Source organism: Lutjanus erythropterus, chromosome 18 (assembly GCF_056507025.1).
Source record: "Lutjanus erythropterus isolate fLutEry1 chromosome 18, fLutEry1.hap2, whole genome shotgun sequence".
Lineage (NCBI taxonomy): Eukaryota > Metazoa > Chordata > Actinopteri > Lutjaniformes > Lutjanidae > Lutjanus > Lutjanus erythropterus.
In genome coordinates this window covers 15,630,731-15,752,626 of record NC_139334.1, presented here as the reverse complement: position 1 = coordinate 15,752,626, position 121,896 = coordinate 15,630,731, and the positions used below count along the sequence as shown (strand labels likewise).

General features: G+C 38.8%; 6 protein-coding genes across 13 annotated transcripts in view; 4 read left to right on the top strand and 2 right to left on the bottom strand.

The window, feature by feature from the left end:
- Window positions 1–230: 230 nt before the first annotated feature.
- On the bottom strand, window positions 231–17,044 carry kdm1a (lysine (K)-specific demethylase 1a). 5 transcript variants are annotated; one of them, XM_084742209.1, is made up of 22 exons: window positions 16,946–16,978; window positions 16,145–16,181; window positions 15,005–15,298; window positions 14,529–14,697; window positions 14,124–14,257; window positions 13,956–14,034; window positions 13,740–13,832; window positions 13,531–13,637; window positions 13,151–13,232; window positions 12,251–12,345; window positions 10,948–10,965; window positions 10,167–10,309; window positions 9,945–10,035; window positions 8,972–9,106; window positions 7,176–7,249; window positions 5,576–5,687; window positions 5,226–5,358; window positions 4,941–5,128; window positions 3,167–3,281; window positions 2,895–3,022; window positions 1,591–1,737; window positions 231–1,197 (listed from the first exon to the last, which is right to left on the bottom strand). In XM_084742209.1, the coding sequence occupies exons 2-22, from the start codon at window positions 16,172–16,174 to the stop codon at window positions 997–999; spliced, it is 2,568 nt and encodes an 855-aa protein (XP_084598335.1). In that variant the 5' UTR covers window positions 16,175–16,181; window positions 16,946–16,978; the 3' UTR covers window positions 231–996. The 5 variants fall into 5 exon arrangements, with proteins under 5 accessions (XP_084598335.1, XP_084598336.1, XP_084598337.1 ...); XM_084742210.1 differs by having other exon boundaries at window positions 14,529–14,694; window positions 16,946–16,977; XM_084742211.1 differs by lacking the exon at window positions 16,145–16,181 and having other exon boundaries at window positions 16,946–17,044.
- Window positions 17,045–17,622: 578 nt separating this feature from the next.
- Window positions 17,623–27,312, top strand: nipal3 (NIPA like domain containing 3). The gene is made up of 11 exons (XM_084742982.1): window positions 17,623–17,888; window positions 18,257–18,325; window positions 19,211–19,382; window positions 19,546–19,605; window positions 19,990–20,135; window positions 22,269–22,365; window positions 22,517–22,652; window positions 23,067–23,155; window positions 23,340–23,403; window positions 24,215–24,309; window positions 24,804–27,312. Exons 1-11 carry the CDS (start codon window positions 17,853–17,855, stop codon window positions 24,980–24,982), a joined length of 1,143 nt encoding a protein of 380 aa, XP_084599108.1. The 5' UTR covers window positions 17,623–17,852; the 3' UTR covers window positions 24,983–27,312.
- A 3,748-nt stretch (window positions 27,313–31,060) lies between these two features.
- rcan3 (regulator of calcineurin 3) lies at window positions 31,061–86,066 on the top strand. Of its 2 annotated transcripts, none has more exons than XM_084742966.1 (4): window positions 31,061–31,329; window positions 76,346–76,519; window positions 78,505–78,676; window positions 82,888–86,066. In XM_084742966.1, exons 1-4 carry the CDS (start codon window positions 31,120–31,122, stop codon window positions 83,040–83,042), a joined length of 711 nt encoding a protein of 236 aa, XP_084599092.1. In that variant the 5' UTR covers window positions 31,061–31,119; the 3' UTR covers window positions 83,043–86,066. The 2 variants fall into 2 exon arrangements, with proteins under 2 accessions (XP_084599092.1, XP_084599093.1); XM_084742967.1 differs by lacking the exon at window positions 31,061–31,329 and adding an exon at window positions 54,882–55,145.
- A 6,311-nt stretch (window positions 86,067–92,377) lies between these two features.
- ncmap (non-compact myelin associated protein) lies at window positions 92,378–106,797 on the top strand. The gene is made up of 4 exons (XM_084742591.1): window positions 92,378–92,657; window positions 103,216–103,322; window positions 104,751–104,835; window positions 105,685–106,797. Exons 2-4 carry the CDS (start codon window positions 103,229–103,231, stop codon window positions 105,962–105,964), a joined length of 459 nt encoding a protein of 152 aa, XP_084598717.1. The 5' UTR covers window positions 92,378–92,657; window positions 103,216–103,228; the 3' UTR covers window positions 105,965–106,797.
- A 762-nt stretch (window positions 106,798–107,559) lies between these two features.
- tmem234 (transmembrane protein 234) lies at window positions 107,560–111,976 on the top strand. 3 transcript variants are annotated; one of them, XM_084742891.1, is made up of 5 exons: window positions 107,560–107,634; window positions 108,149–108,300; window positions 108,406–108,472; window positions 110,584–110,676; window positions 111,033–111,976. In XM_084742891.1, exons 1-5 carry the CDS (start codon window positions 107,619–107,621, stop codon window positions 111,143–111,145), a joined length of 441 nt encoding a protein of 146 aa, XP_084599017.1. In that variant the 5' UTR covers window positions 107,560–107,618; the 3' UTR covers window positions 111,146–111,976. The 3 variants fall into 3 exon arrangements, with proteins under 3 accessions (XP_084599017.1, XP_084599014.1, XP_084599016.1); XM_084742888.1 differs by having other exon boundaries at window positions 107,562–107,676; XM_084742890.1 differs by lacking the exon at window positions 107,560–107,634 and adding an exon at window positions 107,683–107,822.
- Window positions 111,580–121,896, bottom strand: part of dcdc2b (doublecortin domain containing 2B) — an 11,507-nt gene continuing 1,190 nt past the window's right edge. The window contains exons 3-15 of the mRNA XM_084742969.1: window positions 121,445–121,496; window positions 119,166–119,236; window positions 117,734–117,865; window positions 117,500–117,634; window positions 117,271–117,307; window positions 117,110–117,175; window positions 115,455–115,623; window positions 115,222–115,331; window positions 115,029–115,097; window positions 113,801–113,872; window positions 113,627–113,677; window positions 113,374–113,524; window positions 111,580–111,602 (exon numbers count right to left, since the gene is read on the bottom strand). Of these exons, the coding sequence (XP_084599095.1) occupies window positions 111,580–111,602; window positions 113,374–113,524; window positions 113,627–113,677; window positions 113,801–113,872; window positions 115,029–115,097; window positions 115,222–115,331; window positions 115,455–115,623; window positions 117,110–117,175; window positions 117,271–117,307; window positions 117,500–117,634; window positions 117,734–117,865; window positions 119,166–119,236; window positions 121,445–121,496 (1,138 nt within the window). The remainder of the gene's footprint in view (window positions 111,603–113,373; window positions 113,525–113,626; window positions 113,678–113,800; window positions 113,873–115,028; window positions 115,098–115,221; window positions 115,332–115,454; window positions 115,624–117,109; window positions 117,176–117,270; window positions 117,308–117,499; window positions 117,635–117,733; window positions 117,866–119,165; window positions 119,237–121,444; window positions 121,497–121,896) is intronic.

Here is a 121,896-nt window from a genome sequence, read left to right as displayed (position 1 = left end):
CAAAAAACAATAAAGTTAATCAGTTTTAACATTAAATACCTTGTCTTTGTACTATATGCAATTGAATTTAAGTCAAAGGGATGTGTTTTACACAACGTTCCAACTTTTTTGGACTTGTGGTTGTATTAATGACCTAAATTCGACTCCATATTCTGTGTTAAACCTCTGAAAAAATTAGTTTGCATACCTTCTACATTGTTTCACTGTTAAGAAAAACGCAGATTTCAAGATTCTATTTGTCTTCTTTTAATAACAAAACAACTGACAATATAAAAAAGTATGTGATGACAACCATAATAAAATACTTAAACTGCTATGCAAACAGAAACATTAACAATTCTTTCAACATATCTGTCTTTCCTTTAGCTCTTCATACAAACTATTTTCACTACGCTCTGCAGCCTAAATGATAAAAAGTAAATTTAGAAGGCATAACAGCTACAGTACACAGTTTTAAGACAACTGAGACAAGGCCTCTGGAATGACACCAGAGGGAAATGTCTTTTGCTTAGATAAGCAGAACAGTTTTAGTGGACTGAGACTGTGCTACTGAGTTGGTCATCTGTATTATATGTTATCTCCTTCTAGGTTGTGTGTACATTTAGTATTTAGACAAGGGCACATAAATAGATGTTGGGACATTTGCAAACATGCTCCACATGGAATCGAACACACTGAATCACTCCCAGTACCAAACGTAATGCCATGCTTTTGTTTTTAAGACATTCTTTCACCCAGTCTTTGTAGAGGGTCCGAGAAACTGAAACACTTAAGTTCAGGAATCTCAATTTCACATCATATGTAAAGCCAGAAAATAAATCCTCCAAGTGTCATTTCTTGAATAAAGGTGTGTCCTGGACTTCCAAGATCTTTCACATACAGAAATATCAACAGCTTGTGGGTAAACTTTTGATTTTCTCAAAAAAAAAAAAAAAAAAAAAAACTGTTGTAGTTTGTCTGATAGTCCAGAGTTGGCAGCAGCTGGGAGAGGCTACTTCAGACGCTGGGGGTGGGCTGAGCCTGCTGAGGATTGCTGGCAGCCGTGGGAGTGGCCTGCCGGGGGAGTGTGTACATGGCACCCAGGAACTGATCTGCGATGCGTCCGGCCTCACGGAGCCCACTAAGCAGGGCGCCATGCACTGTAGCTGGGTAATTTCTGATCGTGTGCTCCCCGGAGAAGAAGAGACGAGGGACGGGCTGAAGGGAAAAGAAAAAAGAAAAAAAAAAAAAAAAGTCAGATGCTGGATTGTCCCTACATAAGGAGGCATTAAAAGAAAATAGGGGATTGATGAGTGAGGAAAAAGTGTGGTAGTTAACTGCCAGAAGTCATCAGGCAACACATAAATATGACTTGTTCACATCAATCAGCATGCCGACATCAAAACAGCCAAAAAAACATCTGTGTGGGGAATAAACTGCTCTGCTTTGGTTTGGTTAAATATTGTGGTCAGGCTGGGATGCCTTCTCTCCCTCGCTTTCTCACACACACACACACACACACACACATATACATACATACACACACACTAATAGACTCACATTCTCACCCGAACACACACACTCGGGATCCTTCAGTGTTTGCGTGGTTACCTGTGAGGCTCCTGGTATAGCAGGTCCAGGTGTGATGGGTTGGGCCATGAGGTCATAGTCGTTACCCGAAGAACCTGCTGCGACATACGAGTAGGAGCCCCGTGCCCAGGGGTCTGCACGCCACCGAGTGACCACAGTTTCCTTTGGCTGCCATGACAACAAACAACAACACACTTTTTTTGAGGAGTTTCCATGATGATGTTGGAGGGACCTGTAAACAGCTGGATGGCAAACAGTTCCAAACGCTGGCCTCCATGCATATGATTTTATCCCATTTGAAACCATAAGAAAATGATTTATAATGACGAGTGGTTTGGATACGACTCCACTTATGAGTGCCTTTCACATGTGCTCGCTGGGTAAAGCTGTGCTGGTTGTGGGGGTCAATTCAGGAACGAATCTGACATTCCACTTAAAGTAGTGGAAAAACCAGAGAGAACACTAATGATGGAGCTTAAAAAATAAAGCCCACCACTAGTTTTCTGTAAACAACAAATATAATGAAGTTGTATGTGAACAACACTGCCAACTATGTCAAACTGTGTGGACATTGTGTTTGAGAGGAATAACGGTGTGTGATTTTTTGAACTGGAGTTGTGTGAGGTACTTATCTAGTCAGTGTATTAGCTACAGTAGATGGTGGTCTTTTTAGAGAAACAGCAGGAGAGGGTAAGGGGTCAGCAACAGAATGTATTTTAGCCTCCTTAAAAAGGCCTACCAAAAAAAAAAAAAAAAAAGCACACGCTATATGTTGAATATTTTCACCACTTTTACTTTTAATTACCTTTTTGTCAGACATTCCTTTCCGATTGGAAAACACTGTTGTATAAAACAAATATCACTCTCTTCAACCAACCAGACTACTCTGGCAAAAACTGGAATTTTACCTTGCAGGATACGGGAGTTGTTGGACTGCTGTTGCCTCGACAGATTCATTTGTTTGTGTTATTGTGTGACTTTGGTAAATCCAAACTAAACCTTTAAAACCCCAAACCAATCAAGGCAGCAGTAGCCCAGCCATTTCTGTCTTCTGCTTGGTAAAATCCCTGTTTGCTGTGTCCCATCAGCAAAGAAACATTTAACGGCGAGGTAAAGCTGTGAAAATACAGCATACTCTTAAACTGATATTGTTCTTTAGGTGTGTAAAATACATTTTGACTCTGTCCACAGCTGTACATTCCTTAGCTTGTACACAGGTACTCCTGCAAACCAGGGACGTGCCGACCACCATCTACTGTACATGTACATGCACAACTCAAAAACAACAACTTCAAAAAATCTTAACTCTTGCAAGAGTCATGTACCTGTGGTACGGCACTGCTGCCAAATATTCCTTTGAGAATGGCCAGGCAGCGTCCAACAATCACGTCATCACTGATGTTCTCCATGATGCCAGCAGCTTCACCAGCCATCAGAGCGAGTAGGATTGGAGCTGAAAAGAGCAAAGTCACAATTTGTTATGGATATATTAGAGAAGCAAAGGGCACATACTACCAAGAAATATATCTCGCTACCACATCACTGCATCAAATTATCAACAACTTAAGCGTGAAACTAAACTGGGATCTCTTGTCACCTTTGTAGAGGTTCCAGAAGAGGAAAAGTTCGCCCCGACTTGCTGTGGTGGAGCCGACATGACCGAACAGGTTGACACTGGGATCCCAGAACACGCGGTCAAAACACAACACCACCTTCACACAGGGAGGAGCACAAAATAAAAAGTCACACAACAATTAAATCGCTTATTTTAACCAAAGCTCAACTGCCTGTGAAGTGCACTGCAGGCTCAGCACATTAGTTGAGAATGTGTGAATGGCAGAGCGCCCTCTGCTGGACATACTGCATCAGTGGCAGCTGAGATTGCATAATAATGCAGTATTCTTCTGTGTGCTGCAGCAGAATTAGGAGTTAAACTACTCTGCTGCAGATGATGCTCAGCAACAGGGAGAGAGCGCAGGAGAGAGCTGGTGGGTCAGGAGTGACGTAAAATGAACACTCTGATCGGATTACTCACACACAGGCAGAAAGCATCATTCATTTGCACGCTAACAGCCCCTGACTGCCTCTCCCCTCCTGTACTTAGGAAACAGAAAATCGCCCTCCTACATCTGGGCTGAGATGCTGGATGATAAAGAGATACCACCTTAGCAGTTTAGAGGAAGCAGGGAATTCCTTGTCTTCTAAGCTCACTACCAATATATACTGTGATTTATCTGTGACAAAAACAACAGGAAGGAGGAAGGGGATCCTGTTCATGCAGGATGCTGCTGACTTGGACAAAGCTATATGAACCAGCAAGGCTCATGACCAGATCATGAATACTCATTGTTTTTTGGCGCTCCACCACTGAAGGTCATGCTCTTAGCATAAGGACACTGCAGCTTTTGCAGTGGCAGGAGGTCTCCCTAAGGAACTAAATCCTCAGCGCTGCCGGAAACACACTGCATGATTTAAGACCTGATTTGAACTCTGATGTAAACACGATGACTCATTTCAAGATGGGGGATTTTGCACTGGACTGCACAAAAGGAGATGCAATATTTGTTAAAGAAAAATGTGTGTCAATATACTATTTTAAATTAAATATTGTTGTGCTGCAGAGATGTCCTGGCCTACGTATCAGGTTCTACAGACGTACAAAAGTATCTTTCTTTAGCACAGATCCCTGCAAAAAATTACACCACAAACCTATTACTATTTTTTTAAAGAGAAAGTTGAATAATTATGTAAACATTATAATTCCTCTAATGTTGCCAATTATACTGGAACATTTTTTAATATCATTCAGCCCTAGCTAACATTATCCTGTCGACTGTTTAGGTTTAAAATATCTGGCTTCCCACTTAAACGTCAGTCTACTCAAGGCCATTTTGACTAAATCAAACATTTTTCCAGTTCAACAGTTTTACCACTAGAATCTGCACAAATCAGAATGAGACCCTGTTGTTTGGTGAACTGTAACATCTACAAATCCTTCTTCTTTCTTTAGAAAGAAAGTAGTTCCTAGAATTAGGCTTTCCATCTTAAAGAAAGTAGTTCCTACATGAAACTGCTCAGTTCCTGAATGGATCTGCTCACAACAAGGGCCATGGATTATCTTAAGTAACCAGGTCAGGATTTCTGTAAAGAAACATTCCTGCTGAGTTTGTCAAATGTATTTTTGTTGCTTTAGGCCCCACAGACTGAGTTCTATCTCATTCCATTATATTCGAGAGAAGGCAGATATCTCTAAATTCAATATTTCCCAAACTCTACAACTCACACCAAAACAATCTAGATGGATAAAAGCACTACAGGTAAGAGGAAAAACATGTATTTTGAAGGAGCATATGCTTATTTAGAAGTACAACCTTGTTGAGGTTGCCGAAGCCCATCCTCTGTATGGCAGACGTTTTCCACTCAGGGAGTGGAGGAACAAACTGCACAGCAGGAGGCTGCTGCTTCAACACACCAAGAGGCAGTGTGCAAAGCACAGCGTCACATTTGTAGATGAAGGTCTGGGTGGTGGAGCGAGTGTTGACTGCTATCACCTCACAGCCTGGAGAACAAACAGACGAATGACTGTGTGACACCCTGATATATTTACATGAACACTGCATTATGAAATCTGCAGTGAAATGATCCGGTGCACGTACCAGAGGCTGTGTATCGGACCTGCCGCACTGCTGTGTTTAGTTTGATGTCCAAGCCCTCAGCCAGTGCCACAGGAACACAAGAGTAACCGTTCCTTACTGTCAGGTGGCTGCCAGTGAACTCGAAGTCATCGTCCTGTGGATAAATTAATAACCTGTTAGCCCAGTAGTGCAATGAACATCCTAATGTGATAAGACAGAAGAGCATTATTCATTAGTCAGAAGTATTTAATAGCAATAACTTATTACATACATGGGACTGTAAGACGGCTGAGGGTCTATGCAATGCTAAACCATTGTTAGGACTACACATACAAAAGCTATAACACTTCATACTGGGTGCATGTGTATACCTGATCCCAGTGCTTCAGAGAGAGGGTGGAGAGGGGCGTAGCGTTGGCAAACTCCAAGTTGGCAAAGTGCCAGTCAAGGATCTGCCGATCCCTGGATGACAAGTAAACATCACTGTGGGAAAAGAAGGGAAGTAAAGAGACACGGTGATGTCTACTGACAGCTATTCACACACCAGAGGGACAGGTTTACTCATGCACAAAGAGCTGAACTCAAACTGGTGCTTCAGTAATAACACATAAATGAACACAACATTAACTGAAAACTAAAAAATAGGCAAATTGCCACAGGATACACAGAAGCAAACATAAGTTGCTAAGGACTCCAGGGCTCCAACAAGCAATTACTCTTCATAACCAGTGAGGACTTACTAACATGAAGCACATACTCAGCCTGGATAGATCTTGATGAGAACAATTAATAAAAGAAGTCCTCCAGAGATCTACAGTTACAGTTACATCATAGGATAATGTACCGATCCAGACTAGACCAACTACCAGCTGCTGCCTCTGTTCCTGGCTGGATTCATATAAGAGCTGATGTTCAATCAGGGATATTTTACTGAAATTGGCATTACCAAGATCTGAATAGTCCTCAAGATTCCAAGCAATAGAAACTGAAACCAACCAGTTCAGACTTTACTGTATTAGTTTTTACTAAGAGTTCAGAGGTGTAACATTACAGTATCTCAGTGAAATGTAAATTATTTGATTAGAAATGTTTCTAACAATCAGGGTTGACCAATTATTGGCCTAGAAGATTATCAGATCCAATATTCAGCACTTTTGCAATGATCTTTTTTTTTTTTTTATCCCAATGGCAATAACTTAATTTAAAAATGTGCTACTTCGGCTCTGATGCGGCTGCCTCTCTCTATCTGTAGTCATCATTCTGTGTTCTCACTTAATGTCCAGCCAAGAACACGATCTGGTTACAAATCATGAGTCAGCCTTTCAACACTGAAGGCTGCTGTGCCGCCAAAAGGCAAGAGGAACAGAGAAAAGCATTTCCATTCTGGAGCAATAATTAATTTAACATGCTTAAAGACATTTCAGTACAAATTTCAGTAATTCTTATTTATTTTACAAAACCTCAGGGAGCTATTCTGTTTATTTATTATTAGAGTTTTCATTTAACTTTAAGGAGTGCTGCTGGCATCTCCCTGCCTTTTTTGTTTTAACAACAAGTTCTACTTTAATTAAAAATGCATTTCAATGCCGTTTTGTGTTGGAGTTTGTGTTATTCTAAATTTTGACAACAAGATTTTCATTTTTACTGGCAATGTATATCAGTTCCAAATATCAGTTTTGTTGAATATCGGTATGTGCCCATTTCTAGTTCTCAAATTTCTAAGTTTTACTGATGCAAAAAATGACTTTGGCTTTCCCGGGCGCACAGCAACCCTTCACCAAATAGAACCAAAATATTAGAGATGTAGGCTGGAACATTTCTAATGACAAAATGTGCAACTAAGAGAAAAAAATATTGACTATTGTCCAGTGGTGACACATAATGCCACAGTATACACAGTATGTTTAAAAAATATTATAGAGGAGGAGTAGCAGGTGAGATTATGCTGAAACTTCACAACAGATTAGTTACCTGGGTGGATTGGCCTCCAGTTCCTGCAGCTTCTCCTCCAGCTTGACCTGCTGCTCCACCAACTCATCATACTCCTACACAGAGACAAGGCAGCAGGAAAAATCAATTTTCAACTACAACTGACAATCAAGATGAGGGATTCGACTAACAACTATTTTCATTGTCGATTAACCTGATGATTATTTTCACTATTAATAGTTTAGTCTAGTAAATGTCCAAAAATTGTGAGAAATGCTCATTACTATTTCCCAGAGCTCAAAGTTCTTCAAATCACATCTTTTGCCCAAATAACAGTCCTAAACCCAAATACTCTTCATTTACTATTATAATGACAAAAAAAGCAGCAAATCCATACATTTAAGAAGCTAAACACAAATGTTTGACATTTTTGCTTGAAAAACTCCTGAAACTGAATCAGAATAGTTGGCAACTATTTTCTTTCTACTGAATAACCCTTGCAGCTCTAAGTAATACTCTTTTGAATGTTACAATGTTGCTAATGTGCTAATATTTAACTATTCAACACTTACAATTAATACTCAAAAGCTATATTTATCATGAAAATATCAGACTGTAGGAGCCGGTGATGTCGTTAATGAGCTAAGTGTGTGTTGCATGCTTGTGCATGTGTGTTCCAGGTACACACCCAGAGGGTTTCAGGTCATGTAGAAAGGACAAGCAGTTTTAACAGAAGGGCTGACTCAACCTGTTCATCGGTTCCCCACAATAGAACCAACAGGAGCAGCTCACAGTCTGGTAATACCACCTACCACGCCGTGCCGCGGGACACAGCTACACTGACTCAAACGTCCTAATGATGCCTCTGAGCTACTAGGCCGACCTGGGAAAATACTAAAGTGGAAAGAATACCGGAAAATATCCTGACACAGCCATCTCTCTTCACTGGCCTTAAATTCTTGTTATATGATGTAGTCATGCATGTCATGAACACACACACACACACTCCTAAATGCTCATTCTGCCTTGCTGAAACTGTGTGTGTACATCCACAGACATAAAGCCAGTCAGACCGTGATTCAAAGACCTTGAAGTGGTTTCTCAGACAGCGGATGGGTCGCAGACAAATCCATTTCAGACACCAGCTGTGTTTAAACCAACTTAAACCTCCTTCTAAAATACACACAGAGCAGTAGTGGAGGTGATTTATCTGGACCAAAAATAAAACTGCAGCACTCACTCTAATAATACATCCTACCGAGGCATTAAACCACTTAAACACAGGCCTGTCTGGTTTACTTGGAGAGCACGGCATTAAAATTCTGTGAGGCAGCCACCCTGACCTAGTGGTCCATAAAATATCCAATTTACATGCTACTACTTTTGCATTATAATACTATTACGAAGATTTTTTTTCTGAGAGATGACTACAAGCAAAGTTTCTGTCCTGCAAACTGTTCTGCTTGGCTTTCTGACCTGCAGGTACACCTAATCAACACAGGAAATCTAATTTTGCTTTAAAGTAGTTCAAATTACACCCACTGAAAACACAGACACTATGTAATACCCACAGCACCACAAACACAGTTGGAAACAGTTAGCTTTTAACTGCTTTGACTAAAGTATTTTAAATCTTCCAGCCTGACTTCTGCCTGATCCAAGTGCTCTGAGGAAGTAATGAAAGTGTCAAAGAGGAATCTCTTCTGGACAACAACCAGTCTTGATGACAGCCCACAGCTTGTAAATATCTGTAGGAAGTGTAAGAGCTCTACTGTATCTTTCTTCTTCAGCTTTTTGATGATGACATTTCTCTTTTCTGAAACAGTGTTTGAACTCACTTTGCAGAGTGCAGTGAGGTCACGGTGCTTGCTCTTCACCAGGAACTCAGCTGTGATATCTCTGGGTGGTTTGACTTCACTGGCCTCTTTATACTGCTGATGGAGCTCTTTAACCCGTTCCTTAGTGCTCACCATCTGAAAGGTACCGTAAGTGGAGAGGAAAGAAGTCATGAGATGATGGATGACAGGAAAGAAAACAGGAAACTGTAAATTTGTAAAGAAGATAGGATATGAATATTCAACAAAGTGGTCATGTGATCATTAAGATTGTTCTTAAGCGGTTGCTTTTAAATGTGCTTTATAAATACATTTAACTTAACTTAAAATCTATGCCTTTTAATTGGCTTCTGACAAGCGAACAGTTTTAGTGCTTTATTAAGGGGTCAGCTTGTAAGTGTTCCCTGCCTTGCCTACCTGACTTTCTGCAGGTCACTGAAATCAGTAGTGTTTTCGTTTTTTCTCCTTTTTGTTCAGACTGCCATCAGCGCTGTCAGAAATTTACTTTAAATGTATCCCATCTATCGCCTCTCTTAGCAAACACAATGGACAAGTAAGTTAACAGATGTTTGCCAAATTTGAGCAGGACGTATTACTAAGGATGGCCCTAATGACTAATTTCCCTGTCAGTTAATCACACAACAACACAACTTGTAACTTTTATAAATAGTTTTTGTAAAAAGACTAATGAGATAATGTGTTAATAAGTGACTTTTAGAGGTGCTGGTAAACCAGGCCAGCTGCCTCCCCCTCCTTCCAGTCTTTATGTTAACCTAATATAATCTCCTGCTGGCTCTAGCTTCATGTTTTGCTTACAGACGTTCGAGGGGTACCAATCTTCACACCAATAAAATCTGCTGTTGGTGGAAATAGTACATTAAGGTGTATTATTTTGAGCAGCATTTCTTTATTACTTGGTTTGCAAGTCAAGTCCACCAAGTTGACAGCATTATGAAATTTGTTAACTTATGCTCACCTTGTTGAGAAGATCTCGGAGCTCTTCCTGAGTCTTTACGATCTTCTTCCAGTGTTCTATCTGCTCATCTTTTACATGCTTCTCCTGCAGCCTGCACACACAGACACAAGATTAGGATTAGTGTGTATGTGAGTATGTAAGAGTGTACGTCTCTTCTTCGGGTTACAGATGTGTGTAGGACACATCTGTCACCACCCGCCATCTACTGTACACCATACTCACTGTATGACCACCTCCAAGGCCTGTCCCAGAGAAACAGGTTTGTTGTTGAGGAAATTGAAATCCAGCTGGTGGCTGAGGTAGGAGGTGGCCTCCAGCAGTCTGTTGAACTCTTGCTCTACCATCTCGTCTTTTTCTTTTGGCACCTGGACACACATACAAAATCATACAACAACACCAGGAGGACATTGGTCCATCAGTCACAGTAACGACAACAGGGATGGAGTCTATAGAAAAATACACTAAAACATAAACAGTAAGGTTTCTGCAGGTTTCAAAAAAAATTAAGACTTTTTACAACCATTATGAATGCAACTTAAACTTTTCACATTTAAAAGTGAGACTGAATTTATTAAAAGTAAATTTAATGCTGTAATCCTATCCAGACATTTTAAGGCTTATAATTATTAGATTAAAGAATTTTAGACATTTGAAGGACCTGCAAAAACCCTGAGAAAAAGCATGCCAGACTCATTTAAAGCATAAGGCACAGACAGTATTAGAACTGGTACATTTCATACATTTTTGTTAACTTTTGTTTGGATCTTCTCTTGAATAAAAATGGCAAATAATAAATAAGATAATACATTTTTATTATTATGTTGTAATTTGTATTGTATAAGATGAACGTTAACATGAGCTGTTGTTTCTCTCTATCTCCTACATGGATGACAACAATGACTTTAAGTGGTAAAAATATAAATGGATGGAGCTGAAATGTTGACTTTCAAAAGTGATTCAAAGTTATGGAAGGAATGTATTAAATAAATGAATTAATACATACACTTGTGCACCGTTCACCCTTTAGAAGTGCACCAAAAGATGAGCATGGAAGGGGTTGAGAAGACAAGAGGGGAGGGGGAGGAGAGAGACAGAACATATTAGTTAAACACAACTTTAACCTCAAACAGGTTTGCAGAAAAGTAAAACATGTACATTTAATTTGCCTTTTCCTGCAGAAGAGGAAACCAGTTACACATGATGAGGACACTTCAAGAGCCCTGCTGGCTAGTCTCGACTTCAGGGGAAGTGCCCTGAATGTGAACCTAAACATCCTACTACTGTTGCTGCCACCTGACGGATAGAACAAAAAATGAGAGGGAAAAACATTGTTTATATCTAATCTAATTACATTCGGCCAGATCTGTTTTCTGCTCTGCTCTGTTCTGAGGGGAAGTGGGAGCTGTTGTTGATGACACGCAAGGGTAAGCAGTTAAATGAGTCCATCGTTCGTTCATTGTGTTTTTGTGGCTCATGGAAAGCCAGATCCCTGCCTCAGGACAACAGGCTTGGAGACGAGCTATAAACTCAGACACAGAGCACTTCTGTGCTAAGAGAGAACTCTTGTGCATCCATAAACATCTTCTGTTAAGGGAAGTAAACAACACAAGGCCCTGGTTTCAAAAGTGTAATTTGGATACACACACCTAATGCAGCTGTAGTTACACTCCCCTGATGGAAGGTTACTCTTGGGACTCACTGTTTGTAAGTGAACTTGACCTCATGCTCGGGCTGCAGCTTACAAATATTTCCATTACTGATTAATCTGCAGATTTCCACAAAAGATGCTCATCACAATTTCCCTGAGCCTATATGATGTATTCAAATTGCTTCTTTTGTCGAGCCAAAGGTGAAAAATCCAAAAACTCTTCAGTGACATAGAAAAACAGCAAATCTTCACATTTAAGAAGCTGGAACCAGCAAATGTTTTGACATTTTTGCTTGAAAAATGACTGAAACGATTGATCAGACAGTCAAATCAATTAATGTACTAACTGGTGTAGCTCTACCTTATGCAAAGCTAAGCATGTCAGTATGACAGAAGCAGGCAGATATTTTTGTTCGTACATGCCCATGCTCATATTGACCTCCTGCCATCAATCAAGTCATGCCTTGACTTTATAAGAAAACCTGGGATTTTTGCAAAAAAAAAAAAAAAAAGAATCAACAGAAAATTTTACAGCTAATGTTAATATTTAGTGACACAATGTTTCTCAGGATTGTTTAAAAAGAGAATGTCTTGCTATGGCAGGCAAATGCACAAGAGGCAACTCAGTTTACTGATTCAGTCATTTCATTATACTCACAGCCTGGCCATTGGCTTCATACAGCGGACACTTCTGTTTGATCTTGGCCAGCTCCATGTTAACCTGCTTACTGATCACTGCCATGGGATTCCCTCCTGAACAAGCACACACATACCAAACACATGATGACACAGCATAAACATGGATAACACCACCCTCTACAGGTAGATTTTAGTAACTGTAAAGTTTCTTTGAGGAAAAGATTGTATAGTTGACTTTGCTAGAAGCAATCATGTGTCACTGGGAATTAAGTGTATGCGTGAGTTTTATATCAAATTATGGATCATACAAGCCAACTGAAAATGTAAATACTTGCATGCGGCTGTATTAAAAATCATTTTTTAAATCTGAAATCTGTCATTATATTTTACAATGTAAAAAAAGTCAATTTGAATAAAGCCAGATTAAATGAGTTAGGCTGGAGCTGTGCTTGCTGCTTAACAACACGTTTGCGTTCACATACGTGTAACATTAAAATCTGAGGATGTGCACAACCATCGCTCCAAATGGAAGCCGAATATGTGAGGCTGCCATGATGCGTACGGATGCATATATGAACATAAAGTTAAAAGCAGGTGTGTCTTAGTCCTTTTTTAATAAAGTCAAAATATATTTTTTTGTTATTGTAATTACAGGAAAAATTTAACATATGCTGCTGTTTTTTTTTTTCCACAAAATTTTGACTTTCAGACTTTAACTGGAAATGTCTGGATCACTGGAATCTAATTCTACAAATAGTATACTGCCAATAATATTAGTGTCACCTAATCTTTGTCTGTAACACTGCAAGAACAACAGAAATAGCTGTGCAACATTCAAATATTGATTTAGAATTTCAATGTCAATGTTATGAACAAAGCTTTGAACTATTCGGTACAAGATGCTAAATCTGAATCTTACCCAGCCCAGTCACCACCATGGCTCCCAGATCAGCAACATAGTTGCCCTTCCTAAATGTAGCCACTCTGCCTCCAACACGGTCCTGCATGGAAAATTTAAGTCAACATTTTCTACAGTAAACTTGTGGCAAGCAAGGAAAGTTTAGGTGACTTGATATTTTTTAATGTAGACCCTTAGAAAACATATGTATAGCATTTAATATAGAGTGTTGCACTAAAATCACAATGTTATTAATTATAAAAGTAAAGTAAAAGTTTTACAATCATTAAATAAAGTACACCTATAGCTGGTTAGAAAGAAGAAAGAAAGTGTGACACAATCCACAAATATACCTCAAACAACAGATGTAGAACAGAATAGAAACCCTGTTGGTGACCTACCCTGGCCTCTAGTACTGTAACATCCATCCCGAAGCTCTGCAGCTGCCTGGCTGCAGCTAAACCAGACACACCTCCACCAATGACAATAACCTTCCCAGTCTTCTTAGCTGCAACAGCAAGCAGATGTTGCATTCAATGGATATCAATACACCACTATTTGGCTAATGGCTAGTTTCATTTTACTAGAGAGAAGAATGAAGTGAACTCACTTGGTAAAGGCTTGACCCGCTTGTAAATGCCAAAGTTAATGAGACCATGCCTTTCTAAGTAACTATGTATCCTGTGGACCAGCACAGCATCACCTGTAAAGACAATAAAAGCAAATCATAAGTCAACTCCTGCATGACTGCAATCTCCTTCAAAACAAATAAGTTAAAATGTCAAAAAAAATCTAAATAAAAATAATGCTAAATTTGATCTCTCACTGTTGTATGGAGCTTCAAGCTGTTGTGCTGTGGCCTCGAAGGTCAGCTGGATCTTAGGGTTGTCCAGCCACAGTTGGAGCTAGATGAGATATAGAAGTACATATGTTTAAAACAATACTCCCATTGTCTAGTTTGAGCACAAAGTAATGTGTTTACATCAGCACTTACTGTTCGGTTGCGGATGTAGAGGAAGACCTTCTGAGTCTGCTGGGGACCGCTGATGATGTCAGGAAAGCAAGCAGCCTCCTGGGATGTCATACGGTCATGAGGAAGACGGCTCTGGAAAGCAGCTCCTTCCACACCTGCAATAAAAACATCGCTATTTTTTCACCAATTAACAGCAGTGAGTGTCATTTAGGATGTATTGAAGACTGAAAGAAAGAGCATGAAAAATTCAAATAGAAGACAGAAAAACACAGCCTCTGTTACAATGGAAAATAAGGGGAAAAAAATGCTTCTTACCAGCGTTTTGAATTTAAGTTTTTCCGCTCAACAAAAACATAAAAAAAACATCACCTTCAACATCACCTTTATTTTATTGCGTTGATATGATACAGCAAGTTTCAGACTCACCAGACGGTTCCTCTGGTTCACTGTCATTCTCTTCCTCTACTGGCGGAGCTGGTGGGGGGATGACCTGCTTCCTCTCTTTTTCTGCCTTGGCATTCCTCTCCTCCTCAGAATAATATTCGTCCTCCGACAGATTGGCCAGGCTTTCGTCCATCTCGCGGTACTCCACCTGCAACAGTAGGCACAATAAAAGCATCATTAAAACCAGCATTACAATCTAAGATTAGTTTAGTGTGATCCAGTGTCTCTTAAAAGTACCAAGACCTTTCTGGATTAAAGAAACAAATACCGTGAATGTTGCTGCAGACGCAATAACAAGTTACTTCTGTTTCTTATTTCCTCTAAGGAACACATCCCTCACCAGTGACTTAAGATACTGAACAATACTGCACCTAAAGTCTAAGTTTCACTCATTATTTCTGGCAGCAGTTTCTCCTCCCTGAGCATACAGGGAGGGAACAGAACCCTAAAATGTTTACTTTTGCTCGCTTGCGACGACTCGTTCTGCGAACTTCTGCTGAGTCTTGGTCTACCCCACCAGGGCCTGCTTGGTGGGGCATAGGTGCTCCTCCAGGTTCGCCACTAGGGGACGACCTCTCCTTCTTCTTCACATCCATCGGGCCTGCAGCTGAGGCTGACGGACCAGTCTGCGCATCAGAAACTGGGGCCCTGTCCCCTCCTGATGCTCCCGCAGAAGAGGAGGAGGAGGAAGAAGAGGAACCAGCATCTGACTTCTTGCTAGACAGCATCATAGAGGATGTTGGAGGCCTCTCCTGAACAAAGAGGGATAGAAATTAGGTAAAATCCAACATAATGTAACATACAACGGCCCAAGTCACAATGAAATTGACAGTGATTTTAAAATGAAATGGCTGAAACTTGAATGTCTAAAATAGTATAATCAATGAAAAAATAAACCACAAAATATTCCCAGAAGACACAATGAAAATGATGAGGTGTGGGTTGTGTGTGCTGAAGACAACCAACTAGTCAAACAAACAAAAATTATGTATGTGACCTTTGTGGCAAAATATTAAAGCTGCCGCTAATTGCTATTTTTTTTTTTTTTTTTAACAATCAATTCGTTTAGCAATTATTTTCATGGTTAACCATCCAAACGTAAAGACTATTACTTTGATGAATAACAAAGAAAAGCAGTACACCCTTACATTTAAAAAAAATGGAACCAGCAAATGTAAGACAATTCTGCTTGAAAAATGACTGAAACTTTTAGGAGTTAATTTTGTTTTCAATTCATCAACTCATTGCTGCAACTCTCATGAATGTCACATAAATTTGTCAAAAAAAAATATAGCCTACATTGTTAAGATGTAAAACCCAGAGGTCCATTCCAAATGATAATTTCACACTCTTTAATGAATTAACTCCTATTTGAAACAATCACTTAAAACCCCTGTGTTAATTGGTCACTTTGCTGTTGAGGGCAGTGACTGTTCTTGCACCAAGTCTAACAACAACCTGATGGGCTTTGGGAGATTCTTCACCCCATAACATCACATCTGTATCACTGGATGATTTGCGCAACGTTAACTGTGAATGGATGTCATGATTTATGAAATGACGGCTCCAATGGTTACAGTAACCTTGTCTTGTTTTACCCATTTCTCCGTGCACCTGGTAATATCCATTCAAACACTAAGAAACGAAAACAGAACCAGAAATATGGTTACATAAACAGGACCAACTGAACAAAAAGAAAATGTTGGCCTTTCACATTACATCCATTGAGATTTAGCGAAAGAGTTTGAAGACATGCTGGCAAAATACATTTTAGCTCATGTCAGCTCACTATGAGGACTTCGCAGAGTTAGCCAGATAAGAATACCCACTCGAGAAAACCTGGTCATGTGCTCGTATGAATCTTGATGCTTATTGGTCGATTTAAACAGGACAGTCGTGAATTATAAGCCTAGATGCTTAGATGGTTAATAGATCCTTGATTGCCATTCTGAACAAATGGACTACTGTTAGGTAGGAAGTTAACCGCAAAGCTAGCAGCAGACTATCGACGTTAGCTTGCGTAAGCTAACGGTATCTTTGTTCAAGACAACGACTTGCTCTTGGCATCTATGACTATAATATCATGTTGCTTTACTATAGTTATAACACACACTGTACTGCAAACATATACTTGGATTTCTTACAATCAGATATCCTTTCAAATGTATCTTACAAAACCATGCTACGTTAGCTAACGCCGCTAACAATGAGACCTAGCTGTTAGCTTGCACCAACAGTGGCACAGCAGCAGGTGCGACCTGGTGAAAAAGAAAGCGCCAGCTTCGGTTGCAACGGGATCACAATTGATAAACTGACTGTAAAATCTTAGCTAACTAACTCTACACCAGAGAGCATTGTACAGATACGCATTAAATATTGAAAATATTAATATTAGCTACCTCTCAATCCTCCGCAGATGTCAACACAAAGACGGCTCAGTTGCAGGTCTCCTTTCAATGAACTCTTTCGTGATTGGTTGATCGAAAAGTTACCCAACACCACTCAGCCAAATGATTGGTCAAAATAACTGTCAATCCAATCCCACTCTATGTGGGCGGAACTGGATGTTCGATGGGCGGAGCGTAACTTTTAAAATAAATAGCACTATCTGCTGGACGACTGCAGGAAGCACAAGATACAAAACAAAAAAAAACGAATAAAGAACTAACATACAAGTGAACCATTATTTAACCCCGAATCAAATTTGATTTGCTACACTGTAATAAATTTCTGTAGTTTTTACAGCATGATTACTCTAAAATGAAGACGAAATGTTTATTGTGTGATACGTATACAGTAATTTGCTGTTTACTTATAATTGGCAGAAGAATTTTACAATAAATCTTACAGAATAAATCTATACATATATATATATATATATATATATATGTATATGTGCTGCTGTGTATGTTTGTTTTGACAAAACTTTAAAAAAAATAAAAAAAGAGCATTAAAAACTGAGGAATACATTTGGAAGTTAATTCACGGATTTAGTCTTTCTAAGCGAAGATTATATACCTGAATTATGCATGCGTTATATTTTGCAAATAAAAACTCGTCACTGTCCTCGGCCACGTGATTCAGGCGTATCTGCCGTGCGTCAGGACGCTTCCTGAAGCAGGTGGATTCAATCCGGAAGTGAAGTGCTACTCGTCCTAAATGTGGTGTTTTCTTCAGCGTAGTGTCAGATAAACACAGAAAAATCTGTGTTAAACACATAATGCCACATTGACAGGATGAAATACCCGATATTTGAATGTCTGGCCACTGCTAATAATTAATAAACAGCCTCTGAAGGCGAACAGGATGGACACCAGCAGAGCCGACGGAGACTCCTACACGGTGAGACACTTCAGTTTACTTCTTAATCGTCTGTTTAGACTTTAGTTTTACTTTTTCTTGTCGTTGCAGAAGTCAAAACACTGAAAATGGTATTTTATCATTGTTTCATATCATAAGAAAACTTTCATATGCTACATCAGGGTACTATAAGTTAAATGCCGATAGTGAACAAAGAAAACCAAATGTCTGTTTATTTCATTGAGCATTCATCATTGAATAACCACAGATACACAACGTTAATGGAAATTAATGAGTGTTAGCTTTTTTCACTAAATATCCAGCTACAACAAAACTTTACATGGATATTGTTGGTAAAATTTTATTTAAGATAACTGAATTTATTAAATGTTTATGTTTTTTCTCTTTAGGATAACCTCATTGGGACTCTACTTGCTATTTTTGGAAATGTGCTTGTCAGCATCTCCTTAACTATTCAGGTACAGTTTTCAGCTCTGTCCTCCACAAATGATTAATTAAATGCGCTTATTTTGGTGTCAAATCACCTGGATCATAAGGGATGAGTATCATTAGGGTTTTATTAATGCCAATATTGATGATGATACTACTACCATTACTGATACTAATATTTATACTATTTTTTATAATTTGGTGCAGAAAATGAAGACATAAAAAGGTTATTTTATAATTATTATTTTTATGTTTCCTGAGTTATTGCACATACCTGCTTTTCATTAAAGTTAATAAAGTGAGCCAACACATGTCTTTCCCTGTCATCTGTTTGTGTAACATTACGTAAGCACCGATGGCAGTATTGTTTGTCCAGGATCTTACCAATATTTCAGCAATGACCAGTTAGGACCCAGTAATGATTCATGATACCCATTCATAATAATACAGCATGAGTTTAGAATTAAAAGTAAATGTCTTCTCTTATTTTGTCAAATAAGATGAAATGCTTGAAGTGCTACATTCAGTTTTTTTTTTTCTTCTTCTTCTTCTTCATGGGCCAAGATATGGTCTGAACACATTACTTTTCAGTCTGTAATGGAAGATGTGTAGTGTTTTTGCTTTCCTGATATGGAGGGGGGCTCAGCAAACAGTCTGAAATTTGATGAGAGTTTGGCTGTCATTACTTTGTTATCAGCCTTAATAAATAATATACAGTTATCAACTTGTCATGATACTATTGCCCAATCTGTCTTTACTTCTAATTTACAATATCTCTCTTGGAAAACTGTCTTGCCCTGTTCGTTTGTTTTAAGCCTGCTTTATATGTTTACTTTGCTTAAGTTCAGTATACTTGAGTAGATGTTATGTTTACCTAAGTTTCTGTGTTTTACCCGAATGCCTCTCACTCACAGAAATACAGCCATGTGACGTTAGCAGGAACCAAGGACCCACGTGCCTTCTACCGCACTAAAACCTGGTGGTGTGGATTTGTACTGACCTGCATCGGGGAGGGAGCCAACTTTGTTTCCTACTCCTTCGCTCCCCTTGCCCTCATAGCTCCTCTAAATGCTGTGTCTGCCCTTAGTGAGTATTGACTCATTTGCCCTAATATTTTAATAGTTCAACGATAAATTGCTATAATAATTAATACTGAAACAGGTATTTTTAGTCTCAACTTGATACACAAAACATATTAAAAGGAAATTTTGTATTAACATCCTGTGTTTCGCTTCTCGTTGTTTTTCAGCAAGTTCAATTTTGGGCCTCATTTTTCTGCGTGAGAAATCTAAGCCAAAGGACTTTGCAAGTAAGTTCAGCATACTACAGTATGTGTAACTGAAGATTTGTCTGCGCCGACACTCACATGCAAATAACATGGAACTTGCAGTTGTATGCAAATGTTTAATCATCATCATTATCTAGATACTGCCGGCTCAGCTGCTGCAGTATAATGACTGAAGTAACAGCCATTAAATTAGTTTTCCTACAGGTCATATTTAGTTGATGTAATTTTGTAAGAGTGAGTGAAAGTGAAATTGTTCTCTCTGTGTCATAAAAAGTACTCTCTGTTGAGTTTCACTGTGATATCTAATAGTCTTCTTATTGTTTCATGTTGTATTAAATTTCCTGACATGTTTCTTACTTCACTGGAACTGAACTCATGCCATTTTTACCCTGTATGTTATTTCAGAGCGCTATGGGTTGTCCTTCCTGGGCTGTATATTAACCATAGGAGGAACATACCTCTTTGTATCATTCGGACCAAACTCTCACGAAAAACTCAGAGCAGAGAACATCGTGAAGCACCTCGTAGGATGGCCTGTTCTTTTGTATATGGTAAGATATTTTCATTTACTGAAAAACTTAAGCAGCACAAAGCTCAATACACAGTTGACTCACTTTGTCCCTGCTTTCAAATCTATAGTGCTTAATTTCCACTCCACACTCACTAAACGCATTTAAAACAATTGATTCTGGTGTCGCAGCCAAATGTTAGAAACAGCATTGTTAGAAATGTTTCTTTACCTGTAGTCCTACAGAATTTCTACTTTGGCTGCACCAAATAGTTCAAAGTTTTAGTCATGAAGTTGGCATTTCAATTTAAAACAATATTTGAATGCTGCACAACTTTTCGGTTAAACTGGATATTTCTGCACAGTTGCAGATAAAGATTAGGCTGCTACTATCATAGAAGAGGCAGGAAAAAGAGAAGCAAATGAAACAAAAACAATGCTACCACATCCTTCATACACACAAAATGGACAGCAGAGCAGAGACGAAGAAAAGCGACATTTCTACCTGCTTTGTGCAACCACAGAATGCTTGTTAAGCTAACAGCAAAATGTTAGAAGTTGTCAAGATGTTGTTGACGAAACCCACATGCAGCATTTTTTCTCTCAACACACAAGCACTTCATTCCAGCACTGGCCAACGCCCTGCCAAAGCCCTTTACTCATTTAATCTGTTTAATCACTTTATTCAAATTGAAGATTTGTTTGAGGATTTTTTTAGGGTGATGATGTAATCAGAATATAAAGACAAACATTCATCATCCGAAAACCTCAATAGAAGCCTTTTGAATGTTAAAAAAGAAAAGTCAGAGCCCATTAACAAATCCATGACGCTCATTATTTATGTTCTGCAAATACAACACCTTTAATAATAATACAGCAGCCCTGCAATACAGGTTTGGTGACTCTCATGTGATGTTATTGCTGCAAACATTAGAGGTGTGAAATCAGCTCAGTGGTCAGTTTTGTGGCTGTAATGTTGATAAGAAAATATGCTGTCAGTCAGTGTTGGGGAAGGTCTGTTTGTGACTGCTGATCCTCTTTTCAAGTCAACTTTTCCCATGTTTGTCTGGTGTGTCTTTACAACCTGTATAATCGCAGGTTGTGTTTTACACACCAGGCATTTAGGCAGTGACTAACGCAACAATTACAACTGTAACAAAGGAACCTGTACAAGTGAGTCATGTTAGCTGGAATACCCAGTACCAGGATGTGTCATCTTTAATTTGAGAATTGCCGTATTCATAACATTTAAAGACATCTTTAGAGGCATGATAGTTACTCCCATAACTGCTGATTCATCAGTCACAAATTACATTATTATTTATTGTGAAGTTGCTTGATATACGACTTCAGGTGCTCAAAGGTCCAGGATGTCTGTTGTCATATTTTACGTTTCATAATACACCACACATTTTCATTGGGAGACAGGTCTGGACTGCAGGCATGTCACTTTAGTACCTGCAGTTGAATGTGTCTTGACATTGTTTTGGTTAAATAAGCAGACGCTGTGAGGACGGCAGCGTATGTCGCTTCAAAACCTGTATGTACCTTTCAGCATTAATGGGGCCTTCACAGGTGTGACAGTTACCCATGATGCCATGGGCATCAACACACACACTTTTCTTTGTCATCATAAATTATGTGAGTTTATTTGCATGTAGAGCTGGGAGCTGAGATCTTATCAGAGGTAGTTGCTAGAGACATGTGAGACACATTCTAATGCCAGGTGTGAACTGACGTACGTAGAGCTGTCCACTTATGATCACATCACCCAGCATGTTAATTTCAGGTGTAAACAGGGCCTGAATAATACTCTGTCCAGTATTTCCTTTACAACACTATAAACTGCAGCTGTGAAGATGACCATCAAGTCCTCTGTCAGTCTCAACCATAATCAAATGTTATGAGCTTTACTAAATCGGTATCTACTGCAGGGCTTCTCTGTTCTGCCTCATATCTCTGTAGTTATTTTTAATTAGTTGGTCTTCCCCTTTTAGATACACATTGTCTTCCACAAACTCACATTCAACACAACAGATTTCCCAGCCTTCTTGACCTCTGTTGTTATTCAGATTGATTGTATAATTATTGAATCTGACAGTGACCGCAGTGCTTCCTGTTTTGTTTATTTGATATTAATTTTGTGTTTCTTGTTGCTATTAACCCATATTTACAGCTCCTGGAGATCATTACGTTCTGCCTACTGTTATACTTCTACAAACAGCGCCGTGCAAACTACCTCGTTATTATTCTGCTGCTGGTCGCTCTACTGGGTGAGTCTCCGGTATTAAAGCCAGTCAGTTTCATGCCATCTATAGACTCAAGCTATTACCCTAATTTATTAGAATACACATCTTTTAGTGTTTAAAAGGTACCCAAGCTGTTTGTACTGTATTTAACTGTGCTTTTGATTTTGGTGCACAGGCTCTGTCACAGTCATTACAGTGAAGGCAGTGTCAGGCATGTTGGTTCTAACCATCGAGGGCACCATGCAGCTTGACTACCCGATCTTCAGCGTCATGTTTGTGTGCATGGTGGCTTCTGTGGTCTTCCAGGCCAGGTGAGTGACAGGAACATCATAGATGATTTATTGAAAACCGAGGGGAGTCTGGTTAGCGTGGTAGCTGCAGATGGTCGTTATTAGGGCTGCGAATACCGATTATTTTTCATAGTTGTTAATTGGTTGATTATTTCCTTAATTTGTTTGTATCTCACAACCCAAGGATATTAATTTTATTGCCATAGAGGAGTAAAGAAGCCAAAAAACATTCACATTTAAGAAGCTGAAATTGGAGATTTTTGACTTTTGTTCTTTAAAAAAAATGACACAAACCGATTAATTGATTATCAAATTGTTGGGGATAAATTTGAAAATTGATTAATCACTGCTGCTATACCAGAGATTGTTATTATTTACCTTCCAAATGAACAAAATTAAGTTTGTATATGTGTTTTTAATGTGTTCTTGTCTTAGATTTCTCTCACAAGCTTGTAAGCTGCATGACTCCTCGCTGATCGCCAGCATCAGCTACATCCTCTCCACCATCTTTGCTGTGGTAGCTGGTGAGTTATGGGATCCTTTGCTCCTGGTAATTTTTAGTTGGACCTGGACTGACCTGTGCAACGCCTGGTACAATAGAAAAGGGGTGGCGGTCTGGAGCCTGCGAACTATTCCTTTGCGCCTGCTCCACATTTTGAGAGTCACAACGCAGAAGTCATCAAAGATTTCTTCTTCTCTTGTTTTCAGGAGCTGTGTTTTACTTGGAGTTTAACAAAGAAGATGTCCTTCACATCTGCATGTTTTTGTTGGGGTGAGTGATCAACCTTTCTCACAAAAACGTTTTGGTGTGACAGTAAGAAAATCACAGAGGTAAGTAGTAAAATTTATTTAGCATTTAGCTTCTTTGGTTTCAGGAACCTGGTATAAGTGCATGCTGGCTCGCTGGCTCACTGTCACACTGTTCATGACATGCTGTGACACTCTGTGGAGTCATTATTTGTTGTTATCGGGTCCCCACCATTTCAGTGTGCTGGTGCACTGCTTAACACGTAACGGTGAGGGCCAGGAAAGCTGTTTAAATGGAGCGCAATCTGTCAGCCAGCAGCAGCTTCTGTGTAAATAATGACAATGTTGGTCTTCAGGGCAAAAGCCACACTAGCTTTCACAGTGGACAAATAATTGTCAGCATGTACAGTAATGGTCACAGTGCGATTTTGTCTCAGTCTGAATGACATTCATCAGTTCTCTGTCTTAAAAATCTCCCTTGACTCGTCCATGTGGTCAAGGTAGGCATACACGCTGCTTTCAGCACTTGAACTGAGCGGGGCATCTGGCGTCTGCACCAGCTGAGACACCGTTTACATGGTGTGCAGACTCCGCTTACTTAGTGCTGCACTGGTGTGCTAATGGTGTGGACCCATGAGCACCTGCTACAGGTCAAGACGTCTGCTGTAAAGCCTGTTAAATTGTGTGTAATCCAACAGCAACATCTAAAAAACCTAGGAAACAGACATTTGATGGAAATATGTCATAACTTAAATTGAAATATTGTAAACAGCAGTTGAAATTTGCAACATTATTTTGAATAAAGGCTGCTACTGATTATTATGTGTTTTGTACAGATCTGCACTCTGCTTCCTGGGGGTCTTTCTCATCACCAAAACCAGGAAAAGCACGAAGACCTTTGAGCCGTATGTCACCATGGATATGACTAATGGTTTGTATAAACGTTAAATAAACACTTGTAATTGTATCTGTTGATATTTAAGGCTTAACAGGGCAAGACATGTACATATGTGTGTATGTTTAAAGCTTGCTCTTGGTGGGAATTGGCTCTCTGAAAAAATATCATAAAGAATAAGATCTAGACCTGCTCTATATGAAAAGATTCCTAAGTAAACTTATGTTATGATTTGGCACCATATAAATGTATTTAAATTGATTTAACTTGACTCATATATAGAAAAAAGCAATTTTTTAATTTAATTAATTAATCTTTAAAGTTGTGAAGACCATCAGCTTTTGCTACTACTTGAAATTGTTAAACCTGCCTAGTCTGTCTTTAAACACTAAATATAAGGTCCAAGTCAAGTCAGTTTTATTTATATAGTGCTAAATCATAACAGAAGTACTCATTATAATATTCTGCATTTTTCATTGTCATTTTAACTCACAGCTGAACCTGATCTTTTCTGTCATTTTCATCACCAGGTGTCCCAACTATTCATGACAAAGGCCTGGTTGACTTTAATGGTTCTTTCTCGTATGGAGCTCTGGTCAACAACGACGGAGTGGCTCCTGCTCCTCTACCAGACAAACTGGAAAATCCACCAGTCACCTCTAGATCCCCTGAAGTGTCTCATGGCCAGGCTGACCTAAAGAAAGATTAAAACCAAGTATTTCTTTTGGGTTTATTTCCCTTTTCCCTACACTTTCCGAGGACCTTGAAAGGCCAGGATGCGTATGTTCCATTTTTTTTGTTTTCATACATGCACAAGACCAAACTCCAGCCCAGTCGAGGGTGTCCACTGGGTGTTTTAGATGTCCTCTCACTCTGCCTTGCACACTCCTCTCCATGTGCTTTCTTTTCTTAAATCTCTAAACCAAAACGTGACCTTGAGAAACATTCCTTTTTTTGATAAGATGTCAACTGTATTCATTCCAAAAATGAAGGGAAGAAACCAGAAGCTGCTGCCTGTTGTGGTGGATTCACAATCTCAGAAATACAACAGCAGAGACAGTGTTGTGCCTTGAAGCTTACTGCCTGAACTCTTTGTTTGCTTTGAGGTGGAAGGACTCACTTCCACGACTGTTAAGCAATTTTGCTCACATTTGCTCATTAATAGGAATCTGTTCTTCCATTGACTTTCTCCTCGAATCCAGGTTGTTACCAACGATGTAAAATAATGTAGCTGCAGACTTTTTCAGATGACTTGCCAATGAACATTTTAACTTAAATATCTGTCTGATATCAGCAGGTTTCACTCCGTTTTCGGCCTCTTATTACCGCTGATGTTGCAGGCATTAATGTTGCTCGTATTACTGCTTTTCCTGATGTGACCAAACAAACGGTACGGTTGTTGTAATTTATTATAATGTATTTATTAATTTTCAACTTTGGTTTTTAGTCTTATGAAGTAGCTGCACATTGGATAAATTTCTGTAAGATGGCACGTAACCCGAGTAGGTGAAGTGAGTGTATCATGTACTGTAATCATGCTTGAATCTTGAAATTACTGAAAAACAGTACAACTAGTTAAATGTGTACTCTTAAGTAGAAACGGGTAATCTACTGTAGAAAGCCTAAACTTAGTTTTGACTAAAATAATTTGAATGCTGTTCATTTTGGCCCCTTTTAAGGAGGACTGAAACTAAAAAGTAAAGAAAGAAATAAAAATAGATAAAGAAATTAATAAATGACTCATTAAATAAATGAATATGTTATTAAATGCACCAAAAATAATATTGAAAATAAATGTTGGCAATTACTACTGTATATAAATTGATATTCTTGTTTTAAATAGCTCTCATATCTATGTACCTTTTATTAATTCCCTTGTTTATTTATTTTCCCAGTAAATTGCCTGTTTTATTTATTAGTTTATTCTTTCTTAAATTCATTTCTTTATTTATTTCTGTATTTTATGATTTACATAACGAAGCAGAAAGGCATCAATCAAAAAATCTAATACATAAATAAATAAGTTTGGTCAAATAAATTGTCGGAAAATGCGTAGAGAAAATGAAACGATAAATGAAAACAAAAAAATTAAATAATACAGAGGTAAATCATTTTGGAGGCAAATTAAAACAAATATTAATTTATGTCATATTTGATCAGTTTTTACATTTTTGGTGCTTTTAATGGCATATCAGTTTATTTATTTATGTTAGATTTTGGTAATTTCAGTCCTCTATACCCTTTAATCTGACATTTCTGATGACAAATAAACCAAGAAATAAAACAAAGAATGCAGTCAATGTTGCTGTTGTACAATAATTGTCTTGTTTGTAGTACATTGTTTTTGTAGGACAATGTTTTTGAAACGTAACCATCTAATTTTCACAAACTTAAACATTATGCAGCAATAAGCAAAATGTCCGTAAATCGTTCTATGATAAAATACTCCATAATGAATTAATGGCAGCATAAATTTGATCCACTCCACCTCTACATACTGTATGTGGCGATGTATTTCTACAGTGTTAATGAAGCAGAGAGCCTGTCTGCAGTGTTTAGTACTTGGGTATTTTGTGTATATGACTTATGGTTTGCGTGTTTTAACTCAACATTATTATCACTGTGTAAGCCGTTTTGATATTAAAACTGCCTGCTACCATTTTTAAAACATTTAACTGATGCTGTAAAATTCAAACTTTTTCCATTGTAAATTTTATGCAGTCTGGTGTCATATAAAGTTAATGTAACCTAGTTTTGGTGCATTTGGAGTCATTTTGAGCCTTGTGTGTTTCGTTGGTCAAAATAAGATGAATGAAACAAATCGCATCAAAGTTTTCAGGAATGTTTACATTTTGATCACAGACATTTTTCTTTTTCCAAATCTAGTTTTAAAAATGACTTTGTTCTAGTGTAAGATGAACCGACCAGTTTTGGTGGTCAAACCTCATTTTCGCATGTCAGTCAGCTTAGATCACACTGATGTCATGTCCTAACATACTGCAGTACTACATTAAATAAAAGTTATTGTTTGGCTTGTAATCATAAGGGAACAGCTTTTTTTGTTGTGTAGCAAACATCTTTAAAGGGATAGTTCACCCATAAATGAAAATTCAGTCATTATCCACTCACCCTCAAGCTGATTACTTCATTCTCCTCCATAGATTTTAAACATGATAGATAACTGGTAACTGGCAAAAGTTCTTTTCAAATCACCTTTTTTCTTCAAATATGTTCTTCAAATATAATTAGCTTTAGTAGGTGTAATCATGGAGGCCTTGAGGCTTAAAAGGCTGAGAACCAGTGCTTTAATATAATATTCAGGGGAAATACATTATATTTTAGTGTAGTTTTTCGATTCTTTCTCCAACTAAACTAAACTAAGCTGAAAAACAGTCAACAACCTTTGGTTCTTTGTACAGCAGCAGTGCTACAAGTAGTACCTCACCCACCCCAAAGAACTGCTGAAGAACCACCATTTTTAGTGACATGAGATCATTTTATCAACAGGAAAACCTCCAGCTCTTTGACAGATGTAGCTTGACAGACTACTTTAGAAGCTGCACACCACCATAGTGTAGGAAAGCTATTTTTCTTTATTCTGTTGCCGTAAAATAACACTTGAAATCATGTCAGTGTTTGTGGATTTATTATAAGTCCTATAGTCCAATAGGCAATTTGGTTCTTGAAAAATCCTTCTGGCCTTGCTTCTGTTTGAAACCGGGCTTCTTCTTCAAGCTAATGCTGCCTGAAAACCAATTATCGCAAAATATATGTATAAAGCTTTAAAAATCATCTTTAACTTTAAACTGCTCAAAATTGGAAGTGCTTTATTTTGGTCGTGCAACAGGTGGATCCAGAGAGCTGAACTGTATCTAAAACCATTAAATATCCGTAAAGATGTGACCCTCTCATTATCTGTACACAGTACAGCTGATTGGTCCTCGGGCAGACTGTCTGATGTGTCTCTCCGGGACGTCCTTGTCAAATTAAAGCTCAGTTGTACAGCTGCAGACCTCTCTGTGTGCCACCTTGCTGCTGCTCGGTCGCCACCAATCTTGACGCGCAGCATCCTCCCCCTGCTGCAGCCCGATTGGCTGCCGGGAGCCTCAGCTGGCATCTGATTGGTCTCACCTGCGGGTCCTGACGCTGGAGTAGGCTGCGTCAGATAGAGTCCAATATAATCCTGTAATAACAAACAGGGACGCATCTGACAGCAATAGTCCCTGAAAATAGCAGGGCAGCTTTTTACCAAACTCGCTGAAAATCCTTCTGTCAGTCCTCTGGAGATGGGTTGTTCCGGCTGCAGTCACTGACACTTGTGAGGTGAGTTTTAAAGATAATTTTCGCGTTTGAACTGACCAGAAAGGGAAATTAAAATAGTAAATTCATCTGTGCACGTACAGGCGTGACTCATGGCTAACTTGCGTCTGAATTTTCGCTTTAATACATCTTAAAAACAGCGTCTGACTTGAAAAACAAAGTGGTTACACGAGATAATGTGCTACTTTTATGATAAAAACAGCTGCTGCAATTTTATTTTGGCTCTTAACGTAATATCCAGGGGTTTCCTTTGAGTGCACGCCATGTAAATATTGGTGTCATAACCCTGCACGGCCATGGACACTGAGGACATGTGATGTTACTGATGTCACTGCACAGAGGTTACATCACAATTTTGGGTTTCTAATCAATATTTATATCGTATTCCTCCGAAATATTTGAGATTAAGTTGGTTTTTAGATGGTATTGTGATTAAAACGTTGATGATGAGGGTCGTTCTCGTAAACATACCACTAGATGGCGCTCTATGTCCAGAATAATGTTGGGCGTTTCACGTTGGGGACATCATAACCCTTTTTCTGTTTTTTTATGATCCGTGTTTTCATGGTTTCCCACTTGTTGCTTCCTTTTTCCAACTTAAAATCATTAGAGGTACTATTTAAGTCATTTCCAAGAAAAAAAAAAGAGTATTAACTGATTTTCTTGGACATCTATGACAGTGAACTGAATATCTCTAGATTTTCTGGGTTTCTGGATTACTATTTTCTGAAACAGTTAATCAATTAATCAAGATCAGCAGATTAATCAAAAATGAATAGAATCAATACTTGCAGTGATAGTTTATGATTTAATCTATAATATTGGTTTTCAAACCGACGTCCGGGACAAACAGGGGCCCCCAGCAAAAGAAGAAATGTACTACTTTAAGTTTAATCCCATTTTTTGGAGATTGGAACAGCAATAGAAGAAATATAGTTGGCAAGCAAGAGTGATTCTAATTTATAGTGATCCTAGTTTGATCATTGATTGACTGTGAAGACTGTATTATCTTCAAACGTAAAAATAAAATAATTACTCAGTGGATTCCTTGAGACAAAATCCTCTCAGACTGGGGGTCTGTGGTCTAAGGTGCATCTATTGTGGGGGTCCTTGACGTGAAAAAGGTTTGGTAACACCTAGGTTTGTTGTAGACTTGCAACGGTTTGTAGATCAATCAATTAGTTGATGAAAAGAAGATTATTTGCCAGCTATTTTGATCATCAGTTGATGGTTTCAGTCATCCTTCAAGCAAAAATGTCAAACACTTGCTGGTTCCAGCTTCTTAAATGTAAGTATTTGCTGCTTTTATTTGTCATTTGTGATAGTAAATGAAGATTCCTTGGGTTTTGGACTGGTGTGTTTAAAAAAAAAAAAGTGATGTGAAGACTTCACAGAAATTGTGATGAGCATTTTGACTTTTTTATGTTTTTTAGACTAATGAGTAATTAATTAATCATGAAAATAATCACTCTCAATTAATCTCAGATTAATTGATTATGAAAATAATTGTTGTTGCAGTCCTAGTATGTTGTACAAGTATTTTTGAGAGAGTAAAGTTTATAGATAACATTGTTTTTGCACATATAAATGTTAAATATAGTACCTCCAGACATCACTGAAATGAATGACTGGTTCTCTAAACACTTTTGACTGTGAGTGTGTGTTAGATTTTCTTACTGTCACCAGCAAACTCCTCAGATATGATTGAAGCATGAAAGAAAGACTGTTATGATCAGGAATATGGACTTTGAAGCAGAGCTGAGCATAAAACATCAACCTTTTTCCTCTTTGTTTTCTATTTGTTTCTGTTTTAGTTTGCCTTATCTTTGCTCATGTTCTCTTCTCCCTTCATGTAATTTTTCCTTCTGTAACTGTCAGACGTGAACTGTTAGTTCATATGTTTCTTTCATAAATTCATTATTTGAATTCATACAGTCAAAAAGAAGTGATTAAATGTCATAAATAAAATTTAAAATGGCTAAATTGTCTAAAATATACGACCTTAAAACAATGTTTGCTTAAAAAACATAGTGCTCTTTATGTGAGGCTTTATTTTGATGCAGAGTGTTACAGGTCACATGACCAGGGTTTAGTTAAGGTCACAACTGTAGCATTATGAAGACCAACCCGGCTGCAGAGGAAAAACATTCAGCCCCACAATAACCATATTTAACATAATTTGTTATAATTTTGCACTTTTATTTGTTTTATATTCATGTATAGTGTTTGTTGATGAGTCTTTACATGGATAATGTGATGTGATTTTGTTGAGTGAACGTGTTTGGGCCGACTTGAGAGACTTTAAAATGACTGATCGGACTTTTTATGTCCTTTATTTTCTTGTAGTTTTCGTACTGTTTAGTACAATCCTGTCACTCTTACCATCACCTCACTCTCTCTGCAAACATCCAGCCAGTATATTCACCTTATCTCCTAACGTCCAGTCTCTTATCCTCTCCCCGCTCTCCTCAGTTCCAGCCTCTGTGGTCCCACCTGCCTGTCAGCTGCCTCCTAAAAGGCTTCAATATGCTGCGAGAGAGCTCCAAGGCGTGGAGCAACGGTTCAGAGGCCTACAGCAGCGACCCTGAGGAGGACGAGGAGGAGGAAGAGGACATGGTGTTTGGCGAGACCGATCAGGATGCCATGGCGGAGGAGATGATGGATCTCAGCGACCTCCCCACGGCGCTCTTTGCATGCAGCGTCCATGAAGCCGTGTTCGAAGAGGACGCACACAGGGTGAGAAGGAGTGAACTCACTTTCTGGGTCAGATTTTCGTGCTCTGTGTGTGTGTGTGTGTGTGTGTGTGTTTGTGTGCAAGTGGGTTGGTGCATCAGTGTGTGTGTGTATGTTTGAGTCATCCAGCTGGATGTGTCAGCGCATCCAGATTCAAAGCCCGGCAACAAGTGCATGATGTCATCCACAGCTTTTGCTCCTGTCTATCGAAGTCCTGTCACGGTCTCAAGCTGCACTGCTGATTGCTCACACACACTCACACACACACATCCCGATGCTGTTATTTATTTGCCAGGGAACATGAATGCGATGCAGAGGATTACAATATGACTTGCACAGAATTGTGAGCCAGCCCGTCGTCACCACACTCGTTTTATCATTATGCAGCAGTGTGTTATTCATGCCCACATATGCTCTATAGATGTGGCAGCAGCCTCATACAAAAGCCCACACATACAGTTACATTTGTGTCCATTGAGACACATGCTGTATATGTTCTCTTAAGCCATGGATGTCAGACTAATTTTAGTTTATGAGCCACATGCAGCCCAATTTGATCCCATGTGGCCCAGACCAGTAAATCCATTACATAATAATCTATAAATAACAACCAACCTCCAAATTAACCCTTTTAGTGGTAAGAAGTCTAAGTACGTGCAATTTGAGCTTGTGTCTGATATGATGTTTTAGCTGCATAACTTATTGTAGAGTTGGATGTCAGCTTCACTGGGTGTTGCTGTGCAGTGTATGGCGGGGAGCGAGGGAAAATCAGCTGCTCCCGTCGGATGTTTAGATGAATTCCTGACATGTTAGAAATTTTGGTCGGCCACTGCCAGGCTCTCGCAGAGCTGAAGCAGTGCCACGAGTCAAAGTAGCAAAACAGAACATCATGTGAGAATTGTCATGGCAACAAGCAATGCAGCTTAATAACCCATATGGCTAGCTTACCTCCAATTCTCTCTGCAAAAATGGAGCCATACTGCATCTCTTTTTTTAGACGAGCACGCAGGATTGCACAAATTATCAAGAAAGCTATGTATATAGCATTTGGCTTCTTTATGAAACAACTTGTCAGGACCTAGAAATATTTTTATTTGTCCAGAAATATCCACCTTTGTGTAGTATTGCTGTATTCCAGTCCAGATTGTAGGTTGGAATTTCCCAGTTGAAATTTCAAGCTTGAAATTTCAAGCTTCCAATGTGTCAAATTGATTCCTCAGCAGTGCAGCTTCCTTGCATAAATGGTACAGAGCAGGAAGACACATGAGTTAACAGATGCTATTATACATTTTAGTTACCGCACGTAATAACATTGACTGCTTCTTCAAGGCGGATTTATTTGCCCAAAGTTTTCAAGTAGAAACTCCAACTTTGTCTTTGGCGTTCCATTTGACTTTTCACAAGTTTTCTGGATAATAAATGGTGCTGGCATCACCTCACAACACCAACTAAAATAGAATTGAAAGAGGAAGATGGTTGAGTTATCTGCTGCCTTACAAACCATTTACAACCAAAAGTTTTGGCAGTGCCATAGCATTAGATTTCCACCAATACTGTTGTGTTGTTGTATTAGTCTGATACAGATTACCTTGCACTGAAGCTGCTGTTTGACAATATTTTGCACAGTTTTAAGTATCTGTAAATCTGACCACAATGCATGTTTTTTCAGAGAACTGTATTCTGCTCTGCAGTTTTTTGCACTCTGTAAAATCATCCAGTGGGCAGGATTGGAACATTTGGCGGGCCAGCTCTGGCTGTACATTTGACACCCCTGTTTCTTGGCGTCTCTGGGATGTGTGTAGTCTCTCTGTCACTGCTCCTCAGGACAGGAATATTTGGGATCACTGGATCCTGTTCTCTGGAGGATATACTTTTAATTTTCTGCCCCTATAATCTTATTATGCTCTCGTACCACCCCTCCATCCATTCAGCTGGCATCATCAAGTCTGTCTCTCTACTGTATGTCTCTAAAAGCCGTCCTCTGCTCGACATGTTTCTCTCTTTTTTCTGATCACTTACTTGTTAACTTTCCTCTCCTTCCTCTGTTCTTGTAATATTGCCCCCGCTGTCTCCCTCCTAAGCGTTTTCTTTATTTATCCTCACTCTGTATGTAAATGCAAAGCAGAGAGGCTAAATTCGGCACATACACAAAATCCCTTTAAATGAATCACTCCTGCTTTGTGAGGGTGCTGTTTGTACACCCATTGCTCCCAGCGATGGAGTCTGCCCCCTTCCCTCCCCGCTGTTTTTTTTTTTTTCTTCATTACAATTCACACTCCGGCTTTTAAGTGGAAATGCCACCCACGCACCCCTTCAGTCAGAGCATGTCAATAGATTGTTCTCCATACTGCTTTAAATGAGCTACACTAAAAATAGAACTTTTGACATTTGTTTAAACTTTCAGAAATGAGGACAGGATGCAAGATGAGGTATGAAATAAAAGAACAGGTTTCTTGTGATATTTTCAAAGCTGAGAACGGGGACTTATGAGGTTGTTTTTGGCTTGTAGCACTGCTGCACACACACACACACACACACACACACACACACACACTCTCTTAGACAGAAAGGTTATAACAAGAACCATAAAGGGTTCCTCAGCTTGTCCCCATGAGAGAACCCTTTTTGGTTCATGTGAGAACCCAATACCTAGAACCTGTGAAAAAGATCACCCAGAACCTCCTATGACAGGTTGTACACAGAACCTTCTATTGTCTAATGGTTCCACCCAGAACCTTCTCTATAGGTCTATCCAGAACTTTTTCACCATCAGAGGGTGCCAGCGAGAACCCACCCAGGACGGTTCTTCTGAGAACCTTTTTATATCTTATATCATATATATTTATATAGTGTGTCATCTAAAACGCACATAGACAACCCTTTTTTAATTTTGAGGGTTTTATCTACAACCCACCAGGACGGTTCTACTGAGAACCTTTTCATATTTTAATTGTTTTATCTAGAACCCACCCAAGAGGTTTCACCAAGAACCTTTTTATATTACAAGGGTTTTATTTAGGACCCACCCAGGGTGTTCTACCTAGAACGTTTTTATATTTATTTTATTATATAATTTATTTTTATTTTCCAAGGGTTTTAACTCCAATCCTCCCAGGGGGTTCTACTAACAACCTTTTTATTTTCCAAAGGTTTTACCTTGAACCCTCCCAGGGTGTTCTACCAAGAACCTTTTTATATTTCAAGGATTTTATCTTTTACATTTTTTTTTTTATTCCAAGGGTTTTGAACTTGACAAACCCCTTCTTCAAAATAGGGTTCTTCAGAAGCAAATGGTTGTGGTTTGAACCTCAGCCATTCAAGAAGAACCATTCTGGAACCCTTATTTCTATGAGTGCCCTCACAGAGTCTGTAACTTGTTCTAAAATCACTAAATTTCTTCATTTTGCAAACTGCTAAAAACTTGACATCTCTAAACTCGGTGTCTATGCCCTCTCAGAGAGGAACAGGGACATGGCAACCTACATTTTTGTGTCTTTGGGCTCTTGGCTCCCTCCCAACACCGACATTACCTTCTGTTTCTGTTCTCAAAGGCCTGCATGCAGGAGGATGGGCTGCTTCTGTAATCACACTGTGCTCTTTCTTTTAGAGGCAGAGGGAGGAGAGACAGACAGACATGTGCCCTCATATTTATAAGAAGCTCTTAGCTAGCTGTAAAAGCCTCTTCCTTTCTTCTGCATTAGTGAAGAGCAAGTAAAACCTAGTGGCACACTTTTCTCTTTTATCTGCACTATTTTGTTCTCCTGACCAGCTTTTAGGTGAAATGGAGCGACGCCTTAAAAGTGCTTCCTGTTTCTTTAGGAAGTTCAGCTGAGGTCTGCTCAGATCAGCCCACCTCGGCGCTGAAATGATTGGGTGTATTATTCATTTACTGATTAAAATTAATTCTCATGATTAAAACAGGGCTGTGCCACTACACTTAATGGTGTCTCGCAGAGCCCAAATCACTCAACACTCAACAACACTTTTGTTTTTGCTCCCATTTCTCATACATTTAAGAAAAAAATCTAGGACTTAATTTTGTTCACAATATCTGTGTTAGTGAGCAGGTCTCCTCTGCCAAGGTAATCCATCCACCTGACAGATGTGACATATAGAGATGCCTCTATATATGTCTACTAAATTTGGTACTTAAGATTGGTAATTGTACATGATAGTTTTCATTATTATTATTATCATCATGCATTATGTACAATAACACATTTAATATCATGCAATTTTACCTTATTTTTTCTTTATTATTATCATATAAAATATTACATTAATATCATGCGCCATATTATGTTCATTATCAGATGTAACATTGTTTTTAAATACTTCAGTATCACTGTCAATATTACTTTCACTGTCATTGCCAATACTACATTTCAATTTTATTTTATTTTAGTACTAACTTAACTTATGTTACTTAACTTATGTTACTTCTATTGTTATTCTATTAGGCACTGCTATTTAGCATGAACTCCTTTTACATTTTATATTTTACTTTATATATAATACTTATAAATAAAATATTTTTATTCTTATGTTACTGTAATTTTTGAGCAATCTCTGTCACCAGGATTTCCTTTGGGATTAATAAACTTCTGTCTTAACTCATTTCATCTTATTGTTTTTCTCAGATGGGCAAAGTCATGACCCGCCCTACTTTGCCTCTGATTGGTTTACCCTGATATTCTTACACTAATTCTGACCAACCACTGTTCATGCATAAACATAACCAACACAACCAATGAAGGAAACAAGTATGAATCAATCAGAGGCAGAGTAGGACGGGTAATGACTTGGGGAAAAAAAAGTGTTATCTGTAGCTCTGTGTGACATGGACATAGTTCAGAGCCTAATAAATGTCTTTTTTCAAGGTACAATTGCACATTTCAGAGTCGAATCTCGTGGTTACCGCTTCAACTTGTGCAATAATCCTGCTGTTTAATCAGCATCTCTATATGCCACACCTGTCAGGTGGATGGATTATTCTGGCAAAAGAGACAAAACAAATTGGCGAACAAAATTTGTGAGAAATCAACAAAAGTGTTGCATTTATATTTTTTGCAGAGTATATTTAGGTGATTACATCTTTAGGTTTTTAGGTCTTCATCAGGTATGTGGGCAGCATCACAACTCTTCCATAGGAGCTGCCTCAATCGTTGAGTCATCCAATCAGAGGACTGCAGAGATGACTGATGACCACCTTTAACTGCTCAAAACACAGACACTGGTCAGGCAATGGCATTGAAAAGATAAAAAAAAAAATACTTTTTTTCATTTTCCATGTGTCATTATTACAGACAAATGCAACATTTAAGTTAAAACTAGTGGCACACTCTTTATTTTATGCTAAATTCTCATAAAAGTTTGGACGCAGACTCTCAGAATTATTTATCTAAAGGAAAAACCATACGTCTGTCTTTAGAAAAACTTCTTTTACTTCATGAAAAAGAAGTATTGATCAGTTTTACTTGTGATTCAGTTTTCTAGTTTTTAAGTTCCTATCTCCCAGACATGTGGACCTGAGACACAAGACTTGGACTCGATTCACAAATTTGATGATGTCTACTTTAATGACTTGTGACTTTACTCGAACATGAACCTTTTGACTTGAAAATACTTCCCAAATTCCTTGCCTAAGCCCAAAGATTAAAGAGTATCTTACTTAAAGGCAAACCATTCAGCATATTCCCAAAAAACACGCATAGACATGTACAAAAATATTCACTCTCAATCCTCACCCACCCTCCACCAGTTTGTGGTGGCACCTGCATCTGAGCCCTGTACCCTCTTATTTCTCACTATTTTGCTGCGCTTGTGACGCTTTACCAATCCAAAACATCTGTATTTGATATCCTGAAAATGAGTCAACAGTCAACTATCTTTCTGGTGCATTTATAAACAGCAACTGACAAATCCTGCTTATTCTACATTTAAAAAGCAATGAATCAATTAATTGCCCTTTATATCTTAAATCTACTAACAGCCTCCAATTAAAACACCCACCTACTGCCAAATGCAAATAGATTTCCCAGCTATCCGCCACACTGGCGGGTAAATGTTTGTACCAAATTAGTCATGTAATAAAAGAAACTACGCCGAGAGTCCTGTTGGGGTCATCTTCGGGCGCGCTGCTTCTGTCCTCTGTTGTCTGTGGCGCTGTTTGACACACTCAGGGACTTCATGGTGCATTCAAGTGCACCATGTAAACTATTCCTAACCAAGTCTGAAATATGTTGTATTTTATGAACTATTACAATGTTGTCGTGAACTAAACCAAAACAAAGAAAACAATTGCACCCACCCAAATGAAACTGCACCGAAACTGTGCAGAGTCATTTCAGATTTGACTTGGAAAATGCTGAGTCGCCTTTAACTCTGATTTTCCTTAGACTGGTTCTCATCGTGGCCTGAGGCATGATCAACATTCAGCATATAAATACGATTCCCAGCATTATGTTGAGTGAACACAGCTGCAGCCAGCGCGGCTTCTAATTTTGACATGGTTCATTATCTGAAGCCCCCACAGAAAACAAGTGTGTGTGAAGAGTGAGGGAGTCAGACACAGAAGTGTGAGTGGGCAAAGTAAGGAGGCAAAGAGGTTGTCAAGAGTAAGGTCAGAGAAGCCATTATAAGTCGTCCCTCATCGAGCACAGTGTATATCAGGCCTAATCAGCACAGAGCAAAGCTTTCATCGCTGCTCCTGCTGCTGTCAGACTGAGCTCTCCTCAATCCATAACCAGTGCAATCAAGCAAGCTCCAGCTGAGAGCTTAATACAACACCAAGCAAAATATTTTTATCTAACAGGAAATAGAAAAACAAACAAAATGTCCGCCCTGTACTGTTTTAAGATTATACTAAATTAATTATGTCAGATTTTAGCTGCGCTGAATAAATATTTCTATATTAACAGTGTGTTGCTCACAATAACAAACTGCAGTTCCTCTCAGCTCTACAGAGCATTTCGGTGTCTTTCAGTTCATTGTTTTGGTTTTATGACCAGCAACTGTGTTTGATTCACCCTCGGTGCTCTCACCAACCGAATTTCCAGCTGCAGCATCAAGTGCAAGCTGAAGTTTGTCATTTCCTTCTACAGGTTATACAGGAACAAAATGAAACTTTGCATCTTCATTGTTCAGGCTTTTGCATTTACAAGTATTTGCACGTAGAGCTGGTGGCAGAAATCAAGTTGTCTAATTTAGACAGTAGAGCCGTGAGTTACTGCACTAATTGCATTAATCATCGGAAATGTTTGAATTAATGGTGCTTTGTGCTTGTTAAGTAATTAATTGAAGCGCTCAGTGTGCTCAGCCATTAACACATGAGAGCAACAAAACACACACTGTGCTTCATCATGTAAATTAAATATTAAGAACAATACAGCTTATTCTATTACTTAATTTGTGGTCCTTTCAAATACCAATTAAATGTATAGGTCTATAAATGGAGGGAGGTATGATCGTAAACATAAAAACTTCTGATGCCAACTCTTATTTTTAACTTTTATTGTAAGTGTGTTTATCTCACTGCATAGCTGTACACCTACACTCGTGGTGAGGGCAAAAGAGGGTACTTGACAGTTTTCAGTACTATTTTGGTCAAGACCAAAAATCAGTCTGCCTAACAGCATCACCTTCTGTTTTTTCCAGAAACTGTGTCCGTACTGTAAACTAGAAGAGAGCACTTTGAATATCAGACTATTTGGATGTAACCACTTTGCAATCACTGCCATTTTGATTGGTAACTGTAACGAAAATGAAATATTGTGATGCAAAAATGATCATTCCCACTAATCCTACTGCATATCATGTTCACAGTTTCAGTCAAAAATTATTGCAATATGATTTTTTTACCATATCGCACAGAACATTGTCTCTACAAAGTGAATTTTTCAAAGCTTGAAAAAAGCTTCACCTCCATTGTAATGGGGTGGTGGCAGAAATCTCATAGACGTTCAGTATACAGTATATAAGCACATAAAACCAAAACTGTTGCAGTAGCTGTTAGATAACATGTCCAGCATCTTTAATGGAGAATCCCTACAAACAAATTCCAGACTGTTGCGATGCATTAGCAGTGTAGCAGCGATAGAGCTCTAGAAGTATGTGAAAAGTTGAACTACTTTGTTTGACACAGCTGTCCCACTTCAGTCTAATGTGTTTGATAGTGTGACTCATACATATCGGGCGATAAAGTAAGACAAGCCCGGAGCAGAGTGGAGCTATGAAAACACATCAGGGACTAAAGATAGCGTGATGGAGGATGTGAAAAGTGAGATGTAAAGTAAGTGTCAGTGTGTATTATGTACACACATGATGCATGTACATACAGTGTGCATGCATGTGCGTGGTGGCGATATGTTTGCATGTGTCAGACTACGGTCTATTTTTGGGTGTCGGTCCCGGGGGGTGAACGTGAGGGAGCGGGTGCTTGGCAGGCTGAAGGTCAGACATGATGCAGTGCAGAGTGAGTGAGTGCCGCTGGCCTCTGCTCCTGCTGCGGCCTGGATATTATTCTGGTACACTGACCGGGGTTGTCTCACCGACCTGCCGCGCTTGTTTTGCCTTTATTTATCAAACAGGAGAAAGCAAAAAGCAATTTAAGAGGAGCAGACAGCAATGGAAAGCACAGTTTTGTTGAATTGAGCTATTGTGGCACTCGGAGTGCAAGTTTTTTTTTTTTTTCACATTTGACAAGATGACAGTGTTTTCTTTTGCAATGACAGTTTTCCATTTTTCTCTGTTAAACCATAATACATTACTCCTTGCATTTCGATGAGTATGTGAAGTTGAAGCTACTAGATTTTACATTAAAATCTGAGCCTTTACTTAGGCTGCAGACATAAGTGAGCAAGCTGACATGATAATATCTGTATTATCTGTAATTCTTGTATTTACATACTGTTTTTCTGCAGAGGTTGAACATATCTATTTATTAAATGTCTTTCTGCCTGTGCAGAAGTACTTTAAGTTAAAAAGCTTTAAACACCTGCACTGTTGATTTTATTTATTTTGGCTGAGTCAGTCTCCTCTCAGGACTGTATAGGTTAGGGATGCACTTAATGATTATTTTCATTATCAATTTTTCTACCCATTGTTTTTGCAATTAATCGATTAACTGTTTTCTCTATAGAATGTCAAAAAAATGTGAAAAATGCTCATCAGAATTTCTCTGAGCCCAAAGTGATGTCTTCAAAGTGCTTCTTTTGTCCAACCAACAGTCCAAAACGAAAAAGAAGTTGGAACCAGCAAATGTTGTTGTTGAAAAATGACTGAAACGACGAAGGGATTATGAATATAGTTGGCAACTAATTATCTTTTGATCTATTAATCAATGAATTATTGCTGCTCTAGTATGCTTCCTCACTCTCCTCTTTAACCCATTAGAACAGAACAAAGTACACAGTTTATAATTGGCTGTGTTCCAAACTAGAGCTGCAAGAATTAATTGATTATTAATGGATTAATCAATTATTAAATTAATCACCAACCATTTTGATGATTGATCGCATTATATCATATCTCTGGGCTGTGAGCAAAACAAAACATTTCAGGACGTCACCATGGGTTTTAGGAAACGCAAGTTGACATTTTCAGATATTTTCTAGACCAAACAAGTAATTGATTGATCAAGAAAATAGTCGACAGATAAATCAACTATGAAAATAATTGTTAGTTGCAGTCCTTTTACAAACCCAGCCAGTGACATATTGATGAGTGCCAGTCAAGCATGGTTCCCTCTTCATTGCAATTAGGTTTGTGTGGCGCATTTGAAAAAATATCACATGTACCAACAATACTGTAAACAATGCAAAGAATGGTCTGTTCTTATTATTATGTGGAGTCCGGTGCCCTCATGTAATTCATAATTCACCCACCCTCAACCAGAGCACAAGTCTGATCAGCCAGAACACCTGTGTGCCTGTGTCTTTGTCAGTGCCACACTAATTACGGATTGAACGAATAATTTGTTAATTAATGGATCGAGATACACAGATGATACCTCTGTCCTTGTGAAAAGAACACCAACAAACTGTTGGCAGGATGGCTGCAAATGCGCCACCACTGGCATCAAAATAAAATCCAGAATTAACACTAAAAGAATAGATTTAGGTAAATTAAAAGGAGATATACACCATTTGTTTATGTAGTTTTGTTCTATCACTAGTCAATGTTAATTTTAAAAAGAAAGAGGAAGGTGATCATTTCTCATTGTGCCAACTAGTTGATCAGTTATATGCCAACAATGCTGGTTAATCAATTAATCATCTAACCCATTAATCAAAGTGTCACACATTTGCTGACTTCCAGCTGCTGAAATGTGAGGACTGCTGCTCTGCTCACTTTTCTATCATTAACATATCTGTGTGAGTTGGATAAAACAAGTAGCTTGAAGACATCACCTTAGGTTCTCAGTACTTGTGATAGTGTTATCTTTTAGTAAAGTCAGTTTTTATTTACATAGCCATGAATCACAATTCGCCTCAAGGGGCTTTATAATCTGTACAGACACATCCTTTATCCTTAGACCAATCAAAATTGCCCACAAAAACCCTTCAACAGGAAAAAAAAAAATCGCTAGTTTCTTCTCTAGCTCTTATTTTTATCTTCATTTCAAAAGGAATTCACAACTTTTCAAATAAACTTTTTGTTTGTCTCAGCCATTCGTAGTTGCTCTTTTGTATATTCTACAGGGAGGCTGATCCCTGGGTTTCTGTGTTTGCACTTACAGTAATAATAATGCACTGTGTGTCTCTTGAATATATTAATGTGATTTAATTCCCTGATGACTCTGAAAAAATCACTTCACACAGCTAATCAAATCCAGTTACATAAGTCTATTATGTCATATTGTAGCCTACTTTCTAAACCTCAAACATATTTAAAGACAAACATCCTCATATCCTCATTATGATAAAATAGCGTTGTTGTTTTTTTCTGATATTGATACTCATGCAACACCACTCCCACACCTTCAGCGTTAGAGCTTCAGGGAAATACATTTCTCCTCTTTGATATGTAATCATGATGGGTTTTGTGTACAGTTCCTTTGATAAAAGAGACGGTTCGCCTCGCTCCGCCCTCGCCCACCACACAGGAGCTGATTATGAAACTATAAGATTTAGGATGCAGTGAAAGCCGCTGTGTTATTTGTTCTTTGTCGTGCTCCTGTGATTCTATTTAAATCGAGATTATTTCCTGGTTCAATCAGTCTAAAAAAAGAAATGTTCTGTGGGCTCTTTCAAGAATAGTCGTCTACAATACAACAACGGAGTATCATCTCTTATTTAACTGATGCCAAGTATAAATGGACTCCCATATATTTGATGCGTAATACAGTCTATGAAATAGAGAGATGTTTTGCAGATGATTGCTTAAGTTGAATGTGTTAAATTAAGGAGCTGAAAGAAGCTCACAGGAAGCAGTAAGTTTAGTTTATCAGACTATGACAATTTATAAGTACCAGTCTGCTTTTGGATCTTTCTGTCCATCCATGTTCTGTTTGTACTTTAAAGATCTATTCATCTCCATCATGCTAAGCTTGGAGGAGATCATGTGTTTGGTCATTTGTGTGTCTATGAGTTTGTTACTATTGTTATCTGTTTATCTTTCTTAGCTCGGTTTTAAAGCTTAGAGTGAAGATACTGGTATTATTTGCAAAAAGATAAAAGGCATCCACTGGTACCGACTTTGTCATGTATCACTTTTCCGTACACATGTGCTGACTTGGCTTGACTCAGTTTGACTCAAGGCATCAGCCTAACATGGCAGGGATTTGCATCTCCATTACCACAGGGCTACCCTGTTAATTTGTCATTTAAACACTTACTGTGAAGGAGCAAAATCAGGAATTGTTGTGTTTTCATCAGCAGTGTTATGCCCCTGGTCTCGGGGAGCCCTAGACATAAGAGGACTTGTTCTTCCCATTCCCAAGAAAGGTCAGCAGGACAAGTAAGTAAAGTTCAAAATAGCAGTTTTTATTTTACTTCAGAGATGAAAGCTGCTGAAAGTGCTGAAAAACCACAGACTTTGTGCTTCAACCAGGTTTTAGCTGGTCTATAGTGTGGTTTTTACTCTAATGCGCCGAGCACAAAATAGCAAACGCAGCAGGCCACACCTTCGTTTTGCCTTCATGTTTAGACCTCCCACCCACGGCCACACAGATGTGGCAAAAATGACACTTGCGCTGGTGTAAGATAGCAAAACCACTTGCGCCAGCCACGCAACAGCTGTAAGATAGGGCCTGTAGAGTCAGCAATTAACCTATTATTATGTCTTTGGACTGTGGGAGGAAGCCAGAGTACCCTGCCCCAGCCACAAACCCCCCAGTGCCCCAGCCAGCTCAGGGATTCAAACTCAGGACGTTCTTGCTGTGAGGCAGCAGTGCCAACCACTGCACCAGAGTTTATTACATTCTGGCAAGTGAAAAACCGGCATGGCCATTTTCAAAGGGGTCCCTTTGCCTTTCTCCTCAAGATATGTGAATGAAACTGGGTTTTATGGGTACCCAAGAAGCTCCACTTTACAAATATGTTCAATACGTGAATATGAGTATAAATGTGTTGTTGTCACATTTTCTAAAAATGGTGACTATTTCTGTGTACTGGGGCTCATAAACAGCATTAGAGTATCATAAACTGGCAATGACTGGAAAGCTGAGACTCATTGAGAGTCAATGAGCCCATTTGTATTCATGTGTGATGATTTTGGTTCCCACAGTAACCGTTTTATTATAGTGAATATTTTGAAAGTTGAACATGATACTGGTTACTTGTTTGAATTAAAGCCTTTTTCTGGGGGGCGATCTAATCAGCTCTATGCCAGAACATTAACCATCTAACCTAACCTAAATGTAGGCTCACATCTCCGACAAGGCAACATCATCAAATGTAAATTATTCAGAACTTCAGGCTTTGCGAGTTTCTCCAAAAACGTAGATTTCTATTATCTGTTCTATTGTTATAAAGCCACCTGGTTATATACTATACAAAAAAAGAACAAATGTCCACTGGTTGCAATTGTTAGTTTTGGTGACATTGCAGTAATTGTGCTTCATCATCTGTTGTCTTGTGTAGATCGTCACTCTTCTAATTTAAAAATGGACAGGGTTTTGTTTTTCACAGAGTCAGTTGGTTACATGTTGTACTAATCTAACCTTTATTTCTTTTCTTTTACCTTTCTTTTTACTTACACAAGTTTGTTGACATCTTAATGTTGTGAGTCTGTAAAGCCTGCTCTCCTGTGAGACTGTGAGGCTGTGAGGCTGCTTCTCAGAGTTATTTGTGAGGAGAGAGGTGGGAAGACTGGCATCCAAATCAATTTCTGCCTGTTGTCATTTACAGAAAAGGACTATTGACAGTCTGTTGTTGTTGAATTTTCGCTCAGCACTTGTTTTTCACTGTTGTTACTTTGCTGGAAAAGCGAAATGCAATTGCGTATGTGACTCTCCCTGATTCAGTTTTTACTTTGTTTATTCCTGTTAAGATCTTTCATTTTGTTAATTTCTCCCATGAGTGCTTTTGTTCCCTGTCATTTAAGTCTATTTCTGCCACTTGCCGTCTCCATCATTTTGCCTACTTGATGGTCTATACCCAAGTTTATCAAGGGGCCAGTGAGGTAATCCTTTATTTGAAGAGGTGTTTATAAGAATGCCACTACACGTTCATTACTATGTGGTGACACCTGTCATGAACTGTGAAAGTGTCATTAGGTCAATTACACAATTTTTAATGCACAGTTGACGTTGTTTTAAATGTCTTTGTTATGACTTGACTTTAACCAAGAGACATATCTTGTTAGCCAATAGACAGATAGTGGTTAGCTAATTTACTTTTGCTAAAGTGGGCTAACCATTATCTGCTGCTGTAGCTGGTGTTAGCTAATTAGCTCGATCAGCTGTGGAGCTAGCCGCCTAATTAGATGATTCAGCCTTGAGATGAAACTAATCAAACCCAGCAAGAAAACCGCCATGGTACTTGATTCTTTGTTATCAAACTAACCACAGTCTCTGAGGCTGTGTTCAGAGAACTCCTCCCATCTTCAGCTCTAGAAACAATTATGTGGTTATTTCTATTGTACTATTGATTAGAAATGTTTTTAAAAATAGATCTCATGCTTTGCAGATGATGGAAGTAGCTAAGAAATAAAAGATTTTGCTTCCTTCTCATCCCTGTTGAGAAATGCACATGTACAGTACCAACCTGCACTTTCTGCCACCATGCTGCCAATTGACCCTTCGCTAAGCCCAACCGCAGCAAACATCAACCGTCCACTCAAAGAGTTGTTTGCAAATCTAGGGAGCCGCAGGCCTTTCAAGCTTTGCATTTTCTTACATGTGGAAGCAGTACACATGAAGCTCTACAAAGAGTGATACTCTGTGTCTTATGAGTCTGGATGGTGGTGTCTCTTTTGTAGGATTTCAAAAGCGTCAATCACAAGAGCACATATGTGAGGAATGGACCGGATGTTAGCAGTCCGGTCTATTAACGCTTGCTAAGTGCAGTAACATTACCTCCAGCTGTTAGGTATTATTGGATCTGCTCTTGTTACGTGGGAGATTTTAGGTAGTGGATGTGGGCTGGTGCAGAAGAAAAGTGGGCTGGTGATGATGCGTCTCTCTGGCTCTCCCTCTCAGGTCTAAGTTGGGTTAGCTTAGCTCTTATCCTGGGGCAGTCGTGGTCTGACTGGTCTGGCTGAGTGACTGTATCAAGGTCAGCTGAAATAATTGCTCCTCTTTTTCCCACATTAAAAAGTGTATTTCTGTTGTCTGACATATACATGTGTCATATTTCACCACCTGACTAATGTTTGCTGTTTTAGCCTTAGCCTTTGAGTACTAACATTACATAGTTTTTGCAGCTGTCACTTTACATACTTAATACATTTTCACAGGGTTCTTGTTTTAAAATGTGTCAGATGGAAACATTAAAAAGTCAGCTGAGGACGGATTTCTTAGCTCAAAAAGGAGTTCAAGCATCAGCATTAGCTTTCATCAGCCAGCCATAACAAAGACATATCAAACGATGACACTTAATGACAACAGGCATAAACATTCATAAAAACTCCTTCATGTGTCATGACATGGTCATAATAGTGTAATGACACGCTTATGCGCACCCCTTCTAATAAAGTGTTACCGTCTGTGATCTATACAGTCTCTTTATCAGTATCTGTTGTTGTAGTAGTCAGTAGGTTTTCTGAAACAGATCTGAAAGTTATAGAATAACCCTTCTTGGCCTGTCATTCAGTTTGTCTCGTCATTCCTTTAAAGTTTTCAATCTCATCGCATCATTTCATCACTTGCTCTCATCTCAGTTGCCATGAGGGTCCCATGGCTCTAAATTAGATCTTTTGAAGTGAAAGAATAGTGAGCTCTTCCTATCCTCTGGTGAAGAGCACAGATAGATAGATTTCTTTCTCCCTCTTTGTTTGCCTTCTTCAGAAAATGGCACCCACTTCTCAGAGCGCTGTGTTGTCTTCCAAGCTCTGAGACCGCCTCGGGTCCTTCCCCGCCCGCTTCTTTCCCCCCCTCCTTTTTGTTGTGTCTGGTATTCAAGCGGCGGCAGCAGTGCCTGCGTGAGGGTCGGAGAGTCCACATAACCCATCCAAAGATTTGACCTGATTTTAAAGCAAAGCAATCAGTGGAACCATCGGCACGTGTCGCACTGTGCACCTCATCCCCCTCCTCTCCCTCTGTCGCTGTCTCTGTCCCGCTCACACGGACATCCAGCAGCTCATCTCTCCAGCTCCTAAGCTGCTGGACTGGGTTAAAACACTGAACAGCTGCTGGTTGCCCACCAGATGTGGGCCATGAACCAAAAACATACTATACCATGCCGTGCCAGTCGCATCTGGACAGTATGATTGATGCTATTTGTGAAACTCCACTGTACATAATGTGATTTTATTTATTTATTTACTAATGTAAATATTAAAGTTAAAGTTGTAAAATGTTAAATTATTGTTTCCAAAATCCAACGATGGCATCCTGAAATGTCTTTTTTTTGTCCACATCTTAGAAGTTTAAATCAGACTTTGGAGACTTTGACAGACATTGATGATAAAATATTTGGCGATTAATTTAATAGCTGACATCTAATGAAATTGTCTAATTGTTGCAGCTCTAAACTGTTTCATTATTGATTAAACTTAAAATAATGATTTAGTCCATAAAATGCCAGATAGTGAATATTGAAAATGCCCTACGCTATTTCCCTTGAGCTTAGTTGACCTCTTAAACGACCAGTGTGTAGGATTTAGTGACATCTTGCAGTGAGCATGCATATTGCAAACAGCTCTCCTCTTCCAAGCACATGTGCAAACCTACTTTTGTTGCCAAAGTTGCACGAAATGAAAGGTGCTCTCCAGAGTCAGTGTTTTTTTTGTTTGTTTTATTTTTTCCGTTCTGGGCTACCATAGAAACATGGCGGTGCAACATGGCGGCCTCTGTGGAAGAGGACCCATCGAACTGCCTGCACATATATCTTATTCTAAGGTAATGAAAACACAATGAGTTTTATTTTCAGGTGAGTAATGAAAATATACTTTGAATATTATATTCTATTTCTGCCATATTCTGACAATAAATATCCAGAAATCTTACACACTGGACCTTTAAGTGATATGACAACTTGACCATAAATTGCAGAAGTCATCTGAATTCCACTATATAAACTGTGAAGTTAAAGTTTGAAAACTTTTAAACCAGAAGTATTTTCTCTATAACCAAAAAACTGCTCATTCATGCATATTCAAAGTTTGAAGGAAAACATCCTTGGGTATTATTTATCAAGACTTAAACAGTCAAACAAATCAGCTAATCTGCTTAATTAGGATTGTGAGGGTGTAGTTTGATCAGATTTGACTGACAGTGGACTGGCAACATAAACAAACAACTATCATCAGATTTTGATTCAAGTGTTGCTGAATCCTGATTGGTGCTCAGAAATAAGTGACATCACCGATTTCCATTTGAGCCCCACCCACTTTAAACAGTGAGAAGAGCTCAGACAAACATGTTGTGATTATGTACAATCACAATGTCATAATAATAATAATAATGATAATAATAATAATAATACTAATGATAGAAGCAAGATTTTCACATATTGGACGATGTCCTTGCACAGTTGCATGTACAAATTTCCCTTGATAGCTGGCTCATTTTTGTTAATTAGGAGAAAAGAGTTACAGTGAGAGTTGGCCTCTGGGAGTTGTCTATCACTATTAATTAAATCTTGATTGCCAGAAGTCATGTAAAACTTATCTGTCAACATTTTTCACATCTAAATCACTAAATTAAACGCTGCAGCAGCAGCTACAATCCTTCTCTCGCATTTCATCCTGTTATCTCATCTGCACAACTCAAACCAGCAGATAAAAAAGAAAAATCTCAGGCTTTTGAAGCATGTTTATCAAGGCTACTTGTGTTGTGTCATTTACAGTTGATGGCTGATGTCTGCGTAGGTATTCATGCTGTCCTTTTGCGCCTGACAGGACCCCTCTTTCTATTTTCTCTCACCCTCTCACTACTTTTATTCCCTGTACACCAGCCCGCCCCTCCGCACTCCTCTGTTCTCCCCCGCTCTTTCTCACCTACACTCTGTAGATCTGTCTCTCTGCCCTGTAGACACTCTTTTATCCTCCCATCCCTCTGTCTCCCCCTGGCTCTCTGCGCCTGTACTTGGCTGCTTGCTTTATAAATAGCTTGGCCTAGATTACAGCAGCTGCATTGGCGCTGGCACTGGCGTTTGGTTTGGCTGGGCCAAGCGAGGTAGCCTGGTGTAACAAGAGGTTGGCAGAGAATGGATGAAGCATGAGCGTGTGTGTCTGAGTGTGTCTTTGTGTGAAGATCATGAGGATAGTGCAGCTACAGCCTATCTGCGTGCCTGCAGTGCCTGAGTTTGTTTTCATTCCTTCCATTTTTCTGCAGTCTCACACACACACACACAGGAAAAAAAATCACTTGTGTGTCTGTGAGAACTGTTGTCATACTTGTCATTTTTTCATACATTTCTATTTTGGGTGCATTCTTGTAGTGAATACGTGTTTTCTAATGTGTGCAGTCTGAATTCACTGCACAAATTCAGTATGTATTTGCATGCATGTTTTGTTTATGTGTTGTATTGTTTGGTCCTTTGTGCTAAAGCGTGATTTAACATACACGTGTATATTAGGGGCATGCGTATATGAGCCCACTGCGATGATCCACTGCCCTGATTTCCTCCCTCCTGCTCCTCTGCAGAGCTCCACTTCAGAATACAAATTCTGCTCGTCAGTGAGTCTGAGACACAGCGTCTCACCCTTTGAGCATCTCTGCTGCCTCTCTGCCTCCTCCTCTTCTCATCTTTTATAAAGAGTGCACCATGCGCGCTAGAGACTCTGCAATACCTCGATTTCTGCTGTTCGATTATCTGCGAGCCTTACTGTGAATTTATGCTGCATGCAGCGTATTTGTTTATTTTTACATGCACATGAAGACACAGGTCAGATGGAAAACAATAATCAGACCAAAAGTCTAAACATCTTAGTATTTTTATTTGTGTGAATGCAACAAACATAAAAACTGAAAGAATGAGTGACTTCACTGTGGCTTTCACTGCATATTTGCGTTCTTGCCTGTGTTAGATGGAAAAAAGTAGGTGCTGGTTACATTTTAGTAAACATATACACTGCAGTCTGTTTTGTAAGAAAATGTAAATGTATTCCAGAAATAAGATATCAGCCATCCTCCTATTTGAAATAATTGTTGCTATTTAAGTAAAACACTTACTCATATTGTTATTAACAAGTTTTACAAGGTGGCAGCATTTGAAAGGTCATAATCATCTGAATTTTGTAAGAAAAGAGCTGTCGCTCGTCTTATTTGAAATGAATAAAGAATGCGTTTTATTTTCCTACATGCAGTCTTGTTTTGGGGCGTGCTGGCTGAGATCTAACAGAGGGAATTGTGAATGAGGAGCAGAGAATTGAGAATGAGGAGGAGGAGGAGAAAGAGGAGGAGGAGGGCTGCAGAATGAGGCCAGAGAGGAAGAAAAGTGCTTCATCATCCACAGCGATCCGTCTGACTTATCAGCAGCGTCAAAAGGGATCAGAGGAATGCATCGACACTCAGTGCTTTAATGATAACCAAAAAACATACACGTATACATCCAATGCACTGTATCTCAGAGATATGTGCCGGTCCCAACCTTTTTTCTTTTTTCAGACGTACCTCCACCACCCTCTGAGATGAACTCAGTGAACCTTTCATCACCACCACCCGTCATTCTTGTTTGAACTGATATTGAAACTGCATTTTGAGTATCCAGCTTCCATATCCTGACATTTTTTGGAGTGAAACAGGAAAAGTGGAACATAACGATGGGGGGAATTTAATATGCAAGTTGAAAAGTGTTGGTGTCGTAACCCGATGCATCGTGCTGTTGGTAGCTAGCTAACTAATGAAGCTTAGCTCTTTGTCGCTAAAAGTTGAAGATTGATTGATGGATGGACGTCATGATGCTACTGGCTGAAATTGGTTGGTCTAAGGCAGTGTAAACATGCGTCATATTTTGTTTTACAGGAAGAAAACATGATTGGATTTTGATATAAGAATACAAAGAAATTGTTTTTTTTTTTGTTTTTTGTTTTTTGTATATATTGTTAGATAGGTACAAAGTCTAAACGGGGATGTGATTTAAAAGGGTTAAAGGCATTTTTCATTTTGCCTTGACTTTAAAATGGCTGTTAACATTATTGTTAAAGTGTGATAATAATACAGGTTGTTTTTTTTCATACAATTAAATTGTCATTGTTAATGTCAGTCTACATTCAAGCACATGGAGTGGCAGAATCTAGATGTTTTAGTCTTTTACCCATTTCTTTAAGCAAACACTTTCAACCAAGTATTCACTACTTGTAGCTATTCTAACATTTTATCCATCACTTTTGAGCAATTTCAACTATTTATCCATTATTTTTGTGCTTTAGTCATTTACTGTATATCCGTCAACATCAGTCAACCCTTAGGTGTTTAGGCGTTTCAATTTTACTTACTACTTATTAAATACTTTTCACTTTTTCATTACCTATCCATTAATTTATATGCGATAATGTCAAGCAACCATTTATCCATTACTTTAAGCACACTATTTGAACCCTTAATCCCCTTATCCATTAGCCTTTTAAACCATTTATCCATTTTTTTCTATTTCAGTGATTTATATCTATTAATATTAAGCAACCATATTGTTCATTGCTTGCACAGCATATGAAGCGGTAGAAACTGGATATTTTAATCATTTGTCCATTACTTTTAGCAAACTATTTCAAAATTTTATCAGTTACTTTTAGGTAGAGGTATGTACATCACTGTTATAGCTGTTACTTATGAGTTCTCTGCTCGTTTGTTCATTCGTGCAGTCTTAATCACAGCTCACAGGTTTTCAGGTGTTACAACTGACACAGGGGAAAGTGTGAACTCTGCAGTCTTATTGTAGCTAGCTTGTTATTGTGGAATTAAAGTTGCTAAAGACCTAGTCCTGCATTGTGAATCCCTCAGTGCATTTTCAACAGTACACTAAAATGTGTTTCTGAAAACAACTGGGGGAGAAAATAGGCTGCGCAGCAACAGAACCTCGATCAGCGCTGCCTAGTTTGCTGAGTTTAATGAGCCTGGTGTGTTGAAATGTGTGAAACTTCTGACATGTAACTTTTCAGATCTGAACTGGTGAGACCCCTCTGTCAGGCATCGTAACAAACCCGCCCCATAATTAAATAAACAGCTAGTTTTGATTATCCTGAAGAGATCCAGGATGGGTGGAAAGGGGAGGGGGTCCAGACATATCTGAACGAGCAAGTTTGCAGATTTGTCTGGTTCCCAGGCTACTAAAGACCAGCAACATCCAATTTTGTGTGTTTATTTTCCTCCTAAACAAATTATATGGATATTTGTCTTATTAAATCCTGATTTATTTATTTTTCATTAGTTGAGCAGCTTCACAATCTTTCCACACATCCCATGGCAACTCAAGTCACCCTGGTGTACAAGTATGCCACTCCTGGCTGTGAATCACTGCTATACAGTGCTACAGAGTCGAACAGGGAGATTAGACCATGTTAGATTAGACTAAACTAGTCTAAATGTGAGGTTTAGCACAGGCAGGATGGCTTTGAGGACTCTGCATCAGTAAATCCAAAGTTTCCTTCAGCAACACAGTGAATCTCTACCATCTTTCTTCTGTTGACCGAAGCTTTGTAAATAGGGGCAAGTGAAAAGAGAATTTTCCAACAAGGCATAAATAAATGATCACAAGGTTTGGCGAGCTAAGACTACATTAGATTCCAGAAAACAGAGTGGATATAAAAGAAAAGGCGACACGGGCACACTGCTTTATCACTTCTGAGCTTGTGATTAATGAGCTGTGGGGGTGATTTTGAAAAAATATCTAGACCTGTCAAGTAACATCTTCTATACTGCTCACTCTTGAAAGAATAAAAGATCCACTCCCAGCAGCCGGCGATGCTGTTGAAACTCAGGCCAGCATGTTACAGTGTCTGATATGCGATGCTTTTGGCGTTTCGGTTGTTCCAGACCGGCTGACTGACTGATGCTGTCTGGTGGAGGAATGTCACAGTCATCCTCACGCATCTCACTCATGTTCTCCGTCTGCACGGCATGGACAATGCCTGACACACACAGACATAAATAGCCTTCACCGCCTAGAGCCTTAATATTAATGGCTTACAGGGGACTTAGCTGTCTCGGCCGGCCGGGCAATTATTATTATGAAACGGAGGGAGGGATGATCTGAGTGATGGAAAGAAGACATGGTTTGTTAGGATATTATGCAATGGACTAATGTCTGTGGGAATTTTTTAAATGATTGGTGTTCAGCTCAAGTGGAAACTCGCTCTGTATCATCATAATTAAAGAGGGGAAGGAGCTGTGGCAGCAGAGCTAGAGTCGCCTTCATCGGTTGCTTTATTGTCTGAGTGATAAAGAGCCACGGTACAGTTAATCTCTAATCAACAAGTCAGCACTTAAAGTACAGTACAGCTCCCTGAGAAGTTCCTCTAAAGTTTTCATATCTGAGGCTTTCCAGGATCAACAAGGCCTCTGCCCCGAAGACTCTGAGTCCAAATTAGATGTCTATTAATTTCCTTTGTCTGCTGGAGACCACGGCTCCAGCGTGACCATCATGTAACCATGTTTTTCGTCTGTTATTCTGAAGCCCATGAAGCCATTAACCATGTCGACTGCCGGCAGCAGTAACTCTGGAGCATGCAGCTGACAGGCATGGTTATGCAATTAGCTTTGACAGGAGCAAACAGTGCTGTGGATATCAGTGCATGAGCCAGTAATTTGAGCTTATGATTTATGTATGACAGTACTTTATGGTAAAATAAAATTTCAAATATACAGTAGCTCAGATTTTGCTTTTATCATGAGGACATTATCAGTTAAAGCTTCCACAAGCCATACTGAAGAAAAAAAAAACAAACAAAAAAAAAAAAACGAACACCTGGACAGTGTAATGTAGTGAGTTGTCTTTTTTGCTTGTGACCCCTACTGCAAAGTAATATCGTCAGTGACCAAAGGGCTCAAAGAGACAGCAGATCATGGTGTTTCACAAAAAGACAAAGATAAAGAAAAAAAGATTAAATGTACATAGCTTTCCTGTTTCTGTTTCTTTATGTCCTGTTGAAGTAATCATCCCTCAATCCCCTGTGGGGGTCCTGACCCACACATTCGTCTCTAGTAAGGTTGTTATATATATAAGGTATATAAGGTTGTTTTTTTCTGAAAAAAATCAGTTTATTAAGTAAACAAATGTCAGTTTAATCTATGATAAATAGTTACAGACCTATACCGGTTTAATGCAGTAAATCAATAAATATGACCTTGTAATGTTCAGTTATTGACATGATTGTGTTGTATGGAAGTTGATTTCACTTAAAATACAAAATACATGTATTAGTTTTCATTATTGTAGGGTTTTTTTTAAAAAAAAAAAATCACTTTGTCAACATTTCACTGCAAACTATGCCATCAAAACTGGCTTCACGTCATCTCTGAAACAGCTTTTACATAAGACTTGACTGACTGTACATGAGATGTCCCTGGTGTCATGTCCACCCCCTGCAGTGCTGTGTTCATTGTGCTATATATGTACTGTGTGTATAAGAGCGTCACTCAGAGACATGTAATGTAAATAACTGGCTCTGTATGGGAATGCTGGGGTGAGTCAGGGTGACTCTGGAACACTTTGACGAATGGTGATGAACTGAGTTTTTCAAAACGGATGTGACACATCTTTTTTTTCCCTCCGTGAACATAAAACTGACACAAAAATGAGAGAAAAAGCGGAATAAACCGGCCCGTGAATTCTGCAGCAGTGTACGGTTCGTCAGGCACTGTAGTGGCGTAAAACACGACGAACGTGAGGATGGTGATGACGTCAATGTGGAGCCAGGGGGAGGGTAGGAGAGGGAGGAGGAGAGAGAGAGAGAGAGAGAGAGAGAGAGAGAGGGTGCTCGGCTGCTGCAGCATCACTTTCGTCAGTGCGGTGAGGAGTCCAGCAGCAACTCTCCCAGCAGGTCAAACCAGAACCAGAACAGGACGTAACCTCGAGTTTCGGGACCTGACGCACTCTCTCTGTCTCTGCGACCTGCGTGAGAGGAAAAGGCAGCTCACATTTACTCCATTTTGACTTTTTTTTTTCTTCTCCCAACCACGAAGGGGAATGCCATCGATAAATATGAAACTAGAGATGGTGACCATCATCGCCTGCGAAGTAGACACCGAGGTGTTTACATCAGACAAAATGCAGGTACGGTTTACACCCCCCCCCCCCCCCCCCCAAAAAAAAAAAGCACCTTGCAGTTGATCATTCTGGTTGTGTGCCCTTGTGGTGTGATTGTGCAGCAGTTTGCATGCTGCCTCTGTAGAAGTGCATGCATGTCTTCTTGGTGACGTTGAATGCAGCCCTCTCTTTCGCTCCCAGACGAGGATTTTTATCAATGGGAGCCGCAGCTCGCCAAGACGCACGTTCCGCGCCGCGCGCACGGCACAGTGATTGACGCCGAATGAATTGCAGAAATGGGTGGATAGACACGGCAAGAATGTGTCAGACACACACACACACACACACACACACACACACACACACACACACACACACAAATATATTCTTCATGCACCAATTATTGTGCGCGTGTGTATGTGAGTTTTAGAGCGTGAGATGATGCGCAAGTTGAACGAGAGGGTGTGATGAGGTGAATTGTCCATGCAGGGCACATGCAGAGAAAAGAAGTGAGGCAGTTTTAGACGCAGTGGCGGACAGACCCTCTTCTCCCTCTCTTTATCTCTGCTCTCTCCTCATCCCAGCAGCATTGCAGGTGCACTACAGGTTAGATGGGATACAGAAAAAAACAGCCGTAACTTAACATTATCAGAGAAATATTGTACAAATATAACATTACAGCTAAATACTATAAGAAATAATCCAGTTATAAAAATGCATTGTAGGTAACGTAATCGAGGAAAATATGAACGCAACACATTTGTTTTTGCTCCCATTTTGAGTTCAAGTAAAACATCATCTAACATCATTTAATATTTAAAATCATCATCGACTTTTTCTGTGCAAATTTCATTCACACATTTGTGAAGATCTGTTAGTGAGCACTTATCCTTTGCCAGGATAAACCATCCACCTGACAGGTGTGGCATATGCTGATTAAACAGCAGGATTATTGCACAGGTGAGTCTTGGACTGGTTACAATAAAAAGTCACTCTAAAATGTGCAGTTTTATAGTAAAAGAAGTCATTTATTAGGCACTGAATTGTGGTTATTTCATGCAGGCTACAGATGCAATTTTTTTTCTCAGGTGCACATATTAATGACCCACCCTATTCTGCCTCTGATTGGCTGGTACTCGTCACTTTTGTTGGTTGGGCTGGTTCGGTTTAAGCTGAGGAGTGATTGGTTAGGGTTGGAGTTGCAACAATTAATTGATTATTTGTCAACTGTTGGATTAATCACTTCTTAAATGTGAATATTTTCTGGTTTCTTTACTCTTCTTTGACAGTAAACTGAAATATTTTGGTCTTGAACAAAACAAGATTTTTGAGGCATTTTTGCGCATCATCTTGGGCTTTGAGAAACACTGATCAACATTTTCACCATTTTCTGACATTTTAAAAACCAAACAATTTATCGATTAATCAAGAAAATAATTAGATTAGTGTGGATTAATCAACAATTAAAGTATCCTAAGTGACAGACAAAATTTGGTAATAGCCACAGCCATAGGTAAGTGCCTAATAAATAAATAGTATATTTTCAAGATAAAACTGCACATTTTAGAGCAGCCTTTTTTTGTGGCCAGTCCAAGGCATGTTTAATCAGCATCTCTATATGTCACACCTGTCAGGTGGATGGATGACATATTTTAAGGGGAAATAAACCTTTTGTCTGCAAAGAAAAAGTCTTATATTTTAATTTTAACTCCATGAAATGGTAGCAAAACCAAAATTGTTGCACTTATATTGTTGAGCCTAGTTCTGATTATAAATGGAATCAACTCAAAGTACATTTAGTTAACTATAAACTCAGACTCGACCAACCTGAACACTCCCTACAATCATATTTTATTGACTCGTCCTCAGGGCAGGCGCAGGGGGTACTCGATCTGCTGCCTGTCAGTCATAGCACAGGGAGACACTTGCACTTAAAATTTTTTCAAAGTGAGCCCACCTTTGGCACCGCAACGTGCCAGTTTTGGGGCTTAAAAGGCCACACAGATGGTCTGCCAAAGCTTGGCTCACCCACTAAACCCCTTGGAAATTCCATGTCAGAATATATTCCCTCACCTGCTGGCTGCTTGTCTGCCTGTCTGATTTGACTCATCACCAAAGGGATGGAACAGAGACGCAGGATGGGGAGGAAGAATAAAACCAAGACACAAGTTTTATCACCTAAAACCATGATCACACACACAGTTCCATGCAGGCAGCCAGTGTACAGGTGGAGGGACATTTTCTGGCGTGGACCCATAACAGAGCTTTTTCTTTCTGGCACTTGAAGGCTGATGTGCGCTGGTGTGCTGGAGGCTGAATTCAGCTATTTCTTGCACCCAAAAGCAGCAGTTGCAGGTTTTAATCATCCAGTCGCCCCTCCCTCATCCCCACAGCACCGTGGTCAGCCATATTTCATCAATTTTTGCAACTCTGTGTCTTACTCACCTTACAGTTGCTGCCATGGGGCGTATGTGTATGAAATGTCCTGCTCCTTGTGTCTGTGATGGCATGAATTGCACGGTATAAGAACGGCATGTGAATGTAATTTGATGTTGCTGAACAATTTCCTGCATATCTTAAACAATGCATGTCAGCCACCGACCCACCCTGTGGTCTGCATTCCCCTAGCGAGCCAGGCAGCAGCTGCGTCTGTTCCAATCTCTCGTCATTACACTTTCTAACCACTGCAGACCAACTCAGGTGAAAGACACCGATGTGTCACTGTGCAGTTGTCCCGTAATTACAGGATAGCAGTGATCATCTATAAGATTTCTCAGGGACTCGGAACAAAAGAAATATAGCTGTATAGCTGCTGTGAAACCTCAGAGGTGTTTACTGTGCAGGGTTTCTGCTGTATGATACTCCTGATCATGACATATTGTGAATTCATTTACGATACAGGATTTGTGCCAGTGAGTTGAAACTGCAAACTCAAGTATCAAGAGCTGCAACGATTAGTTAAATTAGTGGACAGCTATTTTGATGATCTGTTGATTATTTCAGTCATTTTTCATGCAAAACTGTCAAACATTTGCTGGTTGCAGCTTCTTACATGTAAGGATTTGCTGCTTTTTCTTGTCATTTATGACAGTAAATGAAGAGTTTTGGGGTTTTGAAAGCAATTTGAAGGCATCACTATTTTTTAAACATTTTATACCCAAAAGGATAAATTGATTAATTTTGAAAATAATCTGCAGATTCTGCCACCCACTAAAAAAATTATGATATTAATTTAATTATTAAATATGTCAATTCTGCTGCTAGATTTCTCACATTACAATGTGAGAAATCTAGCAACGTGAACAATAAAATATGTAGTTTGATGACACTGAGAATTTCTGTGGGATCATGGTTCTTATCTTTAAACACCCACCATAACTGATGAAAAATTTTATTCACATTACATTTATTCACGTGTGCTGAATTCCCTCCTCACTCTGACATATCCTGTGTTTTCTCTGAAGTTATGACAACTAACAGCAGCTAGCAGGAGATGGACTGATACCTTGAATAAATTGCAGATTTCTCTGTGTTTGAACGTTGTTGGAAACATTTGGGATAATGTAAGTGCACAACTCAATAAAATATGTAACATATGTCTAAGACTTATTAACATGACGTATTAACTGACGTACACTTGCAGATTAACATGCTAGTCTGGTCACAGTCACTATAAATCCTCTTGGTACTCTGATCCTGGTTGTCAAACGGGCCTCCATTGGTCTCAGACGCTGTGTCCCAGTCTAATAAGACCACTTACTGAGTCAACTAGCTAAAGGCAGCTGCAGCAAAGTTAGCAGCAGTGTGCTGGTGACTTCATTGTTACAAGAGAAAAGGTCCGTATTGCAACAGTTCCCCAAGCTAAATGATGAGGTGCAGCTCCTGAATGTTTTTTTTTTTCAGTAAATTAACTGATAAATGAAAACATGGTCAACTACTGACTCATTTCCATTGAATGTTCGATACAGACATAGACATCTGTCCGTACTCTGCATTCATTTCTTTGGGGTAACTTTTGTCTCTGAGCAGCATCCTCTAATGGATGCATTGCTTAACATTCATGCCAACATAAAAGGACAATGATGGTTACATTATTTGAAACTGACATATCTATTTTCATATAAGGGGACATTAATGAGCCTTAAGACTCTCCTCATCAGGTTTAATCGGCAACACGAGAATAATCATTAGTTTTGGTTAATGAAACCTGGTTGAAATAGCCACTGGACGGGCCAGTCTTCACTAAAGCGTCTTGTCAGGCATCTTTTATCATTTCACCTCTTCTGGACTCACCCAAAGAAAATGGGGGGGGGGGGGGGGGTCTGTGCCACAATTAAAAGAGCAGACAGAGGGCTGACTTTCGAATGACACAAAGAACACCACTAATCCTGGTTTCTGGCACACAGGGAGCGATGGAGAGCGCCAGGGGAGAGGGCAGATTAAAGCAGGGCACGTGGAGAGCGGCCTCTGATTGAGCTCACCTCCCTGTCAGCCCCAGCTTGTGTTTTTATCATCATTCAACAAGATCTGAGCCTGTCTACGGCCCCTGTTGTTTTGATTAATATCTCCAAATCTGAAGATGAGAAATCATAAGACTGCTGTTTTGTTGTAAAGCACTTTGGGTGAAGTAATATGTGGATTGCTGCTATTTATAGACACTTCACATAAAGATTAGGCGATGGCAGTGGTGCTTGAATGGGCGACATGAAGAAAATCAGTGAATGGTGGGGTTTTTAATTAGAGGAGATGCCGCTGTGTGACTGGCTGTGGTGTTTTGGAGCCATTGTTTTGACACGGTTGAAATGGCTTGCCCACGCCTTGGCTCAATCCCTGCTGGTTACATCATTAATGAGCCAAACACAGAGGCTGTGGACAGGGCAGGTTGTTGTTGTAATAAATGGCAGAGCTGCTGGTACAGTAGGCTTTCATAGCGAAGTGCTTTATGTCCATTTTGCAGAAAACAGAGGGGCTATTGTTGTTGAAAGGTTCAGTGAGGCCAGAGCTGTGGGCAGACACTGTAGTATGTGTGTGTTCGTCACAACACTATAATTACCTGGAAAATCTACCAGCATCAGCAGATGATAGCACAGGACGCATGGTGAAGGTCACAGCACGTTGGCAGGCTGTGAATGTATTACTGAACATAGAGCGTGACGCAAGCCTTTACAGTTACCTCGCATGCCTGATTTGACACCGGCATTTGCATTTGATTTATTTATTGACGCGCCAGTTTGATGGTTGTCTGTTTATTTGCTTTTTTATAGTCTAAATATGTAAATTATTTATGAGCCTGTCACCCTTTCTCTCGATAAGTGCCTCTCTTCAGCCTGTCACTGAATTAAATTTCTTTTAATTAGGAAGCACTTGCAAGAGATGTGGATATTATGACCTATCTATGCTTTATAATACAGAGACGCTTTATTAAAGGGTTAGTTTGGATTATTTAATGTGACGTTCTGTGATGTACTTATCACTAGTCTGGTCAACACGCCCCCAGATTGGAGAAGAAGAGAAGCAATGGACTGTTATCGACAGGGTCAGCAACAGAAGACATTTTAGCCACTTAAAAAGGTCCACCTAACAAAGGTCAACATCAGTTTAAGTGTATGCTATATTTAGAATATTTTCACCACTTTACTTTGTTGTCAAGACGGCCTTTTTTGACTGTCTTTATATAAGCCAAAGGTCACTGTTTCCAAATCAACCAAACTCTATGGAAAAAATCAGTCATTTTACCTCAAAGAACAGGGAAGTTGCTCAACTACCCACTGCCTCAATCTGTTTATTTGTCTTATTGTATGACTTCAATGAATCCTAACTATCCTTTTAAAACATTTAAGTCAAACAATAACACAAACAAACTGAAACATCGAGGCAGTGGTGGACATGCAACTCCCGTGTTCTGTGAGGTAAAATTACTGATTTCACCTCTGGAGTTTGGTTGGTTTGAAGAGAACAATATGTTTTTTTGTAATTTATATAGTCAGTTTCCCATCAAAATAAGCCGTCTTATGGAAAAGTAAAGCAGTGAAAATATTCTAAATATATTAGAGCTGCAGTGATGAATCATTTATGAATCAATTATTGAATTAGTTTTCTAAGAAAGTTTCATAAATGTGATTATTTTCTAGTTTTTTTTTACTCATTAATGAAAGTAAACTGATTGTCTTTGGGTTGTCATTATGGACTTTGGGTGACAGTGATCAACATTTTTCACTATTTCCTGTAATTTTTTAGACCAAACAACTAATCAGTGAATCGAGAAAACAACTGACAGATTAATTAACAATGAAAATAATGATTAGTTGCAGCCCTTCGTTGCTGACCCTGTCCACACAGTCAGCAACAAAGGGCTGCAGCGTCGACACATACTTCCATACTGGGTGTGTGCCGACAGCCATCTACTGCAGACAAACTATCCAAACTATCCCTTTAAAATACGACCGAGACTGCATCGCAAGCTGCAAAGGACAGCTATTTTCAATTTAAGCTTGCTCTCCCACACACAGAAGACTGTAGTAACACTGACACAGTCACACACTCCAACCACAACAGTGAGTCAGCGGACTCACAGACCAACGAACACCTCTGTCAGCAAACACACACACACACACAAACGCTCTTTGCTGGCGAGGACGCCTGAAGAAGTTTCCGTCCACTTGGGTCACTTTCCGTTTGTCCTGCTGCCTGTCTTTCGGTCCGTCACTGTGTCATGTGTCAGTTCTCAGGCTTTATTGTCACAGAAATTATGCTTGTCAGGAGGAAACGAGGAGAGATTTGATGACTAATCTGTTATTTGTAGTTCAACAAAACTGGAGTGATTTTGCTGACATCTGTGATGTTTTCATTGTTTCCCACTGTCTTTTTTGATGTACAATCTTATATAACGTGCTGCCATTCCCTTTGATTTGTCACGATTATTTTGAGCAGCTAAGCAACAAAGAAAGGTACAAAACAATGTGTCACCGTATCATTTTATATAACTTACAAAATGTGGAACATTTCATACTACTTCATAAATCCTTTCTACAGTGTAGGTGCACTGAATTAATGGCTGCATAGAGAGTCAAGGTTAGATGAATGGATATCATTTTAATTAGTCTGTAGTTTTTCTTGATTAATCATTTGGCCTATAAGATGTCAGAAAATGGCCATCACAGTTTCCTGCAGTTGCTTCTTTTGTCCAACTACCAGTGTAAAATCCAGAGATATTCAATATACTATCATGTAAGACAAAAAAAAGCTAAAAATCCTCACAAGTGACCCTTCTTGCGCCTCTTAGAACTTGTGTGCAAGGCCAGTCTGTTGAAAAGAAAACCAGTCTTTCTTTTCTTTCTTTTTTCTCCATCCCCGCCTACTTGTACACATCAGGTGTGTGATGACATATTGTGGTCACTTAATTATTTATTACAGTAAAATTATTACAGATTTCTCCTTTAAGTTAGCAGATGTTAGCAAAACACTAGCTAACTGATCTACATCAATCGTCCGCTTGCTAGTTAGCTAATGTTTTGCTTTGTAGCCAAATGACAACTAAGTAGCTAGCTAATCTACAGCACTACTATTAGCTTGCCATCATATCTAACCAGCTAACAATTGACATAGATCAGCTAGCTAGTTAGCTAGTGTTTTGCTAACATTAACTAATTTAACATGTAACTGTTCTTACTGTTACAGGTCCCCCAGCAACATCTTTCAAAATTTGGTTTTCTTTTCAACAAAAAGAAGCTGATAGCCTGTAAAGGAAACAAGAGAGTTGACCGAGGTATCTGTAGCTTGCTCAACTGCTAACAGAATGAAAAGATGAGACTTAAGAAGGGCCAATTGAGATGATTATATTTTGCTTGAAGAATGACAAAATATTTGCAGATTCACTTTCTTTACATTGCCTAATCAATTAATCATCTAATGGTTTCAGTTAGAGGACAGAACTTGCTCATATTTCCTACATTACAATCAAGTTTAAGTATCATCCCAGCCTAGTCCTTGACAGATTTATTACCTGTCTCAGTTGAGTATCTGCTATTATCAATCACTGGCCGTTTAGTTAGTAACCCATTTGTCTGAGATGTTTTATTATTTAGAGAAAGGACACAGACAGACCTCTCACTCCAAACTCATCAAACATGAATCAGGTCTGAATTTTAATATGATCCAGGCCCAGCGTTTAAAAACACTGTTGTGATCCGCTCTGCCCAGCTGTTTGAGGTGAAGGCAAGAGGCAGAGGAGCAGAGGCAGGACAGACAGGATGGATGTAGACGGTGACAGTATCATGTTCGGTGCTGGTGGGAAACTAGATCTGCGTCTTGGCAAGGTTGAGCGATCCCGGGCCAGAGCAGTGGGCTCAGGTGTGCCTGCTCCCCCAGTCTGGGCACTAGGCAGGTGGAGATGGGCAGCTCACGTTGGCCTGAAACCCTAGAGAAGTGCCGGGGCTCAGGTGTCAGCTAAAGGTTAGCGCTGCGTCCGTTAGGGTGACGTAGAACAAAGGACAGTCTCCTGGGTGGGGTGTCTGGTTACCGTGTGGCCAAGACGACATGACTATGAAGTGATAAGATTAGAAGCAAAGAAAAAGGCCTCGCGGTGGAATGTAGAGGCCCACAATTCACTCGCCAAGGAGGAGGCTGAGGAAACAGCGTCACACAATGATAGGCCTTTGTTATTGAAATCGCTGGTCGAACATAATTTTCCTGTCAGAATTTCCAATAGAATTTCCAGTCCAACACAAACAGCAGAAAGACAAAGAAGTTTTAGTGCCTAAAATAGCAGCAGTGACCTTAAAAGAATACAGTATTGCCTCAGACCATTGTGTCTATAGCAGCTAAAGGTGAACTCTGTTAATGTTGTGTAAAGCAGTGAAACAATAAATCAATCAGTCAACCTCAGAAAATTAATCAGCTACCATTTTGATAATGGTTAGTAATTGAAAAAAGTATTTCTCAAGCAGTGAAGAAGAAATTATTTACTTTAACATACTACATGGAGTTTTTAACTGGTTATGAAACGGTCTAAACAGTTTAATACTAATGCATCATATATCATACAACCAAAACCATCAGTGAAAGGACTGACTATTTAAGTTATTCTTAATATCTGCCACTGGGTAAGAGATGAAATGATTTATGACATGCAATAGAAGAGTCTATGTTCGCATTTTCTCAGGAGTTCACAGTAAGTAGTATATTAATCAGTTAAAAAGAAGCAGCACAAGATTTGTCTTTAGATAATTTAATTTTGAGGTTATATTTAGTGGTTGTTGTGGTGGAAACACTGCCACTTTTGTCCACTGGGGGCTCCCAAAAAGTAAAAAGTAATCAAAAGTCAAATCAAAAGTTTTAAGCAAGAGTTCTTCTCATTGTTATCAAAAGTAAAAGAACTCATTATGCAGAATGTCCTGTCAAAGAATATATGATATATTATTGGATTCTATATATGTAGATGCATAAATGTTGTATTATAATATTGTAGCTGGTAAAGGTGTGACTCATTTTATCTACTTTATATACTGCTTGGAAAATATAATAAATAATAATACATCATCATTTATTCATTGATCATATTGGTCCGATACTGATTCCAGCCTTTTAGGCAGTATCAGAGGCATTTTTCGATTCTGGTATTGGTATTGGTATTGGTAAGTATGTAAGTCTGTGCTGGAGCCGATATTATGTAATTTATTAACCCTGAAATGGGACAGTGCTGGGTAAATATTATCAGAACATCTCTACCAGTAGCTAAAGCTTAGTATAATAACATAGTAAATATCCTTTACTTTCCATCACTGCCCGACTGTCTGATACAAAAATATGCCATGCATTACACTTTGCAAGCTGTGCAGCCCTGCTCACCTTTGCTCCAGTAATGCTCGATCATCACCAGAGCTGGTTGCTGCATCACCACCGAGGTGACGTTGCACTGATTGCAAAGTCACAGATCATCTGTCCATATGCTGTGCTGGTGGTCTAAGGTAAGAGCTGTAGTATCTCTTAGCCACCTTATGTAATGTGTAACTCTTTGGATTACCATCGCCTCTAAAGTGTGTGAATCTGCGTGGGAGACTGTGTGGAAATGTGTGTGATGTAAGGAAAATGTGTGTGCGTTTATATGTGTGTGCGAGCCCTAAGTGCTGCTGACTAGGAAAAGCTCCTGCCTCAATAAAAACCATAACGACCAGATTGGTGGTAATAGGATTAATGTGTCCCCTCATGCCGTAAACTGATTTCAGTCTCCCTGCCGTGGACACGCTGTCCCCGAGGGAGCGGCAGTGTAGCGCCGCAGCGTCGGCCCCTGTCGATACCGCTCCCCACTCCAGCTATTGATCCCACTGTAATAACACTCGCCCCGTTCGCATGTCTCCCAGTGCTTGTGCAGCCCTCACAATGAGCACAAAGCTATTAATCAGGAGTTGTTTTTGTTGTTTTGTAATACGGAGGATTTGCTGTTATGCTAATGTTAATGGCTGCTTTGACAGAAGCCTGTGAGTGTTGGGTCACCACACACACACAACCTCAGCGTTTATCCACTGCTATTGAGTTTTTTGTGGCAGAGCATTACCTCATCCTAAGTAGTCAGCAAGCTATCTGTAATTTACAGTCATTCCTAATGTTAAACCACTGACCACAAACTTCCAACCTCAGTGTGGAGCCAGAGGTCGTGTAACATCCCTGAGCAGGCTGTGTATTCATGTCAAAAGCACATTCGTATTACTCAACACAGATTAAGATAAAGATTAAATACTTTTGTTGTTCCAGTCTCTTTTAATAACTCTGGAGGACTTCTGAAGCAATAAATTGTCAGCCAATTTAAATACATAAGCAGATGTTTTTGTAGTAGAAGTATTAAAAATAACTTGGCTATTTCTGGCGTTGACTTTCAAGACAACATCCATTTATTTCTCCTGTTCTCATTGGGCATGCAGGTCCACAACTATGCAGCGGTCTAAACACACTTCCAATTAAGGCTGAAGACAGGAGAGGCCCTTTAAAGTTTTTACTGGAGGCAGTTGTGAAACAGGAAAAACTATACTGGTCAACAAATTTGATAATAGTCATTACAATTCAGAAAAAGATGAAGTACCATAGACAATCATAAGACCAGTGGTATGGCAAAACATTACCAGTGAAAGATTAATTCGATACCTTTTTCAAAGATTCTTGCAGTGCTTGGCTGCAGCAAAAGCATCATTTTTTTCTAGACCTGGGTACCAAAAGAATTGAATGTGGCTATCTATTGACTGGAGAAGTTTTGAAGTTACTTGGTACTGAGTTATTTCATCCGACACCTTAAAGGTATTGAGTACCGATACCCGGCCTTAGATGTGTGTGGTTCTGTCATGGAAACATCTTCATATTTTAAGTATTTGTTTTGCTCTCAACAGTGCGGGTAATAATGTTTGGCAGCTGAAAGGTCTGCTGTGTTTTAGACATAATAGCCTTCTTTTCTTTTCTTTTCTTGTTGCAAGTGATAGTTGTAACTGCAAACAGACTTGATTGCAATGGAAAGTTGGCTCTGTTTTCATGGGAGTGTAATGGAAAAAAAATATGGAATGTGATAAGCAGAAATGTGCTGGAACAGACACGCATGCAGGTATGAGATTTATCATCCAGCCCCGTCTGTTATCTCCACAATCTGCCCTCCCTCGGTCGACCTCATTAGACCGGTTCCAGTTTGGCCCTTTAGGGAGGACGGTAATTAAAAATGATGGTCCGCACACTTAAAGAAATGAATTTTCTTAATTATTCCAACATGGTCTATTTTTAGTTTAACACTGGCACTGACTCACCCCGAGGCTCCGCGGCCTAGTTTGTTGGTTTTCACCCAAATTCCATTCAAGCACGAGGGTCTGGATTAGACTGTGCTAAAGCCACGCACGTGTCGTACAGAAAGATGAGTGATTCGCCAAATGAAAAAAAGAAACACTGAGTAACCCTTCTTTACGTCCCAATTAGGCTCAGTTAATCTTTTCATTTTGATCCAAAACGCCAAATGGTGTAATTCAACATAGAATTGAAGTAGCTTGTGGATTACAGTCATGGATTTTTGTATCTGAGTGCCAATGTGATTTAAATACTCTACTAGCTTAAATGAGAATCCAGATCAAAATAGATCATTGTGACCCAGTCAGTGAATTTAAATACTATGGCTGCAGACTAAGCATGCTTGTAGATAGAGAATGAGGATGGCAACCAGTAGTTAGTAGATATACTGTAAATCAAGCTGCCCTGATCCAAAAAACAGTGAAAAATGTTCATCACATTTTCAAATTCAAAACAACAGTCCCAATCCCAAAATTATTCAGTTTGCTATCATAAAAGACTAAGAAAACAAGCAAATATGTATATTTGAGAAACCCAGACTTTTTAAATTAGGGCATTTTTACTTGCAAGAACTGGTTGTTTAATCAATTAGTTGTCAACTATTAAAGTAAATTGCCAGCTTTATTATTTTCTTTTTTTAGGAAAAATATTTAAATTCTCTGATTGCACCATCTCAAATGTGAATATTTTCTTGTTTCTGTAGTCCTCTATTACAGTTAACTGAATAACTTTTGGTTGTGTACAAAACAAGATATTTGAGGATGCCATTTTGGGTTTTGGGAAACACAGATCAACATTTTTCTCCATGTTCTGACATTTTATGGACCAAACAACTAATTGATTAATTGAGAAAATAGCTCTATTTTTTGTTTTTTTTTCTTTAAAAAAAACAAAAAAAGCAAAAATAGACACTTGATTAATTTTTACATCAATCAATTAATTAGTTATTGGTTCATTTCTCTGGTGAATGTTTTTTTGTCTTCTTCATTTATATTAGATCTCTACATTCTGTTCTCAGTTGTTCAGTTGACCGTTCCCTTTTGTAACCTCGGTCAACTTTCTATTTTCTTATTTGTGCTGCTTAGATATGCGACAAAAAAGAACCAGTTTTGCTGGGAGACCTGTAAAAGTCACTGCTGCTGTTTAAAAACACTTGCTAAGTAGCCATCTTCAAGATTTACTTTTCTTTTTCAACATAGATGAGCCTATCACGTAGCGTATGTGTTGCACATAGTTCCACCGGGTACCAAGCTTGCTCATTGGAGCACAGAGTGAAAATAATACTTAAGAAGGGCCAATTCCGTTCCAACTCTGCAAAGGCTTTTATTCTGAAACTAAAATTGGGATGATTTTTTTGAATTTTCAGGCACATGGCTTATCAAAAAAGATCAAACTGCTCGGACATGTCCACAGGTTTCAGCTGATGTTGCGTATATATTCTCACAGAAAACAAACGTTTTGTTCATGAGCCTCGTTTCAGTATCTGAACTGCACAATGAGTTGACTTTGACAGCACTGAAAATCAGCAGCATGTTGGAGCTTTCATTGAGAACTCATTCAGACTCTAGTGTTTGTGTGGACATCTCAGTGCAACTGAAATTGGATTCTCTGCATGTTTATCCATTGTTCTGTTTACCGTGCTAACAGAACAGGATGGACCTGTAGCTCTGCTAATTGTTACTGATCCCTACACATTGAAGAAACGTAATCCCTCCTTTACATAAGATGGGAAACACTTAAGTCACAGTCATCTGTCACAGGGTTACACCTAATTCCACACTCGACTGATTCATTACGTGGAAGATGTGTGAAGTAGACACACTGTAAATACTTCCTTCATTCTTCAGCTTTATCTTCTCTCCTGTTTGCTCCAGTCTGCACTGTTCTTTCAGTCATGGCTGTTTATTGTTCTGCCGCCTGACTTTGCCCCAGATGAAACCCTGTCGACATCGCCCAATAACCCCGCGCCTCATCCCTAAGCCGGCTGATCTTTTGTTCAGATGATTGTGTGTCAGGACCACTGGCCGACTCCATGCATGCAGCCTCCCTGTGAGTCATGCCCACAGACATGTCCTGTTGCCACCGCGATGACAGCCTTTCCATTACCGTCGGTAACATAACTGCCTCATTACCCAAGAGGCAATCTGCTGAAGGATGGCCCTGCAGCCACCGCCGCATTGGCTGCAGTTCACTAGCAAGCTTTTACATCTCTCCACATTGCATTTTTATTGTTCAGGGTTGCTTTCTGTCTCTTTTTGTTAGGCCTTTTTGTAGGTTGTATTCTTCTTTCTTGATCTCGATTTTCCTTTTTTTCACCTCAGGGCATGAGGGCTCTGCTACAACTGTCACCTGAGGGACACAGACTCAAGTTTTTTCACTTCTCTTCATATATCAACAATATAGTTAAGAGTACTACATGATAATATAAATTTGGTTTGAAATATTTATTATGAATATACAATTTGCAGTTCAGGCACTGGAGTTCAGCCGTTTATTTTTGCACTTACACACAAAGATTTGCAGAGTTTGCAGAAGCTTGTTTGCATTTCCTCCCAGTTTTTCCCTTCACTTTCTGCTTCATTTTGTGAGCTATCAAAAAGACTTTGTTTACTGTCAACTGTGGTGATCATTGTACTCATGCAGCAGGAAATATAGCCCTGTTCACATGGGACTGGTATATACCTGGGACTTCCTGTGATTTAGAAGGACAACCAGGAGGTCAGGAAACCTCTCACTGGCGCTTCTGATGGATCTGACCTGGCTCTTTCATGCAGTGTAGCAAGACGAGCCTCCTGAGTTTGCACCCCAAATCCTGGAAAGAGGCTGAGAAACAACAAAGAAAACAAAAGAACTTGGGAAAAAAATCATAGAGATTCCAGTTTGCACAGAGCTATTATTATAATATTATCACAGGCTCTCTGTGTTTGGCAGTTTTGCAGTGGATTTTTTTCCTTTTCACACGGGATTAAGATTCCAGATGACCTCCGCAGTTATTACAAATTGTCCTCAGATAATACTACTCCAGCGTGAATAGGGCTTATGTCAGCTTTTTGGGTGTATGGGGAAATAATATCCATGTAAAAATCAATCCTTTCAAAAAACAAATCTTAAGCATTTTTGTGGAAAATTTGTAGAAACTGAAAACCCAGAGCCTAACATATAGTTTCCCTCCTAAAAATGTCACTGTTTTGTCACCTTTTTTTTTTTTTTTTTTTTTTTTTTTTTTTATTAATCTCCGAGCTGTTACTATCTTCCAATGCTGTGTTTTCACAGCTTTCACACCTTGGTCAACCTCCTCCTTTCCTGTTTACTGTACTTATATATGTAATGTGCTTGACTTATGTATGTTGAAAAAAATTATGAAGATGTTTAAAAGATGTTTAAACATGGGACCTATAAAAACAACCTATAGTTACATCTAAAGTTAGCTAATGTTACTAAAACACAAATGGGTAGCTAATCTACATAAATAACTGCTAGCTAGGGTTTTGCTTTGTAGTAAATCTTTAGCTAGCTAGTTAACTCCTGCAGTTTAAAAATATTTTTCTTTTCATAAAATTTCAATTAATTGTTCAGCCCTGTTTTCAATACAGGCAAGGCTAGTACATAGCATATCTAAGTGTGGTAAACAAATTTGAACAAGGCTCCACCAGAGCGCGCAGCAAAAATGGGTGGGACTAAGGAAGGGTCAGTTAGTTTGATTAGTGAAATGTGCCCAATTTAACGGAAGAGGAAAAGATTGCAAAGATTGCAAATTTGGTGCGGTTTAGCTCAGTTGTGGGGCAGATACAAGTAGACGATGTAGGACAGGAAAGGAAGGGAATTTAACCTGTCGAGATTCACCCTGGCTGTTACGTAAAGGTGACATGGAGAAACGTGGTCAGCAGTAACAACGACAGTGCTTGCCGTTTCAATCAAGCCGAGCTGTGTGCTATTTGAGAGCTGTGACTTCACACCTCCGACTCTCGACTGTCTCTCCACCCCCAAACACATCAGATTTCTCTTGTTAGATAAACAAAGCCTGTGAGTAAAACACAGACTTTCATGTGAGAACGAATCATGAGGGGTGATGTTTAGTGCATAAACTGTGTTTCTTTCCTCCACATATAATCCAGTTTTGTCTTTCCTGTTACCTAGCTACTATGTGTGAGATAAATCATATTTTCGTGCAGCTTCTTCAATAGATGTTTTCATCTGGCTCGTTGAGAATGAAAAACGAGAACATGCTGTTCTGTTCTCCTCTCACCTGTTGTCCTACAGCTCTCACTATCTGCAAATACAGTCGTAGCAGGTGCTGGATCAAGCTGTGTGTCTGCATCTGTGTGTGTTTTGTGCAGTTAAAACCAGTCTATCTCTGCTGACAAGCGAACAGTTGTCCTTCAGTCGTGCTAAGATACTAATGCTGCTACTGTCACGTTATTTTACCATGCATGTGTGTACAGTATGTGTGCAGATACCTACAGAAATGGCAGCTAACTAATAGTAGAAATACAGCGAAGAATCCTGAACACATTGTGCACATCACACACACGCTTACACACAAAGGGAACAAAGGGAGTGGGTCACGGCAGGGAACATTGAGATGGCAGATGAGCAGGCCACTTTTCAGCCCTGTGTAACTGAACACCCCTCTCCTCTTCCTCGTTTCCCCTCCTCTTCCTCCTCTCATTCCCCCAGGATGTCCGCTCATAGAGACTACATAAATTAGTGATCAAGCACGCTCACTTGTTATGCACCAATCAGCCGTGGCGTGGGTGTATCGGCCTCGGTGTGCAGGGTTAAAAACAAACAGTACGCGCTATTATGGAACATGATCTTAGAGCTTTCCCACATCTCTGCTCATGCCAAAACATCAATTTAGGTTAAGGAAATACCTACTGTTTGTGTGTGTGTGTGTGTTTATGTGTGTGTGTATGAGAAAGACTACCTTATCGGTTATCCCACATGGAGTTTGATGACATGAGTCATAGTAGCTGGCTAAGGCTCATGGAAAATTCACGGTTTGAATAAGAACTTAAGTGCTCTCTGTAGATAGGTCAAACAAGTGCTTTGTTGTCGCTCTCAAGCTAATCACGATTCATCAGAAAAATCTGCAAACAAGCAATTACTGGTTATTGCAAAAAGCTACAAAATTTGAGTAGGATTGATTTTTTGTTGTCGTTGTTTTTTTGTTTGTTTTTGTTTGTTTAACAGAGTCTTGGCCAAAATCGTTCCCATGCAGAGACACAGGCTTTTTTCCCCAATTTTGTCTAATTTATTTACCTAAAATGTGTTTTTTAATATAAAAAGTAACTACTAACTAAAGCTATCACATAAATGTCGTGGAGTAAAATGAATAATATTGCCATATTAGATGCAGTGGAGTAGAAGTAGAAAGTAGCAGGAAATGGAAGTACCTCAAATTTGTACTTAAATACAATACTTGAGTACATGAATTTAGTTGCATTCCACCACTATCAATATTTAGCGATATATATTGCATATATTAGCAATAGAAAAAAATACTTTGTGTAATGTGACACGAGTAACTTTTAGCTATTTTTTTGGTTTGGTTTTATAGCCCGCAACGTAACTGTTTTGGTTCACTCTCACTGTTCTTATCATGCCCTTTCCAGATGTAAACGGCAGCTGTTTTCAGTTATTAAAAAAAGCTCTGATAAACCAGGTCTACTATTTAAAAATATTTACAAGTTAAGCAAAGGGTCAGGGGGAAAATGATAAGGAACATATCAAAAAAAAAAGAAAAAGAAAGAAAGCATAGATGAAAAAGCAAGAACCATAATGATAATATGAACTATGAATACTAATTATAGGGAAAATACAAAGAATGCAAATGGTTTACAGGTAATATTACAACTAATATTTCATTCACAGGATCCAGTTTTGAAGTGTCTGTACAAAATTGCCAGTGCAAAGAGAATATGTATTGTGTCCTTGTTGTTGTGGCATCAACAGGGAAAAACAAACAAACACCAGGAAACCTCATAAACAGAGAGACAAAAGAAAGACTCTTTAAAGGGCTTGTCTAGTGATGTTTTATTTCAGTTCTGTAATTTTAAAGGGCTCACAAGAGACTGATTAAAACACAGATCTGGTTTGCAGAGGTGACCCTTCAACCTCTTTAATACAACAGTTTCTTCTGTGTTTATAATTAAGGAAAGAAAACTATTTGCAGTTGACTTTGTTGTCTGTGGGGGTGAGAGAATCAATTTTAAATGAGCACACTTAACACTTGGCTGTCCCTTTTATCGTGGTGAGTCACACTCTTGCCTCTCCTCTGGCTTTTCGGGATTGCAGCATTTTAATTGTTCAAGTTTGTCCGCAGTTCTCTGCAAAATGCATAAAAGGAGTCAAGATATTCAGACATTCCTGACTCGACCTCTTTTCCCCCTGCTTCATTAGAATGCACCTTGTATGGTGAACTAGAAACCTGACTAAAAATGGTATCACGGAGCCTGGAGGTGAAGTCAGCTCTGAAGTTTAGCCAGCTACCCCGCGGCACTTAGCACGGGAAGACCAGATGCACTTACATGGGGAGAAGAACTGGAAATGAAACAGGATGGGAGGGAGGATTATGAGTAAAAGCGTTAATCTGCTTATTCTTTATATGCAAATTGTTTTACCACAGTGTACACCACACTGCAACATAACTGTGGTTCACAGCTTGCTCAGTCATTAACAACTCTGCATGTGTCAGACGGGATGATGATGTGATTTCTCCGCAGAGAGGCAGACTACACCCTGTGTTTTATAGCAGATTCTCATACCAACAACTGCTGAACGTACCTGCTACTTAGCTGTAGGGAAACAGATATTCATTAAGGACTGCAAAACAGCAATGTTGTAATTAGTTATCACTAAATAATGCTATAGGCTTTGAGAATATATTTAATAGTTTGGTGATCACAAAGGACTGAGGGAGGAGAATAGTGTTAGAGCTGTTTTTATTTCTTCGACAGTAGTAAAATAAATGTATTTTTAACTGCTACAAAGTGATGCATGCCATTTGGTTGTTGCACAGAATGATAATAAACAGCTGCATTTTTACATTGTGTTTTCATTTTAAAGAATATTTTACATTAAGTACTTATTTTACTTTACTTTCAGGAATAACATATTGCAATTTAGCAACTAAAAGACAGCAAGTCAGAGATGATTTAAATGAATATTAATGGAAATCTTAGAGTTTTTACCAATGTTTTATAGACCACACATTGATTAAACAAGAAAAGATTACTTAATCATAAAAATAATCATTGTTAGTTGCAGCCCTATAGCAATGTACAGTTCCCCTCTGCAATCAGTCCATATTTGGGGTCTACTGATTTGTTTGTTTTTTCAGGGCTGATACCGAATAAAAAAAAACAGATAACCAATATTTTGAACCGCAGTAAAAAAGACAATGTCAAACTAACAATAGAATAACAATAGAAAAACTCCAAGACAGATCTTTGTTAAAATGATGTTGTTGATGTTTTGATTGTCCAGGGGTCCAAAAATCTTCTTGCCAGATGTTCAGATATTGAACTGCATGTAAACATCTATGAGTGGTCGTAGTCAGACTTTAAGATATTGAACATGATCTGCACATCTGGCAGGTGATTCATGTTTGCTGGCAAGTATTTGTTTAATCGAAACAGAACTTTTCAACATTCAACCAATCAAATTGTGTTGTGAGGCCAAAAAGTGGTGATGACAAACACACAGAGGCGACTGCATCAGAGTCAGAGTAGCACATTTTTGAATTTATTTATCTTGTTGGATGAAAAGAGCACTGATCGTAATAGGTCATAGTCTGTTCCTAGTTCAGCACATGCAAGCCTTTGCAGTCTCTTTGCTTGTAGCTCAACAGCATTAAACCCTTATAAATGTTAACGTTATCAAACAGAGGGAGATTTCTTGGGAACACAAAATGTCAAACAAGATAACACCAAATGTACATGTGCCAGAGTGTTTTATGGATTTGTCAAAAGGAGACAGGACACACGGATAGAGTGTGCTGAGTGTACAGATGCCTGGTGTCTGCCATCAACAAGCTGTCACTAATGTGCAGAGGCAGATCTCACAGCTGACATGCTGCCTTTGTGCCTCCAGGTAACGCACACCTTTTCCATCCTGGTGAGAGCTGCTGTGTCAGCCCAACAAGGGAAAAGTTGTGGGATTGTTTCAGTTTTATGTTTCCCACTGCCTGACAAACAAAATATTTTGTGACAAATGTTGTGACACAGTGACAGAACTATGGACAGATTTGATAGGGATGATTGATATTTATGCCACAGACCAAACGTGTGGCTCTCAGGACTGAGCGCGCGAATGAATTGTAAGGAATGGGAAAAAAGCAGCAGTTTGATCATTTGTGTTTATGTCTTTGCACAAACCTTTCGTGCAAACTGGTGAAATTGTGGTGTGATAAGTACTGTGCTTGTGTCATTTCTGCAGGATAAGTTGAGAAGAACAAACAGGACTTGCCAAACTTAAATCTGTCTTTATCGGGCCTGTTCTGTTTATGTCAATCCTCTGTCATCACCACACATTCAGTCCATCACCCATTTTGATTGTTGGAAAGAAGACTTAGTTTCAGAGTCATGTTTCCACCTATGCTGGGAGATGGTCGGCTAGGAGATAAAGAATAGAGCCACCGATTACTCAGAAACCAGCCCTCCCAGCGGCCTTTTTCCTTTTCCTTTCGCCCTCCCACTGAGCCGTTTGATTGAGTTCGCAGCTGAGGAGGCCAATTTGATGCTCATAGAGAGGACTGGGTGAAAAAAAGAGGTGTAGGAATATATCATATGGATATAGTTAAAGACAAAGTGTGAAACAGCGAAAGTGAGAAAAGTGGACTGTGAGACAGACAGCATCAGAGAAGATTGCAGGGAAATGACAGGAAGTTGGAAATCTAATTTCCCCATTAAGTTGGTAGCAAATGAAATGGGGGCAGAGCAGCTAGAGTCACGTCTGATGCTCAGACAGCGGTGTCAGTGAATAACTTATACCACAAATTTCTAAGTCACCCTGAAATGTTGTTTCTTTTCACCAAATATCTGAAAATAATGTAGACGTTACATCATTTTCTATAGAAACAGAAGGTTTATTTACAAAATAAAGCATGTTAAATAGAACATGGTATTGACTGAGCTGCTCCAGAGGACACTTTACCAGAAAATAACCACTCCTCTGTGTTGACATCACTGAAATTATTAGTCACTTAATCTATTATGCATTAAGAGAAAATTAATTATTAATTGTTCACGTAAAAAAAAGTCTCACGTAAAAAAAAGTCTCCTTCCCTATACCTTCATAATATCAGCATACGTGGCAAGACACAAAATGACAACCTTCTCAATCGTTAAACACAAACATATTCAAATCCATCTCTTATTACATTTGTTCTTTTTCTCGTTTATCGTCCACAGGAGAGGTTCGAGGCGTTGTTTAGGATCTACGATGAACAGGCGACTTTCCAGATGTTCAAAAGCTTCCGGAGAATCCGGATCAACTTCAGCACCCCAGAGGCTGCTGCCCGAGCTCGCATCGAGCTGCACGAGTCCGAGTTCAACGGCAAGAAGCTCAAACTCTACTTTGCCCAAGTGAGTTCCAGTTAAAGGGTCTGGGAAAGGGCAGGCAGGGGGCCTGGGACATGGAGCATCTGAGGAGGAGCAGTGCTTATTTGCATGGAAAGTTATGCTATAGTTCATAATTCACTGCAACATGCACGCACACACAGCAGGGACAAAAAAAAACTCAAGTCCTTTCACTTCCTCTGTTTTTTATTCTCTTTTCTTTTTCACTCCCTTCTCTGAGCCACACCTGACTGCCCTCTCAACCCACCAACCCTCCTGTCAAACCTCATCAGCCACATGATTGAACACCAGAACACATAAATTCTTGATTTCTCTTCCATCGGATCTGTGTGTATTTGTGTGTCAGTCTGGTGCCTCTGGGGTAGAAAGGAAAATAAAAATGAGGTGAAGTGAGTTTCTAGTACCAACACAAAATAAGAAAACTATATATCCTAGGTATAGCTATGTATTGTATGTTGTAGGTGGAAAGATGTGTAGTTGTTTTGTTAAAAAGTGCAGTAAAGTTTGCTGACAAACAAAATATTAGACATCTAACTGGGTACTAATAAAGATCATTTTAACTGCATTTAAATCACTATATTTCAGTGTGTATCAACTCCAAACAACCGACTGAAATGTAGACATCAAAGCGTGTTAAGTAGGACTTAGTGGCATCTGGCAGTGAGTTTGCAGACAAATCACAACTCTTGAAAACATGAAAACATACTTATGAATGTTATATTACATTCTACCATGTTCTGCCAATAAATCCCTGTAAATCTTACACACTGCACCTTAAAAACAAAACTAATTTGAAAACAAAATTTGGCCTGGATACATTTGGCCTACAAATCATCAAATTCCTGCTTCCTGGGAAACCAAGAGTCAGTTTATAATTGATGCCTGTTTTATCACGAATACATCACCAGCCCCAAACTCTGCTGCACCTCTCAGTACTTTGATGTAAGAGGATTAAGGATTTTACCGCTAAGACAGATGCCACATGTAGGTATTGTAATTATGGCAATTGGCAGCTATCAAAAATCCAAAATCTCTTCATGGGAAGGGCCCCACAATTTGAGACTAAAGACTGAAACTGTGAAAATAACATGCTTGGGCTTATCATCAAAATTACATTTAGGTGAAAAGTACAGGAACCCAATTGTCCCTGTCTAGGTCCCCGATTGAAAAATAGGAAAAAGGCAAAGGTACAAGACTGTGTACAAACTTATTTTAGAGCTGGATGAACTATCATCCTATAAACCATTGCAAATAATACATCTTCTAAAATTCAACTTATGTTGAAAAGAAAACCAAGTTGTTGCAAGACCTGTAAAATCAACATATGGTCACATCTTAAGTTTGTTAATGTTAGCAAAAATGTCTGATAAAACATCAAAACAAAACATCTGATCTTAGCTAATGTTAGCAGAACACTAGCGAACTAGCTAGCTTATTGACATCAGTCCTTGGTTAGCTAGTTAGCTAATGTTTTGTTGACATTAGCTAACTTTAAGACGTGAGGTTTTTTTTACAGTTCGGCCTGCAACATCTTTTAATCATTGGAAAAATGTGGGTTTTCTTTTCAAGATAGAAGAATCTAGCACATAATAAGTCCAGGAAAGGAGAAAGTTGAACGAGGTTCATTCTGCCAGACACCAAACTGTTACTGGAGCGCAGAGTAAAGTAAGGTGGGACTTTGAAAGGGTCAGTTTGGCACAGCTACAATTTTCTGCTATTGTTCAAAGTTTTAAAAAAAATGTAACATCAGTTCGTCTATATAAAGATCTAGACTTTTATCATTTTCCACATTCAGTATGGCAGTAAGTGAGGTTGCAACTATGTCCATTGTCCAGGGTATTGAACCAATGAGCCATGAGACAGGCGTACAGATCACAATAACATACATTAAGTTTTTTTTCTAAAGGAATTCATCTTGATCCACCTCTTATCACTTTGATTTCTACTTTAAGTGCCACAGCCTTAATCAATTCTTATCTCTTCTCCGATAGATCCAGAATGGTGACGAGGACATTGACAAGTCGTACCTGGCGCCTCCCCAGCCTGTCAAACAGTTCCTGATCTCCCCACCTGCCTCGCCACCCGTGGGCTGGAGCCAGAGCGAAGACGCTACGCCCGTCATCAACTACGACCTGCTGTGTGCAGTAGCCAAGCTGGGACCTGGTCAGTCCTCAGTGACAAAGTTCAACAAGCGTGTGCAGTAATACACATATACATGGACATACACATAAACACACACAGATACCACACAGAGGAAACTGTGTGTAATGAAGGGAGAAAAAAAAAATCTCATTTGAGGCAGTCATCTCTGAACAGTCACTCAGATAGAAACAGGAAATCATTTCACGCTCCTCAGCAGAGTGTTATAGAAGGTTATGAGTCTAGGAAGCAATTTCACAAAGTAATTGAGGTGGACATTGTTGAATCATCACTGTTATATTCTTGACTTTTGCTGAAGGCTTCTCAGTAATGTCTGGGAAGGAGTATTATGTCTAATTTACCTGATCACAGATGCATTTTTATGTAAGACTGCTATTACATGCCTATATAATGTCATTATGAATTGAGTGGCATTTTAAAACCAATCTTTCCGTGTGAAATGGCTGTCAGCATAGGATTTCCTGCTCTGGTGTTGCTGTGCACACAGTCTTGGTCAGGCAGCAACATAAAACAAAAATAATGAATCAGCTTGAAAACCATAAATTAAATCCATAGTGCTGGCTGCCATCCGTCAGTGTCAAGGGTGTTTTACCCCCATTTGTTCTGGTCTGACATCTCTCAGGAAATACACATCAATGCCAACCTTAGTGTGTGTATAGATTTACAAATAGTAATTTGTAATTTCGTCTCCCCTTTCTTCTGCCGTACAGAAATGAAGCCAAACTATCCTGGATATGAGCACTGCCATTTTGCGCTGGTGCTGTCAGAGTCAGAGTCTGCACTGAAGTAATCAGGGTTGGAGCCCCAGTCAGCTCAGTCACAATCAGGGCTCATCTATCAATTATTAAATGAAATCTCCATTTATATGATTATAACTAAATAAAATCACACTTATCAGAAAAATGAACAATTCCGCAAACATCAGCGTGACAAGAACTGCCTAAAATGACAGAAACCCTCTTTTTCAAAAGTATATTTGACGTGTTTAGACTTTTAGTTTTTTAGTTTGGGTAAGCTTACACTACAGTGTTTGGCATCTGTTGCATGTGCCAAACAGCCTGTCCTGATTTTAAAAGTCTTGTTTGCAATTAGAATGAAATAGGACTTTATAATTTACATTTTTCCTTATCTCACACAAAACAAACTAGCTCTACTCTGCAGTACATCAAGGCAAGCAAACAGTTGTTAGCATATCTAGCTAACTAGCTTACCGCCTACGATATAGCAAATAAACATTATTTCAATGGCCAAGGAGCACATCGTTAACCAACAACATTAGTGTCAAGTTATCAGTACTAAAGATGGACAATATGACAGCTCCCCAAAAGTAAAGCCACAATATCTCTATTGCCCCCTGGTGGCTGGCTGAAGTATAGGTTATAAGTATAGGTGTAGTTCTACTGGAGTGCGCTGAAACAATCCTCCACCACTTTTTTTGAGTGGAAGTAGAGTATTCGCAATGCACATAATTAATTTTTTGTAAGCACTTGAATAATGAATCATCACTAAAGTGTATGGCACCGATCAGATATAGTGCATTTTATGCATTGAGAGGTGCCTTTTTCCAGTTGTTTTCTCAGTGCCACGTAATATTTTCAACATGAGGTCAGTCCACATTTGATCGAGTGGTCAGTTATAGTTGACTAATGTAGCTTAAACTTGCCAACGCAGAGACAGTGGTTACATGACCTGACATGAGTCATAATTTAAGTGTGGGCATGTGCGCATGTGTGTGTCATAGCACACATAACAAATTGCACTACGCCTCTGGTCAGAAGCCTCTCAATGTTAAACTAAAAAAATCTAAATTTGTGTCAAATATTTTTTTCCAAAGGTAGTTTCTGTCATTTTAGATAGTTCTTATCAAAAAAATCAAAACAAAAAAAATCATGTTTCACATTGTTGCTCATGATGGAATCAGATGGATGTATGGGCATTAACTCAGAAGCACAATTCCAACTGATCACTACTGCTCTGACTCTGGCTCCAAATACCATCACCAGCTCGTATCCGGGATATCTTGGCTTCAGTTTTGTTCAGTGGGAGAACGTGGAAATGCATCATTTATCTTTTATTTATGCCAGTGGTCGCCCCCTGTTGGCTGGCTGCAGTGTAGGTTATAAACCTTGCACCCTCCAAGTTAGCAGATGGGACATGGGCCAGACTAAAATCTCAAATTACATGTCAAATTAATTTTTCCCAGAGATTTCTTCCATCATTTTAGGTAGGTCTGCAATGCTGTATCTTGAAGTGTTCACTTATCCCTTCTCAAGTGAGAGGAGTCATCCATCTTTATATACAACCTATTGACAAAACTGACACTTGTAGTCTAGAATTGAGAAACCAGCCTTTGTTTGTCTGACTGAAATCAAAGACCCATTGTTTCAGAAATGACTTAGATTTACATGCTAAATCTGCCGCCATTAGCATTGTAAATGATGTATTGTCTGAGGGGCAAACACTCAAGAAGGTAATCTGAAATTATCTGAAATTGAAATTAAGAATCATGAAATAACACTATGCAATTAACTAGTGTACGGATTATAATGTGGATCAGTTTCACTGCATCACAAATAGATCTTTTTGCGGTTCTCATCTTATTACAATTTTAGCAACTGTATGAAATGTGTAGGCAGCTCAGCTCAGCGCAGTTACATTTGGAAGGTTTTAAGATCTTTTCCAGCAGCCTCGCTCCCTGTCAGCTTCTCTGCTCAGAGATAATGTCGCCACTGTCTGCCTTGTCGACAAGATTTCAGATTGCAGCAACCTTTAGAAAATGTCACCCTAACACAGAAGAAAAGGTGTGTCATGTCCGCAGTGTCTGTCCATGTGTGTGTGTGTGGGTCTGCTCGTGCTGATGCATTGGAAAACACTCCTTCTTAGCATTCACTTGAACACTATCTTCTTTTATTGTCAACAAAAACATGATTAAACTTTCCACACACACGCTGTCCAGCCCAGAGGATCACTTTTGACACAATCTGCCGTTACCATAGCAACATGAGGCATCAGGAAATGGCTTTGTTCCTCGCCTCACATCCTGGCATGTGAAATCAGATTAGTGCAGGGCTGCAGCACAGCACGCTGACTCCCTCTGTCAACTCTCTGCGGTAACAGCAGGACTCTATTCACTGTCCATCCCTCTGTTTGGCACCACAGTGAAAAGCTACTAGACCAATTTCCTCCTGTCTGCCGGCTGTCTGATCTCATCTCCATGGCAACTGTGATACAATCTCGCAAGTGTATGTTTTCAATCTAAGGCCGCCGAGGAGTGTGGCATCTGGACAAATGGGCAGGACTATTGCAAAGAAAAGTGTTTTTGTTTTCTCCTGAAGCCTCGTCCTTCCACCTGAGTGATGACCTGATTTTCAGTGCCACGGAGAGACAAACAGAGGACTATTTTGTGCTTTAAAAATACCCTCAGTGTACAATAAATAGCAACAATAAATAATTAATAAACTCCTTAGCCAGATTATTACAGCCAGAGCTGCACAAGCTTGTCTCACTCTGCTCCTTTACAAGTAAAAGTCCTACATTCAGTTTTTAAGATAGAACTTTATTAATTCTCAAGAAGATCCTCCACAGAAAACACACGAGAATAAAAACAGTAGAGCAATAAACATCTATTGCAGAAAAGCAGGAAATTCAAAAACAGAATCTAATAGCATAACAATAATGTAAGTTAAATTTAATAAAATAAGTAAATATAGATGTATAGAGTAATAGTATTGGCAATGATACTGAAAGTAATAAAAAGTAATAAATAGCAATGTTTTGTGCACAGCCCAAATATATTCAGTTTACTGTCATAAAGGAGCAAAGAAACCAGAAAACATTCATTTAAGAAGTTAGAATCAGAGAATTTTTACTTTACTTACTTTTACTTGACAAAAAAAAACTTTGCTTAAACTGTCAATTGATTATCACAATAGTTGGCAATTAATTTATTTAGCAGTTCACAATCAATTAATCATTGCTGCTCTACTTGTTAGTGGCATGAATTCATTGTTGGTTTTGATCTTTCGTTGACAGCAATATAAATAAAACAAGTAAAGAACTGGAATAAATGTAGCACGTTGCTTTTCACTACCTTTTTCTACCTCTTTAGTCTTTTATCTCAGATAGAGATATTTCACGTAGAATTATTTTTTTTAACCCCTGCTCTTCTTTTGCACCCTTCCCTCTTCCCATCCCTTCTCCCTCTTCTCTTCCAGGTGAAAAGTACGAGCTCCATGCGGGGACAGAGTCAACCCCCAGCGTGGTCGTCCACGTGTGCGAGAGCGAGACGGAGGAGGACGAGGCGGCACGGCCAAAGCAGCAGATTGTCCAGACCAGACGTCCCGACGGAGCCCCCAAAGTCTTCAACTAGAGAGGCCCCCCTCCCCCTCCCTGACACCGGCGCGGTCCCCGACCGACTGCACCCTTGAAAAAACCCGCAACACACCTGCCCTCTCTCTCTCGTCTCTGCACTCACAGAGAGCGTCGATGCCCCTCATTTCAGTTCAACTACAAGCAAAAACAAACCAACAAACATTGCTCAAAGACGGTGTTTGTGGGGAGCGTGGCGATGGAATGAGGCGGCTTGAAGGGGATGGATGAGAATCACACACACACTCATCACATTCTGCGGACAGCGTGGGGAGCGGCGGGCACGCTTTTTGCCTCCACCCCACTGACACCCCTCGTTTTCAGCAAGAGGGGTGGAAATACCTGTCCCAACGCAGGCACCTGTCACTTACCACACACACACACACACACACACACTCAGCTCTCATTGCTAGTCCTGCTCGATAGCTTGCTAGTTCGTTAGCTTGTTAGCTTGTACCTCTCCCTTCGTCTCACAGTCACATGTACAATAATTCAGTTGAGGTATGTGCAATACCTCCAAACAGACATTTTTCTTTCTTTCTTTCTTTCTTTTTTTTACAATAAATTGTGTTTTCAGGTTATGAATATAAACAGTATGTCTATTTTTTCTTCTTTTTCATCCATTTTCATATCAGCTGGTTTGTCGCTTCAGCTTGCATCAAGATTGAGTGTGTGATGTTCCCGCTCTTGTCTGCATGTATATACTGTATTACAAAAAATACGTACAGAAACACAAATACTAACAAGCTATATCAAGAAAAAGGAACCTATTTAACATCACACACACAGCACGAAGCGCCATATGTGACTAACAAAAGTTGTGGTGGTTGTTTGACTCCTTTTTTTTTTGCTTGTTTTGTCTCTTTTTTTATTTGGAGAGGTGTTGTTTTTTGCTAAAACTACTAGATGTGTATTCTTACTATGTATTTGATACCCCCAACACTTTTTGCATGCTTAGTTACTTCTGTAGATGAGGAGCTGAGGTGTTTTTTTTTATTGTTGTTCGTGATGACAGGGAAATTGTGTGATGCTTCAAAAGTGCATATCCCCGTGCAGAGTTTAAAGTGACGTCTTAGAGGGGAAAAAATGGGTTTTTTGTAAGATTGACAGTCTTTTGTTGGAATTTGATGGATCAGAGACAGTTCATCCCCCTCATTTTCTTCAAGGGGTTTGGGATGTTGATTTTCTTTTTCTGATTCTTGTAATTTCACATCTTTACAATCTTGGTTATGTTGTTTGATCCACTTTCTATGTGTCAGGTTTTCTTCTGAAACCTACTACTGCTTGTTTTGCACTGAGTATCTCTCGATATCTCCAAGCAAGTTGCGGGGCTCTCGACCGTCTCCTGCTGCGCACCTGAATACTGCGCTGCTTTGCTTTCTCGCTGTAAATAGCTGAGCGGTAGATTTGTGGAAATAGTCCTTTTAGATTTTGTAGTTTTACCTGAAAGCATTTTGCTTGAGAAAAGGGAAAATTAGGTAGCCTCATGAGATATCAACCAAAGCATTCACTCACCTCATACTGTCACGATAACATAGAGATTTTTCTTGCTCAGAGACACTGATATATATTATTTAAAGCATATTTTCCAAACAGAACTGCAGTACTTTTTTATTTTTTATTTCATATTAGCACACATACTTTTTTGCAGTCTATAGTTCAGTGGGAACACAAACAAATCCACACACCACTGAGCTTTTTTCTTTTGGTTAATTCCCCCGCTCATATCAGTGTTTCACCTCCTTATTTACTGAAATATTTCACTGCTTTAGAAGCAAAATGAACAAAATGTTCCTAACAGGGCTTTTGGGTGTCAGCGGTGAGTCTAAACCTTCTTTGTCATTAGGCAGCATGAAATCTAAAAAGACTTTTTTTGCTATGTAACAATATTAGTAAGCAAAAGACAAGTCCGTCTGCATGTGAGCACTTTATCGTCAATGTTTTTGTTTGTTTCCTTCACGTAAAATAGTCTTTATTGAGACAAAGTAGGAAGCACATTGCATTTCTTCTCTGTTTCTTTCTTGTGTTTTTTCTCTTTTATCTCAAAGCTGAACACCTGGTTAGCCTTTTCACCAGCATATTGCAGTGAGTGAGACACTCCACTTCCTTTTTGCTAGTGTGAACTTCTGGATGAATTTCAGGCCTTTCGGGATTTATGGGAGTGTGTACTAATGTAAGTACAGTTTATAGGGTTTAAATGAGAAAGGATGACACTGCAAAACAAAAATCAATGTCTTTGTTTTCGTGTTTGTCCACAAGAAACATTCATCTTATCTTCTGAGAAAGTTGTTTGAAATGCACTGTGATGGCAGAGTGCAGTTTTATTGGCACTACAGTAAAGCTGTCACGGTTATCTGAGCAGACAGCAGATTGGTGGAACTACTGATGTGGATTTATGATAAAGAGGAAGCAGCAGGAGGAAGACACTCGTGACGATTTTTTTACTCTCTGTGGTCATGGTGTTTAAAACTGGGTGCATTTTGGTCACAGTTGAAATGAAAATGTATATTTATGTACATATGCCAAGTGTTTTCTTTTTTTTTTTTCTTTTTTTTTTGTTGTTGCTGAGACCAGTCCCAGTGTGCAGTTTGTTACGGCTTCTCTTGGCAATGTTGTAATGGAAAAACAAAAAAAAAAAAATATACAAAAATGTGTAACAATAAGTCCTGAAGATGCTCGATCAAAAACCAACTGTCATTGTGTTGTGTTCAACATGGACTCTGTTTGAATGTTTCTTTTATTTCTGGGGAACGTCTACTAAAAAGGTCAATAATACCGTTTGTCACTGTTGTACTGTTTCTGTTGAAATATGAATATTGTGTCTTGTATTGTAGGAATCCAGAAAACAAAGTAGCAAAACAAGCAATAATTTACAGTTCTATAATACCGGTATGTGTATTTTCATGTTCTGTACTTATTTCTCAGAGATGGTCTCTGTCTCTTACAGTATCCGCTTCTATTTGTGTAGTATAATAGCCATTTGTTTCACATAGAGAAATACATAAAGACTTATTCTTAAAAGCCATGTTTAGTGTTGTTTATTTTAGGTGATTCTTATATGGGATTTAAATAGAGGTACAGAAAAAGAATCTCTTGCTATATTTCCAAAGTAGGGTAGAGCTGCGTTCCCACATTATGTTCAGAAAGCAATGTATGTTTATCAGAGGCTAACGCACTTTTAGCACTACCCCTAGTTTGCCCATTTATTGTTATAAAGTTTTAGTCAGCATCAATATTTTTGAAATGTAAAAACAAAACTACACTTACAGCTGTTTTGAAGACATTTCCATTATCTTTTTGTTCATCTTTCTCATTAAATATTCTTTCTGTTACTAAACTAAGATGGTGAATATGCTAAACATTAGATTAGCATTAACATTAACATCCATGAGAAGTTAGCACAAGCGGTAAATATGAAATTTAGATTTCTGACACAAAACTTTGGTGTAGGCCACTACTGAGGCGCTGGTGACTTTGAACATTTATCTGTTAGTGGCTGGTAGATCATAACATTTAAAAAAGTTACATTTTTATCCTGCTAACATCAGTATGTTGGTGTTTTCTCCATGTTCCTGGAAATGTTCCTGGAAGACTGGAATAAGAAGAAGAGTGAAGGAGACAGAGGAGGAAAGGTAAAGATATGATTCATTACAGAGCTTGTCAATTTATTACTCAAAACAAGGTTTTTGACATAAAGTAAAAAACATGCAATGGGAATCTGTTAACTAAAGTATTTTATCTAATAGTGTACTATTTACTATTAAAGACTGGAGTGGCCCTTTACCGCAAACTATGACGCAGTTTACAAAGTAACTTTGTACTTAATTTTATAAGTTTGCCTGGACCATACATACATACTGCAGCACAACAGTTACTTTGGTCAAAATGCATGAAACTGGAGGCACCTCACAGTAAACAGCCTGCAGAGCTGTTAGCATGGCTACAGACTCTTAGCATTTTTGATCATCATCTTCTGGAAAAATAGCTGCTTTAGCTCTATGACTCAACTGTAATGGTAAGATGTTACAAACAACATGGCGCTAGTATTAGAAAAATACTGCGGATGTAAAGATTAAATGATATAAATTCCCTTATACTATACACAGGCACATGCAATATTGTTCCATTTACTTACTTACTTTCATACATTTATCATCTTGAATTCTCCACTTCTTTTGATTTCTTTTCAAAAGAATTCACAATTTATGTTTCACTTGCCAGTGGTTTGATATTGACTTGTGTTACAGATAGACCATATGGCTATAAAGCCTATAAAATACACAGAAAGGCCTTTATAACTCCAGTATATGTATTTAAATCCTGCTTTATATAATGCTAGAATGGGATGTGGTATTGCCACTTGCACTTTGCACCTCTTATTTCCCTCAAGGACCTACCCACAGTAAATATTCTGTCTGATCAGCTCTGTGTTTCAGTGGTAGAGACGCTAACAGCAAGGCTGAGTTAATGATTCTTTCAGTGAGCGACACCGAACATGAAATCTATAACAGGAAAGGTGAAGCAACTGTGTGGTAATACAGCCATGACCCACAGTTCAGCAGCCTATTGAATTTCACAGCTGCAGTTTCCTCATGTCAGTAATGGAGAAATGACAGATGACTGTTCTTGAATACGGTAACAATAGATTTCTCTCATCCATTTCCCTCTGACAGGTATTGTTATGTGAGGGGAGAAAAACAACGAAGCTAAAACAATATCTGACCTGACAAAAACACGTTTTGCAATGAAATGATGTATATCTACGTTTAAAAAATAAATAAATAAATAGTGCTTCTTTACCTATATGAAACACTATATATTTAATATGAAGAAGGTTACTTGTGTCACTGCTGGCATGTCTGACCTAGAGATAAAAACACTAGACGTCTGTCAGTGTTTTAAATTTACAGAGGACAGCTGCGAGATGATGCATACTCTGTCCTCTCCATGACACAAAAAGCCCTCTTTTCATGCTGGCTGGAGCGGGGAATTCCTCTTCACAATGACCCTCACTGTTGAACGTGAAGATGCGTGTGCACCTAAGAGAAACAGATCAGGTTCAGGTGGCCCTCGTGGGTGTTAATGGGGCCAGTACCTCCAGATTCCTCTCAAGGTACTCTCCAGAATTACAGAGCTCGGACTTTTCTGTTGCTCAAACAGGAATCTTAACTGACGCATTAGTCACAAGCTGACGACAATGAGTTCACACAGTGGATTCAACAGATAGTGTATAATGGGTTTATTCTGACTGAATTCAAACACTTACCTCTGCTTTTATATCCAAGTCTACTAATGCAATAAAGTGATAAGTACAGTGAGTGTAAACACTTTTATCTCCTTCAGGAAGAGTGAGTAAAGATTGACTGCCCCTGTAAGTGTTGTCAGGGTAAGTACAGATACAATTCACTTTTCTTATCTGTTTCAATAATAAAATGTAATTAAGAGAAATTATCAAAAGATTAGACTGGTAATTTAATGTTTGTTCGTTTCTAAGAAAGGACATTCTTACATAACCTCAGGTTCTTAATCTAGTGAATTTTTGGACATGCTATAGCAGCATGGCTCGAGGGACGACAATTAAATCGATAGCCATAAAATTTAGTAAGTTACAGACATGTGTGGTCCTCAGAGAATGAGTGGTTTATGTCTTGAAAGACAAATGGCATTCCCATAAACCTCAGCTGTATATTGTGTTTAGTGCTATTTTCACATGTTAGCATGCTAATATGCTTAACTATGATGATCATGGTAAACGTTATACTGCCGTGCCATTGTTGTGATGATGACCTGTTGAACCAAAAGCCCATTTGTCCGTCAGTACATTATCCAGAAAACAAATGCACTGCTCCAAAGGCCCATTGGTCTGAAAATATACACTCTCCCTGCAGTTGTTAGTTCAGTAACTGCTGGCCCTGTCCATGGTGCTGAATTGGTGGGGGGTTTGCCCTTATTTTAAGAGCAATGGGCAGCCCATTCGTCCAACAGGACGTTATTAGCAGGTTTTTGGAGCATCGGCTACTAACGAGTGCCCAATGCTCCAAAAATAACCCCTGCCCTAATATCTAATAGCTAATATCAAACTTGTTTGATTTTGCCAGAACAACCAAGAGGTCTAAAAGACTTAAACTCCCCACCAAAGTTGTTTGGTGTAAGGCCAGAGAGACAGACTATTAAGAGCAAACCCATAGCCAGTTCAGCACAGGACAGAGCTGGCAGTCACTGAACTAACAACTGCAGGGACAGTGTGCTGGTGCAATGGGCCTTCGGAGCTAAGACCATTTGTTTTCAGGAAAATGGGCTGTTGGACAAACGGACTTTCAGTCCAATGGGACATTTTTCGAACTATTGGGGTTTTGGAATAATGGGCCATTAGAACAGTGTGCAGTCCCCAAAGATTATACCTGCTTTGCATCGCGTTTAAGCATTTTCATTGTCAGAATGTTAGCATCATGCTAACATTAGCATTTGTGCAGCCTCACAGAAAAGCTAGCTAGTCTTGTTGAAAACAATTATGTTGAAGCTTGTGGGCATCTGGAGAACAATGAACTTATTAACAGGTAGGGAATATCATTTTATTCATTAGTTCATAGGCTTCCTGCCTCATATCCCTCATATTGTACACTCAAAATACCATAGTTTAATTATTTTAGACCATTTTGCCACTACCCTGCCTTTTCATTCAAATACAGAGTTCAATAAAAGGAGATTCAGGTGTTCATTTAGTTAAATGAAAATGCTAATATGATCCTTATTGTGGGATACCATCAAAGCATATACACAAGATGGTATTATCTTCTGTACCAATCATCCCAAAGAAAGCTGATTAAATTGATGGAACAGATTTACAAAAACGAAATAGACCATCAGATGAAGAAAATGCCAAATGGCCAACTGAGAAGAAACACAATAAAATGATCTTAAACCAAGTAAGTTAATAAATGATGATCCCCTTGTCTTTAATCTCAAACATATTTTGCACAAAGGGTGTTCACACCATTTGCACCAGACTGAAACCAACACAATGCTGGAATTCCATTACGAAAGATGTATTCTTCTCTATGAAACTTGACCTGCAGCTTTCAGACTTATGTAATGGTCTTCCACCACAGCTGAACGTAGAGACATGGGGACACCAGCACTGTGCACGTATACAGGCCATTGGGTGAAGCAGAATAATGTGTGCCTGCCCAAATGAAGTTTAGTTACACTTTCTCACAAAGGCAAAACACTGATTTCTTTATAGTCGTGGGCACCACCTATCCCCCAGAGGTAATGTGAGGCGAGATCCCGTAGACTTGTTGGCACTGTTTGGGGAAAGACTACCACGATGGGTGTTTTACAGCTGGGTATATGTGCTACAATACAATAGTAGGACAGTTGGGATTATGGGAAAATTATTGCCAGTAATAACATTTTTCTCATTCAGTGGACAAATTTCACACAAATGTTGCCAAGCCTTTGAATGGAGCTCATTGTTGCCTAAGGGAACATGGGGGAGGAAAAAAAATAGATGGGTGAAAAAAATATAAATGGGTGGGGAAGAAATAAGGCAGATGGTATTTGCACCTGGGGTGGAATCACCAGTGTGGCAATTTACACCCTGGATATTACTGTATAACCTTGCATGGCAGGGACAGGCACCCAGGTGTCTGCAGCCAACAATCCTATTTGCACCTGGGTTGTAAATAGCCCATGTGGCTTGTCTCTAGTTCACATCAGATTTTTCGCTATTTATATCAAGACTAAGCAGGGTCAATAGCCGAATAGCTGCCTTGTGCCTATTCTCACCAGGGTGTAAATGGACACTCCATTTTCCACAAGGGTGGAAACCAAAATTCTTGCCTTCAATAAGCTGTATAAAAGAGAATGAAGTGTCATTAAAGTTAACGATACAGACACGAAAGTTAGTATGCTAATGTAAGCTAGTTAGTATGCGGAGAAACATTAGGCTTACGAAAGTTGCTAATAAAATAAACACAGAATGACCTGGTTTGCTCTTTCTTCTCCACTGGTTTTGAAAAGTGCAAGTGCTATTTTCCTCTCAAAATATATCTTGGGAGTTTTTTCCTCCCATAACATTTTTACACCCGTTTATTTTTCTCCCACCTTTTTTTTTTCACCCAGTTATTTTTTTTCTCAAACTGTGAGACAGGCCCCACCGGTGGGTCAGTGTAAGCGGGGCATTGATGGCCAGGGCAGAAATATGGAGTGAAACTAAGCTGGATTAACATGATTATATGAGCAAAATAAACAAACAAAAGTCAACTTAGATTCTTTTTCATCTGTGGCTCCCCCTATCATTGTTAATGATTGAAATCATTACATTCTTAAGTAAATTACAGACATTTGTTGTCCCCAGAGTATGAGTGGTTTCCGACTTGAAAAACTAATGACTTTACAATAATCGCTATACGTTGTGTTTAGTGCCATTAGCACTATATGCTATTAGCATACTAAACTAACAATATGCTAAACTAAGGTGATCATGATAAAGATTACAGTGCCATGCCGTTGTTCTGACAGCCCATTATTCTGAAACCCCAGCAGTCCAAAAAAGGTCCCATTAGACTGGAAACCCATTTGTCTGACAACTTTTTATAGTTTTTGAAGGGGGGAAAAGAGAGAACCACTGGCTTAAAGACTCTGTATATTTGTTTTATGATTTAAAAAAAAGAAGAAAAGAAAAGGTTGTTGCATACCGTATCTTGTCTACAAACACACCCAGCACCCTTTGGACAAGTTTTGTAATTCACATAGTTAATTTTCAACTACATACATAAAACGTGTGTGCAAAGATGAATGGGTTTGTGATAACTTTGAATACTATGTCTACACTCTCATACAAAGCATGCACACACATGCAGTCTTATTATTCTCCGCAAATAAAAGGTAATGATTGGACTTTTGGTCTCATTAACCATGATATGAGGAGACAAAAAAACAGGCACACACACTCAAGTGTGCATGAAAGTATTCACTATAAGCATGCACACCCAAAAGTATAGGATATACACAGGATTGTAACATATGAGATGTTAATTTTGTGTTATTTGAATCTCCTTTGAGCCCCACCCTCTGCACTTCATGCTCTGTGAGATGCAGCCGGTCTGACTTTGAGAGGCAGTGGTAGTCATGGTGAGAGCCGAGCAGACAAGTCTGCAGAGGAGCCTTTCTTTTTGATCATCGGGCACCGCGGCACGCCTAAGGGCCAGGTGGAAGGACCTGAAAAACCAGCTGCCTGAGATTATTACTCTCAGCGAGGAGCAACAACAAGTGAGCAAGCGTGGAGCCTCCTCCTCCTCCTCCTCCTCCTCCTCCTCCTCCTCTTTGCTCTCCTCCTCCTCTTCACAGAAATACTCTGATTCACACAGAAATCACACACACAGACATCTCTGCTTGTTTTTAAACTCTTTTGTCCGTGCTCTGTGTCTGTCCCGTCCATTTGTACCTGTGGGACTGTCACTTCAGCAGCACCTGGGACTTATATTCCTCTGTTAGAGCGGACCTGCTGTGACTGCCAGTCCACCTGTGGACTATGCCCCCCTCAGCCATCTGAGGGAGGGGGGATCTGCGCTGCTCAGGCTCCCATCTGGAGAATCAAAGAGGAGACGGTTAGGTAAGCTGCTTTTGACTCCTTCTTCATCTTTTTGTTTTAATTTAAACCTTTTCTCTTGTGGTTGAGAGAGACTTTTCAGTGAGTGTTTTACATGAGTCTTTTCTGACTGTGTGTGTGGGTGTGTGTGTGAGACTGGGGTTCTCCCAGACAACATGGCGGGACAGCAGGTGAGTCTCAGGTGAAAGGGAATAGCTCACATTCCAACAAGCTCTCAGATTTATAAATCTGCTGTTGAACCAGTGGAGCAACACCGATTTACGTTTGAATTTGGAGGATTCAGTTTCAGTTCCCAGCAGCCCTATCTTCCTGTCTATCTCTTATTGATGATAAGTGACTGTTTGATGGAACAGCTCTACTTATCGTCTCATCAGTTGCCACTGCGTTGTAGGAAAATATGACTGAACTGCTGCGCTAATTCAGAGCACAGCAGAGTTAGTTGGCATCTAATGCAAGTGGAATTTTGTAATAGTAGCTTTCTTTAATTTTTTTATAAACAGTAATTAGTGGTCATTTAAGCAGGAGAGTTGTCTGTGTAGTTCTAAAAATAGAGAACTAGCCTGTTCTCTTCACTTATTAAATCAGGCTCCTTCTTTTAAAGGTTAATGACTGTTTGCATTCCAGCTGCACCTAACCGGCTTGACTTAAAATTAGTTTAGTCACTTTGAAATGTCACTGGGATAGTGGTCAGTACAATTTTGACAGTAACATTAGTTAGAAAGTTACATTAAGCTAAGTCTCCAAGTGCAGTTTTTTGGTGAAAAATTTGTATTGATCACACTTTAACAACTACAAAATGAAAGCAACAACCAATAATCACTGCTACTATTACTCTTCATACACACAGTTCTGTGTAGTCATGATCAGTTGAATGCTGTAATTCTGGGACTCTGATTTTTCTTCACTCATTTTATTTTTATGCCAGTGTGGATGTGAAATGAGTCTTAAACTACATTTGTAATGGTCTTAAAAAGCTCTTAAAAAGTCTTAAATTTATCTTGTCAAAACCTGCAGAAACTCTGGTGTAAGTACATTTACTTACTGTACTCAAGTAAAATTTTGACTCTATACTTTTACTCAACTATTCAGAATTGTATTTTTCAATCCCCTGCGTTTGTCTAACAGTTTTAGTCAAGAGGTTACTTTTCAGATTATAGTTCTGCCTCCCTATCCAGCGAAAAATATTTATCTCCAAATTTTCTCCAAATTAAAATTGAATTTTCCAGATAAATGTTGCTTTATGGAGTGAGAAAATGATCATACTTTTTAAACTAAATAAATTGTTTAAAAACCCTGTTGGATTAGCTGAAAAATTAATTGTCACAAAGCTGAAAACAGCATGGGCTCATGAAGAGTTGACTTTTTAGATATCTTATAGAATGATCTTATAAAACATGATGCATTTCTGTAGATTAAACTAGACAGCAGTATATAAAGTAGTCAAAATTAGTTCAGCCTTAAACATCAACAGCCATAAATTGCATCATATATAATAATATATATTATCTATATGTATATATATAAACACTGACAAGTGTTTTCACATTGTGAAAGTTGTATTGCCCTTCTTACTTAAGTAAAGGGTTTGAGTACTGAATACTCCTAAGTTTTTATTTATTTATTTTGGCATTAAATATTAAAAGACAAATTTAACCCCCAAAAGAGCATAAACATCCCAACGAACATGCCAGTATCTCAATGTTCTTTAATAAAATATCCATTCATTTTATGGAATTATGAATATATGAGCTCAGCTATAATGAGGCTGTAACTGGATCACCACCACTCAGGCTAAGAGGCTGAAATGAGCTGACGATTTTCACATGAAAAAGACAATTATCCTCTGGCCGGCTCTAAAGACGATAAGCACAGTGCTATTACTGTATGGGCTTTCCTTTGTTATCATGTTCAACTCTCTGATAAGCATTGTTTGAAAATATGCTTTATTATCTGGCCTTAGAAAAAAATACTGTGTATACCAGCAAGCAAAGTTCATTCTGCACCTTTTACTTCAAAGTTTTCTCAGGATCTAAAGTCTAACTGAAGAGTAGAAATCTCTTATTAGCAAATTATAATTAGAAAATCAGGGTGTAATACAGTGAGAAGGTCAACTCAAAAAGACACTCAGCTCTACTAGACGACCTTATTCTGACTAATATGATGTCATTTAATGTGACATTTAAAGTATTAGTCCTATTATTGGATTATAAGACTCATGGGAAATCAGAATATTCTTCCTGGGGAATTATTTCAGCAGGTTTCTGTCATGGTAATATTCACATAAAAGGAGATTAATCAGATTCCGCCAGGTCTATAAATAAGTTGTGTGCAACTTTAAACGTCCACGGTTTAAATGTCCAGTATGTAAGATTAAAGGGATTTGTTTGCAGAATATTGCACACAGAATATAATTTCCATAAGTATATTTTCATTATTCTCTAATCCCCTGTTTCTGTCTTCTGGTGGCGAGTTTATTGGTCACCATAGTTCCATCTACAGGCTTGGAAGAGGGAGGTTGAGGCAAGGTGTTTGCAATCAGAAAGCTCACAGCTTGATGCCACTAAATCAAACACACTGGTTCTTTGAAGTACATATCAGCCTCTCGCTATAGTAAATAAACCCAGAAAGCCTTTGTGAATTTTTAAGGCTCTCAAAGTGGTAAATAAACCAACTGAACACTTCATGTGATTGTCTGAGCCAATTAGAACAACACTTTCAGTGACAAAGTACTGTTCTTCTTCTTACTTAACCCTATTGTGTGATTTTGTAATTTTAAATATTTCCTAAAAATCAGACTTTCTGACCCACTTTGGTTCTCACACATTAGCACAAAAAACTAAGCCCTTCAGACAACAGCAGACCAGCAACTGCATTTACTGTGAAGTAAAATTAGTGATTTCGCCCATGGAGTTTGGTTGGCTTGAAGAGAGCGGCATTTGGCTCATATGCCAGCAAATTTTTAGTGGAAAAGGCTGTCTGATGGCAAACTAAAGCAGCAACAATATAAATAAAACTATAGCGATCTTACCTTAAATTGATATTGATTTTTTAAGTTGCTAAAATAAATTCTGCTGCTGACCCTGTGCACAGTAATACATTGCTTGGCTCCCTACATCAGTATTTCTGTTGCCTCTCTTAATTTGGAGTGTGCAGAGTGTGTAGGTAATACACTGACTATGGATAAGTACTTCATACAGAACTTCAAAAACTCCAAACTTTCCCTTAAACAATACTTCTTCTGTGGCTTTTCTGGGTAACAAAGCTCATTCTCACACTATGAGCTCATGATAGATTACCTCTTTATGGCACACGTCGTATTTTAATTAGCTAGTTTTTAAATCCTTGATGTCACTTCATCATTTACGTCAATAACAGGCCTCTGTACGCCGTGCCAAAGAGCTGTCAGTGCTGCTGCAAATCCTGTGGTGACTGATGGAGATCGATAAAACTCATAGTTGAATCCCTCTTTAATGTGACATCTGGAAAACAAACATTAAGGGGGAATTTACATCTGATGTGATACAGATGACCTCTCTGCTGTGACTGTGCTCGCTCTTCATTTCCACCTGTGTCATATTAACCTGCTTCAAATTCACTGCTCAAATATTGACTCCAACCGTCATTTGAGGAAGGTCATGCGTTGAATGTGTTTATGAACGTGTGTGATATACTCGATGTGTGGGAGTACATGTGCAGAGGGGAAACAATCGAGTCAGTCAACAGTGTCGCCTGTTTTTTCCTCGTTTAAGAAACAGAGGAAACTAAATTGTTCCTGTTCTCTGCTCTCTGAACATACCAATATGTGATTTGTTGACTCAGGGAGGAGGAAAGGATATTGAATCTGTAGTGTTCACGAACATCTGCAATTTGTGGAACAACAAACAAACTATTATCACAGCAGGCAGATGAGGAAGTTGATGCTGACGGCAGAACAGAGTGATCAGATTAGTTCTAATTTCTTTGCCTAAAAGCATAAAAAGTTTACATACATCTAAATCTACACATAGATATCGATGATATCTTTGATTGGACCAGAAGCAGGCTAGTGATGAGCACTGTGGCGTTACAGGAAGAAGATCCTGCGTCCAAATCTGCATGTTTGTGTAGGGTTTCAAAGTTGAAATGTTCATTCGGAGTTTAACCGGGATTTTACTCACATTGTAATCTAATTCCCACCGTTGTCTTTGACCAAACCAGTGGCCTTTACCTGCACTCAAATTCGAATTTCCCTTGTGACAGTAAGGGATGCAATTTGCTTACGGCATTTCTACTCTGTGAATAAATACATTGATTAGCTGATTATAATGATTGATTTATAGAAGCTGATCCATTTTGGGAGTAGTTAGACATTACGGGAAATGCGCTTATTGCTTTCTGATGTAGGAGAGTAATAGTGCAAGAATGAGTCCTAAAACCTGGAAATGAGTTAGCATATTAGCACCTCTAATCATTTGGTTTTTTAAAAGGGTTTTTGGTTAAATGCCTGAACTAAGATATATGGTTAACACAAGCTCAAGGGATTTTCGTCTTTAAAACATCAGTAGAAATCCCACTTTTGAATTCTGAAACCAGGTGACTTCAGGAGACTGGGCCAAACTCCTTGTGTCTATATGGTAACCCTATATTTGTGAAACTCTCGGGAGATATGTATGCCTTGTTTCATCATATTTTGAAGAGGCTCACATGAGTGAGAAGTTTGCCTTTAAGACTTTATGCCAAAAGGCCACAGTGCAGGTCACATGTGAAACCCTAAGGCAATGCTACCTTATTATACAGTATTTATGATCTTGCACTAAATCCAACCAAGTAGTTCAGTTATCTAAACCTAATCTGAAAAAACTGAAAACGATGAGTCAACTAAGCCTAAAAATAAAAAGTCAGCATTGAGATTTAGTTTTTCACAGACCGAAGTTCTGGGTTTGATCCGTTCATCCACCATGAACTCCTCACATAGACTGGACATGGACTGTCTTTTTATTTACTACAACACCTGACTTCCTACACTCTGTGCTGAATCAAGTGCACATGTACAAGAGCAAATCTAGGCTTACCATCTAGCTATTTCCCCCTGTTTCAAGTTGTTATGCTAAGCTTAGCTAACTGGTTGCTGCTTCATATTCATATCACTTCATATTTACAGGGCAAAAAAGTGAATAACCATATTTTCCAAAATGTTGAACTATAAAGAAATCATAAAACCATCTACTCCTTTCTTATAGCAAATCTCTCCATGTGGAATTTTTTACTGGCTGATTGTGCAGATCAGATTTTACTGCATTTGAAATCTGATTTAATGTGAAGAGCAGTTGACAACCAGCAGCAATTCTTTCTTGCCATCCTGCACATAGTTTTCAACTAATATCAATTTTCCGTGTTTATTATATAACCGTAGACAGATCACCACTTTGATCATAAAATCTTGGAGTGAGTTGAAAGCAGTGGGAAAATTTTGTGCATGAAAATGTAATTGACTAATAAAGTGAGCTGATTCTCTTTTTAGTACATGCTTTAAAGGAACATCTTTCAAACATGTATTAATCAGCTTATGGTCGTACGTAACAGTTTTGGCAATGTGCGTCGTTTAGTGAAGATACGGTGTGTGCTATTTATGCAGTGCCAAGTTTTCCAGGAAGTCTGGTCAAAGTCATGAAGTCATGAACTTGCTGTGGGACAGTGACTGATCAGTGCAAGGTTTATTTGCCTATTGGAGTATGAGGTGTGTTAACTGCAGGTGTTTCCTCACCAGGCTCTCCCAATCCTTACGTGACTTCTCCCACGCCAAAACTACACCTAAACCTCGCCTGCAATCAGTCTGATGTATTACCCACGTCCGTTCTGTGGGAGGTGACACACCCACCTGTGATGGACAAAATGATGGCATGTAGCAGGGCTGCAGGGTTGCCTAATACATCTCTGTATGTGTCGTTAACAGGCTGGGAATTTCCTTAACAGAGTGTTTTAGTCAACAGATGAATTGAGTATTTAGCTCAACATTTTGTCTGCAACAGTTTGATGTTTACAGATAATTAATCTTTTAATAATCTTGGCTTGCTAGAACATGTCCAGGCTATGAAAACAAATTTTCCTCCTGGGACAATAAAGATCTGTTTGCTTAAACCTCATCTCTTCTTTAGCTGGTACTCAAACTGTAATCGACAGCAGTGATGCCCTCTACAGAGGCAGTGCTGATTTCAGGGAGGATACAGAGGAAACCTCCCCCTTAATATTTAGAACATCTACATTTGTCCCCTGTAATAAAAGCATAAAAGTAACGTAGGACTCTTATTTTGGCAAGCCGCTATTTTGAATTATCATCTGGCACTTGAATTATGTGTTTTCTTATATCAAACAAAGACATTTCCTCATAAATGGATGCAGATAAGGCACAAATTGCTGTGTAAATATTCTCCAGAATGCAGGAAATTAAGTCAGGGAGGACACCCACACCCCAGTTTAAGTAAGTAGTAATGATAAAGCTCTCTTGTAGTCAGAAGAAAATGTTTTAATATGATCACAGGTGCACTTTTGTGATTAGAAGAAAACAATCAATCAGCATAATCTTTTTCCTCTTCAGACCTCTCTTCATGAGAAATTACCCCGACCAATGGTGGACACAGGCTACCTGGGGGCACCTGTCTTTGAACATGGGGCACCAGAGAGGCGACTTCCTGCTCTCTGTTTGGATTTTATGATTAAATGCTACATTTAGCCTGTTAAACCTGTGTCTTCATGTATTCATATTTACTGTACACTTACTGTAAACAGCTGACTGTGACTATAACTTCAGGTAAAAGTCCCATGAGGCAAAATTGTGAGTCTAGAATTTGGGCTATAGCAATAAAATTGAGTTACATAACCTTGCCAACGTCCGCTGTATACTGTATTCTCCACCATGTTACCAAAGCAAAGGTCCTGCCAACATTATACAGCCTAATGATCAGTTAGCCACTTATCAGAAGCTGTCACCTCTGCAAACAGCAAACGTGATATATATCATTGCTAATCTCTGTGTTTAATGGTATGTCAACACTGGGAGAGCTGGTTGTGTAATGTTTGCTGCTGAACAGAAAGGTGGATAAGACATGAGTATCGGGTACGAGCTTCAAGTCTCTATTGTCAGCATGCTTAATGACATTTAACATTTAATTCTGATTCGGTTTTGCATCACATCTCGGTGAGAGGTAGTTTTTGTGGACTATTTTTTTTTTTACAGCCAAGGGTTGTTGTGCTCTTTGTCTCATCAGTGTCAATGAGGTGACACAGGTGACGATGAGTGACACATATATGGCACTGTAAAAGGTCCTTTCACAGTGCCTCCAGGATATGGACAGCTTGGAGGTGAAATGTAAACTTTTACGCTCCATTAATGGTCAAGGTTATGTACACAAGCCACTGTGTTTGTCCATAATTACATGCTGACACACAGTATCCAGATATCATATGAAGCGGAGAATCTAATCTCATACCCTCTGTAAAAAAAAAAGAAGAAGAAAGAAATGCTATTTTTTTTTTTTACTAGTTTAAATAAAGATATATACGAGGATCCTCTAAGTCCTCCTCTGTGGTTCTTACCAGCTGACAGCAGTCTTGTGTCTGTCAGCCGCCTCTCATTAAGTTAACTGCTGGTTAATAAAGGTTCAGCGGTATCTTCACAGGCAGTGATGCTATAGAGGTAAAGGTTTTGCATAGTATCTTGGGAATTTGAATGGATTCAACAGAATCAAGCAGTTAATCTCACCTAGAGAAGCGAGGGATGGGCGTTGTGTGTGTGCGTGTCTGTTCCTTGTGCCAGGGTTTCCAGCTTTTTATAGCTCATGCAAATTTTGTCCGCTTTAGGCACCTGTTCTGATTGTGCTGCTGTGCTTCAGTCCCAGCAGACACAGCGAAACGTCACTCCAACTCATGTCTTTATTGTGAAAATGGTTTAATGCCTCTTTCTCCATCTGTCTCCTAATATAAAAAAATTGTTGTTCCAAAATGAGATGTCCAACACAATAGTAAATTCTGTCATTTGTCTGACAGTTTAACAAAATAATCATACGTTAACACATTGCATGACTTTAAGATGAATCACTGAAGCTGTTAAAAGCGGATCAGAGGTGGATAAACACTAAAAGATAACTGACTGCACATTTACAAAACTGCCTGCAAAAGAAGTATTTACTCATTTCACTATTTTCTCATATTCTAGGGCAGCCAATCCGGTGATGTAGCCAATTAAACGTCCTCATGATATTTAAGCTTTCCTAATTAATGACCACATCTCTGAGCCAGGCTTGAATGACTCATTATCAACTCTTTATTTTACATCGCACTACGTCAAAAGAGGATGAGGAACTCCCATGATGACGTTTGTACTGGTGTAGTGTGGTAGCAGAGGAAACTGAAATATGACAGGCATTTTTAAAACATGTAGTCGTAGTTTATTGGAGTTTTTTTTTTTATTATTGAACTTGAAGTGACAGCAGGTGTATTTGTTTCATGTGGAGTTTGATCTCTGATTTATCTGAGCGTGCGACTCGGGGGAAGTTATCAGTTACAGGGACAGCCCTGACCCACAGCTGTGTGTGCGGATTGTTTCCTGAACAGTATCAGGGATCCTCCTACATGACAGAGGATCTCCACATGACGCATAACAATTGCAACACAGTAGATTAGATCAAGAGAAAAGATAAAAACATAATGAAGCTGCACTGATAATCTGCCTGAAACACCTGAGAATATGTATCATTGATGTTGCATGATTAAATTAAACATCTTTGTATTCGGACGTGTTCATCATAATAAAGTTCTAATATATTGTAGGATTCATCAGGGTTACCCACACTGTTAAGAAGGTTTATTTTGAAATGTAATAGGTTACAAATTACAAGTTGTCCTGTTAGAATGTAATCTGTAATGTAACTATTTTAAATACGTCATCAAAGTAATGTAACTTATTACATTTGTTTACTTTTAGATTACTTCTAATACGGGAAGTATTGTTGAATTTCCAGCACTAAAACCACCTGTCTTGATGTGGTCCACTGGTCACAGGCATGACAGCCTCAGGTAGAGCAATGTGCTTTGATTTGATTGGCAGATGAAAGGCAGTAAAAATGATATAGTCAGATGTAACCACTTTGTAATTGTCAGTATTTTTATTAGCAATAAGCGTTAACCATAACAAATTACAATTGAACTCATTTTGTAATATAATTACATAATGCTGTTACATGTAACTAGTTACACTCTAACATTGGTTGCATGTGGAACCAGAGGAGGAAATCTTTAAAACATAAGGGCGGTCAAATTCCATTAAAATACTCAAACCTACATTGTCTTTCGGTACTTCACAACTGCTCAATCCCTTCCCATTACATGGCTTTGTTAAATACTTGATTTTGATTGGTCAGAAATTGGTCACATTTCTTTATAGCAAATGGTTGCCATGTATAACAGACCACTGCTATATACATTTGCAATGGAAATAACTCTAGTCATAGACTGTGGGAGCATTAAAATAAATCCAAAATTAATATTTTGTTTCAAATTATTGATTTTATTTTGTATGTTACCATGTAATAAGTGGGATAATCTACAGTGAGCATGTCATATATAAATACATATACAATTTTTAGGGACTATTTTAAGTGACTTAACATGCATTTTATGATCTATTTACAGCAGCAGAATGGTTTATGTAGTTTATGTTATTATGTAGTAGTATGCCCATGTTCATTGTAAATGAAAGATACAGACAGTATTTTTTATGATGATCAAATCATTGTTGGTTTTGGGCTTTTCATGGAATTTGTAGAAAAATCTGACACATCACCAAGCACACCTTTTAACCTACAGCAGAAAATAACTTTCCTTTCAATTACCTAAGAATTCATTGCTTAAATCCTAATGGACACTTCAAACGAGGCCATTCATTTAGAAAGAATGAGTTAATTCTACCAAGTCTTGAAACATAAGATAATGATTTAATAGGCTGTGTAAATGTGTATATATGCACATAGGAAGTGGGAGGAATGACATGTAATGAGTTCAACCCCAAAGCAAAAACTGCAGCACAGCACTGCAGCACTTTAACATGCATGTCATACATATTTGAACTCCTGTTCTGGCTTGAATCTAAAACCACAAGTGTTTTTGTCAAGCTTTGACAGACGTGACAATTACGTATGAACCTGTTACTCTGTGAACCTGCTGATCTTAAAGCCAGCTGACAAAGACCAAACACACATAAAAGTGCACACTGTGCACTGGACTTAAAAAAAAGCTCTTAATGATAGCTGTAATCTGGCCAGCACATCAGTCCTGCGGTAGTGAAGTGTCCACTGATTAGTGCTTCAGACATAATTTTCTGCTGAGGATCCTCATTCCTGTGAGTTTATATCTGTGGTTTATACAAGTTATCTTAATCTTCAAATCTCATATTGTTTCTTCATTCTTTTCATGTCTGCTTTCTTCATCTGCAGAATAACTGTGGCAGAAATTGTTAATCGTGCTTTCAGAGAAATTTAGTTGATTAATGCATTTTCTTACGGGTTTGTTTGTGTGTTTGTCTGTGCAGGTTATTGCTGAAGATGCAAGCCTCAACTGTCTCACCTGTGACCAACACTACAGTACCTTCAAACTCGACAGCCATCACAAAGTCCAGAGAGCAAATACTCATCCAGAGTAAGGATATCTCAAGTGTCTGTGTGTGTGTGTGTGTGTGTGTGTGTGTGTGTGTGTGTGTGTGTGTGTGTGTGTGTGTGTGTAAGGCAGTTAGGGAGGGACTTGTCCTGGATATTGGCTTTTACTGTAGCCAATATAACTGAATGCCAGTTAAACCCCCCCAGCCATGCAGCCTGTTTTCATTCCCATCTCTTCACATACTAACAATTTGTCACCGCACCTCAGTGACTCACACAGATGTGCAAGTGACTTGAATGTAAACCCGTCCATGTGCTTCAGTCTCAGACACTGAACTGTTGGTATGTGATGAGAAGGGATGGCTATAGCGGCCAATGTTAGCTGACTCTTTCCAGACTGAAACACTCCCAGTGAACACAGCTGGGCCGGGACTGAACACCGGACTGACAGAGGCCAGTTTCACAGTGGGTTGAAATTCCAAGTTTACAGTGCAAATTGAACGCCTCATAGGGGGGATGCAGAGGGAGATGAGACAAAGGAGAAGAGTAAATATAACAGATCAGTCAGTCTGCTTCTCACTGTAACACAATCTCCAGTCTGTAGTGTAGTTCATAAACTTCACGCTGCATGATCAACCAAAGTTTTTATATCTCGTTGACATTTTGGTCCATATTCCCACGCTCAGCTGGCAATGTGAGCGCCGTTATCTCCCTCAGGAGTGAACAATGCTCATGTTCACATTCATTAATTGCAAACTGATCCGTTCAGTTCACCGTTCACAAAAAATATGAGCATGTTCAATGAACTCTGTTAGTGCAGTCATACACCACACTTCCGGCATTGTCATAAAAAAGGGAAGCAAAGCACGTCACTGGATGCAAAACTAGTATATGACCCCAAGTGCAGGATGAGTCATCAACATTATTTACTGTTTAATGATAAACTCTTAAGGTTAGGCAGGTAGTGGTTATGGCGTATGTGTGTGTGTGTGTGTGTGTGTGTGTGGGTGGGAGGGGTGCGTGTCTGCATTGTGTTTGTGATTGTTTTCTCTTTCTTGTCCTCTGAAATTGCATATTGATAAAACACACCCTGATGAAAGAGATCAGATCACATCTTAAGAATGTCCCCTATGGCAAAGACAATACAAAAAATAAGATGAAATGATAAACCAAGCCTCATAAATAACATCCTATTGCGTCATGCAGTCTAATCTAGATGGTTTGCACAGGAGTGGCACCCATGTATTTAATAGGAAATATTTGCCGTGCTCTGTTTGTCCGTGAGTGATGCCGTTGCTAAGCTACTACACACTACTTCTGCAGGATACACAAAAAATAAGTTGCACCAAATGGAGCAGAGGGAATGTGTGAAATGTGACATGCAAATTTTAGAGGAGACAGAAGACTGAAAAACATCCTTTCAGTATGTTAATCACTCATTTGTTGTCCTCTGTGTTTCTGTGTCTCTCAGGTTCTGGGGCGATGATCGCTGTCATCGTCGTCGGCATCATCATCATCCTCGCTTTTCTTCTCATCGTCCTGAAGACATACAACAGGTAGGGCCGCATTCCTGTGTGACGGGACAATTCCTGCATAGTGAATGTCACGAGCCGTGAAACAGTCAGGCTTTTTTTCATAAACAGTTGTGCTATTTTTATCCACTTCAAGCAGGACCAGACACCTGCTGCTTTTAGCCTTCTTAACAGGCTCTGTCTGTGTTATCTAAATAAAAACAATCATTCATTTTGACATATTCTTACAGCTCACAAGCTCTATTCTCACTGCAACATGTCATCACAGTCATGTCCATGTGTCAGACCTTCCCTTTTTAGTTACAGATTTTCATTTAAGTCATTTTCAGAAGTAAAATTATCCACTATCGCACAATATTTTCCACTTTTATTAGTCATTTTTGATGACTGTTGTGAGTTAGATGAGAAGACTGGAGGGAATATCTGACATATTTCTTATGGAAAAACAATTATTGAGCTTCACATGCCATTTTTCTAAATAACAGCCTGCCATATACAGTTCAGGCATTATACAACCTAACCCCGCACAAAATGTTTGATCAACTTATAATCTTTTGTTGAGATAATATACTTTTCTTCTTTAGATAAACTTGAATCTTTGAGTTTAAGAAACCCCTAAAAATTGTTTCAAAAATTGAATTTTGAGTCACACAAATAATGACAGTTAAACTTCTCACTTTGTCCAATTGTTGAAAAACAATTCCTTTTTAGAAACAAAACTTCCCCTGCGTATGATTCCTTAAGACTTTTTTTTTCTTATTCAGAACACACTGAGGACACAAAATCTGTTGAATCGAATTGTGTGAGGCTGGTAAAATGTCTGGAGTAATCGTATGTGAGTGAATTTTAACATGAAGGTTTCATTGTTTGCAGGCGGACACATGTATCCAGAGTCCTGGGGGCCAGCGGAGGCTCCAAACCTCGTCAGAAGATGTCACAATCCACCGTTCAGAGCAGCATGCCGCTGAGCCCGGTGGGAGTCAGCTCGGTGTCGGGCAGCATCACCGATTCAAACCCGGCCTCAGAGAACGGCTTCCGGCTACCCAGGGCAGAGCTGAACAGCGTGGAGGAGAACCACATAGAGCAGTTCAGCACCAACAGTGGATCCACTGCAGTCACCATACATGATGTCCCGTCATTAGAAAACACATAGCAACAAGACTGCGTTTTAGTCTCACAGCAGGCATTGACTGATGTGTTGTCTTCATCCCCGACCGCATACTGTGTGCTGACTGAATCCTGTGGAAACTCAATCTGTGACGTTAGTGCTGTCACTGTCAGTATCTCCACCAGCTGAGCCACTGCTGGTAACTACATGGACAAAAAGATGTCCTTTTGGTGTGAAAAATAACACACATCATGAACAAAATGGCACCATAAACAGACACAACGGATTACATGAAGGATGCATGACGGAAAACAGACTTTGTTGTGAAGAATTTTTTTTTGGCTACAGTCAGTGTTCAGTGTATAGATGCCATAAGGTTCTTATTGTTTGTACTTTTCCCATCACTACTAATACAATGAGGTTGTAATGTGTAGTAAAGACTGTAATGGCTTGACAATGTTGCTTTTAAGTGTGGACATTTCTGTATTAAAGAGGACCACATCGGTTCATGAGTAAATTTAAAATTAGTATAAACTGCAGAGGGGACAAAGACACTATGAAAGAGGATTTGTTTGAGGAAAATATGTCAATATTGCAGAATTAACCATTTCCCCTCCTAAATCTGGTTAACCTGGCACCATACTGTCTTTGTCTTCTGAACATTAAGAAATATATAAAATGTCAATATATTTTTATTATTATTATTTTTTAAATCTTGTATAATGAAGAGACCGCAGAGATATTTTGTGAGACATCTGAGTGTCAGCCCTAAGTTTGACACAAAAGGATTTTGCACTTTATTTTTGTTTCTCCCTGTGTTTGTATTGTTTGTGGTTCTTTAAATGAAATGAGATGAAAATAAAATTTAATATTTCTAATTGTGTCTCACCTACTTGTTATAATTCAGTGTCATTAGGGGACAAAATTATATGAAACTGGGAGGAAGCTTAAGACTTTGAGTGAACATACTCTAACAAATCATTTATGCCCTGCTCAGAGTGCAGAAATTATATTCTGAATATACTGGACCAATCAAAAATATCCAAACCAAGGACAAAGTTCTTCATACACCCAGTTCCACCCAACAAAGGGAAATGAGTCATTGAATTGTAGGCAGCAAACCTGTCAATGCCGTCTGTAGATCATATTAGTATTATTTTTAATGTATTAGAAGACAAAAAAATAAGACCTAATAAGCAGTGTTTTGCTTATTTTACCCATTTTTAAGCCATAGACGTTAATTTGCAAAGACACCCCCGCCCATTTTCACATACAGCCACAATGAAATACAACTTACGTCCCTGAAATTGATTAAATCCAAATGTAAGTGAGAAAGGCAGGAAAGAAAAGGGGTGAATGTATAATCCTAAATATGGTGGTTGTTGTATTATTAGATGAGACAAAATTGGACCCAATGGTGAATCTTTGGCTCATTTTAGACACATCATCCAGAAGCATTTATTTATAAAGACTCCACCCATCTTCACATGCTAGTGAAAAGAAAAGAAAAGAAAAGAAAAGAAAAGAAAAGAAAAGAAAAGAAAAGAAAAGAAGCAAAAGAGGTTGAGGTGAATGAGTGATCCTAAAGATGTTTCTGAGGAAGTTATTGCGCCCTCAGCTGGTACATTTTGGTACAGTATATTTGAAAAGCCCCAACTACAAGCTGCATTCAAGATGACAAGAAACGAAATGTTGCACAATGTTCCAGTTTAACAGTGAGACTGTCGTCATAAAATCGTTCGTTTCTTGGATTTTATGTTAGTTCATCTTCTAGGTTAACTTTATCAAATAAATCGGTTTAAAGGAGTGTATTAATGTGTAAATTTAAATAAGGTTAACTAACAACAGCAGAACAGTCTTGAATGCAGCTTCACAGTGACTGTTTGCATGATGGTGACCGTGGGTAAGCGGCTAACAAGCTAGCTCATTTATCCTCTTAAATCATCATATTTGCCAACGTTTTAAAGATAGCTTTTGTATTTTGATATCGAATATATATTCCTACGTGCCTGCTTCCTCTTTAGCATTAATAGCACAAAACTAGCTATATATAACTAAAATGTTAGAGCTAATGCTAAGGAAGTAAGCTAACAAAATAGTTAGCTCAGGTGCAAGCTGCACTGTTTTATCGGGTGGCTTGGTCAGTGTTAAACAGACCTGTCATGTAACAATGCTAGTAGCATATATTAGTCGGCTATAAAGTGACAGGATGATTGTGTTGTGTGTCAGTGGAGCTGCTGAGTCTCCTGCTGGTGTCGGTGCTTTGGGGCTGCACCAACCCTCTGCTGAAGAGAGGCACAGAGGGGATAGAAAATGTCACCAAGACCAGCAGAGTCTCACAGCTGCTGGCCGAAGTCAAGTTTCTGTTCCTAAACCTCAAGGTAAGTCATGAGATCTGCTCTTGTTTGCAAGTGTGCATGTTTGAATTGATTACTCTTCCTTATAGTTGGTTTTAATTGCACCTTCTCCCTTGTGTTGGTGCCCAGTACCTGGTCCCATTTCTTCTGAACCAGAGTGGCTCTTTGGTCTACTATTATACACTCTCCACCACAGGTGAGACCACACTTCAAACTCAACATCATCACTGTCTGTAGCGTCTATAGGACAGAATGGGTTTAGTTGTTAGGACATAGGTTGACTATATGAGGATGGATGAAATTCAGGACAGGGAGGTGGAGGTGGGTGTGTCAGTTTAGAAGGATTACAATAAAATAATTTAGACATCATTTGGTATTAATATTATAAAAACTAGTGACGGTCTGAGGGTGATATGAAGGACAACTTCTCACAACAGCTGAGCTGGTTTAAACTGGTCACATATCATCAAAAATCCCGTATTTATTGCCAAATCAGTGCAATAGACAAATGAAAACACATCAGTAGTACTCTAACATATTTTACAAAAATGAACAGGATCTTTTTTAATAATTAAAAGCAGGAATTATAGTCTAGATAAGTGATTTGATCTGAATATTTTTATGAATTCATATGTTGTTGACATTATCTATTACTATAATGGTTCATTTTTTCGTGACAGAATTTGGGTTTGGGGACAACTGCTTGTAATTTGGGACTGTCCTGAATTCTTCAGGATGTCTAGTCACCCTGTACACAAGTCAATTGACCTTTTACAACAGCCACATTGACTAGGGCTATGTACTGGCAAGAATCTGGTGATACAATACGTGTCACGATACAGGAGTTGTGAATTCATTTATTGGATATTGCGATACTATAATCAAGTTGATATATGTTTACAGTATTACAAAACATAATATTCCAATACTCAAGTGTATCGATATTTTCTTACACCCCTAACATTGGTATGAAATAGTAAGTAAACAGTACAGAGCCTTTCCAGTGAGCCAACATGCACAACAGCAGCACCCCGACTCTGTTTGACCTGAGTGGAACAGAACTTCAATTAGTGTTATTGATGACGCCTGTGTGAAAAAGGCCTATAAAAATATCACAGCTGATATTTTAACACGTGAAGAGAAGAGGAGTAGCTAATAACATTAATGATAGATCAGAAGTTCCAGTAAATGTGCCAGTAAATTGTCCCAGTGAGCCAGTGAGCACAGTACCAGAGGTCTGGAAGTGACTAAGCTAAATGTATTACACCTGTGTTTCCTGTTATGACAAATCAAAATGTCTTCAGAGCAAACGTGACTTGTCATGGCAGGGAAAGTACAGGCATTACTAACAACATTAACAATAAGTCCATTATATTCCAGTGTCCCGGTAGGTCATGACGATGTGACACTGAGGCAGCAGGCACAATAACAGGACCTGCTATGACATGTCAAAATGTCTTCTGTGAATGATGGAAGTCATGACTTCAGGTTTTAACTGTGAATTTTTACCCTATAAGTCAGCATGAATTTACAGCAACAATTCCAAACAAAGTTGGGATGCTGGTCAAACTTTTTTCTTTATTTTTACATATACTCAATTAAAAACAATACAAAGAGAATATATTTAATGTTTTACCTCATCATCTATTGATTTTTGTAAATATGTGCTTATTCTGAGGATTATGCTAACAACATGTTTTAGAAAAGTTGGAACAGGGGGGAAACAAAAAACTAGGAAATTTGTAAAATGCTCAAAAATAAAAAACCTGTTTGGAACATTCAACAGGTGAACAGGTTCACACAGACACACCCTTCTTCTTTATATTTCTACTTGGTTTCTTGGATAACATTACATATAGAATACATATCCATTTACAAACACGTCTTCAATAAACATGGGTTTTATTTAAAGGGTGACTCCATCTGTGTTTTTTCCCAGGTTTTTCAAATGGAAACTCCCACTATATGAAACCTGTGTTGAAACCTGGTCATTTGGAAAAACATAGTCGTAAGGGCTTGGAAAAATAGAACTTTGTCCAAAATGTAAATGTTCAGATTTGAATACATTAGGAAACACTACTGGGAAGCTGCAGATTGATATATAAACCTAAAAAACCCACCACCAAAATAAGAGACCCACCTTTTAAACAAACCATCAGTCTTCATTGAGACCATAACTTACTCTTCTGGTCATTTTCTATTTTGTACAGAGATTTGCATCATCTGTGTGCAGCAGGACACAAACAAGTATGCTTGTTCATTTGGTGGCAGAATAATAAATCCAGTTTTCTCCACGTTTCTCATCAGAGTTATCGCTCGCTGTTCCTGTGGCCAACTCTCTCACCTTCCTCTGCACTCTGCTCACTGGGAAGTTATTGGGTGAAGAGTTTGGAGGCAAACGTGAGTGACTCATTTTCTTGGTTCTCATACGCTACCTTTCTGTTCGGTGCCAGGGCAGCCACGCAGCAGGTGATATTGATATGCACAAGGACAAATCTACCATGCTAAAATGCTACAGGGATCAATTATTGGGCTACTGGAACATGTTCAGAGACTTCAGGGACCATTTCAGTAATAATGTTGCATAAGCAGGAGATTACTTTACTGGCATACCAAGACGCCATTGAGCAGTTAATTCCCTCCTGTGCTTTTCTCCTCTCTTTGAAAAAAACTGTACTGGTTGTGTTCTGTATTTTAAGATGTGCTTTTTTTAACTCTCATTTCATATCTTCCTGCACACACCTCACTCTGTGCAGAGGCTGTCGCAGGAATGTTCCTGACCATGGCTGGCATCACTCTGTGTGTTATAAGCTCCATTGATGACAAAGACACTGGGAGGCAGCAGAATATGACGCAGGTCATACACTAACAGAGATTTAGGATTAAAGCAGATTCTCCCGCACCTTAAAGTGAATCCTCAGCGGGGTTTTGGGGGGGGGCAAAGCGGAGCTGGAGCAGGACTACAGGGGGCAATTTAGATTCAGGCAGCGACTGCTTTAGAGCAACGGTTGTGGTGGGAGAATTGCGCCTAAATGAACTCAGCGTGAGCTTGAAAAGACCTGTCCAGAAACTCTCAGACCAAGCTGGAGGGGGAAGTGGGTTCACGCAGGGTTCACCTCAAGGGTAGACTTAATTTATGGTGCTTGCATAGAAGTCAGTGGTTGTTAACTTTGACTTTTAAGCACTCTGCTGCCCCGCCATGTGACTGGCATCTGCATAAATGCTATAGAGACCACATACAAATAAGGCCGGAGGTTTGAAATGGACCAATTAGATCTAACCTCCTAGTTTAACGGGAATGGTTTACTGCGGCTGCCTTCTGTCTGCTGTGGGAAGAGCGGGACACAGGAGAGGACAAATTGCTGTTCAGCTAGAGCATAAAGCTATTTCTCAAACTTATTTTCTTCCCCTGCTGCCTTGTGTCCACGATGTATGACTGAGGGAGATATACCACTGTTATTTTCTCCAGTTCTTTGTGAAGCAGGAGAAACAATGACTTAGCTGTTAACAGTGAACAGCCTTGTTGTACGCTCTGTAAACAATATAGACTTCAGAAATAACAGTATTGTACATAGCAATATATATTTTTATTCTCACAGTATTTAAATTGACACAAAACAATGTACAGATGACTTTGTGTTTGTTGCATCTATTCAGCTTGCAACTGATATTTTGTCAATAAATTGTTGGCAAAACAAAACTCTTTATCATCTCAATCATTGATTCCTGCAAATCAAAATACATTCAGGCTTGAAATGTTCCAAAACAATGTGTCTTATGTATATACTTCATAAGTATGGAAGAGTATTCGGGCATGAGAAGAGAAATTAGATGAGAGGAGGAAGAATTTATTTTGTATTTTGAAAATTAAGTCAAAATGTGGAGAAGAAAGTTGAGATACTACAGTATTTCAAGTTTCTTCTTAAAATGAAAAGTAAATTAATAAATAAAACTTCCTCTGATTTGTATTTTGTTATGCCTGGTCCGAATGCATAAAGTATTAATTTATTCTCGACAATTCGACTTTATTCTAGACATTTTGACTTTTGCATTTTGAGAGTAAAGTTGAAATGTCAAGAATAAAGTTGCAATACATTTCAAGAATTAAGTCTTTATTCTCAACATTTCAATATTATTCTTGACATACAACCGTTTTGTATTTTGAGAATAAAGTTGAAATGTTGAGAAAGAAAGTCAAAATGTCAAGAATTAAGATGAAAAACATTTCCACGTATAACATCCAAATAGTATTTTAAGTTTATTTTTAACATTTCAACTTTATTGTAAAAATGTACAAATTAAAAGAATAAATTAATAAAATCTTTCTCTGGTACATTTTTTTATGACTTGCCCTCATACAGAAAGTTCAACTTTATTCTCAACATTTTCAATTTTTGGATTTTGAGAATTCAAGTCAAAATGGCATTTTAATCTTGTTCTTGACATCTCGATTATATGAAGAAAGTGATACATTTTTTATCAACTTTTTGAACTGAAGTTGAAATGTTGAAAAAGTCAGTTGAGAATCAGGTTAAAAAAAGGTATTTCAACTGTATTCCTGACATTTTGACTCAATTTTTGAAATACACAATTTAAAAAAATCTTCCTCCTCTCATTTTTTTAGGTCCTAATAGTCTTACACATAAATTGCATCACTGAGTCTCTGCATCAGAATTGAAGAAGAGGGACGACACAGTATCATAAACAGCTGTACAATACATCAAACACCACGTTTGGTAACCATAGGTGTCAGAAAAGTTTTGTTTTGACAGAGTTTATGGAGTTATTGTTGCTGTGGTTTGTAGTGTTTTGTACTAGAGCTGTGTGTTCATCTTCTGTAGTGTTTGTTCTGATTTTGTCAGGGATTCTTCACATTTTTGACTTACTTCTTGGCTCATTACCACAGCTAAAGTTCTACCAGTTTAATCAAACATTCATGTAGCCATACGCAGTAATTGCTGTGCCTGTGGCTGCAGTCGAACTGTTACGATGTGACCTCCTCCCGATGATGGTTTTGTTCTGCTGTAATCAACGGGGCGTCCTGTGGGCTCTCCTGTTAGAACAAATTAATAGAAGAGTGTAAAATAAAAAGCAAACACTGTGTCTGGTTATGGTGATGCCAACAAGAACCGTCATGCACTGTTTTAGGATGTGAGGAGGGTAAACTTGCCTTGTCTTCCCTGTTCTTTTCCTGAGAGGTGGATGATGAAGGCCGTGATTTTGAGTACGTCTGATTCAGCTCTGGCTCCTTTAGAAAGAACAGACACATTGATTGCAGACTACATTTCTGTTCTTACTGACTGGAAGCTGTTACAGAATGTTCTAGCAGTTGTGTGTGTGTGCACTGTACCAGTGTTTCAGCAGCAGAATTTTCTGTCTGTTTCACACCACCTTCTTCAGCCTGTACAGGACAAAAATATTATATTCTGAACCCATTTATACACCAAAAGTAAAGCGAACCTGTTTATTAGGACACATGTATTATGATTATATAAAAGTTACAACCCACTCACACACACTGTACCTGCTTTCCATTGTGTTTGTGTAGGTGTTCTCCCTCATTGTGCGGCTCCCTCTTGATAATTTGTGCATGTCTCTTGAGAAAAACACAGTATCACGTGTTTGTGCCAGAGAAATACATAAGGGGAGAAAACACTAAATGTTTGTGTATTACACATAGAACAAGACTTTCTGGACTAGTTTGGGTCTGTTGTTAAAAGATGAGCTGGTGAACATTTTTCCTTTTCCATTTTCTGATTAAAAAAATACATGTGTAAAAATAAATGCAGTTATTACCAAAAATAGTATAATCATCTTGTATAATAAACTCATATAACAATTTATATCTAACTAATTTAACACCTTTCAAAACAGTGCCTTACATGAGAAAAGCAAAATTACAATTCTGCACTACAATTATTTAAAATCCGATACATAAAATGCAATAAAAATAAAATAGTTACTAATATACTACCAAAAAGAGGGTACTAAATTAAAACAGATAAATCAGCATCATAAAGAGAAATTATTTAAAATATGTTACCAGTTGTGTGTTTTTAATGCTGCTGCTTACATACAAATAACAAGGAATTAGGGATGTATCATTAACTGATAAGAATTTAACCGATTAAAAAATGTATTTAGCAATAATTAATCAATAGTCTAGAAATGGCAGTTATTGCCCCTTATTTGACATTGTATTGTCTGGTGGAGGCATTTGATGAATAAGAAAACTTAAACTTCTACAACAGAGAAAAAAAATGCATTTTCCATCATATTAATTATTAATGATGAATTATTTATCAATTAATTTGCAAACCTTCAAGGCCCTATTTTAAGTATGATTATAAGTGTGATAATTAAGTAAATTATATGCTACATCATGGCCCTCACAGTTTCCAGATCAGTGGTTTGATGTGTTAGACGGCATGCACCACCATCAAAATGATGAATCAATAAATATCTATGTTCATACTTTAAGTAAAGAGACCAAAACTGTTCTGGTGGCTCATGCTGGAAACATTTTATTGAATATTATTGAACTGTCAACTGTGTAGACTAAAGCCTCACAAAGAACACTATAATGCAAATGAATCCTGACATCCATCCATCCTGACAAAAACAAATTCCCTGCACTGTACATGAGAGTGAATGAAAGTGAAAGACAGTGTTTTTTCCCATTTCATCACTTAGATAAGAAGCCAACAGATTTACAGAGGACGTGAAGAAAATAATGTTTAATTCATGCCTACCTGCTGTGTGTTGTGCAGAGGATCGTTTTGGTTGTTTGGTTCTTCATCCTCCACTATTTCTGCAACTCTCTTTAGATACAAGATGACAGACTTAGATTTATCCCTGCTCTAAACATTAGTCAGGAATTTATTTACCTTCTTCAGTGATATAGCGTCATACTATTCAGTTGTGAGGACACTGAGAGGACTGTACCTGGTCAACAGGAAGCTCTGTAACTGTGTTTTCATCCTCATGCACCTCCTCGGCTCCTCGTACTTCCTCTCTTCTCTTGCGTCTTGCTGTTTTAAACACACTGGGCGGGACTGTGATAAACAGACATCAAAAAGCTGCTGCTGTTATGATGATTAACACACAATTAATTAAACTCACTGCAAACATGATGAAGTTAAATTTAAAATGAGAAATATAAAGTTGGGGTTTCTAACCAGATCCGTTGCTGAGTGGTGGTCTTGGCTGTCGTCTGTTGTTGTTGCGGATCTTGACCGGCCTGGCGAAGAACGCAGAGGTCTCCTCTGGTCCCTGTCCTCTCCTGTTCCTCTGCTGTGTGCATGCTGGAGCTTCATCTCCTGTCGACTTCACCCTGCGACCATCGGACTGAAATTCACGTGATACAACTGAATGAATATAATGACCAGCCACGACAGCTTGTGCCATCATTTTCCCCTTTTGACTCTGTGAAAGCCGTATCTCAGCACCAAACCATTCACCCAGCTCCTCCCACAGTCTCTCTTGTCACCTGCCCGCATGAAATAAAAACATGGACATCATCAAACCTACTCAAACTCAACAGTAACAAAACAGAGCTCATGGTTGTGGCCCCCAAGGTGCAGAAGGGTGGAGATGTCCTTGTCACCGTGGACGACTGTTAAATCCGCCTGTCTCCAGAAATCTGCAACCTGGGTGTCATTCTGCTTTGTACCACCGTTAAAACGCTCTGTGGCAAAGACCTTCACGCTTTCATCACCTCCCATCATTTAAAAAAAAACTTCTGAAAACCCACTTGTACACCAAGAACATCTAGCTTCTCATATCTTCAGCAATCATTTCTTTTCTGTTCTTGTTTTGTTTTCTTTCTTTCTTTAATTAGTCATTTTTGTTCATACTCTGTAAAGCGGCTTTGGGTACCTTGAAAGCATTATAAATCCAAGTTATTATTATCATTATCATTATTATTATTATTATTGAGTCTCATCATGGCAAAATGTGGTCCGGGAGACAGATTTATCTTGTCTGTCTGTGGACAGATTTTGTCCACGAGATAGCATCGTGGGTTGAGATCAAAATGAAGGCCAAGGTTTGAAGATGCTGTGGTCAATGCAAGGATGCCGGAAGTAAGGATCTAGAAAGCAGGAAACGGACTATTTACACCCCAATTTATTAAGGCTCAGTTTCGTTGTATGTCAAGGACCACTGTATCTCAATTCCAGTCATTCCCATCAACTCTAAGACATAAGTAAAATTTAATCTTGTGAGTCTGTGTGTGTGTGTCATCATGGGAAAATGTGGTCCTGGAGACACCTATTGAAGCAGTTTGTTTTTTACACATCTCCTATTTTTTATTTTTACATATTTTACATACTTACTAGTTCTACATCTATCCCTCTAATTTTTATATACTTATATATACTATTCTTGAGGATGAGCAACTGTAATACAACCAAATTCAATAAAGTATTTCTGATTTCTGAGTACTTTGGAGGGTGTTCAGTACGTCTGTGGACAAACTTTATCCATGTGATAGAGTCAAAATTGTGTAAGATGCAGACAATGAACAGATGTGTAATCCTGTTAAAAGCCCAAAATATGATCTTAGGAGAAAAAAAAGAAGGCAGAGTTTGAAGATGGGTGTGGTTTGACTCATTAGTACTGAGGACTCATGTAATAATGTAGTAATGACTACCGAATACTCGGGGACCTGAACGTCAACATGTTGATGTGTGTTGTGGCTGGTGTGATGGTTTGTCTCACTGGTGCACTGAATGTGTTAGGCACCACACAGCAAACAAATTAACAGTCCCAATATAGCCCTTGGAGTGTGAATACAAGACAGTGTTGGACTTTCTTTTTTTTTTTTTTTTACCTCGGGGGAGTCGAGGAGAGCTGAGTCGCTGTACTGGTCTTCTGGACCGCTTCCTGCTTTCCTGTTCTAAGAGAAACACACAGACAGCTGTCACTCAGACCCAACATGTTGAAAATAACATGACATGAATGTAAGTGAATTACACTATTAACTGAAGGTACCTCATTTCTCCTTAGCCTTCTCTTTCCTGGGTAATATCTGCAAAACATTAAAAGAAAACACTGGAATGTGAAAAAAGTGATAGAAAGATAAAAGTGCACAGAAATGTTTTGTTCATTTTCTCTCATGTCTGAGAGTCATTGTTTTATTTTAGACAGAAGAACAGCCAGCACAGATGTACATAAACACACATCCTCACACACGTTCACAGAGGCCCTTGCATAACAATACCTCTCTGTAGCTTTTGAAACCAACAGCTCCACGTACGGAAGTTTCTTGAACCTCTCGGTTCCCACGGCAACATAGTAGTGGCCCGTCTCCAGCTCCACAGCTGAGGACACAGTCACTCCTTCCAGAGAGCACAACCTAATGAAGCACAGGGGTTATATGGCTTTCTCTCTCTCTTTGTGTTCTACAGAGTGTATGTACTGTATATATAGGTGACTGTCTGTCAGTGTCACTGACCTGCGCACTGCACCGGTCCGTAAGCTGACCTTCTCTGTGACCAGACTCAGGATCTGCTCCAGGTCCTGCCGCATGCTCCGAGGAATGATAAATCGGAATGGTGGACACAAGAGATCGCCGTTACGGAAAACACTGAACAAAAAGAATTACAAGGGTAACATTTTAAAAAGATTGCTAAAATAAAATTCTGTGTTGAATAATACTTAAATAATACATGCCTATATGTGAACTACAGTATAACAGTTACTGATCAGTGTAATGTTTCATCTGTTATGTTTTGTGCTTGAATTTGAATTAACTCCTTTGAAAAATGCTTGATTTCAACCTAATCTGGTGTTGTAGCTATACAATCACTCCTGTGCACCAAAAGACTTTTATATTTTACATGAAATGATCCCCTCATCGTATTTGTCATGAATAGCTAAATAAATCCTCTGTTGATCCCTTACTCTCGAAAACAGCAATCATTAAACAATCAGTCAAATCAAAGATAATATGAAAAGCTGGTAAAATAAACAGAAAATTTACAATTTACATTGATTGCTGTGGAATTTGCAGTTGTATTAATGGTAACAATTTAGATGTGATTATAAAGGCTTCAATAGTGATGAAAATTTTGGTTTAGGTACCTTGAAAGTGCTTGCAAAGTCCACATTAATCCACATTATATGGAGAAATGCATTCTTAAGTTCAGCCAAAGCTATGAGATTTCAACAGTCTAGACAAATCAAGAGATTGCCTACAGTTACAGTATTTTAATTGCATTTTCCGCCTTTTGTTTCCCTGAAGTGTGTCTTTGCTCTACAGACATGCTAGTGGCTGTGTGAGGCTGTTCTTAAAATGTAAAAACATCTTACTTTGTCATGTTTGCATGGTAACATTTGCAAATATCCTCCCATCCTCTGGGATCCATCACTGTATGAAAATCTTTGCCATTAGCTTTGATATGATGAAAAGAAGATCCTGTGGGTCATTACAGTATAATGAAAAACTTTCTCAAAACAGAGAAGTACTATTCCAAAATAACAACTATGTACCTCAAAATGATGAGAAACTTTCTCATAATAGACATTATTTTGAGAATTTCTCATTATTTTGAGACAATAAAGTCATTATTTAGAGATATTGACTCATTATTTTGAGAAGTTTTCTCATTCTAATTCCTGAGAGGATCTTTTTTTTCCATCACATTGGTGTTGATGGGTTATCACACTAGCATAAGCTAGCTAGCCTTTAGCTAGCATAGCTAAAAACAGGCTAAAAAGACAGGAAATTTGAGATATCTATTTGATTTACAAAATCAGACTGCTGAGGCCTCATATTACATTGGGCTGAATTTTGAAATGCATTTTTAAGTGCATTTAAAAAATGTATCAAAACCCACTAAGGATAATTATAATTGTGTGTTTTAAATGCAGTATGTCCAACTCACTGTAAAATGCAAGGTATAGGTATAAACTTCCTCCATTTGGCTGAAACATTTGGCCTCTGGGTTACTTTGGCCTGCAGAGGACATTCAGAAAATCAGGTTCATGGTGCTGCAAAACATCATAATGTTTTCATTTTCCCAGCAATGTTGAAAATTCCCACATCGTTTTTACGTCACCCATGTCCTTCACATCAATTACAGAGCACGTCCATCACAGCTAAATCAGTTATTCCAGAAGTGTAATGACAAACTAACTATTCTGCTCATGTCAGGCTCGAGTGCTGCAGCCATGGAAACTAACATCATTCCAAGACTTCTCCGGTGGCACATTCACACGCCGGGTCTGATCTGAGGGCGCCTCTCAAAACTGTTACCCATGATGACCCATATCAATGAAATCTGGAGCCAGTGTCCGTGCCTCTGATAACATAGCTGGACTAAATCAATCAACTCAGAACAAACCAGACATTGATAATGTCCCTTCATTGTTTTTCCATTAAAGTGTCAGACGTTTAATGCATTTACAGCAGAGAAAGGAGGCGTGGGGCTGTGAATAAGGGCATTAGGCCTGTCCAGACATGCACATAGCCCTGATAACACTGTGTGAAAGCATAAGTCTTTGTTTCACCAGCGGGATCAAACACAACTCACGGACAGGCACACTTCCTGCATTGCTCCACAGCAACCACAACACAGGCATGTGAGACTTTAAATCCAAAGACTCCGCTTTCCAAATGGCAGACACCCAAGGCACACACAGTTACTCTCCACTCCTTTTTTATGTTTTTCAGAAAAGTAACACTGATGGATTCAGACTGAGAGAGAGCACTCTCAGCGTCTGAAAACCAAGCGGTCATCCCTGCCAGCTGGTCAGAATACAAAGCAAGCACTTGCCAGCATGAGTGGCTCTGTGTGTGCACTTGTGTGTGACATAAATTTTGTGTGAACGTTAAGGGAGCTTCTGCCTGCATATTAGTATCATCATTATCACCGCCATGGCCTATTCAGTAATGAGACTGCCAAAATGAAAATAAACAAATGACCTGAAAAATAAATTAATGCACCAAAATAACATTAAAAATTAATGTGGGTCTGGTGTTTTCAGCAAGATATGTAGAGCAGTGGCATGTGCTTCTGGTTCTTTTGAGTTGCACAGTCTGTCAGTCTGCATTCTGGTGTTGTCGGCAGGCTGCGGGTCAAAGCTCTGCATTGGTATTCTTTAAGTTGATATGTCTATCTGATCTCTGATATTGATCAACCAAGAGGCAAAACGTTGACCCCATGACACATTGTGTATGACAGACCCCTCATTGGTGTAATGAGGCAGTAATGCATAAAGAAATGTAAAAAGAAAATACAGAGATAAATAAGTTTGTGGAAATAAATAGAGTGAAAATTCAAAGTGAAATAACAGAAATAAATGCATAAACAATACATTTTAAATTGAATAAATGAATCAATAAATTAAATGGAAAAGTGAATGGCAAGTAAATAAATAGGGACTTAATACAAAAGTAAATAAATAGAGAAGGAAAATAAAAAAGTAACTGATTTATTGAGATTATTCTAATCAGACAGGAAACCACTGTTATACAAGCCAAATACTGCTCTTAAAACCAACCAAACTTAGGGGAAAACAGGCAAAATCAGCAATTTTACCTGTATTTATTTAGTCATTTATTTTTTGATTTTGGCAGTTTCAGACCTCCATAACAACCTCCCTGCCTTTCAATGCAAAAAAGTTTCAATTCAAATAGCCACAGAGAAGAGAGTTGGATTCAGATTCATTCAGAGAATTTTCTTGATGAAAACAGTCACAAGCTCTGATTCACTGCTCTGACAATATCCACCTGTAATTATTGAATCTAATGTCCCTCGAGACCCTTAAAAGGGCGCCCTGCGTGGCCTTAGCGACTTCTCTATGGACAGCACAATTATTAGCCAATTGTTTTCGGTAATTTGCATGACAACCAGTGACATCAATAGGACGGTAAGCCCAAAGGGTGACCCATGCACACACACACACACACACACACACACACACACTAATCTAACAAATGCTAACATTAGAATGTGTCGTCACAATTATAGGCATATATGAGCTTGTCTTGGTTAATGTAAAATCCTGCAGTCATGTTCCTGTTTGATTTGGCAGCAGCTCAAATGGATAAACTTGATCTGAGTACAAAGACGCCTGGTGGTGCATTCCTCCTGGTCAGACTGCGATTAATGAGTGATGGGGTGTGCAAGCAAGCTGTTCACATGACAAAATGAAAGCCTACCTGGGTTTCTTCACGGGCAACAGGCTGCTTTTTAATTCCTGTGCTCAAGTAACTGTGCAGGAAAACAACAAATATGACAACAAAAGGTATGTTAGGATTCATCTGAAATTAAATTACTGCCCTTGTCGAGATGGAAAGCCTCCATTTAGAACAACTGATGAGATGATTTGAAATGGGGTTGTATAAAATACTTATAGATAGTCAGTGTATGGCAGTCAGCATGCCTCCACTTCGAAGAAGCAGAGAGGAGCGCCAGAAGAGAACAGAAGCTAAACAATGAACCGCTGTGGATGGGGTCAGCAACAAAAGATATTAAAGTTACTTAAGAAAGGTCCACCTTAAAAACTCATTAACTTTTTGCGGTGGGAAACTGCAGTTATAGGAGTCAAATATTGCTCTCTCAAAACCAACCAAACGTCATAGACAAAATCAGCATTTCTAACACAGGTGTT

Coding starts and splice junctions, on each gene's coding strand:
- kdm1a (XM_084742206.1), bottom strand. CDS start 16,174: ATGGATATTACCAGGTGCACGGAGAAATGGGTAAAACAAGACAAG. Junction 14,258..14,528: donor TGAACCAGAGGAACCGTCTG/GTGAGTCTGAAA, acceptor TTTTTATTGCAG/GTGTGGAAGGAGCTGCTTTC. Junction 5,688..7,175: donor CTGGAGGCCAATCCACCCAG/GTAACTAATCTG, acceptor CTTTTCCCACAG/TGATGTTTACTTGTCATCCA.
- nipal3 (XM_084742982.1), top strand. CDS start 17,853: ATGGACACCAGCAGAGCCGACGGAGACTCCTACACG. Junction 17,889..18,256: donor CCGACGGAGACTCCTACACG/GTGAGACACTTC, acceptor TTTTCTCTTTAG/GATAACCTCATTGGGACTCT. Junction 22,653..23,066: donor TCTGTGGTCTTCCAGGCCAG/GTGAGTGACAGG, acceptor TTCTTGTCTTAG/ATTTCTCTCACAAGCTTGTA.
- rcan3 (XM_084742966.1), top strand. CDS start 31,120: ATGCTGCGAGAGAGCTCCAAGGCGTGGAGCAACGGTTCAGAGGCCTAC. Junction 76,520..78,504: donor TCAAACTCTACTTTGCCCAA/GTGAGTTCCAGT, acceptor CTTCTCCGATAG/ATCCAGAATGGTGACGAGGA. Junction 78,677..82,887: donor AGTAGCCAAGCTGGGACCTG/GTCAGTCCTCAG, acceptor CTTCTCTTCCAG/GTGAAAAGTACGAGCTCCAT.
- ncmap (XM_084742591.1), top strand. CDS start 103,229: ATGCAAGCCTCAACTGTCTCACCTGTGACCAACACTACAGTACCTTCA. Junction 103,323..104,750: donor AGAGCAAATACTCATCCAGA/GTAAGGATATCT, acceptor TGTGTCTCTCAG/GTTCTGGGGCGATGATCGCT. Junction 104,836..105,684: donor GTCCTGAAGACATACAACAG/GTAGGGCCGCAT, acceptor CATTGTTTGCAG/GCGGACACATGTATCCAGAG.
- tmem234 (XM_084742888.1), top strand. CDS start 107,619: ATGTTCCAGTTTAACAGTGAGACTGTCGTCATAAAATCGTTCGTTTCT. Junction 108,301..108,405: donor TTCTGTTCCTAAACCTCAAG/GTAAGTCATGAG, acceptor GTTGGTGCCCAG/TACCTGGTCCCATTTCTTCT. Junction 108,473..110,583: donor TTATACACTCTCCACCACAG/GTGAGACCACAC, acceptor GTTTCTCATCAG/AGTTATCGCTCGCTGTTCCT.